The 121,318-nt window shown below is 39.1% G+C and overlaps 2 protein-coding genes and 1 non-coding gene across 3 annotated transcripts; 1 reads left to right on the top strand and 2 right to left on the bottom strand.

The window, feature by feature from the left end:
* Window positions 1-42,455: 42,455 nt before the first annotated feature.
* On the top strand, window positions 42,456-97,650 carry rims4 (regulating synaptic membrane exocytosis 4). Its single transcript, XM_067586304.1, has 6 exons — window positions 42,456-43,809; window positions 72,741-72,885; window positions 80,574-80,686; window positions 82,676-82,777; window positions 84,691-84,830; window positions 90,660-97,650. Exons 1-6 carry the CDS (start codon window positions 43,713-43,715, stop codon window positions 90,876-90,878), a joined length of 816 nt encoding a protein of 271 aa, XP_067442405.1. The 5' UTR covers window positions 42,456-43,712; the 3' UTR covers window positions 90,879-97,650.
* Window positions 79,361-79,443, bottom strand: trnal-uaa (transfer RNA leucine (anticodon UAA)). The gene has a single exon. It is a non-coding gene; the product is annotated as a tRNA-Leu (tRNA).
* A 5,603-nt stretch (window positions 97,651-103,253) lies between the features above and the next one.
* On the bottom strand, window positions 103,254-110,855 carry abraa (actin binding Rho activating protein a). Its single transcript, XM_067586303.1, has 2 exons — window positions 109,780-110,855; window positions 103,254-105,250 (listed from the first exon to the last, which is right to left on the bottom strand). Exons 1-2 carry the CDS (start codon window positions 110,407-110,409, stop codon window positions 104,813-104,815), a joined length of 1,068 nt encoding a protein of 355 aa, XP_067442404.1. The 5' UTR covers window positions 110,410-110,855; the 3' UTR covers window positions 103,254-104,812.
* Between the last annotated feature and the right edge of the window lie 10,463 nt (window positions 110,856-121,318).

Here is a 121,318-nt window from a genome sequence, read left to right as displayed (position 1 = left end):
TACCCTTCAAAGATCATCCATATCTCCAGCTACTATCGCCAGATGTGACTCATGTCCTTCAGTCTGAATTCCAGCTTTTACCCACTGGTAGAAGTGTAAACTAAACCAGTATAAGCATTCATTTAGTCAGGCTATTAACACCAAAACATAATGTGTTACTGGTCACAGAGGTTGAGCAATACTCTATGTGTTCAATCGCACTTGTTAGCGTACATGTGTTTGGGAAGAGTGGATTATGAGATTGTTTGGGATTTTGTGTGGATATGCACGTAGGATTAAGTTCTCATTATTGTTTTTTTGTAATTTGCTTGTGCTATTTTTAAAAGGTTTTAAGCCTAAAACGACTTTGATGCACTGGGGCAGAAAGTGTAAAACTCATGGTAGAAGTATGAGTGTTGTATATTAATTTAATTTGGAGTTGACTTTATTGTCATTTCACAGAGTTAGTACCAGTACAATAACTACTAGTAGCAAAGTGCATAAAAATACATGTATTTATACAGTGGATGAATACAGAATAAACAATAAACCAATATTTAGAATTGGTATGAAAGATATAACTATGATATGTAAAATAAAAAATAAACAATAAACTAATATACAGTGTGTTCAGTATAAGTGAATGCAGCCATGATACATCAGCAATGTAGTTATGTATCGTATGGACCATTTAAATATTATGTACAGTAGATAGATTTTGTCTAAGGGGAAATATGGGCATAGAACATACAATACAATACAATACATTCATACAATACATGCTGTCACATAAAAGAGAAAAAAAGATTCATCATTACGTACATACATACAGACAAAAAGACTAAAATGCCTTTTTCTTTATGTTTGTGTAAACATGTAGATATGTGTCTCTGTGTATGTGTGTGTGTGTATATATATATACATATACATATACATACATACATACATACATACATACATACATACATACATACATACATACATACATACATACATACATACATACATACATACATACATTAACACAGTATATGTGTACATTATAATATATTATTTCTATATGTATGTAAAATAGTTAATGTATTTATATTTAGTGATTTATTCTGTCTTTTCTCTATGCATACTAACAATACTCACTCATATCGGTGGCATGTTAACAGTGGACTCAATGTTTGTTCTGCTTGTTTGTTTGTTCATGAGAAAACCAATAAGAGATCTGTAAAACAAACAAAACAACAACAACAAAAAGATTAAAACCTGCCCTTTCCTTGCCGTCTTGTATCTGTGACTGGATGGTAGTAGAGTGAAAAATTCTTCTTCTAAAGAATGAGTCCAGCTGGTTATGTACAGTATAAACAATAATACAAATATGAGTTAAGGCAGTGCAGTGATATATATCATCTATATGTAACACACAGAGGTAGAAGAAGATTCAGGGTTTCAACTGTTAGTGTTAATCAAGAAATAAACTCATTAAAAAGTAAACCAACTTATCTGCATGTATTTAAGTAGAACTATTTCCTCCATTGTATCACCATTGTGAACCAAAGTAAGCAGGACTGTTGAGCTTCAGACGTCGGAAGTCAAACTCTGTCCATCACTTTCTTATGTACAGTTCACAAGTCTGTTAACCTCTGAACATCCACCTGGTGACCCTGGTGACCTGCTTAAGCCAGTTGTAAGCGGTTTAGCATCACGGAGTAATGATTAAAAGCAGTTGGCACTATTTGGCCATTTGGAGACATTTTAGAGAGGTTTGTGGTGACACCAGTGACATCATAAACTAAAAACTCACTTCCCTAAGATTAGGCCTAGAGGTCTGGAATTATATACAAGCGTGGCTGACAAGATTTAGAAGGTATGTGGTGATTTACATAGTTCTGGCATAAAGCATGTCCGAGTTATTGTTATTCAAATATGACTTATTATAGATGAGGACCAAAAACACTTTTTGGAGCCATATTTGAGCTGATGTCATTTTGTTTGTGTTTTAGCCACATGCTAAACAAGCATGTTTCCAGAAACTAGAAGATGTTACTTTTCAAATAAACCCTAAGACATGCATTTTGGCCTTACAGTTATCTGTTATAAGCTTTTTCATTTGGGTATACCAAATAGAGGGAAATTCCAAAGGGTGGATGTTAAGAGGCTATAGAAAGTTAAACACTTGTTAACACTGACATACTTTGTTGACCCTTGTTAATGTTCAATGTGCTTCATAGTCGTATAATGAGTATTCTAACTGTTCTTCACCATCTTCACGTCTGCATTTCTTTTAGTTTTTATGATATGCAAACTAAAAATCACTGTTAAAATTTCACCCAGTTTGGGTCAATATAGCATCAATACAACATTGGGTTAACTTTGCCCAGTAGCAATCTGTTCTTTTGACCTAGTGTTACATACAACAAGCTTTACCTAAAAACTGTCAAAAATGTATTGTTTCATCTACAAAACAATGTGCATATGACATTCAAAAGATACACAAGTTATCAATCAACAAACTGTCACATGCAAGTTTAAAAAGAGTAGACTATAACAAGCTTTAGTTTTGGTAAAGAACCCAACAGTAAAATAAAAAATAACGCTAAAACTGGGTCAAGACAACCCCTTGTCCTATTTGGCTTTCAGGGTAACATTAACCCAGTATTTTGGTGCTGTATTGACCCAAACTAGGTAGAATTTTAACCCAGTGGTTTTAATGTGTAGTATTTGCAGTGTGAACATGTTGATTTTTTGGCTTCTGGTGATATTTGGATGCACAACATAACCTGGTTGTTCAGTCACAGTCGTTCATGTGTTTGTACGTTTCCACTGTTGCATAATATAATATAATAAATAATATAATAAAACACATTTCTCACAACAAGGTAAAATGTTTTGCAGAGACAAAAAAATAAATGTGGGGGTAACATGGTGAGTTAATCCATTTCTATTAATCTAATATCTTATTGAGAAGGAAACATGTAATATAAGGGTTTATTTCTCTCTGCTCCTTTTTGATCATGGAATGTGCATTGCTTTGTTATAGATAAATGATTATATTTTGTATGGAAATTTGTGTACACTTAATTTTTATTCCTGTAACATGTCCTTGATGTACCCCGCCTCTTGCCCAGTGCATACTGGGACAGTCTCCCACCCCCCAAGGCCCTGAACATTATAAGTAAGTAGTTGAGAAAAAGGATAAATGAAAGTCAGAGAACGACATAAACAAAATAAGAAAACTACAAACAAAACCGGAGAAAGACAATATAATTCTTAAAGAAGAGACTCTGATAAGTCTTGTAGCTGAAATGCTCAGATGTGCTGCTGCGTCTCTGTGCTGTACCTCACTGCTGCAGCCACTAGATGGCAGTAAAGACTATTGGTAGTTTATATGTGGTTCAGCCTGATCTGTGGTGGCTCTTGCAGTTCTACACTCTTACATTGAATTAGTAACTCATTTTAAATAACATCATTCTTTTTTAAAATTAAATTATATCTTAAATTATTTTTATTTATTTTATTGTTCATTTTCTTCCAGACCTATGGTGGCATAAATAGTAGATATATTCTGAATATAGAGTAGATATACAGTACCAGTCAAAAGTTTGGACACAGTTTCACTTGAATGAGAAAGTGTGTCCAAACTTTTAACTGTTACTGAATATAAATATTTACATATATGACCAATATTTTTTGGATTTTGCCTTTTATAAAAGACAAACAATAAGGAAAAAACATTAAAGGAAAAGAAAAAGGGGAGTAAATGTACAGTACTGTGCAAAAGTTTTAGGCACTCTTATTCATTCTGCAATACCATCAGAGATTCTTTCATCAGTCCTAAATTTATTCTGCAGCATGATAACGAGCCCAAACATCCAGCCACAGTCATAAATAACTATCTTCAGCTACAAGGAGAACAAGGAGTCCTGCAACAGATGGTTCGTCCCCACAGAGCCCTGATCTCAACATCATGGAGTCAGTCTGGGATTAACATGAAGAGACAGAAGAACTGTGGCAACTTGTCCAAGATGCAGAAACACCTGATCTGCCAAGTACCTGAAAAACTGTGCCGGTGTACCGAAGAAAACTGCTGCCATTTGAAAGGCAAAGCTGCTCACATCAAATATTGATTTCATTTAGGTTTCTCCTGTTTACCGAACTTTGTATGAAGTTAATTGATAAATAAAAACTATTCATGGCAGTATTTTTGAAAGAATCCTCACTTAACTTACACATATTGTGACACATGTTTAAATATACTATTTTTAAAATTACTGTAATCATATCTTCTTCTTCTTCTTCTTCTTCATGTCAAGTTTAGTTTTATGTTTACAGCCTAATTCAGGAAGAAGAAAAACTCCACATACCACCACTACAAACCTTTATTAGAAGATAACAGAACACAAATTTATTTTATTTTTATTATTACTATTATACTTCATTTTTTATATGACTCTATTCTATTTGTTTGATTGGTTTACATACGCTGCCACTGTGTACTGAGCCACTCGTCTTTGTGTAAACGCATGCAGACTTAAACTTGATAGTTTAGGCATCAGTTTCTTGGCACATATGCTATTTTCTTGTATGCTATTCGACACCACTGTGTATTCAGCAGCAGTAAACAAGTCAGTGTAATCAGCAAGCTAAAAACCTTAATACATGTTCTGGTTGTCGTTCCTGTGACAGCTTAACCAGTTTGCTGTGACCTAGAAGTGTATTAAATTTAGATCATCATCGTCCTCCACAGGAACTGTTTAATCTCAAGATGTTCTGTATCCATTTTGGAAAGGTTGGTTTGACTGAAATTCATTCATCAGTCGTCTATTTAAAAATAAAGTACTTCCTGCTCTTAAAGATGTTGCTATTTTGTCAGTGAAGGTTTGAGGATGATTCATAACTTCAACCAAGAACATCATTTTCATTTAAACTTTGGGGGAGACGTACTGGGGACTGTTGTGCTCTGACTGTAATTGGATACTATTCATGTGTGTAATATACTGTCTATGTAACACTGAACTTAACAACCTTATATTTGTTAACCTAATATGTTAATGCATGTTTTCTAAATAACCACACAGTTGGGCTGTTTAAAAACTGACAAATTGGTTGAAATATTTGTTAGTTTGTCCTCTAAAAGTTCTCCTTTTTAATGTATTGATTTATTTTATTATTTATTCTTATAAATTAATATATTCATCTTGTTCTGCCTTATAACTTTAATTCTAATTATTTATGAAAAGTAAAAATATTCTTCACAAAAATACTATATATAAAATATATTTAAATGGATAAATAAATGGATAAATACATAAATGTTTATAATGAATCTGGATATGAATGTGATGCCGAGCTGTTAAATACAGTGTTTTGTGTCTTGATTTGACTCTGATTCATAAAAATGTTTATACAAAGTACAGTATACTGTCTGTATTTAGGGGATGGGAGAAAAAATTGATTCACATAAAATTTGCAAGTCTTTAAGCTCCAAACAAGATTTGCATCTCTGTTAACAAATTTGATTTTTAACTTGTGTTTAACAAGCTTCCTGAGCTACATAAGATCTCAAACAGGAAAACACTGCATATGAAGTTACGATTTAAACATCAGTTGACAGTAAAACTTGCTGTGTTTGACTGCGGACGGGTAAACTGAGTTTTTATAAATTGATGACATAAGCCTGACCAGAGGCAGTCAGGGTTGATAACACAGTTGAGGTGTTTCATTAGTCTTGATTTATGTTTATTTTGTCAGACAACTTTGCGATCGTAAAATAGTCATTTAATCAAAGTCTCAGTACAACAGTAAGGGAGTTACTGTTCAGCTGGTTAACAGGTTGCATTTATTAGACATGACCAAATCAGTATTTTATGCTCCTTTAGTTGTCTGATGATGGAAATGGAAATTGCGTGTTTGACTCCATCGAAACACAGTTGAAGTGACAGCTGAAACTCAGCAGACTGTCTGTTGCACTCCTGAACATGTTGGTTGTGCAATAAAGTGAACAATAAGAAAAACACATTTTCAAGTGAACTCATATAAAACCTGTCAGATTTTGCTGGTTTAGTGTAGCCGTACTGTAGTCTCAGTCTTTTCTCACAGATTATTTTACGGATCTGCTGTTCACACTGTTTGTAAAAAGTGTGAATGAATGTGATGTGTGAACCATGGACTGTGAGTGTCTCTCTTTATGTCTCTGTTTCTTAGAGAAGGGGAGAGATTGTGCTTTTGTAGATACTGATAGAGTTCATTGAGGGGTCTTCTCGTGTACCCATAAAATTACACCTCTGTGACGTAGAGTTTCCTGCCACCAAGCATTTCATCATCAGAAGAAGTGCCAGGTTTAGTTTTAATTGACTCAAATTGCAGATATCTTATTCTGCAATGTCTCTATTTTGTTTGTCTGACATTTACACAGCACAAAAACAGCAGGTGTGTGTTTGTGTTTATTTGTGTTACTGATGAAGAGCTGAAACACATCTCTTCAGGTAACCTTGGAGACATGACATGACATGACATAAAGGTGGCTTTGCTTAGCTTTCTTTCCTGGCACTTTTCATCACCAACAGAAGCACTTCAGTAACTGAACACAAAGAACGTATAATGAATGAGTGAGCGGAGTGGAGCGATATAATCAAAGTTTACAGTGTTAAGCACATGACACAAAGATGGCAGGATATCACATGTGTTGTAAAGAGATAATGGAAGACAGAGAAAGTAGACTACACATTGTCAACAATGAAATACATGACAGTATTCTCATGTATTTTCAGTATTGTAGTGAAAAATGCCACATTTATGTTGTTTTTTTGTAAAGCTAGAGACCTGGATCCCACTGTTAGACTTCAAATCATTTACCCTCAAACAGCATTTCTCATGTGAATAAGTAAATGTGGTTTTTCAGAGGTTTCACATACCAGCATTCGGATACAAATGTGGTTTTTGGGCGTTTCACGTGTAACAGGTGTACATGAAAAAAAGCACATGTGGTTTTTGGGCGTTTCACATGAAAAGTTTCAGTTCACTTTTTTCCACGCTTTTTTTGGTAAGGGTTGTAGAAACTTGTGGTTTTGATTAGATGTCGATAAAGTAAACATGGCTCATGCTTTAAGTCACTGCAGACTTCACCATGAACAAGTTTAATAATGCTGTAGTTGCTATAAGCAGATACTGTATTGCAAGATCAAATATTTTTGTGGAAAACAAATTAAATACATTGTCAGTCAACATTTTACTCACATGTTCAGTATCAACATTGTGCAACGTGCCATGTTTCCTCAGTCTGTTAATAGGAAACATGATATGGGCTGTACTATGTTTCCTTCGTAGTTGCTATAAATTGTAGTACATACACGTAATTTCCAGGAGACGGGGCTGCAGTGGAACACATTTCATTGCGTTGAATGTCAATTTGATACGGTTATTTTATATGTAAGTATGCATACATTTTCAACACCATGGAAAATACTCTTTGTGATGTTGATTTCAGTCATATTGCCCAGGCTTACATGCATCATTTTACATTCATTTCCCTTCATTTTTTGCACCCATATAATCTTAAAATAAAGCTCTTTGGTTAGTGGTTGATCACATTGCTTGTGTAATAATGGACCCGCAGGCACAAGGGGATCTTCCAGAGGTTACACTAAAATGGTAAATAGCACAGAAACACCTGATCGTCTTGAGGTTTATTTGGTCAAGCTGCAAGCTGACTCTGAATTGGTCGTCATCCAGAGGAGTGACTGAGAGCTGCTTCGCCATGATGCAGGAGTCCGGTCTCTGCAATCCTCAATCAGTCTGACAGTGTTTTAATCAATATGTTATGAAGTCCTATAACTCAGGTCTTGCTGTGGGGCTCCAAGCAGAAGAAAGATCTACTGAAAATCAATGGAGTCACCGTCTCCCAACACAGCCATTTGGTCTGAATGTGACAGCTTTGGAAAATAAAAGGAACCAAAACTAGAGAAAGGAGATACAGGATGAGAGAGACAGGCAGAGAGAAAGACGAGTGAACAGGGTGAAGAGAAAAGAGACAAGACAGGAAGACATGAAGACAGGCTGACACAGAGAACAAGACTGCTATTCATTCATTCAACCTTTAAGTATACAGGGTGGGACAGGTATAGTCAGTGTTGGCCATGTAAACTCTTAAAATCAGCTAAAGGAATCTAGGTGATCAAATCCTGCTCTAGTTTATCTGAATGCAACAAAACCTTAGAGAATAGTTAGACATTTTGGGAAATGAGCATATCCACTTTCCATCTGAGAATGAGATAAGAAGCTGTATATTAAGTAAAGAGCTGGAGTCAGCTGTACAGAGACCAAAACCAAACCTGTGCTAAACCTGGAGAGGCTGGGTAGGTGGATCAACATTAAGAAAAAAGTCCACAAAATGTTGTTTTTTGATTTTTGTTTGTGTACAGGTTGAAAATGAGATAAAAAATGTTAATTTGTGAGCTCTGGAGGCATTGGTAGGCATATTTTTGAACAGAGGGATAAGTTCCAGTCCTAAGGCTATCACCTGTTTTGTCAGATGATGGAGAGACTAGCAGAAACACAGGGGTGGAGAAGAAAACAAGGAGGCAGATAAACATCAGTGGTGGACAGACAGCAGAGACGATTAAGAAAACAGAGACAGATAGGAACATAGAGAAAGAAAGACCCAAGGCTGGCACTGATGAAAGAAGACATGCGCTTCGGTCAAGATCAATACGGCCCTGTATTGAGGTTTCGCCTGTGTGTGTGTGTGTTTATCTGTGTAGCTGCAGATTGAATCTCGATCATATGTTGGGAAAATCCCAGGAGAGCGCAGGTTCGATTCCTCATTCCAGTCTTTTGTCATTCATCTTTCACTCAGATAAAGACACACACACACACACACACACACACACACACACACACAGAGTCGTGTTTCCATCATTTCAGAGGATATTACATTGACTTATATTCATTTCGTGGAGACTTAACCTAACCCTAACTTTACCTTAACTTTAAGCCACCTGAAAATGTTATGATTTACTTTATGGGGACTTGCTTTTCATCCCAAAAAGGGAGGCGAGTCCCCACATGTGACTGTAAACAGATTTATGTCCCCATGCACCTCACAATGCATTTTGGATTCCCTCAGATCCACAGAGTGAGACTGAGCTCTGACAGTAGCATACACTCAATCAATCATACTGTATATTAATGACCACACGATGATGAGGTCGCTGTAATTTGCTTTCGGTACAGCATGGTGAGTAAGCTCAATTCAACAGTGTCAGCAACATCAAACACAGGCAGATATTAACATCATATTAGACAATATTAACAAATTACAAGACAAAAATCACAGACAATATTCACAATACAGTGGGGCTACACCACCAATGTATTATAAGTTACCACCACTGTTGTGTTTTTTTTATTGTTGCTAGGCAACCATCGAATCACCTGTCCTTAGCCTAATCGTTATTTCGCTGTGAAGTAAACTCACTCCAGGCCTGCTGTTTTCTGTTAAGTTCCTTCATTCATTCAGTTTCATTCACAAAAATGTCACCAAGGTCCTAAAAATAAGAATTTCATATGGCAAAGCTTCAAGTCCTGCTGGCAGAAATCATTAGATGAAACTATAACAAATTTAGCAACGTCAGGAGTGGTATTTGGGGACTTGAAGCAATTAGAAAATATTAAGAGTGCAGCTGCCAAAGACATGTCAGAGCAGCAGCATATGTTTCATGTACATTTCAGCATGTAGATCATCAATATATTGTATATCGTCATGTTTGTTGTTTGGCTGGGTTACTACTGCATAACTTGAGCTGAGGATGCTTCTGTCAACACGGCAGACAGTGATCAGAAACCAGGATCAGGTGTTTACATGCCACAGTATGTTGATTTCTATCACAGTACTCCAGCTAGCATGTTTAGGTTTCTCAAAACCAGGATTAAGGGCTTATCCAGGTTCCTGAAACAAGTATATATAACGTTCACATGTGCAAACACATAGCTGGGACGCTCCAAAAACATGAACATAATCAGGAAACTATACAGTGTGCATGTGAACACACTCACTGATGTAAAACATTTAAGGAATGCAGGAAATGAGCAGAAATTCCAATGAAGCAGGAACTGTCCTTTGAGCAGACTGTCTCTGTTTTTTACGGCTCCCACTTGCTTCCTCAGATTAACAAGAACAGTTATTTATAGAGCATGGAGAACAGGGGATTAGAGCTATTCCTGTTGTGTTTTGGATGCTCATTGCTTCTTTGATGACTCAAGGTGGGGAAGTGTGTACTTGTGCGTATAGCAAATGTCTATGAGCGTAATAAACTCTCTCTTCTTCTAACACTACTCCCCACGTGACCATGGCAAAACGTGCATTTGTTTGTTTACAAGAGCATTTATGTGACGTGAATGTGCATTTCTGTTCATATGTATAAACTTAAGTTATGTGTAAGTGTATAGGCTGTATTTTTTTGCATTGTGCAATCTGTGTTCGAAGTGGCCCACAGTTTGCTGTCACCATGAAGCTTTTTTTTCAGTCGGATGAGTCAAACAAGCAGCAGGTTCCTGTTTATTTTGGACAGGATATTAAAGAACCCACAGGAGGGTGGTTCTGGTGGTGGCATGTGTTTGTGTGTATCTGTGTGTGGATGTATTTTTTCTCAAAATAACATTGATGTAATGACACAGACTGAGCGAAATTCACAATGATCCATGTGTAGCGAAACTTTTTTTTTAGTGTTGACAAACAGGTTATAAAAATACAAAGATGACGTTACTTTAAAAGGAAAGCAATTTCCAGTTTTTAATAGAAAATGAAACAGAACCACAGACCAGCTGGGTTGTTAAACAAATAAATGAATTGCATGCAGTTGGCTAATGTCAAAACAGTCTTAAATGGCACTGACATCCTTGAAATTCAAATTGTTACCTCCTGATGTCATTTGTAGATACTAATGTGTAAAGTTGCCTGAAACATAAACGCTTGAATTCACCAGATATCATCCCATTTACAGAATGTCCATGTTACTACACAAATTTGCAGCACCAATAATGCTAATAATGTAATATATTTTGAGAGAAATGTAATGCCACCTCCAATACCTTTTGTATCAACATAACGAGGAAACATTTTTATATATATTTTATATATATTTTATAATGAGAGTGAGCACTCATCGTTGCTGCTGCTCTGCTAAACATGCTAACAGACACACAGCCCTCCCGCTCGTCCACTCCATCCGGTGCTTTTATAAACATCTCACACATTCAGACTCGGTGTTGCGACATCGCTTATAGCTCTAAGATACAGTGAACAACTTTGTCACTGCTGGCTGAGTGGGCGTTTCCATTTGAACAACTCAGAAAAAATACATATATGAAGTCGTCCTTTAATGTATTTGGCAAGTTGCAAAATTTTTATTACTTTTACTATTGCAAAATTATTAAACAGTTTATGTGTAACAGAGTCAATAATACAGCAGTAATATGTAGTATTATAATTACACAAAATCTGTAAATATTTATAACCTGACGTGCTACTCCTCCAGGGTCAATATGCGGAACAATTGAGTCTCAGTTTCTGTTCCCCCTTGTTACCTCTCCCCTTTTTATTGTACTCCATGGGAGAGGTAAGCAACAATGTGGTCTTCCTGTTAAATTACAGTTGTAAGCTTATTTGTTAGCTTAAACTTATTGTGTTGTGTGCTAACACATTATTTCTGTGTCATTTAATTTGTGCAGGAGCTCAAATTAGATCATAGTCACAATTGACCGGAGGATTTTGTTATTTACTTTTGTCGTCAGAATAAACGGAGATCACCTCCAAAGATATCTTGGTCTGAACCTCTTCATCAGTACACAACGCACACATCGCTAGAAACCACTGGTTACATATGGTAGTGTAAACTCTGGCAGCACTTGGTTAATGTTAGAAAAAGATCAATTTTTGGTTTAATACCAAAAAAAAAAAAAAGAAAAACAATTACTTGAGGCAAAACATGATTATTAACATTTAAGTATCATGATCTATCACTAATCTTAACCATCCTCCCTCATCTCCTCCCTCTGACTCCAGTGCCATATATACATGTAGGGCTTAATTCATTTAAAAAAAGTTGCCTGTGAACATGATCCAGACAGTGATTATGTTTGCCAAAGCAGCATAATTGAGAAAACAATTAAGTCTTATATAAACATAATTTCTAGGAGACAAGGTTGCCTTAGGGAAAGATTGTGATAAGCTGGAGCATGTGACAGTTTGTGTTTACATAAAGGGTCATGCCAACAATTTTACACATAAAGATCAGCTCAGGAAGATTAATATTCAGCCTGTGGGGGAAAAAAAAATATGTGCAGGAACCCCCATCTATAGTTTCTAATTCTTGGGCTTTGTCTACCTGCTGGCTTGTGTGCACTACAAGAACACAGCACTTCCTGGATGGGAAATAACATCGCCAGTGAACATAGAAATTAAAGAGACTATCCTCCCATGAAAAATGACACAACATGCCATCTAGTGGCCACAGTAATTATGACCTGGAGAAGTGATGCAGTTCCGAGATACAGTGCAGCGAGCATTGTTATTGTTTTGGACTGTTGGTGGTGGATGTTTTCACTTTTTGCTGACATTTTATAGACTAAAGAATTAAGCAAACAAAAAAAGATCAATGCATGAATCAATAATGACAATAGTAATTTGCCATCAAATATAGAGACAAAAGGGAAGAAGGGAGAAGATAACATGAGATAAAAGTATTGAAATGAAAAATTCCCTGATTGAAGATTCGTTTGTGGCCCTGGTGTTTAATCCTTCTTCTTTAGAGTGTAGAATTCTTCTCAGCATCTTCAAAAAGAGGAAGAGGAAACAAAGCAATAAGCTCTGTGGTTGTGTACATGTCACCACTTCTCCTTCAAGACAGCTGTGTCCCACGAGAGAGCTTCTTAATCTCAGGACGGTGTCAGTGGCCTTCTGGGAAATCTGCGGGGACCAGCTATGACAGAATACAAAGCTGATGCCCTGTTGACTCAGCAGAAAACATAATGAACTCCTGGAGAGGAGGAGCAGATGGAGGAGTGATACAATCATCTGAAGACTCTGTGTGTGTGTTTGTGTGTGTGTGTGTGTGTGTGTGTGTGTGTGTGTTTGTGTGTGTGTGTGCATGTGAGTGACCACACTGTTAACTGCTGCTTTCCAAGAAAAAAAACATCATGGCCTGCTACATCAAGAATCAGTAATAACACAGAGATGGACTTAAGATGCACTACAAGTAATAGCCATGTAACATGCATACCAATAAAGTAAAAATGAAAGACAGACATATGATGTGAATTTAAGAGGTATCAAAAAATGGAGGAAATCCAAATGTTACTTTTTTCTATTACACACATATGCCATCCTGCATTGCACATCTTATATCGGTACTCAAACGCAGTATGTAATTTCTGCTGCTGAGGGTCTATCTAATCAAAACAATACCAAGAAAACGAGTTTGATGATGTCAGGAAGAAGTGTGGGATCATTGCCGATGAACTCTGGTAAGATGGTACTCTTGATTTTTTCCTGGACACAACTGGAACAGAATCGGTAATTATACTTTTTTGGGGGAAAAAACCATATCAGACACACATTATTCTAAGCAGGGTATTTTTATATGTCTGGAGGGGATCTTTGAATAAGATTTTTAATGCAGGACTTTTATTTGTAGTGGAGTATTTCTACATTGTTGTATTGATACTGTGGTGACCCCTCCACTCCACTAGATGCTCCTGTGTTTTTTTGGTTCGTTGCTGGTTTCTCTTTGTTTTGCAGGATCCGGGGCAGGACGGAGGTTCGTCATCGGCTTCATGAGCCACACTTGGGCCTGGTGTGGTCTAGTGTATAAAGCATGGCCTTCCATGGAGCTTCCCTCTCTTCTCTTCCTCTACCTCTTCCAGCATGGCGTGGCTGTTTTGTCTTTTGTTGGTGACGCACATACACACACATCCGTACATGCATACACCACTGATCACTGACTTCCACGTCTTTCCGTTTTCATCATTATTTTGTAAATAAATATACTTGTCCTAACTGGCAAACTCATCTGGTCTCCCATATTTGTCGTAGCCTTTGAGCTGGGCTGTGACAATACTTTTATTTAAGTTAAGACTCTGATTACTTCTTCAAGCACTGGCATGTCACCTGTTACATACAGTTACTAATCGTCAAGCATTTCTAGATTAAAGCATAAACAAAAGATGCTTATAGGAACTTTAGTGGGACACTTGGGAGTTTCAGGGAAGTTTTAAATGTGTAGTTTTTGCGTAATTACGTCTGTTTTTCTACAGTAACACAACTAACAAGACTGTTCAGGACTCATTGGTTGGTTGATGGTAATAAGGATGTAAAATATAACCTAGTTCAAAAATTTTCATAGTCATTTCTAAATGACTAAAGACAGATATGTGGACAGGGTGGGGAGGGGTGGGGGGGTGGGGGGGGGTGAGGAATTGATTGGCTAGATGGGAGAGGATGAAGAGACAGAGATGAAGAGAGGGAGGGAGACAGGAAGGAAGAAGAGGTGATAATTGTGAGTCTGAGCTCTAGTTTCTATATAAGCTGTCTGTCTGAGGCCGCGCCCCACTTTCTCTCCAAACTAGGCTGAAATGTCCTAAAAGGAATTGACTGCTGCACTTCAGACAGAAGAGCCAAGTACTTGAGTTTTGGCAGTCTGGGACACACACATATACACACACGTTTGAACCTCTATATTTCATAGGACCCTCAATGACATAATGCATTCAATAATTCTTAAAGCATAACTTTCACCATCACAGCTACTTGCCAAAACCCTTTATAATGTTGTTAACTTGCCTTCATTTACTCTACCTTTAACCTTTGCATGTTTTGTGTTGTGTCAGTTTTGTAGTACAGAGTAGCCTACATGCAGATTAATTAGTTGATTAAAGGATTGACATGGGTAGGCAATACTCCTTCTGCCTATTGACACTTAGGTAAACCTCTCTCTGATGTCTCAAACAAGATTAGATTTTAATCAGAAGCACAAATCTTTCAGTCTTTATTAGTACAAGCAAACATACTTTTCTTGCAATGGACCAAGGACTTCAGCACTTCGTAGTTAGCAGTCCATCTCAAAGTGGAGCTGCCTCGGGCAGAAAGATTTTAACGGGACAGAGCTTCTTGTCCAAAATTAGAAATACCTCATGATCAAAATATCCAAGCAGCACTTCCCCAGACTGCAGCTTTTTCTTGATTTCAGTCTATGATTGAAAAAGTCTGCAAAGCCTTTCATGGTTACCATTTTAGTCATTTTACACAAAGAGAAGGCACTACAAGTGACATAGTTCCAGGTAAAGGTGAAGATTGTCCAAACAGAAATGCAAAACCTGCTTTTGAGGCAACAAATAAAGTAAAAAGGTCAGCAGTCAAACATGATAATTTACACTGAGTGATCAGAAAACCAGATACCACTGGAGCTCCATTTTAATGCAATTCACTAAAACAGACCAGTAATAAATTCTACCTTTATGGAAAATGTGTTGTTGCTGACGTTGTGTCAGACAGGTGTTGATACACTCTATGGTTGTTGTGCTGGACTGCATTATTTTAGAAAGTATTTGTAATATTTTGGCTTTATTTACCTCATCTTCAGAAGGGCAATATGGCAAAAATATATCCCGATTTTTTTCCAGGCAGATCACAACCCATGATCTTATCACAATTCTTTTTCATGTTGGTTTTTAAGACTATTTTACAAATTACTGAACAATACTCAAAATTAAAGATTCAAAAAACTTTGAAATTTGTCTTTGGTTAGGGGCTTACAAACAACATAAATACATACACCCATGAAAGACTCACATGAAGTTACATTAAAACACAAACCATTCCATAAATAAATAAGAGCACGTGTGCAAAGCTGCATTAATAAGTAACAGAGACAGTCTGTTTGGCCTTGTTTTAAATGGATATTGCAGTGGGAAACCAAACTAACAGTACAACCAAACTAATTTCACAGCTGAAAAGCAAACAGTTGATGTTGCGTAGAAGCGTAGAAGAAGAGGAGGCACTAATACAGTACACCTGAGTTGACATCACGCTAGCTTGCAGCATAACAGAATTTAGTGCAACCAGTTAGCGGTTGAGCTATCCGCTAAATGGTAGCGTTTACCTGCAGCCAAGCTATCAGTTTAATATAATGTGCAGCAGGTGAGCTTCTTGGCAGGACATTGAAACTGCTGTCAGTATTCCTGTTAAAATAAACATTATTTATTTGAATTCCTGCTTTTATCTAAACAATGTAATCAGCCAAAAAAAAAAAAAAAAAAAAGATTTATAAAATTCTATTCTTGTTTCTGTTTTTGCAGGATTTTGAGTATGAGAATCAAAAGCTACAGTCTCACATTTTCTATTGACAACATTTCATATCCACTCCACCTGGACACATTACCTAAGAGGTCTGTAAAGCCAAAAATGGTCTGATATGAACTGTGCAGAGTCTGGAGGACTTCCAGCCACAATGTGCATAACAGCAATGTAAAGAGAAGAAGTAATGCAAACACAGATTTAAACAGTTACAGCAGCCACACAAAACGTGGACATACAGAGACATGATTTCATGTAGTCTGATCTTAAGAATCAGATCTTACAAATCACATTGAAATAACAAGCGTATCCTCAGGCAATGACACAACAGCAGAGCATGACAGGCCTCAACTATGAGAAGAATGCATCCTGCAACATCTGCAACATCTAACCTTTATGAAAATGTCACACCAACAAATGACGTTGGCCTGCGAGCTATTTATGGTGTGGAGCCGGAGCCACCTGCATTGTTTCAGAAGATATTTATATTCACAAGAAAACAATGACATTAAGGAGCTGCAGATACTACGGAGCCTCTAAGAGGTGGTTTGAATGTACTTATGAAATTTGGTCAAACAAGCATGCATATAAGCATATAATGCAAATTTGTGTGGATTATATGAGGAGCAGCAACAGGCAAGTTACGTCATTGAGTCCCTATGGAAACTGTTGAAAGCATGTTCAGTTAATTATTCAGTGTAACAGGGACACTGTTTCTGAAAAAAAAAGATGTTGCTGCTGGATTTTTTTAAAAATGTAATTTTTAATACTGTGAGCATAATTGAAATGTCATCCACTTCCATTGTATTAGTGGAGGCAGAAATATCAAAAACCTCAAAACCTGGCAACAGCAAAACTATGTATTTGCATCATCACTAGAGGTTAAAGGACCAGTGTGTAAGATTTAGTGGCATCTAGCGGGGTATGGACTTGGCAGAAATGGAATATAATATTCATAAGTATGTTTTAATTAGTGTATAATCAACTGAAAATAAGAATCATTGTGTTTTCGTTACCTTAGAATGAGCCCTTTATAGCTACATAGGGAGCGGGACCTCTGACCTCTTTCTACAGTAGCCCAGAATGGACAAACCAAACACTGGTTCTAGACAGGGCTTCCTGTGTTTTTTTATGAGTTTCACAGCCACCGTAGTTTCTCCTACATACTTGAAGGGAGGGGTGGGTATTCTGTTGGTTGCACTATGCAACCTCACCACTAACTCTACAAATTATTACATTAAATTATCATTTCGTAATTCATTCTCATTTAAAGTTACTACAAGGAACTTTTAACTGGTTATGAAACAGTCCCAAGATGCCTCTGATGCCTCTATATGACCTACATAAACAAACAAGACCATTTGCTGCATTGGCTATTTCTACATAATTATTTTAAATGTCTGCCACCAGGTCGGATTCTCTGCAAAATCAGACGAAACGATTAACAGCATGCAGACCGGAAAAGCTTGTGTTAACTTTACATGTAGCGTTGTAGCATGAGGGAGTACAAAGACGTTACTAGGACGAGGGGAGGACACTTCTCCTGGTTTGATAACGTTAAAAGTAAAGTGAGACTTGTTGTTGGCTTCCTGACTCATTTTAAAAAATGAGAGAACGAGAGAAAGGGAGAGACAGCGGTGGTGGTCAGGCGAGAAATAAATCGGAAAAAATAAAACACATCAAACAAACACATCCACAGGGGTGAACGTTCCTTGTAGTAACTTTATCAAACCTTTGTGAGACTGTACTAGATGCTCATTTGGTAACTTTGTGTTTGAGTTTGTGTCATTTAAACACCTTTTCTCACAACAGCTCTGTTTTAACTTTGCCAGACTTGCTGCATGTCTCTTTTTCAACTGTTTTGAATCGTTCAGTATGGAGAGATTAAGTATTGCAGAACACCAGTGTTTATTGAGCCTGTCATGGAGTTGCATATGTAGTGTGTGTTAGATTTACATCTGCCATTTGAAAGCTGAAACACACACACTCAAGACAACAGCTGATACGCGGTTAAGACTCAAACTGGTTTATCACTCGTATGTTGAGGTGTCCTGCACAGATATGATACAGTCCAGTGATAATATATTGCACATCAAACACTGACATTTAAGATCTGCATCCATAGCTGTGTCAGTGAAATTGGAAATCTTTTTTTAAATGTCACCTGCACATTCCTTAGAGATGCTTCACGATAACAGGTTTTAAATTTACAGGGTGGTGTATCTGTCTTTAATAGTTTGGATGAACAGAAAAGAGAGAAAACGACTTTTGAGTATTGAATATCTGTACAAAATTTCCCCTGAAAGCCATCCAATGGTTGTTGAGTCATTTATTTAAACCCACAAATGTGAGCCTCATGACAACACAAGAGGAAAATGTCACCAAAGTTGAACTGGGAGCCATGAAAGTCTGTATAAAAAAAAAATTTGTGCCAATCCATCCAAGAGATATTTCACTGGATAAGTGAAAACTTTGACCTGCTGGCGGCGCTAAAAGAAACGTCAGAGGATCCTTAACGTTAGTAGGTGATTGAAAGTTTTAAAAGTTTCCTATTCACTTCTATTAAAGCTTGTCCGACAGACACCTGCATTTCCTTCATAGGTCAGAGTTCACCTTTGTTTAACTTTGACTGGGCGGATGTGCTCGGTCGGCCAATAGAAGCTTTGTTGTGCTGTGTTTGGAAGTAGAAGTTATTATTCTCCTGTGTTTCACCACCATTTTCAGTAAATTATCACACTGCCAGATTATTATTATTTATTACCCCGCATCAGAAACATGACATTACGTCCTTTATCGGAGTGCAAGGACGTTTCAGTGAACAGAAACATCATTTGACCGAAATGACAGGAAATGTTAAGAGACTGACAAGCATGGTAAATAGCAGAAAAGTAAGGATGAACATGTCGCCGTGACAATGTGTCATTGAGATGTTAAGGTGTCCTCAGCGCTCCTGTTGCTCGCTCACATTCAGTACCTGAATTACACAACACAACACAACACAACACAGCGAGTCTGAGCCTCCGTAAGCTCGCAGGGATCATCAGTCATCTGCTGCCCAACCTGCACACTTCATGCTTCATACACATTCATCCTGCGGCCCTCAACCCTCGTGTGTATGTGTGTGCGTGCGTGCATGCGTGTGTGTGAGGGAATTACATTTAGCTGAATCCAATACTGCAGATTTATGTAGTGTTAGGGACACTAGATCACAGTAATGCTGCTTACACACACAAATCACATCGTTCCGGGTCTTTCTCCGCTTTCTCTCCTGTTTATTATTTTCTTATTTTTCTTCTGCACCTTCCCTAACTCCACCACATGTCACGTTAATTCACTAAACTTTATTGGTACACTACATTTTATATACTGTCCAATCCTTGTCAGTAATGAATAATGAAAACAATAATGATAATACATAATTCAAATAATAGCAAAATAAATTATTATACAATTAAAAAATTAAACATGGGAGTACCTCTAAGGAATGATGGACTATAGTACAGTGGTTCCCATACTTTTTGGCTTGCAACTCTACAATATGCAACTCACAGGTTGCATTTTAATATATTATATATATAAAATACAGAAAAGTTGCTGTTTTCAACTCCTCAAATGTGAGGATTTAATTTCTTTGTCATATATTCAGTAAACTCAATATATTTTGGTTTTGGACTGCTGGTCAGACAAAAAAAAGACATTTGAAGACATCACCGTTGATTTTGGGATGTTGTAACAGGCATTTCTCACCATTTTATGATGTTTTATAGACCGAATGATTGATCGATTATATCTTTGTTAAACATCCAGTCCGTCAGGTTTGGAACTACTGCTACAGGGTGTTTAGTCTTGCAGAAAATACAGTAAGATACAAATAAAAAAACAACATTGCAGTGGTTGTAAATCTAAGTATTTATGAGTTGATTTTACTATTTTTTTCTCATCTCTCTCTGCCTCTCTATAACCTTCTCAACCTTTGCCTCACTTCATTTCACTTTACTGTAGTTCAAGTCGATCCAAATCAGTTCAGAAATTCAAAAAAATGTGTTGAAAATACGTGATGATGTAAAATATAAAAGAAAAAAACTCATAGCCAACAAAATAATGTACATGCAGGTCCTTAAATCCTCTGCGTACTGTGCAATAAGAGCAATCTTGCTTGGTTCACCGCATGTCACACTGTGCAAGATGGGTTTCTCAAATTTCTGCTGCAATCTGTGTCATCAGCGTGCATGTCAGACTTGCAAATTTACCCTCCGTGTGTTGAAAATGCAGCAAAACAAAAGACAAGCTTTGGACAACCTGCGGACAACTACCCTCCTCTTTTTTCATCATTAATTTCTCCCTTGCCTTCCTTTTCTTTCTCCCAGGTCTCCTATTTACCTCCACTCCATCAATCTCTCCTTCCTCCTCCAACAACCGCCCTCTCGCTCGCTCTCATTATCTCTCAACACTTTGATCTTGCTTGTGTGATCTTGTTACCTGCTCCCACTTTCCACTTCTTTCTTTTTTTTTTCTGTCTTTCTTTCTTTCTTTCTCACATTTGCTCCATATGTAATGAGAAAGAGAAAGCAACCCATAATTCTCTGGTCTCCAAGAACTTAACCACAGACACGGACACACACTCACTATACACTGGTCCTTCTGCAGGAAGCACTTCCTACTGTGAGAGGAGAAATGAAAGGAAGAAGATAAAGAATAAACAGTGAAATAGAAGAAGAGTGTGTGTGTGTGTGTGTGTGTGTGTGTGTGTGTGTGTGTGAGAGAGAGAGAGAGAGAGAGTGTGTGATCCAGTGTAAGTGGAACAGTTGGGCAGCATCTGTGTCCTTGACAAGATGGTATGTTCCCTCTGCCCCTACAGGACCTGCTGTCCCTTTGTAACTGCAGGACAATACACACACTCATTAACTGAACAAGAGGACATGCACGCACACACACACACACACGTGTTGCTATTCACCTGGAATGTCTGTTCTTTGGCAACTGTTAATTAATGACTGTTGTGCTGGTATGTGAGTGGATCAGATATTGTGCACACACGCGTGTACATACCTGTACATCTCTTCTAATTGCTTGAGATTACTGGTGTTTTCATGGCCTTTCACAAATGAAATTATATCATAAATAAGCAAAATAAAAATGTAGTTGTTAAATGTCTAAATTTAGAGTTTGTCTGCAGGTTTGTCTCTTTGTAACATTGTAAAAAAAAAATACATTTTTGAGTGGCTCTGTCAGTGTTGTGGTTCCAGTCTCTTGTTTGCTGGGTTCAGGGGTGAAAATCTGTTTGGACCCTTTGCCAGCTGCAGAATTAGACTGAGAGACAATGCATCTAAGTCTGCCAAAGCACCCATTTGGCTGCCTGACACACTATTAGGCTTTATATGTTTACACCCTGAGCCTCAACATGCACATTTATTTATGGTAACTGGTAGCTGATGATACAAAATGTGAATAAATGAGTTACACTAACATGCTAAATATTACATGGTAAATTTTTAGAAAGTTAACATCCTAATGGTGATGTTTTAGCCATTTTTGTTATTACTATGTTTAGGTTATCTTTGGTAAAATGTAGACTGATTAAAGTTGGGTCAGTGTGGTAATGTGATGACTGATTTAGTCTTTCTTTGATAAATTGACCAGCAGGTTTATGTATGATCAGTTACATTTATACACATTTATACTTGTGTGGCGTAGCAGCAGCACTTCAAGAAGTCCTGTGAAGCTGTGGAGTTTATACAACCTCCAACAGGCTTAACCATGACGTTAGCAAGCCAGCCGAGACGAATATATTTAACATTAGAGGGACTGACATTACACAGGAAGGTGGGGAATGAAATATTCAATGTGCTCCTCTTTACTCATCATTCCGGATGGGATTATAACCATCTGGAAATGACAGGATATGGTCTGTAATAGATATGGACACTCAGCAGGACAAAGCCAAAAGAAATAGCTTAAAGCTTCAGAACTTACCTGAGAATCATCCCATTTAAGTTTTATTCAATATCAGAGTAATCCAGTGATAGTTGTCTGTACATCCATGGTATATTACAAGCAGGAACTGCTAATAACTAATTCTGCATACTTTTAATGGCATATATTTGCCAAAATGTAAACAAATTAAGGCTTAAAATGGAATCAAACAGGAATACCAGTACCTGCCTGTAACTGACATTACAACAGCCTATTTGATGAGTTTTTATGGAGTCTTGTTATTAGTTCCAATAGGCCTATATTTTGTTGTTGGCATGTTTCCATCTATCAGATCAGCAAGAACATTTTTTTTTTGCAGTAAAGCACAAACAGCTCTTCCTGCAGAAAAAACTCAGCCATCCACTTTAAGATACAAGGACGTCACTTTAAATTAAAGCTGAAAAACAGTAGGTCATTGCGGCTGCAATAATTACTGGGGTGGGGGGGGGATTACCCACATGCACACTTCAGACTGGATTAAATTCACTCACCAGGGCAGGTAATGTTAAATTCACCCAAACTCCCCTAGAGAAATAAATCCCGTCCAGATGGGGCTTAAGACAACTCTGGAGTTAGCGGGAGTTGTGTTTTTCTATCTGTCGGTAGACGCTAACCACCTCGCACCAGTGTTAAGCTAACACGTAGCCTCCCGCAGCAATCTATCCAATGAACACAGAGATCAAACTCATATCAAGGACAGAGAACGGACCCTTATCGGGGTCAGCAACTGCAATGTAATCACTGAATTTCAAATTGTAATCCCTCTAGCTACTTGTTAAGGAAAACAGTAATCAGATTACTGTAATGTGTTATAATGCATTATGTTGTGTCAGTGCCCAATGCTGTACTCAACTGTTTCTCTGTAATTGACAGAGGGAACAGATCAGAGTTGGAATTTTTAAAAAGCTAAACAAATTCAGGTAACATCAGGTGAAGAGTCACTTCATCACTGTCACACTTGCCGTTTTACACTTGGCTCACCAGGTTGAATTCTGCAGCACTGATTGAGTCTGTTGGTATTTTACGTCTGCCAAAAAAAAGGCTTCTGGCACAAACAAACAAAGCAAACAAACACTCTGCTCTCTTTCTCTGCTCCATCTGTGCCTGCGTCTCTGCCTTCTCCCTCCTGACTGAAAGAGAGACCGCACACACTCTTTTTGTCTCTCTAAATATCTCTCTCGCACATAAACTGCCGTACATCATAGCCCGGTGATGCTGTCTCAGTGATGTCATACAGTATATTCGACGTGTGGGTGTGACAAGCTGCTACATCAGAGGTGTCATGTTTTCCCTTTTGAGGATCAAATGACCTCACAGTGAGAAGAAATTTGTAAAAAAAAAAAATCTCCCAAAGTGACATTTTCTGAATCGTAAGTGTTAGAGATTTATAATGAGTGAAAATGACAAAATCATTCTGCATATATTTTAATACTTGGAGTATATTTGGAGTTTTACATCTGTAGAGGTCATGCCATCCCTTCATCAGGAGGTTAGATTAGGCCACACAGTAAGCAAGGACTAAATAAGTTGAATAAAGGATTATTAAAATATGACAGAAAGGCTTAAAAAAGATTTGTTTTAAAACTTATAAATAATCATGATGTGGTTTCCTACCACTAAGGTGAGGTGCTGCCACATTGCTCATGATCAGTACAAACTTCTCTGTATGTTTGTACTGCAGTTTTTGCTCTGATGGCATCGATAACTTACATTAGTGAGATACATCAGAGATAATATACTTGTCCAACAAATGAAACTCAGTAATGAAGTAGATGTGAAGCTTTACAAAATTACAGCTTTTTTATTTTGTGCATATGAAGCTGAAACTCAACACCAGAAAGATTATACCAATGAAGTATTTTGTGCATTCAAGGTGTTTCTGTGTGTGTGTATCTGTGTGAGTGTGTTTGTGTGGGAGCCCAGCTGAGCAGCACCCAGTGGAATGACTGGTGATGGCATTAGTCATTCACAGAGGGAACCAGCTGCTCTCTGCTAATGTGGTTCTTTGACATTTTGGGGAAAACACACACACACACAGTGACAGGCAAACTCAGTACAGTATGTACCTGCAAATATACACACGCGCATAAAGCTTTCACACACAAATACTGACTGACCTCCAAATGCATCCTGCGAGGGAAGGAAAACTCAGTTCAGTGATGAGGTTTCTATGAGGTCACCACACTAAATGATAATGTAGCGATCTTGATGACAAAACATTTATTTACTACTATACTATTGTCCACCACAATCTTTCTTTGTGACTTTTGTAAATCCCATCTGCGCTATGGTTACGTCAGTTTTTCAAAGGATGTCAGCAGAACGGAGCAGCGGGTGAACGAGACCGGCCACCAGATCAACTTCCGCCCTGCTGACCAGCTGTCTAGTGCCGGCTGTGTCCTTCAGGATAGGTTGGCTGCTGGTGCCGCTCTCTCTCTCTCTCTCTCTCTCTCTCTCTCTCTCTGCTCTGTAACATCAAACCAGCCCGCCGCTTGATCGAGAGGTGATGACGAAGAGTCTGGTGGAGAACAGACTGCAGGATACAGAGCGTTCATTTCTCTGATTTATGTTTCTATAAGAGGAAATGAAATATATTGATGTAGTGTTTGTTTGTTCTTCCCTGCTACAACTCACTACTGGAAACATTATATGATTTTGAAAATAAGTATGAAATTTGAACATTACTGGAAAATGATGTTAAAGAGTAAGTCTGGCAATTTTCTATATTTTTCTTATTGTCAACAAATCTCATGTGCAGAGCCAAACCAACAATAAACTCATCCTACCAACAAGTATTGTGTGTGTATCCAAAGCCTGATATATCTTATTCCTCTGTGCCATAGACTTATTGTCAAAAACGATTAAAAACACATCAATGAGCCACACCATCAGGCTTTGGATACACACATGATACTTGTATGTAGATCAGCCTTATCCTTTAAAGCAGTAGCAAACTCCTCCACACTATGCAATTAATCTACACTTTGCACGGACAAATAAATAACAAGGTATTGAAACACACTTTTCAGATATTCTGTAGCTGTATGTTGAAATACAACCCAATATTCCATCTCCAGAGAGTACCTGGAACTTGGATTTATCTCCGCCTGAGTGGTGCTGAAATTTATTTTCAGGAACTCTACAGTGGAAACAAAAGCAGATAAACGGCTGCACATTAAGTTCCTGCAGCGAAAATTTGTACCACATAGTTTAGTACAAACTTTCAACCCCTTTCTAAGATTTTCTTCGACATGAATCCCCTCCTGAACGCAAGGAACAAAGCATGTTGTGTTACTATGACAACCAGTAAGTGAGTTGTCATTAGCTGCAGTATTACTGCGTATTAAAAAAATTTAATGCAGTGATTTCTATATTTTTTGCTCATTTATTCAGTTTTAATATATTTGAAATGTAAAATCCAATATAATTGATGTAAATGTCACCTCAGTTTAAGGTTGTGGAATTATATTAAAAGATAAATGTAGAATGACATGAAAAAATTTGCATTACCCTTCTTCTATCTGCACCCACAGTGGGAACCACTTAGTGAATGTGTTGAAAAATGACTTCTGTCAAATTAAAGAACTGAACTGGTGTGTTTTTGTCCTTTGATGAAAGCTAAAAGACAATCCACCCATTGAATTTTGTAATGACATGTTGGGGCGACTTTTATTCATGTGAAATCCAAAACGCTCATCTGTGTCGAGGCATCCATAAACTGAAACAAATATATTGATACAGTGATTCACCTGCTTTACTGGTTTATTTAGTCAGGTTGTACCAGATGGTCAGAATACTGTGTTGTGCATTTTCCAACATAGAGCAGCATATTTTACTAACCTAAATTTTTTTTTTTTTAAATTTGTAATTTCTTTTTCCCCACTAGCTGCTACTCGCTCTCACAATTTCAAAGAGAAACTGATGCTCTTTTGGAGCGAGTCAGTCAATTTGTTTTTTTAAATTTTCTTCTAGCTATCAAATATTATAATTGAAGAAGAGTCATTTTTAAATCCAGCCCCTTGTTTTCTGTGTTATCTATTCATTCCCCATTTCCACTATTTTCTTCCTCCTATTTCCCTGAACACACACACACACACAGTCATGGCCACAAAATCATTATTTACATGCTCTGTACACACACACACACACACACACACACACACACACACACACACACACACACTCAGAGTGAGTGATGGAGCAGATGAAAGACTGGAATGAGGAATTGAACTGGTGTTCTCTTGGGACTCTCTCAACATGTGATTGGGATTCAGTCTGCAGCACTACAGAGAGACCAGGCCCATTAACTAGCATGTTCCAATACACACACACACACACACTATACATGACATACCATCTCCTGAGTTCACCATGAGGAACTGAGGAACACAGATACACACAAAGATAAATGTGTGTGTGTGTTTGTAAAACACATTTGAGAAGCTGAAAAGACGATTCTCTACTTCCGTAGTTTCTAGGTCAGAGAGAGAGACAGAAACAGAGAACAGAGAATGGATGTGGTCGGTATATAAAGGTGCATTACGACTGTTTTAATATTAAAATAATGAACAAATATGATATATTCTTGATGATTAATCTGTACGTCCTGCTCTACATAACCAGCTTACCTTTCTGTTAGTAAGTAACTGTGTTACAGTCATCTTTCTCCAGAGATGACTTCTTAGACATCATGTAAATAACAATTTTTTTCTGTAATCAAAGTTTAGGATTAGAGAAACTTTATTTCTTTAGCTAGATTTCTGGTTGAATGCTGGTTATGTATACAGTATATAACAAAATTGAGTACACCCCTGTACAAAATAACTAAAATGTTAAATGATTCAAAATTGCATCATCTTACAATAACTGCAGTATTTTTAGGGTGAAGTGTTTGATTTTATTTGTAATGAAAACAGGTTAGATAGACTAAATTGAAAATACAGGCCTCAAAGTACAACCTCAATGCAACAAGTGAGTAGACCTGTGACCACTGATACAAAATGATTACACTTGTGCCTTCCAATTAAGACTAATTGCCTGAACAAGGTTATAAAAGAACCTGTGAGCGCTGCAGCTTTCTCACTTTTAGCCTGGGTTGTCTCATGCTCACATGGTTCCCCATGGTAAGGGCTTGCCTGAACAAGTAAGAAACCAGATTGTGAGACTTCATAAAGGTGGAAGAGGGTAAAAGATCATCAGCGGTCTACTGAACAGAAGCTAAAACACAGATGCAGCAGTGGTGATGAGGTACAAGAAGACCCATAATACCAATAACAGAAGGCACAGTAGCCGTCCTCGAAAAAAATGACTACACACACACAATTCACTATTAATGCAACCTTGCATTGAAAAACAGATGGGCAAGTACTTCTGACTTGGCACAAGGATTATCTGTGGGAATTGGGTGTTTCAGTGACTGCTCAGACAGCGTGGAGGACATTGCTTGAAGTCGACTTCTGTGGACGACGTCCAAAAAGAAAACCATTGCTCGCAAAACTCCGAGATTAAACTTTGCCAAAGAAACATGAAAAGAAGCTTGACGAACACTGGCTGCACATTCTTTGGTCAGATTAAACAAAAATAAATTAGTTTGGATCAGATGGGGTCCAGTATTTCATAATGCCGACAATGAAATATGGAGGTGGGAGTGTGCATGAGTGTAAAAGGCGTAGGGGAGATGACATTTATAGATGGCACTATGAATGAAAGTTTGTTTACCCAAATACTGAATGAAAGGATGACTCCCAGTCTCAAGGAGGTTGGCAGGAGAGGAATTTTCCAACGTGACAATGATCCCAGACAAACTGAAAAAAATCACATAAGAGCTCTTAAAGAGGAAAAAAGTGAAAACTATAACTTGGCCAAGTATGTCCCCTGACCTGAATCCAATAGAACACCTTTTATTTTAAAGTGGAAAGTAGAGCAACAAAAGCCCTCCAGCAAAAGAGCAGCTGAAGAGAATAATCTGTGAAGAATGACAGAACATCTCTCCACACAATTGGGCAAAACCAGGATCATCCATACCCAGGAGGATCAAATCCGTCATTGAAAATATTAAAATACAAAGAATATTGTTGCCATTCATTCTTAAATATGGACCTTTCATTAGTCAAACATTATTTTTTAATTAAGCAAATTAGCTTAATTCTTCTTGGCTATTGTCTAAAAACAAATACAATTGTATTAAATGGAAAGGATTTGTAATTACTTAACATCTTAGTGATACTAACCAAAGGATGTACTCATTTTTTTTAATATACTGTATGTACATGTTTCAGACAGGAAAAATATTGCTATGACAGCAGCATAATAACATGTATACATCTTTGTATATTTAAAATACTTCCATGCAAAGTCTGATTCAAACTGAAACTAATACAAAGTTGCTTCTCAAAGTCTTCACCACCAGACGTTTGACTATTTAAGTAACATTCAGACACAAGTTGACGCTCACTGGCTAAAAGTGAGACTCCTGATTTGCTCTGCCCCCTTCTGAAATCAAGGACCTATTGTTTCAGATATGACAGTGGTAAACCTTCCATTGTTATCATTATAAACAGCATATGTGCGATGCGAGAACAGAAAGTTGCAGCAGTAACAGAGGGCTGCAATAGTTAAAGCATCATCTCCATCATCACCTCCTATAACCAGCCGCCTCCCTCCCTGTAACTGATAAATTAATTTAGACTCCGCTGCCTAAATCTCTTGTTTCAACAGGAAATACATCACACTGAGTAAGAGCTGTTTTATTCAGACTTTAAGCAAATGACTCAGCTCATGTTTTAGTGAGATTAAACACAAACATCCCCTTCGCTGTGATGATGAAGGATGAGAAGAAATGAGGATGGGGGAGAGTGACAGGAGGAGGGAAGAGAAAAGCAGGGTTAGGAGAGGTAAGGAGGGAGTAAAAAATAGGAGAGGAGGAGGTTAGAGGTTTGAGAGAGAGAGAGAGGTGTGAGAGGGAGAAAATAAAGATACAGAGCCACGTGGGAAGGAACGCCTCATCCTCAAAGACGAATCAATGTCACCTCTATATTTACACGCCCACTGGGACACACACACACACACACACGGAGACAAACAGCTGCACATATCACGTGCCGGTGCAAAGCTGCTCACCTCCCCTGGTTCCTATACTCCATCACACACACACACACACACACACACACACACACACACACACACTGATAACACATTTTGCAGTTTCCCAAAATATCTCTTTTATTCCTGGTTTGTTTGCTTTCCTCTCTATGTGCATGTGTGTTAATGCTTGCTTGTGATCATGATTATATATCTCCACATATACACATGTGGAGATGTCCCTGCCTCTTGTGTGTGTCTGTGTATATACAAACATCCAAGCATGTGTGTGTGTGTGTGTGTGACAAACACCTGCAGGTTGTCTCTGTTTTATTTTATACTCTTCTATGTTTTCAGTAAAGCTGAATTATTCAATGTTTTTGATATTTAAAATGAATCAAATTTCTGTCTGAAGTGAAATAATCACTTATGGCGATGACCTCATATAATTATGAGCAATAAGCATCTTGTCATGTAGCCTACTTCTGTCTTTGTGAGGACTAATTTGAGTTGTAAGACCTTGAGAGACCTTGAGAGTAATTCCTCTAAATGGCTTTTAGTGGGGTTAGAATTATAAACGGGTATATACTTTGAATCTGTGTGTGATGGAGGTAGGAGAGAGTAATGGATCACCATCATGCTCCTATTTAAGCTCTCAACCACCCTGTCAACAGAGATTAGTTAAAATAAGAAACAAAGCAAAACATGAAATCACTCAAACTGGAAAGTGAAGGTTGTGCATGAGTCCTTGAGACTGAACAGTGTGGACAAGAAAAACAACACTATACGTCATAATGTCAGTCGCCAAAAATGACCAATAGTTACATTTGAGTGATGCCATCTAGTGGCTTTAGTAATTATGATCCGGAGAATTGGCACAGTTCAGATGATGTCTATATATTCCATATTTGGTGGTAGCGGATTGGCTGGCCGTTAAATTCTAACTCGCAAAAAGACTTTGGACTTTGCTGCAGGAGACCGCCGTTCACTTCCTGTTTCCAACCACGAGTGTCAAGTTTCCAACTGCGAGTCAGGACAGTTTTTTAAAAACCGTTACTATGATTGTCGTGGTGTATATACTGTTGCCATAATGACAAAGATTGCCTAACTTTAAGAAAGTAGTAACTTTAACCCACACCACGTTTTAAGTGATCATTTTAACCCAAACCATCATCTTCCCCTAAACCTAACCAGACCTTAACTGCTGCTCCACTGAAGGCACCGCCAAGCCTAAAGGATGATGTCTGGATTCATTTCGGATTTAAAACCCACAGGAAAAGGCATATATTAAAACATTAATCTCAGATTTTATGAATCGATATCTGAAAATTCAAATGAAGATCGATTTGAATTGGAAATTGATTTTTTAAACCCAGCCCTATCCCTTAATCGTAACAAAGAAGTCATTTTAACCCAAATCATGATGTTTCCTAAACATAACCAAGTCATTTTTTTGCCTAAACTTAACCAAACCTTAACCATAGTGTTGTCACATCATAAAACGTTAAAACGGCACAGACAAACGATGTCATCCTGCTGATAATGTCAGATCAGAAAACACTTGTATGTGTCGTTCTGGAGAGGACCAACGATGGATTTTGTCATTTTATTTCGAGGATTTACTGGAATAAAGAGACAAAGTGAGAGAAAACAAAAAGGCTGCTGATTATATTAATTAATATTAGCCACAATCCAAATCATTAAAAAATGGCAAATTTTCAGACTGATTGTGCTGCTAATTGATCAACAGCTGTTTGTACGTCCAAAGTAAATACTGAGGAGTTTTGAGGGGTTTTTTTTCTAATAAACTAAAAATAATGAGGGCCGGGCTTTCTGATGTAATGGAGGAGAGATTTGTGGTTTCACTTTGTGTGTGTGTGTGGTGGGGATAGATTTGTCCTGACTGACTTACCATGACAGGTACGCACACGCACACACACACTGACACACACACACACACACACACAGTACAGGGTTACCTGGTGATCCATCATGGCACGGTTATATAACATCTTTATCTGTCCCCCTCACTGTGTCTGCACAAGAACACACACACACAGAAAAGTCTGGTGTCACAAAAATAAGCCAAAGCTCTTTGTTTCTTTGTCTCATAAACACGCATTCTTTCTATCTATCACATGCACAAACACACACACACACACACACACACGCACACGTACACACGCACACACTGTGGTAGCTCAGTGGAGGTCTTTACCTCTGGCTGCTCAGCCTTCTGTCTCATCCTGGATGGACCCCAGAGACACAGCGAGACTGACAGACTGACGTCAGCGTGTGTGTGTGTGTGTGTGTGTGTGTGTGTGTGTGTGTGTTAGACACTAAAAGAGACAGCGTAACTGTGAAGCACAAGGTTCCTGGCTAAATAGTGTATCCATTGTCAGCTAGTCCTTTTTCTGATCAGCTGAAGTGATGTTTCAATGTTTCAAGATTGTGGAAAATACTGCAAGACTTGTATGAAATTTGTGATATTGTGTCTCAATAACTATCTGTAATAGTTGTGGACGTGGCTGCTGCCAAAGCTGGTGACTTACACTCAACGCTGCTCCTGAATGCACTCTGTGTAGACACTCAAACAGACCTGAAGCTGCTGCTGCTCTGCTTACATATTTGCTAAAGGCCAGTTCACGCTTTCCACGTCCACGTGGCCCCGAGGGTCTGCGTTGCTCCAGCTGATGCAAATTTTGTCATCTGCCCGTGTCCGCAAGGCCCTCTGCAGACCTCCACAGATGTTATTTGTGTTTTGTGCTGCTTTGTATGCACTTTGTTATTGAGTCTCATGTTATGTAATGTATGTATTTGTATCATTGAGTCCTGTGCAGTTTTATGTGTATTTTACTGTTTCGTTTTATGTATTTTAAAAGTCCATTTACATGATACAATGAAATACAATCCAGCAAATCTGGTTGGAATAACAGATTATTGCGTTTAAAGGCTGATCCAAGAGACACTGCAAAGCGGTTTGTAATATTCACAGACTTGATTTTACAACTCTGGAAAGTTATAACGCTGCAACCCTGTTTACTAGTAACGTACATGTGGAACACCCGAAAGTATGTATGGAACTGGATGCAAGTCCACAGCTGTCTGCGGACGTGGAAAGCATGAATTGGCCTGAACACTACGCCTCCTGTGTAGATATTGAATTGTGCTGTGGGAAAAGGCAGAGAGAGCGCCAAATCTTATCCCCATATGTGACCCCACCACTCTGAACACTCGGTCACACAGGGCTCTCACCATTAACCTTACGAACATTTTTTTTTTTTACCTGTTATCGCAGTGGTTTGCATCTTCCAAGGTATTTTCATGATCGCACAGGTGTTTACACAGTATTACAAATTATTATTATTATTTAAATTACACAAATCCTAGCTACTAGACCACCAGGGAGCCACAGTGTTACAGTAGAACAGAAAAGTGAATAAAACAATTATCACTCTCTCCCAAGTTTGTCTTTTTTTTATCTCAGTGACTGAAATTCTCTCAATAATCAACCAGTTTGCCTCATATATTGATGACAAATTTCATTGTTTTTGCTCTGAACCATACGAGGCGTTGTCATGTTTTTCTGTCTAACTATCAACACTGGGCAGATTTTCCCAGATTTTACACAAATTGGCAAACAATTTGACTTTAAGTGCCTTTAGAGAGCTCAGAATCCTGAATAAATCACTCAGTGTAAAGACTCTGCATCGTTTACTGCCGACGGAACATTACTGATGTCGATACTTGACTTCAGCCATCAGCTTTATCCGTAAAAATATGTTTGTCCTGGAAAATCCAGTGATTCAGAGGAGAGGTAGTTGTGGCGATGGATTTGAAATCCTTTGGGCTTTCGAATCCAGTCAGCTGTGGAAGCCTCAACTTTACTACACTCCTCCCTTCATTCAATACTGCAAGACTTGAATGTTAAGAGATTTAAAAAAAACAAACAAAAAAAACAAACATTGTCGAGTGGGATTTTTTTTGAGTTTTATTGTCACATGCACGGCAACACCGAAAGCAGTGAAATTTGACTTCTTCAAGATCTAGTTCCTATTAGATTATGAAACAGATATTTACAATTTTTTAAAAAGAAAAAAGAGAGAGAGGGAAGAGAAAGATAAGAAAATAAAGAATATACATATACAAATATAAAAAAGTGTGTAAATGTTCCAAAACATTTTTAATTTATTAATTTACATTTCCCAGAGCTGAGTTAAATCATAAAGTGAAACAGATCTCTAGAATAAAAACAACTTAAAAGAGCTCAGTAGAATAGAAACTAAAATAAAAGTGTGTTGTAAGTTAGAGAACCCAAAAATTTGATAATAAAATGAAATAAGGAATCAGATCAGTAAAAGTAAGTAAAATTCAAACAAAAAATTTAGAGATAATATGGAAGAATAAGGAAGAAGACAGATGTAGGGAAACTAAGAGCTAAAAGATGTAGAAAATAGAAAAGAAAGTGTGTTTGTGAGAGAGAGAGGGAATGAAGAAAACGAGGAAGGGAAAAGCGAGCACTTTAGACCTGCTCTACTCTACTTATAAAAGTTTCAATGTTAAGCAGGATTATAGTGGAATAACACACATCGCATTGCATAATCTCAGTCGACTACATGGCTGTGTGTGTGTGTGCGTGTGATTTAAAAAATAACTGATTTGAACACTGATGAGACCCTTCCCTATTATTTTTTCATCTTCTATTTATCTATTTCCACTGTATTCCTCAGCTTCTGTCTTGTTTTACAGCATGTCGTTGTAAATACACACCACTAGGAAACGTCTCCATGTCAGGTCCTTAATTATTTCTTGCAGTTTTCCGCTCACTCTCTTTTCCTCTCTGGGTGGTCTTGTCATCTCACATCAGTGTCAGCTGATCCTGACGTCGCTGCTGCAACTTGCAGTTGCCTTGGCAACGCCAAGGTTTGGTGGGGCAGGCAGGCAAGCAGGCAGACTAGATGTGACCTTTATGCCATCACGGTCACACTGTCGAGGTCGTGGTTCAATCGGGCAAAAGTTTGTATCTTGATTTCAGTGGCTTATGGCGCTTAAAGTTACTTTACTGGTGCTCTCTTAATTAAAGCTCTTTACAGGAAGTAATATAAGATGTCCTCTCAGGAAGTGTGAAAAACACAGGTTTCAGGTGGAAAAACTACTTGCAAAGTGCAACTATACATTAGGATTTGGCTTCTTAACAAAAATTTGTCATCATAATTGTCTGCTGCAGAGCTGGTGACTGTTTAGCTACAATTTAGCCCAACAGCTTCAGGGATGCCTGTCTGTTTAGGGGAAATCTTAACCTACCTGAAGTAATTTTGAGATATTTTTATCAAAATAAATGTTAGTTAACATCAAGTCAATAAAACAGAACAATGTTTTGACCCACTGTTTGTCTGAGGTCACATGTTACGCTTATCTTAAAGATGACATATCATGCACATTTCCGGGTCCATATCTTAACATGATTTACAGTTTTAAAAATTCCTTATTTATCTTATACTCACCATTTATGCAGCCCCTCAGTTCAGCCTCTGTCTGAAACAGGCCGTTTTAGCTCCTGTCTCTTTAAGACCCTCCTCCCAATGAGCCCCCTCTGTTTTGATTAGCCAGCTTCAGGAAGCAGCTTCTCTGCAGGCTCGTAAACAAACAATAGCAGTAGGATTTCACTTCTTTTTACTTGTCATTTATGCCAAATGACAACTTCGAAATACATCCTCACCCCTTTGAGCCCAAATCTGATCTGAAATATGAGACTGCACAACGTGAACAACCTCCGCACCAAAGATTATGAAATTAATGGCTGTTTATGGACATGCACAATGTCTCAAAAGTTTAAAAAAACAACAAAAAAACATTGCAAACGAAGTGTCCTCCAGGGAGTATTTTTACATAAATTCACATTCATTCACATTCAACATCATAACAGTATATAAATGACAGAAAACCACAAAAAGCTCAGTAAGTCCCCTTTAAAATAAATGTTGCCTCTGTTTTTCTTGTTGACTTGATTACATGGTATTCCTGCTTACTGTTTTCCTGTTTGCACAACTCCAACTCCAAATGTTGTGCAAAAACAGAGCCACAGACAAAAACTTTAATAAAGAACTTCGGGACAAATACATCACATTACATCATATTGCTTGATTGTAGTACAGAAATACAACATTGGTTTGCTCTTACATAGCAAACATGGAAAAAAAGATTTAAGAGTAGGCTTAAAACTTCCTTTTTGATAAATCTTATAGTTAGGGCCGGCCAGGCTCGCCTTGGATCAGCCCCTAGTTATGCTGTTATAGGCCTAGACTGCAGGGGGACTTCCCATGATGCACTGAGCTCCTCTCTTCACCTCCTCCTCTCCGTCTGTATGCCTTCATATGCCATTAATGCATGTTACTAACTTGACTTCTTCCCAAGAGTTTTTGTGCTTTCTCATCTCAGAGAAGAGTCCCAAGTCCGAGGGATGACAGCTTAGTCCAGCCTGGATGCCTTCTCCGGATATTATTGCTATTATTATTGCAAGTCATCTCTATTATTGTTATTGTTGTTGTTGTTGTTGGTATTGTTGGTTACGCTTCCCTGTGTCTCTCTCCCCTCTCCGCCTCCCTCCCTCTTTCTCTCTCAACCCAACCAGTCAAAGCAGATGGCCGCCCACCTAGAGCCTGGTTCTGCTTGAGCTTTCTTCCCGTTAAAGGGGAGTTTTTCCTTTCCGCTGTCGCCAACTGCTCGCTCATGGGGGAATTGTTGGGTCTCTGTAAATTAATAGAGAACGGTCTAGACCTGCTCTGTCTGAAAAGTGCCCTGAGATAACTTTTGTTATGATTTGGCGCTATATAAATAAAATAAAATTGAACTGAAATGAAAAAAAAAAGAATAAAAGATTGTCGATTTATTCAGTCTATCAAAAGCTTTAAAAAACATTTTTAGTGAATCTTTGAATGATGAATGGTGTGTTACTTCCTATCACAACACTGTCTGACACCCCTAATCTGTCCATGGCTGTCTGCCCCTGAGCCCATTTGCTCCTACTCAAAAACTCTAAAAATGTTAAAACTTTAAGAATCTTTAAAAACTGGTCATTAATATGTACTTTCATTTTTTAAAAAAAGGCTTTAAAAAACAGTTGGGTACTGCAGTGCAATGTAATAAATGCAGCACAATTGCTGGGTAATAAACTCAGCATTTCGTACTATATGATACATGAGGCTTTGGATACACAGACAATACTTGTTCATAGGATCAATTCATTATCGGGTTTGAACTTTTCATAGGACTTGTTGACAATAAGAAAGATATAGAATATGATCAGACTTATCCTTCAACACATACATACACAGAAAAAGATATATAGGCAAATAGACAGATAACCACTAGTGGGGAACACTGCAGGCAAAACAATCGACAAATCAAACTCAGACAAAGAATCAAGTAGACAAATAGAGACACAGATGAGGGTGATGGCAGAAGCGAAAGTTAACAGACAGGAAATCTGATTCAGACAGACAATGGAGGGGAAAGAGTAGAAGGACTGGCAGGTAGGAGAGTAAACCAGTAAGCAGACAAGCGTAGACAACTGATGAAAGCAGCCGGAAGACAAATGTAAATGCGAAGTGGAAGACAGAGGTCTGACAGAGGAGCAGATGGAGGTAAAAGGCAGGGAGGCAGAGAGAGACAGGCGGCGACACGAAAAAGGCGGAGGAAGACGCTGAGGCAGGTACTTGTAGTAAAAGGTCAATGCTCCTGTGATAAGGCGTGCTTGGACAGCATGCTCACAGTGAGCGGGCGAGCACTTGTCAACATGATACCAGTGCACTTCACTGGCCACAGTACACTCAGCAGGGCACACAAGGACAGACGCATCGCAGTGTAAAAAGCCTTTTATGAGGCATCGGCAGGTTCTCACTGAAACTAACACAAACATGAACGGGGCCCTGAAATACGACATCCACCATATAAAAAAAAGGCCAGTGACTAAAAATGTCTGCACAGTCTTGATAAGGTTGTTTATCACTAATTACAGGATTCATTTACATTTCTCTGGCTTGTATTTGCTGAATGAACAAAACTGACTGAAGTTTCAAGTGGAGGGAAGACAGTGGTACATATCAAATGACTGAATGACAAAGGAAGATTGAAGGCAGTGGGAGACACTTAATATAAGATGTCCTCTCAGGAAAAACAAGTGAGTCACAAACTAAAACAGACTTCCATCTATATTCAAGATGAAGCTAAAAAATTGATTACAATGAGTAGACAGGAAGCAGACTACTTGTGTTTTTGAGGAAATAAAATCAATAAATCATCATTGAAGCAGTGAAACTTGGAATTGTAATAAATTAAAATTTTAATCATCAGTTGAGAAGCTGCAGAGCAGTAGTGCCGGGAAGTACCCGGGGCTAGACCTTGAAATATATTGAGCTTTTGAGTTTTTCAGGTTCTCAAGTTTTAAAGTGATCTGTCACCTTTCAGACCATAAGTGTGCAGGACATGCTAATATGCATTGGTACTGAATGGAAGTAAAACAATTTCTGCTACATTGTCCTGTCAAGAAATGAAGTGGTCGGCATTTGTGTTTATCCCACTAGAATATTAATTTAAAGTAAAAAAACAAAAATATACCAATTGACCAGTTAAGAGTGTTTCTATGAACTCTATTTTCCCATCATTTTGTTTCTAAGTGACTAATGGGGACAACAATTCTTGAAATTGGTCCAGTATTGAATGAGAGCTGCTGCAATTGCAAAACAGGCTGCGATGTAATGTAACGAGGCAATAGAGCCCCATCAATGTATGTCCACTAAATGTGCTTGTTTTTGCCACTGACAGGCTCAGATTGTTATTATAAGTGTCCGACAACATTATGGAAAGGACCGTAATCTGTTTGTTATTGTTTCTAACCAAGTCTCACTCAAGGAGAAGTCTCGTCGTGAAATCTCACGACAGTTGAGTCGTTGTCGAAATCAGCTAAATATTCAGTCATGACAGAGTTGGAGAGAGGAGTGCTGGGAGGAGTTTGTTGTGTTGGAGTACAGAAAGTGTAGCTTAGTTTTATCTAAAAGATTTTCAAAGTCATGCATTCAGTATTGAGCGTTGTTGCTCCCCATTAGTCACTTAGACACCTAAGTTTCTCTATTAGATCGAGTGCTCATGCACACCATTAAAACCTCTGATATACTTGCTTTTAACTAGGTGTTCAGGTGTGCATCATGGCTAGCTTATGAATCCTGCATTCCTTGGGAGCATTGCTTGTATACATCCTCAGAAATTAACGCTACACGTCCACGAGATACAATTCAGTGCATGACTGGTGGGTCAGTATCACAAAATAAGGTCAGTAGCAGTTTCTGGTCACAACAATGGTGGAAGTTTAGAAGAGAAACTCAAAGAGCTTGTTCGCAACTTCCTTCATCCATACGATGTCTCCATGCCGATGCTCGATCAGATATTCCAGTGAAGACAAGGGATGATTAGGCCACAATCTGCCCTCCAGAGGATACAATTTTGAATCCTCCATGTATACACGAAAATATGCAAGCAGAAAGTTAGCAATGGAGCTGGAATCGCAGCCACTGTCAATGCATGTGCGTGGGTAACTAAAACTGTATATTTACATCTTATTTATGTCTTTATGTCTGTAAGCTGCCGTATATATTGAAAATACACACATTACAAAGCATAAATGTTTTAAACTATGCAAATAAATGTTTTATACTTTAGTTTAATGTGCAGTAAACAGTCTACAGTCCATATTATTCATGTTACTGGGTGAAAGCCAGTTTAAAAAAGTAAACTTCAATTGATTTAATTGCTGTTCAAAGCAGACATTACTCTGATGGTAGTATTTAAACTAAAATGAAGCAGTGACTGTTCCTATAAGTTTCATGAATTTGTACATTATTCTCTTACCATTTCGGTATCAGACTTGCTGTATGTAAGTGTGGGACAAACAACATAAGTGTGAGACAACATACGCCAAAATAGAAAAAAACATCCAACGTCACTAAAAAAGAACATCAGCTCATGAAAAAAAAATACACCTAAAAATCTAGGAAAACAGTGAAAATGTCTATATAACAGGTAGTTTTTGGTTCCACCTAAAAGTTGCGGAGCTTCTTAAGATGGTCTTAGCCTCTTTCGAGTTAATAACACTTGTTAATTTCTAAGAGCGTCATCAGTTACGATGCTTTTGGGAAACACCTTTAAAACTTAAGAAGGTTTGTAAAATTGATTTCACAATCATCTTAACCTTAAAATGCTTTTGATATTTTTCAGCAGCGAGTATGTACCAGAGCTGGTATCACCTGCTATGGTTCCAGCAGAATCCGTGTTTGTAGCACTGAATGATCTCAGCAGCTACGGTAAGTCCCAAGGGACAAACATGTGTCAGTAAGTCACCACCTGCACTACTTAAAACAAGCTAAGCATTGTCACACAGTAGTTTCAAAATTAACTATTTAAAATGAACTTTTAGAGCTTATTCTCCAGAAAGTTTGTTTTTTCTTTTTTAGTCAGTGTGTTTACAGGAGAATATCAGTGCTGCTAGTTCTGACATTTTCATAAATGTACTGTGATGTATTGTTGTTCTTTGATTAATCATATGAATGGTTGACGTGTGCTGCTGTATCCAAAAACAAATTGATCACCTCTGCCAACTGTTGCCTATATATGTGTGTGTGTGTGTGTGTGAGTACATTTGTTCGCATATATGGGTACTGTATCCATTTCTATGTTTAATTACATGTGCAAAAACGTGATTTAACTGATTGTTGCTGCCTGCATGTGTGTATCTGTTTGTCTCAAAATGTGAAGTGTGTCTGTTTGTTTATTTTGATCATGTGTGTGTGTGTGTGTGTGCGTGTGTGTGTGTGTGTGTGTGTGTGTGTGTGTGTGTGTGTGTCCCCTATGGCTTCTATCTGTGGAAGCAGAAAGATGAATGGAGCCCTGCAAAGCACTGCTGATTACACAGCCCATCTCTTCTCTCCCTCTCTGTCTCTACTTCACAGAAAAAAACAAGAGATACAAGAGGGAAAGAGTGCACAATGCAGAGACAAAGAGAGGAGGAGGACAGATGAGGAAGAAAGGAAAATAAGAGATAAGAATAAAAGGAGAAAGATAGAGAGAGAGAGTGAAGTCAGTGAGACCTCCAGGCGAAGGAAGGTGTTCAACATAGAAATAAGGATGAAAGATAAAAGGATCTCCAGAGGAACGATCACCAAATGGTCAAAACGGATCCTCCTAATGATCTTTTTTGAGGTTCCAAGTCCAGTGCAAAGTTCATTTTCTCCAATCAACTCTCTCCTCTAGCTACTGTTAACTCAGAGCGACATCACTTCCTGCTACTTATGTTTCATAGTAAAACCTTTCCATTGGTGACTCACGACATCGCAACAAGAAATGAGGTTAGCGCCAATCAAGATATGAACATTTTCAGTGCTTCTTTCCAGCAGATCAGTTTAAAATATCACAGGGAACAATGTTAAAAGACTATTTCTTTTCCTCTGCTGCACAAATGAAACATAATATCACACAAATCAAATAAAAACACACATATATGTTGTCTGTATGTTGTCGAATTTATAATCCTTCATATTTTAGTCCCGTTTGATCTTTGTCAGAAATACAATAAAGGAACAACCGGTGGATCTGTTTGCAGTGCAGTCAAACGAACTTAATACAAAAGTAAGTCAATAACAATTGCAATGTGATATGATTTCATGCTGCACACACACACACAGCGCAAGCGGTTTTCCACAGAACAGCGGGACTCAGTAAAAGGAGCTGCTGAACAGTTGGAGTTGTGCCGCCCGCAGCTCTTCATCTAACATCTCAATGTGGCTGTTCCTTCCTGTTCCATTTCTCGCTGCAATATTTATAATGTATCAACTGACAAAAAAAAAATCATATGAATGAAATGTTTTGTAGACTTGATGAAGCATCGCTGTCAGCGCTAACCTCCGTGACAAATACATTGTGTTTTCTGTGACTGCTTCACAAAGAAACTCTATGAAACTCAGAGTTTCATCAGTTCATCAGTTGAATGCTTTTAATGTGAACAAGCAGCAGTAGGAAATGTTTGGTTTGCTGCTTTAGCAAGTAATGGATCTGAATACTTCTTCCACAGCTGCTCTCAATGCTACAACATGTAACTGCAGGTTGTGCAAACTATCACACCTGAAACATGTCATTAGAGTTGTCATCTGTTTTACAAAGTTGGATGGAAAACCACTCATGCTATGTCCACGTTATGATTATGAAAATATGATTTTGAATGCTTACAGCACAGCATGGTGCAGTTTTACCAACCCGAAGGAAAAATAGTATTATTGAGCTGTTACCTGAAATCTGCTCCTCTTATCATTTATGAATGAAATTTGCAGGCATTCACAATAAGGTCTTTTCGGGTCTTTAATTTCATTTTCTGCCTCAAACATAACACATAGTCATATTTGTGGTCATATTCTGCATTAAAATGACTCAAGGAAAGACATTGTTCAGCTTTTGAAAACCTCTCTGGGCTTTTATTCCATGTATTTCTTATGATCTGTGCTTGGTTTTATGACTAGAGCTGCAACGATAAGTCGATTGACAGAAAATTAATCACCAGCTATTTTGATAATCGATTCATCATTTTGAGTTCTTTTAAAAGAGAAAAATGAAAAACTGTTTCTACCTTCTAGTTTCTTTAATCCTCTATGGTAGTAAACTTTGGGTTGTGACATTTTAGGTTGCACCCTGGATCAAAATTTTTAACCATTTTCTGACATTTTATAGACTTAACAAATAATCCATTAATCGATAATGAAAATAATCATTAGTTGCAGCCCTATTTTTGACCACTGGTTTTGAGAGACATAAGTAGATGCAGAGAGAGAGAGAGAGACAGAGGGAGAGACATTGTAAACTTGTCCTGCCCTGCATTGCCTCCACGGTCCCCAAGCCACACCCATATTCCCTCATCCGGATTTTGATTGGCCGGGCTGCCAGCAACAGTCTTCCATTTGCCCTCCCTCTCTCCCCCCCCCCCGGCTCTCGCTCTCCTCACAGCTTGCCACTGAATGAGTCCAGTCAGACACAAGCTGTTAAACAGTACAGCCTCTCTCTCTCTCTCCCTCTCTCATCATCTCTCTCACTCGCTCTCTCTCTCTCTCTCTCTCTGTCCTTTCCCATCTTAGGAGCAGACAGTCATTGGAGCATCGGCACGGCAACGGAGCGACACAGGACCGATGGAGGAGAGAAGGAGACAGCAAACCTGGCTGACAGCAGCGCAGCGTTGAGAAGATTTACAGCAGCAAACAACAAAACAGTAACTGCATTACAATTCAGAGCAAAGCAGAAGCAACAGATTGCCCTCAGTTGCAATTGTTGCTGCAACTGATGCTCTCCCAGCCGATCTGGAAAACGAAGCAGATTCGCAACAGCTCCTGCAGCTGACGTCTCCTAGGTTTTGAAAGTCAGTTTGTCTGTGTGAGAGAAATGCTTTCGCTGTGTCAAAGAATGAGGAAATGACAACGCCGTGCGACAGAAAGGAAAAGCTTTGATTCGGTCGGAGAGCAACACGTTTCAAGATGGGCGTCAACATCACCTCCACCACCAGTGTCTCCTCCCGTCTTCCTTCCTTTACTGGGATCTGAAGAAGACCAGGCATCCCGGCTGTGAATGCATAAACAGGAGGGGGGGGGGTGTTAGATTGACATGCAGAGGGCAGAGTTCAGGGAGTTTTGCTGTGAAACAAAAAGAGCGAGATCTGGTTTTATCAGCCTGAAGAAGCAGGCAAGACCTAGTCAAGTCCACCAGACTATCGCCTAGACTTCTGAGGACAAGACAGGGATGAACAGGAGGATGTACAAGAGCATCTGCCAGAGAACGGAAGCAAAACTAAAATAAAAACACCGGAGCAGAAGATGACAGGAAGAGAGAGATTTAACTCTGCTATGCACAGTCACAGATAGTTTAAAAATAGCAAAAAGCAAAGATATCATTCATTAGAACAGTTCACCTCATCAAAAGTGAGCTAATAACAGAGACATATCTTCACATTTTGTATTCTTAGGATCATTTCGCACCACAGGAGCTTGCATTTCACCTAACACACGGAGAAAGAGCAACATCAGAATCTTTCTTTGACGTCAACTTCTGCCACCACTTGCTGAGAGTTCTTTGCACCGATTTGAGTCGGTGTGAGCGTCTCGGGGTTCTCGTTTGACTCTTCTTTTCGGGGTGAGGTGGATCTGCCGTGGGGGGCAGCTGACAGCCATCCAAGACGCCGCGAGCCGTACTCCGCGTGAAGAATGCCCAGCCGCGCTTGGCCAAGCCGGCCGACCCGGGCCCGACGGCGGGCCTCTACATGGAGCGATCGCAGAGCCGTATCAGCCTGTCGGCGTCCTTCGAGGCCCTGGCCATCTACTTCCCCTGCATGAATTCCTTCGACGAGGACGATGGGGGTGAGTGGGGATGACATATGCACACACACACACACACACACACACACACACACACAAGCACACACAACCACAATAAAATTAATGGAGCCATACATAAAACATAGGACACAAGGCACATGTTATTTGTCACCTGTCTGTTGGAAAACTGATGTTTCCCTCCGAACGTCAGTGTGTTATGTAAAACAGTCTCATTCATTAAATCACCTCTCAACATGTGTAGGTCCTGGAAAAACCTTGTATACTGTTAGTGTTTACTATTTATCTCGGCTGATGTTTCAAAACCCAAAGTTTACATTTTTATGTGATAATATGTAAAATGATCCAATGAGACTTGCCAGTGGTGCTGAAACAGTTTAATAGATTAGTTGACCAACAGAAAATGAATTGTCATTAATTTTGATAATACATTTATTTATGGAGCAAAAATACCAAACATTCTCTGGTCCCAGCCTGTCAAATCTGATGATTTGTGGCTTTTCTCTGTTTTATAGAATTAAAACAGTTAATATGTTTGGTATCTTTGTTGGTTGGACAAAACAAATCATCTGAAGATGTCAAGTTTGGCTCTGGGAAACTGTGATGTGCATTTTATGATTCATCTATTACTTAAAGAGATAATAGACAGATTAAATAATACTGAATGATATTTGTTAGTTGCAGCTAGCACTGACAGGACACATATTACTATTAAATTGTTGCCCAAAAAAGCCACTCACATGTCAGTTACAGGCAGATTTCCACTTAGTCAATAATGTTGGTATTTAGCAAAATTAAATACATCACTGTGTGTGTGTGTGTGTGTGTCCAGTATATACTGTATGTGTTGCATGCTGTCATACATGTATGGCTGTATTTATGTGCTACATACATGTAATCATACATCTGGTCATATTAGACTCTGCATGGTGAGACTGTCTTTATTTTCATCCACAGCAACAAATTGCATGTTGTTCCCTTGTTTCTGGGTTTAAGCACCATTAAATTTTGGTGGGTTTTGTCTCCAATTGTGCTCAAATCTTTCCACAAAAAGCATGTGTCATGTGTGTTATTAGCTCTGGTATATTGAAAAATAACATTTTATTATATTCCTATTATATACTGGTTATTCTAGTCCCCTTTAATCAGATGAGTTAAGTCAGTAAAACAATGGCAAAATTAGACCAAGTTTGATGTGTTGTTGATATGTGTGTGTACGTGTGTGTGTGTGTGTGTGTGTGTGTGTGTGTGTGTGTGTACGAGAGAGACAGAGTGAGAGAGAGAGAGAGAGAGAGAGAGAGAGAGAGAGGGAGAGCCTTGCGCACCTGTGTGGTTATGTCAGGTTTTCTATGATGAGATTGTCGCTCGGATCAAGTATTTCCTCAAAGTGGATGCATCAGATGATGTAATTGATTTTGCTCTGAAGTGGTATTATTGCTACATAACATTAGCCCTGGTTTCCTGCCGTACTAATCCTAACTGTAGCACTGGATTGTCTTATCCATACAAATTGATAAAAGTAATGAATGCAAAGGATAAAAGTACACCCTCTGTATGAAAGTATCTCTGGAAAAATAACACGTTTTGATCAGAATGTGTTTGCAGGTTTTAATGTATGTATAAGCTAACTTTAAATAGGTCACAGAAAACACGTTCTATATTTTATACATTGTAAGCTTATCAACTGACATTTTCAATATTTAGAAATAATGCAAATGTTGTTTTAAAGGTGCGTCTTTACACCTTTGTTATATCAAGCGTCACAGTGGGAGACAACTGATGGTTGTAGCTAGCTAACATGACACATTACAGTGACAAATGACTGATAGTTGTAGTTGTAGTAACCTGGACTCACCAATAACTTTGGTCTTGCAAGTGGTGAGAAATAAACTGATTCTTACTTCCAGTGGTTTAAAGTGTACTCCCGGGTGTGTCAGTACACTGTGATGTCACTGATGGGTGTGGTTACAGGACACAGCACACTGATATATAAATGTAAAAGAGGCTCATTGATAAAACTGTTTGAGTTACAGACGCTAGTGGAGCGAAGCTTCACAACAGAACATCCAACATGGCCACCAAAGGCATGATGACTGTGTGTCATGTGGTTCTGGTAATTTTATGTAATTAATTACAACTTGTAAAGGGTTTTTGCACCACTAAAGTATCAATGGGTCCTGCATTATTAGCTATGTTTGTGGGCATGTCTTGTAGAAGGACTCGGTGTCACAATCTAGTTTAAGAGTGTTATTTCAGTTTAGACAGTGCTCATATGACACATATTCCTAATGAAATTGTGTTTGCAAAAGTAACACAAATTGAGTATTTCTTTAGCATAGGAGCACTGGTTCTGGACTTAATGGGGACAACTGAAAGCAACAGGGGACGTACACATTGCACAGAGGGGAACAGTAGGGGCCCAACAGCAAATCTTTGCTTGCATGAGGTCCCTTAACAGTTAAATTTGGGCATGGCCATCAGAGTTGTATAGAAAACCCTCTCCTATCCTTAAGGTCGTTCTTTGCTTTGATTGTAAGAACTTAAGCGTTGCTGTTGCCTCGCCAACATTTCCATAATAACCGTATGAAAAAACATGAGAGAACAAAAGCTACAGCATGGTCAGCAGTATTTCATGTGATTGTTTTCACACAGCTGGAAGTTGTTGGTAAAAGAGACCAAATAGTCTGCTCGGCTGAAACCACCTGTTGTCATTATTTACATAGCAAATCAGTGTAATTTTCAGTCCAAGACTTGGAGCAGATCAGTCTTAACCAAACCGTTTCCCCCAAAGTACTGAGAGGTTAGCTCATTTTTAGCACACCACTTACACCTGCCACTTCTCAGCAACACACACAGATGTCGGTAAGTAATTATGTTTATGCAATAAGATTCTTAATGAGACATAAACCTGATAAAGGGAAGAATATGAGAAGAAAATGATTGTGACCTGTTTCAGATGGTAGAATTGACTAAATGACAAAGCTCTCTAGCGGCCATAAGAATTATAACTCTTGTCCATCTGGAGCAGAGGAGGCAGGTCAGGTGACGTTAGTCTGGAGGAGGTCAGGGTGGACGGAAGGGCCAACAAACCATCTGATTTCTTTAATCATGACCGGAATCGTTCCTTGCAGATGTAAAGGAACGATTGCGGTCTAAACAAAGTGGTTATTATCGTAAGCAGATGTCTGAATGTGTTCAATCTTTAGCAGCCACATTTTCGAATAAGGTTTTGAGTTGTGTTGGCGGCATTTTTCATGCCTTTCAAGCATACTGAATACATGTTTCATTACGTGTCATTACATTTCATTAAGATGCCTTGTGGCTGTACTTTACACACTTTAATTATCGTGCTACCTCACACCGTGTTTCCTCACTCGTGTGTGTTAGCAGCAGTAAAATAATCTCCGTCTCCCTTCCTTTTGCTCTCTCGTTATGTACTTACAAACGAGAAGAGCAAATTTTATTGTAAATGTGTGAAGACAAAATCAGTAGGTGCGTTTCCATCCACCTGTTTTAAATGGTATTTTCAATTTGCACATGAAAATACATGAGTGGAAAGTCAGGAAAAATCCAGAAATATGGTGAAAAAGTTTTTGCGCTTGGCTGAGGTGGAAAAGTGCAACAAAGTGCAATGAAAACAGACTCAGCAAAGAAATTATGAGGTACATGAAACATCAGACTTAAACATCCACTGAAACTTCTGCTGAAGAGATGAAAACATCAGATCTATGTGGAGCCATGAGGAGTCCGTAATGCTAATATATGAACCAAACTTAAATGCCATATTTCCATCATGGTTTCTACATTGTTTTTTTTCACTGTTTGAGGTTTGACTGGTGCTCTTGTTATGATGTCATCTTGTTACACCCACTTCCTCTGCAATGGTTTAATGGCCCCCAACTGGGAAATTAGTGCCACCAGCTGTTTATCTTGATGAACCAACTCCTAATATTCACATAGCATCAGTGGATGGAGACGCGGTTTATTTTTTTTTTGCTGATTTTCTGGAAATTCCATTAAAGTTTGCATTATATTTGGATGGAAACCAAGCTATATACACAAATAAAATGCATCGTTAAATACACATTTTATGTAAATTGTCATTAAATATAGACATTTATATACATTCACAAGTAACAGACTGTGTAAAGATAACAGAGCGGAAAAAAAGAGCAGAGAGATAATCCACTCACACAGCTGGTGGACATCAACACTCCAGCTAGAACGGCTTCATCCGGTGAACAGTGGAGTTATGAAACTATCCAATAAGAAAAAAAGTGGTTTGATCTGTTCAGCAGCCAGCGTCCCTGAGAAACACACACTGCACACTGGAGGTTTCTTAGACACCAAGTAAACACAGCAAATAATAATAAGCAGGTGGAAACATTTTCAAACGTCACATCTCGTGTCCTTGATGTCAGTTTGATGTTACTTCCCATCATTTAATTTTTCATTATCTTCACTGTAAGCTTCGCCTAGCATGTCACCTTAAAATGGGGAAGTAGAATGAGTTTAATTGTGTTTGTGCTTCTCTGAGCATGTGTGTGTCCCAGAGGAGGAGGAGGAAAAAAAAAAACCCTCACGTAATTACAAACTGTCGGCTATCATATAGAAACATAATAGATTTTGTAACTTAACAGATTTCCTAGAAAATTGGATCCCGGTAGTGTTTAGGTGTCTTAGGGGAAACTACTCATGTCTCACACACACACACACACACACATGAGGATCCTTGCCAAAGCTAATTCACACTGTCACCTGCTTCCAAAGTGTGTGTGTGTGTTTACTGACGCCAACCACGAAGAGGCTGATGAAGGTCGGCATGTTGGGAACATCACCTGTATGTAGGTGTGAATTTTTTTTTTTTAACGCATGGGAGCAGATTTCAACGTGACGGCGCTCTTTTGTCACCATGAAACACGTGACGAATCAATATCAAAACTTAGACATAAACCTTCACAAACCTCTAAGAGCACTCTCACACACACACACACACACACACATTTACACACCCAGTTGTGATTTTAGGTGCACATGTATCCATACAAATACAAAGGTACGTCTCCAGATACACACACACACACACACACACACAGATATGAAGGCAGTGTGTGAGGTAATCAGAGCGGAGCGGCAGGCCGTGGTTTGTGGCTCTCAGTCTAATTAAATGCTAATATGGCTGCTGATTGTGGCTGACTGCAGCTAAATAGAGGCCTGATTGCAGGTTAATTCTCTCTCTCTCCTCTTCTGTCTTATTGTCTCTCTGTCAAGCCTTCGCTCTCTCTCTCTCAGCCCCCTTTCCCCCCTCGGTGGTTTAAAAAAATCCTGTTTGCAGGTTAAATCTGTCTTTCCACCTTAAATTGTCTTTTAATCACTCTCCCTCTTGTTTTCTCTCTCGTTCTTTCCTTTTCCCCTCGCTCTCTTTGTTTAATTCTTCCTCTCTCTCTCTCTCTCTCTCTCTCTCTCTCTCTCTCTCTCTCTCTCGCTTAAATTAATTTAATTCAAATGTACTTCACTGACAGGACAGGAAGGAAATCTGTGCTCTACAGCAGCAGGACATCAAGTGAAGTAATAAAAATAGAAGCTAGAGCACTTCAGCTCCCTGATAAGCTACAGCCCTCGCTGTTGTTTCTCTGTGTTTGTATTTTGGATTATAAAACTTTTAGTAGCTCATTTTGAAGACTTAGATCAGATATTCCCAGCATGTAGTTATGAAGCATCTTAATGTCAGAAAAGTCATTTTATCCTTCATCTTGATGATTTGTAAAGTAAACACGTCTAGCAGGAATGTGAGTGTATTTGATTGTGTTTTGCTGGATTATGTTACATTGCCACAAAAGTTGAGGCAGCATTGTTGGTCTGAATATGATCTGTAAATCTACAAGAGCACGGCAGGTGAATGTTTTGATAAATCATATTCTTGAAATGAATCATCTGTGGTCTCCAATTACAAGTAAAAATTACACATTTTTATAAGCTAAATTTACTGAATTTTACATTAACCCATAAGAACCCATGGTGACAAATTCCTTATACAGCTTTATCCTTGATTTTAACTCATGAAGTCCCTAAGTAACATCTACTGAACAGTCATGTCATGTGACAATGTGTGAATCTGTGTAGCCATGACATCACTTCCAAAATGGCGGTGTGCCTGGTCAGCAAACGTGACAGCTAATTTTACTAGCTAATTTTAAAAAGTTTTTTGTTACTAAAGGTAGTTTTCAACCCATTTAACAATTCTGATGCTTTAATAAAAAGACGTCCTGTATTACATTTAAACTGTTCTGACCACATTTCTTGAACAAATTGATATAAAACAAGTTAGGGAAATATCGTTATGAAATATATGTTACATTACAGATCTTTGACACTGAAGGTAGAATTTCCAAAAAAATAATAATCATAAATGTGTTCCTTGTGGTCCATTTGGTCTGTTTTATATTCCCCATAAATTTCCTTTAAGGAGAAATGGGTCTGGCTTCTTATGGGTTAAAATATGATCAGCTAAGTGTCAACTGTCTGTATGTCAAGCTAATCTGTCTTCAACTTGCTTGTAAGTGACGAGATGACAACCTCTTAAAAAAGTAATCACTGATATAGTGAGTAATTGTGGTTTATACACTCAATTGTACACAATAAATTTTCAATTTCTCAAGTGAGAGTGTTCAGTCTTTGTTGTGAAATAAAAGGAGTGGACAAAATATGGACAGACACAACACTAATACAAAAGTAGTGACTAAAGAAATAGAAAACTGAATCATGAGGGAACAATTTATGAAATCTTTTCATAAAGTAGACGAGATAAAAAGTACACCTGAAAAAAAAAATTACATCACAAAAACAATGGTTGTGAAACAAGTTTAATATGAAATTATCAAAGAACTAGAAGGTTTATTATAAAAACATATCAGGCTCTCAACAGTCTAGACTGCATTACTTTTAGCAACAACTAGCTCGTATCCACTAATCATTTCGGTTCTATTCTCTGAGTGAATAGCATTGAATTTTCATTGTAAAGTCCATCTTCTGTCCACCTTAAACATTAATGGACCTTTAAATCAAAAGGTAGGTAATATGAGTTCAGCTGATTTTACTTTTTACTGTCTCCTTGGTAGGAAAAAAGTGAAATGAAACACAAATCTCAGCTTCTCCTCACATCCCTGTCTCTGCTGTTTTTCCTCTCGGTTCTCGTCTCCTCACGTGATCAGCAGACAGAACACCCTCTCTCACAAACACATATACACACGCACACACATGCTATGTATGTGTCATATCAGCTTAGGTGTCATTTCACTGCTCTGGGTGACAGACAGCTGAGGTGATTCTCCTGCATTACGGAGCAAATGTAAAACATGAAACATTAAACATTCACTCAGCCTCTCATCGATCCGTCCACCTGCTCATCTGTCTGACTCAAAACAACAACCAGCATCCATCCGCCTTAAAGGAGAAATCTCTGTGAAAGCTCTGATATTTACAGTAATGTATCCTAGAAGTTGATTTTTGTAATAAACATATTAGTGAACCCATTGTCCCTTCTTCTGATAGTGATTTCCTACATTTCCTAGAAGACTTGTCGACAACTTCCAGACAAGCATCTACTTGTTGAACTCAGCTGTGTATTTTTACATGAAAGCAGAGAGACTAATAGTTATAACATAGCTCGAGGTTTTCCAGTTCAGAAATGTGCTCCATGTTTTTCACTCTAAGCCCACTGCTGTATTATATTGTGAGCAGTTTCCTGCTTCAGTGGGTGCGGAAACTGATCTTTGTGTCTCTTTTACAATGGATTTCTTCCTGTATTGCTCTCTGTTGACATGGCAGCTCTTAAAAGAAGCAGATTGCTGTTTTTTTGTGATCAACAGTGACATGAACACTTTATTTTCAAAATGTTTCTTATCCCTTTCAACACAGTAGATTTTACCTGTGCTATCATGTTGGTCTGAATGGGGTATTGTACTGTAGGAACAGGAGTATTTGAAGGAAGAGTACTTGTGGTAAAAAGTTGCTCCTCTCACAGTGTTGCCAGGAGAAAAATCAGGCCCTATAGTGATCATGGTCTATTATTATTGAGGTGTTGAGTGTATTTTCTTCCTCATAAAGCAGAATTTTTTTTAGAAACATGTCGTCTTCTGCTTTTTTGGCACATTTCTTGGCATGTTACCGCCGCCAACCGCCAGTCAGTGGAATAGTGTGAAACCATCGACATGGGGGTAACAAAACGTGGACCCCACTCTAAGACACATTGCCCCATAGCGCTACTAGATGGCAAAAACTTCCCAGGGTACCATTATAAAGGTGTATTATATGTGATTTTTCTACCCACACTGGTTCCCAATCAGGTGGCTTCCTAAGGAGTCATAAGATAACTCTGAGGGGTCATGAAATGATTAACAGAATAAGCAAACAGACGACATCACTGAAAAGGATATGTGATTTTATTTCTGACATTTCTCGAATCTGTGCTGTTTTCCTGGAGAATTTTATTACTTCGAGACTCCAAAAACTAATAAAAATGAAGCAATTTGATACGGAAACTGCTCCTAGCTCAGAGACACAGCTGTCATTAGTCATTGAAGTGTCACAAATCAAAAATGTTGGATCTACTCCATGTACCACTGGCTCAGACTCTCATAATGCTGATGAAAGATGAAAGAAGAAGAATAAAGAAAAATTCTCACAACATAGAAATACTCAAAATTGTACTTTTACAGTATGTTTATGTAATATATTTACTGGTAATATACTTACTGTAGTTAACATTCTTTATATGTCTGCACATTACTGACATTTTCAACAATCTAATTCTGGAAATAACTCGGTCCATGTTATTGGGGATAACAAAACACAAATACAAAACTACTGAAAGAAAATGGACCCAGAAAGCAAAGGTACGTTGCCAACAGCAGTCTTTTTTTTTTTTTTAAATAATGTGTTAGTGTTTTAGGGAGGATTTTTTTTTTAAATCTCTCAGACGTGTTCACTCTGAACTTCCCATTAATCAGATGGAAGAAAATCTTTAATATAGAAACAGAACAGGCACTGCTGCTGCTTGGGGAGACTAATTGAGTCTATATTTCTTTGTGTGAGAGTGTGTGCTCTTGTAATTCTGTGCTTGTAGGCACCAAATGTTCTCATAAGAAGAGAAAAAAAATGTAGAAAATCTTCCAAAGTGAAGTTTTTCTCTGCGCCCTTCACTTCCTTAAACGGCTAGATGAGGTGATGATTTGGGCGGAATTGATGTTGAAGATAAGTTCAATAAGTTTAGGTTAATGGTTTTAATTAAACAGTTTGTAAATGAGTGTAATAAACTGTAATAACTGTAATAAACTACGGCCGATGACGTATTTGTGTGCATAGGTTACTTTGCATAATTATATCAAGTGTATTTTTCTTTCTGTTCATATCCCTGTGCTTCCTGCAGGCGTGATCCTGAGATTAGACACTATCCTTTAGAAAAAGAGTGCAGGTTTGAACCTCGGTGGAAGCCAGTTTTCCCCCCCGAACACGTCACGACCCCCTGGCTTTTCAGTCAAAGAAGTTATGAATGAGAGTGTCAGCTAAATAAGTGTGTGAAGTATGAGCATGCATCGGGTATTATTGCATTGAAACGGCAGCTATAGGTAATGAGATGTCAGTTATCGTGGGAGGATCTGGAACATTAGCCTTAAACGAATCAGAGGATGGAAAGAGAGCAAAGTAAGGAAGAAAGGAGGATGAAGAAAAGGAGAGAGGGAGCATCAATCATACCTCAATCACAGATCACATACATAGAGGGGAGATGAAGGGATAGAAGGGAAAGGAGAGAAGTGTGATAGAGGTGAAAGAACAGCGGGGGGGGGGGGGGGGGGGGGGGGGGGGGGGGGAGTGAGAATTGAAAAATTGAAGTGGCTCAGTAGGTCTCTTTTTCCCTCCTTGCTTGTTAACCTTGTCTTTTAGCCCCTCGTCCTTCCTTTTTACATCTTTCCCCCTTAGCTGAATTCTTTCCTCTCTATTCCCTCCTATCCTTCTCTCCATCCTTTCATCACAGCGGTTCTCCATCTTTACTCCTGCTGTCAAATCCCTTGGAGCCCGAACACAGGAAGGGACAGAAAGGGAGAGGAAGGAAAAGAGATGCTGGTTTCCACGTCGAAGTAAATCTTGTAACACTGTGAAGTTGTGTTTTTTCTTTTAATGAAAAAAATAATGTAGTGAAAAAGATCGCTACCAGCAGAAACGCTGTGAATATGATTACAGTAATGTATAGAGTGAAAAATGAGGCGGAAAGATGCACGGAGCCGATGTCAAATATATGAGTTATAGAGGAGAAAGAACGGCAGAGAGAGGTCTCTGGTGTGCTTCTGAGCTGAAGAGACGACCCAGAAAAGTCAGGAGTAAAAAATGGAGTGCTAGGAAAGGAGGTCTATTCTATAGGGAGGAGGAGGAGGCAGAGAGGGGGGGGGGGGGAGGAAGAGGAGGTGAAGACTGCAGGTGTTCATTTGTTATACTGAGCGGTGTGGCAGCAGGGAAGGTGTTATTAGGTGTTGTGTTGTGATGCCGGAACAATCGCTGTGGTTGTTCTTTAAATGCAGAGTTTCTCACCAGGCAGTGATGCACATCATCCATCGGCACCACACGGCAGAGAGAGGTTTGACAGATTAGAGTTTCATCACCCGGTGTTTATAATGTAATATGTGTCAGACAGTATGCTCTGTGATTCTTAAAGGGGACATAACATGCTTTTTTATGATTTTCTGTTATTTTTATACTGTTATGATCTGTGTTAAACATGGTCAAAGCTCCAAAACTTGAGATGAAAGTTTGTAAAAATGCCAAAGCTTCGGCCTGCTCTGAATGCGTTGTTTACAATGTTACCTCTACTTTCTCCTCATCATGGCGTCAGATTGTTCATGCATGCCCACAAACGGCTAAGGTTGTTCACATCGTCCACTCGCATGTTTCGGATCTGAACATGTACGAATCAAATAGAGACATTCATATTTCAAGTAAAGAATGAGAAAAATAAATGAAATCTTGCAACTACTGGTTGTTTATGTAGCCTCCCGAGCCGCCACAGGAAGTCTGCTGAGGGGCAGCTTCCTGAGGCTAACCAATCATAACAGAGTGGGGCCTTAAAGACACAGCAGCTAAAACAGCCTGTTTCAGACAGAGGCTGAACTGAGGGGCTGCATTAAGAGCCAGTATAAGATAAACAAGCCGTGTTTTGAACTGTAAAATAAAATGATAAACACAGAGATGTGCTATAGAAGGAACAAATAGAAAGAATTAATCCAAAAGGGACTTGAGGACGGTCAAATCCGTCAAACTAGTCACACTCTCTGCCTCAAAAAACACTCTTTGATGCACCTCATAATCAGAGCTGATAAAGACAGCTGTTTGGCTTGCTGGCCCCTTTACTACAGTATATTTCTGTTATGGGGATTTTTCAATTATACACATTTCAATTTTACAACCTCCATTTACAGTAGCAAGCAATTCACTTGAAGCTATTGATACCATTAATATCCTTTTATACACATTAATACTGGAGCTTTTGGATCACTGAGAACACATGGAGATCCAAATGGAGTTTCTAGCAGGGAAGAGAAGAGGAAGAGATAGGAGTGAAGAAAAGAGAAGAAGGGTCAGAAGACAGAAGAGAAGTGGAGGGCTGAATACATCGTCCCCAACTGTCCTGACAGGCTGCATTGTACCAAACTGAGAGCAGGAAGTCAAGTTGTCATGCGGGCTTCAAGCGGAGACAAAGCCAGACGAGTGGAGCGGCTGCGAGCTCCACAATGCCTCTCCAAACATACCGTTACATAATGAATGAGAGTGTGATTTCATTCTTAATGCCACAGCCGGTTAACAGCCGTGCTTTGTGTGGTAATGACAGGAAATCACTGAAAGGCAATTTGAATGTGTTGATCCGCCGAGCTTTGACAGCCACCTCCCATTGTCTCTGATGACACGTTAAATCCTCCCTTCCTGCTCGGCAAGCTTGTAAAACGCTTTGATACCAGTGGCTGTTAGGGATGACATAGAAATATTAGTTAATAAGAGGAGAAAAAAAAGATCTAAAAAGACCTGTTTTAACCTTTTTTTTTTTTCCTCATATCTTCCTCTCACTTTGACCTTTTCTTTCTTGTATCTTCCTCTAATTCTCCTTCCTCATCTGTTCTCACCGTCATAATCAGCTCTTCTCTCCATCTGCCCTTTTCTTCTTAAACGATGTTCTTCATGTCTCCTCTCCTCTCCTCTCCTCCAGGATATTATACATATGACTTTCTCCCAGTATATAAACATCATTTGTTAGAGATGCGATGCACTAATTTGCGCTGAAAGCTATGACAGCATCACAGGTAATGCATGTTAATGGCTGACAACCACACCTTTTCCTCCGCCTCTTGTTTCATTGGTGCGGCGCTGCTAATTCAAAGAGGGCGAACACACATCTCTCATCTCTAATGTTTGTTTAGGATCCCGATAAAGCAATGAAGATAGTACACTTACAGTGAACCTGCCTTACTTACAATTCAGCAGCAATACCACTCATGTTCCTCTCGTCGGTGTCGTGTTGCCTAATGAAATTTAGCTGGAAATACATGAAAGCTTTAATGAAATTAAGTCCATGTAATTCTCTGATGTGATTATTGGGTCATACTAATGCATCTTGAATCTAATGCCGCTGTAATTTGCTTACATCTCACTTCTCATACCTTTCGATGAACCTCAAGTTTGAAAATCACCAGATGTTTCCTCTCTTTTTTTTTTTGCAGGGTTGCTAAATAAGTGAATGTGAAGATGTACATTACATCTAATTCTATTTCCTGTGTCATTTCTTAATGTGATTATTGTGCATTAACACTTTTAATAGAGTTACCTCTAATGACACCTGCATGCTGCAAATAACATTTCCCTTATACAGCAGTTTTAATTAAATGAATTTGAGGACATGCAGTACAGAGTTGCAGTAAAGTAAAGGTGTGTTTATGGTGAGCCATAAAGCTGTACTCACTGAGGTGAGAGGTGAGCAGTTAAAGAGACACTTTTCTTCATATGCAGCACTTTATAACTTACTGCTGCCTCATCTGGTCATTATCCGGCAAGATTCTGTTTGTTGCTCAAAGAGCGTTAAAGAGATCTGCCATTGTTACTTTATTTAAAGATACACTTCCTGGTTGTGGTATTGTTCGCAACTGTGTCTCCAAATTTTCTCCCAGCTCAATGCTCACATTTGAAACAGTTCAGAGTTTAGTTTAAGTGATTGTAGGTCTCTGCATGTATAACTGAAAAGCTTGAGCCCAAAACTGATCTTATGAACTTTAGAAAAAAAAAAACAACAGTTTTTGACATTCATTGCCAATATCAGGATTTTATTTTATTTGTTTTATTTTTTTTGCAAAAGTGATACGCCAACTTCTACAGCTACCTTGAGGATATAAAAGGTTTTACTTTCATATCATGTTGATCATTTTGTCAGAATAAATGCCTCATTTTAAACCAGCATCCTTTATATCTCTTTTACACTGCAAGAATTTTCCAATTTCCAATCTCAGATAGGACTCAAACACACAAAATGACTTGTTAAAATGGAGATTTTTGATACAGAAGGAAAAAAGACGATGCTACAAATCGATGCATTTAACAAAAATACGCAACGTAATTTCTTCTAAAAGTTACTTTTTATTTAGGAAAAACAAACTCAGTACTCTTCTTACTGTGCAGTCTGGTCTTTATTTGTTATTTGCACCTTGTGACATTCAGATTCCAGGTGTCAACCTGTTAATAAGTGTTTCAGATTCTGATGTTGGCTGTAATTTTAATACGAGGCATCCTTAATCGGAGTGTGTTCTACATCTCAAATGGTGGAGGAACCATTTTAGAGGGACTCTATTTAGTGGAGACACCTTATCCAACCTCCCTCTGAGTGCTTTATACACTCTGACGGCCCAACAGCTGGTACGGTTAAAACTTTTATTGTATTAGATGACATGTCGCATTGCTCTGCTGTGATTCTTGATAATTGGCTGTGTGCTCCACAAAAAAAAGTGTTCCGACTTTGAAAAGAGCTTCGGTGATGGTTACTGCTTGTAAAAAAAGAAAATGTGCTTGTTAGAGTCAAGTCTAGAAGTTTTGTTTTGTGCAAAATGCTGGACATTGTTGGAGTAGTTTATTTTAGCTTCCTTTATTTCCAATTTAACACTTTTTAATTGTATTTTAATGTCTTTTTACATTGGCTTGTGTTGCTTTTGTATTCCGTCTTGATGCCTTTTGTGCTTTATGTAAAACACTTTGAATTGCCTTGTTGAAATGTTCTATGCAAATAAATTTGCCTTGCCTTGACTAATACTCTGGAGAAAGTGTCCTTACAAATAACCTTTAGTGTCAATATGAAACCATTTTCTTTAATTTGTACTTGGCTTCAGCAGCTCTCTTGGAGCCACTTTTTTAATTTCATCAAGTCTTTGTTATAGTCGAGTCTTTGGAGTAGTCTTTTCATTTCCAAATGTCCTTGCTCAGGCATTTTCCTCATTTTAAAAGTTCTTGTTGGAGCCTCTTCTTCTACTCTGGACCAGTTATTCCTCCCTGCTGCCCTGCGGTCTCAATACAGACCTTGGCGGGAACAAATCACCACAGTGCCAGCTATAATAGAGGATAGAGGACTCTGCCGTGTGTGTGTGTGTGAGAGAGAGAGAGAGAGAGAGAGTGACTGAGTGCTAACACAAGTGCTTTGTGTGTGTGTGTGTGTGTGTGTGTGGGAGTGTGTTCTTGGTCAAAGATCCAGCCAAAATCATGTTAAATTTATTTCATTGGAAGCACCACCAGAATTGGTCCACCTTAAAGTGATTTATTCTCTCTGCAGCAACACAGAAAAACTGTCCAGTCATCATTACCAAGTGGAAAAGGAAGAGTAAAGACACAGAAGCTAAATGATTGGTTTTTGCATTTAAATAAATGGATTTCATATTTTCAGTGGTAGTGTTTTGGGCAGGTATGTACAGTACAGTACAGTATGTCACCTTGGCTAAGTCTCTGAAACTCTCAGGAGATACAATAAAGAGATGCAGTCATTGTAAAGATGTATCTGTTGAGCTGATTTACAAAACGTATCAAGTATTTGTCTGATAGGACAATTCTTCAATGTATCTGGAATTTAAAGTACAAGTCTGATACATATTTAGCACAACTTTGCATGAAAACTGAAGGAAACCGTCAGTGTAGCTTGTTCAGCAGCTCCATACCAGGTTCAGGTGGGATCTACTGCATTACTTTGTTATAAACTACCTATTTAAGACTGCAGTGGAGGAACACACTTCATTTTATGGAGTACTGTCTGTCTCACAATGAAGATAAATATCAGCGTTACAATTCTCTAGAAAATAGTTTATAAGTTTGTCATATAGCTTCAGCGACACAGGAGTTGATATTTGGAAGAGTAGAAATATGTCATCTTTCTCTTTTCCTCCCTTTTATTATCGCAATTTATCGATGCTGTCAGCCTCTCATTTTATCTCTTTCTATCTTTATCTCTTCTTCCTCTCTCTCTCTCTCGTTCCTGTCACTTACACTCAGTCTCATTCTTTTTAATTCTGACTCCTTTTGTCTCTTGACAGATTTTTTTCTCGGGAGTCCCTCCCTCTCCTTCTCCCTTTTCTCTCTATCTGTTGGTCTTTGTCTCATTTAGTGTATAACCACCTTTTTTTAAAAAAAAAAAAACGTAGCAGAGTTTGTACTACAAACACAGATAAAATACATTTTAAATAAGACCATAATCTCCTGGTAGCCTGGCACCAACCAGACCAATTAGCAAATGTGAATTAGTTTGGAACCTCTCAGTTCATTTTCGATTTCTAAATGTTATCAACAAGGGCAGACCAAAATGCCTCTGGACACAATTTGATAGACCTACAACCAATCAGAACAACAAAACATAGCGCTGAGCGATGGGAATGTAAACAGACTACTAGACAAACGCTGGCAGAAGTACGGCAAATACAAATTTCTTATCATCAAAAGCTTTAAGTGCAGTTGTTTGTTCTTCTTTTAGAGAAAATATACCGTCCAGTTCGTCTAATACTGTCGCGACAGCGGATTCAACAGAGCGCTCTAGCCATCTGGTTGTTTACGAAAATGCCTCAACAGTGCTCCTCATTCGTCAGCCATCATATCAAACCCACCCTATTTAAGATAAACTGTTGTGATTGGCCCATCCCAGGCCAGGCGGGTGGAAATCTGTCTGAACGGGAAGGGGGGCCAGACGCATCTGCCAGGGCAAATAAAACATGAGCTCACAGATTAGTCTGGTTCCCAAGCTAATCTCCTGGTGTATTCAAATCAAACCGGCATGAAGCATCTATTTTTATGGAAATGATATGCGCTGGAGATATTTAAGTAAATAATGGATAAACATCCTGACGTCAGTGTCCTCATATCCTTCCACTGAGCACTGAACAGCTTACATCCCCAAGGAGGTTTCAGGGATGGAAGGAGCTGGCTGACTGAGGCTCAGCCAATGATCTTACAGCATTACAAAGTCAATCATGGCTCTCAAACAGTGGTTACCTTCAGGGTTCAGGGTCAGAATCAGATTTATATGTTTATGCATACAAGGAATATGACTCTGGTTTCTAGTGGCTCAAGAACAATATTCAGCAAGCATACAACCAAACAAAACAAGGACAATAAAGCTGAACAAATATAAGCAAACATAATATAACTACACAAACAAGTAGGCGAAATAATAGATACATGTAAAACTGTTTCTGTAAACTGGGGTACTATAGTGCAAGGTTGGGTGTTTGTGCAAAGAGTGTTTGAATAAATATTGAATGGGTTAGTGTGATAAGTTATATACATACAGTGAGTGGTTTTACTGTATGTACAGTAAGGTTCGTACATGGTCTATGTACAGTACATACAGCCTTCTCACATTTATATGAACAGTGGTGGATAATACAGTCTGTACATATTGTGATTTGTAGTAATCTTCAGTAGTCTTCAGTTAGGACGTCACTATGTTCAGTGACGTGGATCATTAACATTTACAAGTCCTCTATGGGCTTCCATAAAAGTGCTGTGTGCGTATATGTCTTAACTACAGCAGTTCAACCTCAGTGCAGCAGGTTAAAAGGTCACTAACGAACCAATGATAAATGAAGACTTTTATGATAGAAATGTCTCATCAATACACAGGTTTAAGCAGAGTATTGGCAACTGCAGGCCTGATCAATAACTCTCCCACAGGTCACTAGGACACTCCATTTACCCTGAATGGAAACGATGGAAAACATCAACTCCAATTTGCCTGGGAAATTTTCCTTAGCAGGAAGGATGAAACAGTGATCATGTGACGGCAATCCATACGTGCACAAATACACACAAACAGCTTTTACATACGTCACACTGACATGTTATATGACCTGTGGGATTATGTAGACTTTTTGCCCTTGTTATAGTTCAAGATTTAATTTCTGGATTCTGTCACTCGCTAATTATTTTGATAAATAAACTGCTTTTAAAGAGGCATTATTTTTAACTAATTGTTAAGTCATTGATCAACAACCATATTATTATCATTATTTTTTCTCTGGAACTGGTAACATCTTTCTTTTTGCTCCTTAAAGTCCAACTGGAATTAAATTGCCTTGTTTTGTCTACTACAGTATACATATATACTCTGTTAATCACTGGGATGAAACATAAAAAATGGAAATCAAAATAGAGAAAGTTATATTTCAAATTACATTATTTGGCTTAAATACCTTACTGCCATCCACTCACATAGCTGGAGTACATAGCTGGAGTCCTTATTTTGATATAGTGAATCAAATCTTGAATGAAGTGATAATGTGGCGTTCAATCATAGGCAGAGCAGAGTCACACTAAGCCTGACAGCATCCTGCTACACAAGAACCCCAGACTCTGAACAACAACCCACATTAGCTTTCCAGCTAAAGTCTCCTTCTTATCTAAATTAAGTTAGATAAGTTGTAGGTTAGATAACCCCAAATGCCTGGTCTGGGCATTCAGGGTTTAAATCCTGAATACTTTTTTCCCAGCCCTGAACATTTTTTTTTGTGTGTGTTTGTTTATTTTTGTTTTTTTCCCTTACAAGCACTTGGCCACATCTGGTCTGGTGTCACCCCCAGCGCCTGCTGCTGTCACTATCACCCCTCCCTCGCCTAGTGAGTGATGTGCAAAGTTGACAGGTAGGGACAGGACACACCAGGGACAGCAAAACAATGGATGTATAAAAGTTTTCCCTCAAAAACACAAAAGCAGCGCTCTCTGGAGAGCTTCAGCAGCCTGATGGACCCACTGGGCCAGCAAAACCAGGTTAGCAGGTGGTGCCACGGCTAGCTTAGCTCAGGAATGTTAGTATATACGACGACCAGAGAGCTGCAGAGGAGAGGAGAGGAGACTAGAAGAGGAGGGGAGAGGAGAGGATAGGACAGACTTGGAGGAGAGACGAGAGGATGAGAGGAGAGGAGAGGTGGGGTGAGGTGAAGTGAGGTGAGGAGAGGGACAGACCTGGAGAGGAGAAAGGTTAATTTGTCAAAATCACCCCTGCACCCAAGCTGGCTGAGACAAAAAAAGAGCATTTCTAAGATTTTCTTTTTGCTTCATTCAAATACAAAACTTTTAACAATACATTTATAAAAAAAACATGTTATTTTTGACTGCAAAGAAAGATGATTAAATGTGATTTCAGTTGGACTTTATGTCTAAAAGAGTTTTCAGGCTCCAAATGTGGCATTTAGTAATGCCATAAATCTCTCCACTGCAAACTAATGAAATTCTCTCAGCTATAATTCAGACACTTTAACAGTTACAGAGACTTTTGGTGCTAAAACCTGAATCTGACTTTTTTTGCATTGGGCATACATGTTCTGGACCAGTGGTGAATGGTCCAGGATTGAGGTAGTAAGATGTGACTGAATCAAAAAGCTTAGTTCATGCTCTCTGTGTGGTTTGACAGGCTGCCAATTTGCCATCTCCATTTCAGCATCAAGCATAAACCGGTTCTTAAACTTCTTTCTGTATGCATCTATCTTGATGTGTACTTGAGGAAGGCTTTCTCTCTGCCGACTGCCCAGGTGTTCAAAAATAGCATACTGTACTCAGCAAAACCCCTCATTTGGAGAAAGGTTAAAAATTGCTTATCTACCGATAAAGTAATTAGCTCTAACTCTGTCTTCCGGCCCGCGAGGTTCTGCCTTGCCTGCCGTGTGTGGTGCCAAGAGGTAGCTTCTCATTCATCTCCAGCGTTAGTCATCGCTCGCCATCGGCTGTAGCACCTCCAAGGGAAAGTCATTTTTCAAATAAATGCAACTCTTTCAGTGTCTCCCAGGATCCTCTTTCTCCCATATCTCGCTCTGACATGCACCTTATGCCAGATTTTCTCTCTTTCTGTAATGAATGGGCTGATGGTGACAGAGCAATTTCACTCACTGGATATTGCAGTACATCCATTTTATTTTATTTAACCATTTATTCATCCGTGGAGATTCCTCCCGAGAAATATGACAGCATAGGTCGTAAATTAATTTGCCGAAAACGACCTCTAGTGATGTTCGAGCGATAGACGCCATCTAGTGGCCGTAGTAATTATGACCTGGAGGAGTGATGCAGTTCAGATGACGCCTATGTGACGTGACAAATTTGGATGTATGGCTAGATAGATAGATGGCAAAAAGTGGACTTAGCTGCAGGACACTGATGTTTGCTTCCCATTTCTACGATTGCCATGGTGTTTACTGTTGCCATGCCGATGAAAGTTGCCTAACTTTAAGGAAGTAGTGACTTTAACCCACACCACATTTCAAGTGATCATTGTTTTTGTGACTGAACCTAACCAGACCTTAACCACAGCATTGCCACATCATAAAACATGATTATTTTATAACAGTGATTTATAAGGGTTTTGGAAAGCACACACACAAATGTGGCAGATTAGAAAGAGCTCCTATGGGTCGTTCTGGAGTGCCTGGTACAATCGACCTATGCGGTGGTTTAATTATGAGGACGTGTTGGGAGGTTTGGATGTGCAGCATGGCCTGGCCTGGACCTTTTCCCAGCACCACTCTCTTTCATTTTCACCCAGGAATAGAATAAAGAAAAAGTTTCAGCCAATGATGATAAGGAATGGAGTGATGACTTGGCTGCTTGGAGAAATGACAGATAAATAATGTTCAAAAAGTGTCTGCAGAACTAATAGATATGGTAGAATCAGGGCAAATGCAAGCAGGAGGTCTCTCACAGTGGATATTATGTGTACAGTACTGTTCAGGAAGAGGAACTTCTACAAAGAGTTCTGTATCTCTGCCCCAGAAGCATTTTTAGATGTCTACGTATTTTCCCAAAGAGTTGGTGTGCGAAATTAGGCCAAGCTAAAATGTATCATGATGTTTTATCTTTTTCTTTTTTTTCTTCCAATGTCACCCAGAGGAGGAGATGTACCCTGACTGTCTTCGTTAGCTTTTGTGACAAATTCAGCGTAGCGTTACAATAAGATGGGTGGGCGAAGGGATACGTCACAAGCTCTCAGCACAGCACAGGATGCACTTAGAGCTTTAGATATGTGTGAAGTTGAGAGTTTCGAATGTTTATAAAGGGTTTAAAAAGAAAAAGGCATCCTGAAGAGAGAGCAGGGAGTCTGTACAATGCTCCAGTTCACCGAATAGTCTGGCACCAACACCGACTAGGCTAGGAGCTGTTTGATTCCCACTATGTACCACCCCATTGTGTTATATTTGCAGTTCTGTAAGGAGGTTTGGATAAAATCCTGCACCAAATGGCGTCTGGTGGAGAGGTTGCTGTTTAAATATGTAGAGATTTGGAATAAATATAGAAATGCCAATGTTTTAACTCTCCACATCCTTAAGAAAGAAAACATGGAGATATAGAGCACAGCTGTGAGATTCAGCTTCATTTCATGACTCTTTCTCTTCCCTCCTTTTTCTCCTCTCAGCTAGTCTGACTCAGGGAGGATGTTATTTAACTATCTCCAGTGTACAAAATACATCTTGGACCCTCTAATTTACAGCTGGGACCCCTTGAACATCTCAAATCAAAATTTTAGGGGGGTCTCAAAAAAGTTGCCAGATTTTTTTTTCTATTTATCTACACAGCAAGGTTTATTTTTATGTAATTGTTTTTAAAATAACACCTTAAAAATGTACTTTAACCAAAGCATTAAAAACATTTAAATGCAATTACAGTGTAATTTACAGGGTATCTACTGTGGCTTGCTGTCACATAGCACAAGCTGCCACTCAACAGGAAATGCTGCTAAATTTGTAAACTAGCACACATGTCATTCAAAAAGCTCATGTCCCTTATGAAGATGCAGGAGTTTAACGGCACTGATGTTGGCAACATCAACAAATCTGACAAAGCTTGTGCAGAGATAATTGAGCACGTTGCTCACAAGATGCGGTGCAAATTTGTTGACAACGTTAAAAAGACTGAGCCTCTGTTAAACATCGCAGTTGATGAAAGCACTGTTCACAGCCATCCCTGTATGATCATTTATGTACATTGTGATGTAACAGGTGAGGGTGTCTATAGGTCTATTTCCTGTGACTCCCAAAATGACATATGAGTGTTTTCAGCGCCCTCTATAGGACGGATGAGGACCAGATTACATTGGACCTGCACTCCAGAACAACCCATAGGGCCGAAAGATGCCGCTTCAAAACTGTTACAAAGGAGTACAGCATAGTGCAGCATACAACATACAGTCAATCAAGATAAAAACATTATGCGAGTGCAGCTTCCATGTAGCTTCCATGTAGACTAAAAATAACTTCAGTGGGATGGATTTCACTTGCTATAATAATGTTTTATGGTGTGAAAATGCTGTGGTTAAGGTCTGATTAGGTTTAGGCACAAAAACCACTTAGTTAGGGTTAAAGAAAGATGATGGTTTGGGTTAAAATGATCACTTGAAATGTGGTTTATACTTAAGCTAGCATTAGCAGCGGCTGGTAAGTTTACATGTCAACATTAGCATTTAGTTTATTTAAGTTTGCTAAATGATAGTGCTAGCTATTACTGTAGCTAAGAGTTGGTTCGTATTAACTGCTTGAGCTTGAACTCTCATAAAGCTCCAACTTAGATAGTTTTGGAGTTGAGACCAGAGTTAAAAACAAGATACATAACTGTGTCACAATGGCCAGAAACTTATTTAACTATTCATTTACACTGAATGGATCTGCACATCACAAGCTTTAACAGGTGTTTATCTAGTCTAGTTTATAGATATTTAGCTAATATTGCAAATGACATTTATGGCATGGATGCTGGAAAATATTAACTCTTCATAGTATGTTTCTGTAGAAGCCTTTACATGTTTTTTGAGTCATTTAGGCCACACGGTATGACCCACCTGCAGTCTCCCCGTCTGTCAGTCAGTGTGTTGGTCAGATAAGTTGGCTGAATGGGGAGCAGCTATTTTTATATCTGCTCTGCTTTCATTAATATCTCTCTGCTGGGAGACAAACTAATGAGTCCTGGCTCTCTGATTGCTACATCACAATTTTTGTGCGTCACATCAGACACTTTTTGTGCTACATCACAGTGGGTGCTCCATATCACACGCTGTGAACTACATTCACCACAAACGCAGTAGGCTATTTTGGAGTGGGATTTGAATTTTCTTCTTTTTTCTTCAGAGATACAGTACACAGATGTATTGGGAGAGATGCACTTGCTCATATTTAAGCACATCAGATTTAAGATATTTAAAAGAAAGTGGTGTTCACCTTTTAACAACATTCCTAAGGGAATTAAATTATTTGTTGTGGATGTTTGACTTTTCGTTTGACCTTTGCAGGACACTGAGAGGACCGACTGGCATGGGTGTGGTGAAAGAAAGGGGAGAAATAATATTGACAGAGTGGACACATGCAGACTTTGCAATTCCTCAGTGTGCAGATGCACTTAGCTACCGGATTTCATACGACTGGCTCAGACTTAAGATCCCGAACATCTGGAAACAAATAAACAACAACAGCTGGTCACAAAGGGAAAAGCGGTCGGGCTCGGGTTTCCAAGCAGATGCTAGCTATCTGAACATCTGTCTCCTTATAGCCGTAAACGTTCATGTTTTAGGGTCATTCATTACCTGTAGTTGGTCTGGATTACTCACTAAGAAAGCAACACATAGACTGGATCAGTTTTCAAGAGGATTTTCTACAAACACATTGTTATAAACAACATTATGTCATTAGAATATCTGACTAATAACAATGCTATGCTTACAAAGAAAGAAGTTGTTTCCCTGCTTGGTCAATCAGAGATTTGTTGGCAGGATTAAGAACCTCTTGAGCTTCCAAGTTACATCAATGCCTGAATGACACATCTCTTGAATCAACATACAGTCAATCAAGATAAAAACATTATGTTAGTGCAGCTTCCATGTAGACTGATGAATGACTTCAGTGGGATGGATGTCACTTGCTACTGATTGGTTTGGGCAAAACAAACAAAATAAATAATCATGTAACACGAACACGATATCAGACTGAATGAATGAAGTGAAACGAAATGGAAATTCATTTTGATTATCAAGCTTGGGACTTGAATATTTGCAGTGTCCTCACCTGAATGTCTCATTCAATTGTGAGAGTAAAAAAACATCACAGGATTGCAGAACTTTAATTATTTCTAATTGACGGTTTGCTAATTGATGCACCAATCTGCTTTACTTAATGAGCTAAACTGTTGCTGTTAAACCATTTGGCTGTTAGAGTCTTCTTAGCTGTGTCCCAAAACAGCACATGTACAGTTAAAGGACATACATACTTTTTCTGTTATTTTTAAACTGTTATAATGTCGGATGTCTATGTTAAACAAGGTCAAAGTTCCAAAAGTTGGGATGAACATATGTAAAAAAGCTCATTGCAAGTCAGAAACCAGAGCTTCAGCCTGCTCTGAATCTGACATAGTGGCCAAATGGTGTAATTACAACTTTCAGGTCCGTCACGTGATCCCAAAAATTTTTCTCGCACACAATCATTGGAAAAAGAGCAGCTGTGAAATACATTTTTTGAGTGTCAAAACTCCCTCAAAATGATTTGTTTTCAGATCAGAATTTGATCCATTTGTTCAAATAACATTTGGAAAGTCTAGAAAAGCTGCACTATTAAATTATTTCATCCCCATTCAAGTGAGCAGAAGTCTCTAGATGCTCTATGGGCCTAAAAATGCAGAAGCACGAGCAACATCCAGGTAATTTCTTTCCAGCTAGAGGATGATTTTTTGGCTTCATTCACCACTGAGCAACTTTCACAGGAATGAACAGGGCGCCATCTTTGAGTTTGGTATCCAGTTCTCCTTAATACATCTGTGCTTTGTTTACATAGCTAATGTGTGCAGAGGTGCAGCTTCCAGAAACTGTCAATCAATCAGAACACAGTCGGCTCATCATGAGTGGGGCCTTTAGGACACAGGAGCTAAAATAGTCTGTTTCAGACAGAGGCTGAACTGAGGGGCTGCATAAATAGCCAGTATAAGATCTTTTTTTTTTTTTTTTTAACAGTAAATCATGCAAAGATATTCCATTAGAGCCCAAAAGGTTGTTGAAATACAACAACCTAAACAGATGTGTCAGTCTCATTCAGGCATGAATCTAACTTGGTGGCTCTCTAGCTATAGAAGAGGGATGCTAAGTCCCAAAAATGTATGTTTTCTGACATTTTTGGGGATGGGATTTACCGACTGGCAGAGTGACTAACACTAGATGCTGACTGAAAAAGAGAAAGCATCGCCGGCTTATGTTAATGTGGAAAGTGTGGGAGACAAAGAGAATCAGTGTAGAAATGTTGTCAATAAGAAAAACCGTCAATCTTCTAAATTTTAATCTTTTATCCTGATTGCCTTGCAAGATTGCCTTTCACTCTGCTCCAGATAAAGCATTTTGAATTGGATTGAACTGAACTGAGATAATATCCCATCAGCACCATGAAAGGGTGGCCGCGAGGCAGAGTGGTTGATGTGTCTCCAGCCATTACACACCTGCTGTATTAGTTATGTAACTCTACTCCACCTCGACACACCACCAGTGACAAGAAGCGACAGGAGGTTACGCACACACACACACACACACACTCACACACTCACAAGCTAATGTAGGAAATAACATCCCTCTGTGTTAAAAGGCTCTCAGAGCAGCCTCACCGCTCAGGTTCCAACGTGGTCTCCATAGTAACGGCATCCATGTCCATGGCAACCGTATCTGTGTCAGCACTGCTGGTGACACAATGTCCTTTTCCCATGACGGTGAGACAGACAGACAGTGAGAGACAACACATAGACGGTTTCTGTAGAATAGAGGACATTCTTTATACTCACAAGCATGCATTCACACACAAGTGCACATAAGAGCACACAGCTACATGAACAAACAACTTTTCATGCACACACAAACACATAATTTCAGTGGTGGTAGTTCAGGAATTGTGCATTTCTTGCTATGCATTTAAAAGTATTTTATAATCAGAAAACTACTCTATAGATAGAATAGAACTTTTGGAGCAATCTTAATTTTACTGAATCTTACTGATTATGTTTTAAGTAACATTTTAATCAGGTTAATTTGTCTAAACATCTTCTTTTTTTCATTTCAGTTGTATATAAAGCCTGTGAGTTGCATTTTCTGTGTGAAAGATACCATACAAAAATGGATTCTTTGTTTACTGTTAAGTAGACTCTGCCCAGCATCAAGGCACTCACTGTTGCCCCCTCTGGATTGAAACAGTCAACGGTGTTAATGTTTCCGTCACTGTCTGTAGCTGATCTTCTGTTTTTAAAGAAACTTGTCTGAGTGTTGGTGTAGTAATTGTACAGACTTTGAAAGTAGCACACTGTCTCCAGACTGTGAAGCGTGTCATTCTGTTAATAGCTGTAATAAATCCTACAGCCACAGGTGGCCAATAGTGAGCGCTTTAATGCTGTAGACACCGACTCAGGCACTTTCTACCACTTTCGCGTACGTCATGTAGTAAACAAATAAGATTTTTTTGAGTTTGAGTGGCTTTTATGTTCATCAACTCATCAGAAAAAATGTTTAACAAGAAGTTGGTGATTTCATGATGACCTTTCAGGATGTCTGATTCAACGCTAGTTAAGATTAGCGTGACTTTTGACTGTTCTTACCACAAAAGTGCACATTGGCTGCGGGACTGAGCATAAATCGTAAATCCAGATGCAGAGCAAGATTAGGATTAGGAAGTTTATTTTACAACTCCAAACATTTTTATGTAGCTGCTCAGGTTGCTTACCAGGTCACAAAAGCATTGAAAGTGCTTTCTGACCCAATTTGTGTTGTTTTTCAGTCTGTAAGTTTAAGCTAATGCCACTGTAGAACTCATTGTAAATCACTCTGACAGCATCAAGTAAATGCTTAAAACAAAAACTAATTGCACGTGCATACTACATACTCATGAGTAAATATGTGCATGACATTGGAGTTATGACTGTGCAGTCAAGTGGAAATAATTGCGACTGAATATTGGTGCCAACAGACCAGGTGACCATACATGACCTGGCTCAGGCCCATAATGGGCTGCTTGGTTCAGAGACTAAAGATGTGAATTCATTTTGATTGAGAATCAGTTCCAGTTACCAGCACTTGCTGGTAACTTTCCTCCCAGCTTTTAGATGATTTTGGCCCCTGGAAGTCTGGAGTATCATTCATTACAAGTATGGCTTGAGTCAATTTAGGCTATTTGTGGCCCAAGCCATTTGGGCTAACTGAGTCATGCTCAATTGAAATATGAATGTTTCACTTTGTTGCAAACTCAAGACTGCCAGCAACTTTATATTAAATGATGATTTCTCTCTTAAACAGTTTAAGCCTTGATATTTTCCTGTAGCTGCAGTGGAGTTTAATGGGACAAAACGTTTGAGAGACAGAAAACAATATTTGTGAAGGTCAGGTTTTGGCGACAGTCCCTCACAATCAAAGGTCAAGGGCTTCTTTCTTGTGCCATCATTTTGCACCAATGTTCAACAATGATAGAGGAAATAAATCCGTTTGAAAGCTCAGAGACCAATTTCTTGAAACCCCAGTCGCCATAGACAGGACTGCAAAGCTGCAAGACATGTTGGGATTTCATTGAGGGCAATTAGGGACTTATCCCAGGGGAGTCTCTGTGCCCTAGTGGTCTAAGGCCCATGTTGATTCCACCTGGACCATTCCACGTCCTTTCACCCATTGACATTACCCTCTCTTGTCTGTCACCACTGTCAAACAAACAGTCATCTTCTAAAAAAACAAAACAAAAACAACAATTATGAACAATCTACCAAGCTGATGACTTTTATATATCTGTATGCTCACACAATTCTTCTCCTGGTATATGTAGGTAACCACAGGCAGCACTTGAAGATGCAGGCTGAGGGAATGTAGGTTTAATGAAACAAAACAAAACATCACTTCGCTGAGAATCTTAGAAGATGCACAATTTATTTTCTCCCACAGAAACATATTTGTAGGTCTTTAATTCAGTTGAGTATAACTTCACTCGCTGACTGAATTACGGTTTTCCCGACTGCTGTTCTGGGCCGAGCGGCGTCGACGTATGACTACGCTGCTGTGACTAACACATGAGATAAGTGATCATATGGAACCAGTCAGGGAGCAGAAGCGGTAACCCAAATCTGCCAACATCCCGTCCCACATGTACAAGATAGAAATAGCACCGTTCTAGGTCGCTCTTAATAACTGCAGAACTAACTTCATGACACTGTGCTATTGTGTGTGCTCCAGGCTTCCTAAAACATTTTTCTTCCATTAAGATGATTGAAACTCTCTGTGGAGAAAGAAAGAGTGTGACATTGTCTGGATTTGATCAGTGGCTGTAACACAAATGCTTCCGGGGGATGGTCGGGCTGATATGTGTATTTTATTTAATTGATTTTACCTTCAATCCACTTATATGATGAATTTAAGCATTTATTCAGTCAAAAAAAACCCATAGTAAAACACCCTAAGACCTCCTCTGAAAAGGCTGTGCAAAAATAACTTCACATGCTCTCGTTTCTGTTTCAGACACGTGTGTGTGTGCGCATGTGTTCCTGTGTGTGTCCTCGCTATTAAAAGGAAAACAACTTTCCTGTCCTGTCCTAAAAACAAGGTCAAAGACCTCCAGAGCGTTTCCTTATAAACTCAACCTCCATCAACACACACACACACTCACACACACAAACACAGGACACCTTGCAGCCAGAGAAAGGTCCCATAAAATCTGCCATGCATCGATTTTGTGGTCTATTTTGCAACAAGATGTATTTCTCTGCTCTGAGGAGGAATCGAGTGCTTTTGTCCTTGGCCTTGTAAAGTAATTTCTCATCACTGTGGTTGTCCTTCTTCTGACACTGATGGGGTCACTGACGGACAAACACATAAACACCTACAGTTTAGAAACACAAGTGTGGGGATTGTATTCAAATTTTCACTAAAAAAAAGTCATAGATTTTAATTTTTAGATCTGTTTGATTGTTACGATAAGGTTAAAGATTGATGGAAAAACAAATGTGAAAATTAAGATGGAAATCAGATTCCATTTACAGAGCAAACATTCACTAATTTAATCAGCATCTATGGTATTTAGCTTTTCCTTTTCACTTCCTTTTTGCATATCCTGAGCTGTCCTTAACACTAGAGGACCCATTTTTACTGTAGAATGTATGAAGCGTGTCCTGAGGTAGCAGGAAATGTGTGATTTTGATGTGTTGGAAAATACTGTTAAAATGGAAAGAGTGGAAATCAATTCATAACTACTTCTTTAAAACAAATCTGAAAACAATAATCCTAACGCAATAACAGCAGCACTACTATATTTAAGTGGAGGCCAGTTTTCTTTGAGGATATTTCACTGGCTCAAGGTCCTGTACTTTGCTGGATCTATTTTCTCATGTGTACAGCAGCTGAATTTAGAATTTATTTGTGCTTCTGTCTGCAGTGGATACAGAGGGCAGGAAGTTGAAGGGAGGCATCCAGAGGAGCACAGAGACAGGTCTGGCTGTAGAGATGCCCAGTCGGACCATCCGCCAGGCCAGCCATGAGTCCATAGAAGACAGCATGAACAGCTACGGCTCTGAGGGCAAGTGAGTAACAACCTGTCCGTCAACATGAACACAACCCAGATTCTGGGCTGGATCATTCTGATATGCTTTCACGAAATTTTTTTTGTTATTAAACACATTTTTGGTTCAGTTTGGGTGGATGCATGGACACATGTTTAGGAAAGTTTTTTTTATGCCACTGTGCTGGCGACAGCTGTGGATGGGGGCATTATGTCGTCCGTCTGTGAGTCTGTCCGGACCATTCTCATGAATGCAATATCCCAGGAACGCCTTAAGGGTATTTCTTCAAATGTGGCATAAACGTCCACTTGGACTCAAGGATGAACTGATTAGTGGTCAAAGGTCAAATGTTCAAGGTCACTGTGACCTCACATCCGTCCCGTTTCATGAAGGCAATATCTCAGGAACGCCTGGAGGAATTTCATTACATCTCACATAATCTAATCTAAATATAAAGCAAGGACTCTCTGTCTGTGTGTATGTATGTATGTATGTCCTTCACATATCTCAATAACTGTTCATCTGATCTACTTCACACTAGGCAGGTGCATTGCTGCACTGCCAAGGAAGTGCAGTGTCGAGTGCGAGCTCATTATTCTCATTATAACCAATAAATTATTGAGAATTATTAAATTTTGACAAAGCGTTTCTCTTTGAACCGATACAGCTTTTCTATCCTTTACGGTACTGGTTCAGCGGCCCAGGAAACTCACAGGGGAGAGACAATACGAGAGACTGTCGGAGAAATAAGTGAGTCACAGAAAAGTAATTTCACATGGCGTGCTCTAAAAAGAGAAAAGCGAAAACAGAGCTTTTAATTAAGAATGGACAGACTCTTACCTGTTCGTTCTTCCCACGGGCAGGTCCAAGACTGTGGCGACTGTGAAATGTCACTACTAGACAAAACACAAACCCAACAACATACCCACTTAAATCCGAACTGAGGGCACAGAAAATAAATGATCTAGAGCCCAACATGATCGACTTTACACGATCCACTTTATTTCAGGATACACATTTTTTCAAAAGCTCTGGGGCTGAACTATTCATTGGAATCATACATGTCAATATAGTAATAACTTCAGTTTCACCATAAAATACACTTAATACCTTTTATTATTAAGTCTTCACTACAAATATTATATGAGTCTGGACAGACATGGATGTATACTGCAACTTGACTGGCTGGTGGAGTAATACAACTGTGTGTCATTCCAGTCTCTTTGTATGTCTGTTAGTTAGCAGATTATTTAAAAAAACTGTAAACCAGTTTCAGTGAAATTTGGTGATAGTTAAACCAGGCACTCATGAATAAAATTGTCTTCTGAAACCAGGAGTTTTTAAAGGTTTTCTTACAGTAGCATTGTGAGATAGAATTTTTGGGAATTTCTTTGCAATTTTCTCTTGAATTTGAATGAAAAAAAAACAGGCACATACTACACATTTTGGCTGAGATATGCATGCTGCATCTGCTTTATACTTTGAATTGAAATATGCAACTGCATCTCTTCATGAATGCTTATGAGTTTGTTTGGCCACCTGGAGGTTTTGTTAGTTACCTTCTCTACCTGTAAATTACTAGATTCCCATTAAATCTGGCTTTCAGATTAAACATTAGACTATTTGATTCAAGCCAAAACTATGAAATAGCAACAGATAGTGACTTTAATTAAAATACTGTAGGGAAGAATTACAGGGACACAAAATCTGTTTATCTAAGAACTGAAGCGGCGACAGGAGTAATATTTGGGGGGTGTAACAGCAATTTGGAGGATTGCGGTGGTGGTGTTTACATGCTTTTTAATCTTTTTTTGTTTCCATTTTATTTTTCTTCTCTTAAACCTGCCTCCTGCTAGTTTATGTCTATCATCCATCTAGCATAAATTGTCAGCAGAGGTTTTGACGATGCCACACAGAGAGACGGGATACAGTAAAGCCCAGTGGAAAAGTGCCTATGACCTCAGTGATACTAGTGTAGTACTACTGCACACACACACACACACAAACACACACACACACACACACACACACTCAAATCAGTGCCAACCTGGCTACCAGCATGAATTTCTACAGTTACATAACAAGACAAGGCAGACAGATAGATAGATAGACTGATGGGGGGCTGGGAGGGTTTAAAGACAAACAGAGGAGGGAGGAAAACAAGGAGAGGTAGAGACTGAGAGGATGATTGCATCACTGTGTGTGTTTGCATGCATATTAATATTCCATTTATATTTGGAATATGCAGATATTCTGTTTATTTAGTTGCTACATGAAAACATTGTTTAGCTCATATCCAAAATGAAAGAAAAAAAGAAGAATATGTCAGCTGAAATATGATGATGAGTTTATTCTATAGTGTAAACTCACAGAGGCAATAAATTAAGTTTTAGGTGACAGTATTTGAAGTCTGGTCTCTTTGCATTGTAACACAAAATCAAATTTAACATAATTTGAATTGTTACTTTGCTTAAGTGCTAGAATAATTTTACAAGCTGACCCTGATGCCTTGAAATACAATTAACATGGTCAGTGCTCAAGAAATGAGATCTTTTCACCCTTCAGGAAATGAGACCAAGATGTTAAACTTTGTGTTTTCCAGCTCAATAAATTAACTTTTTTTATTTTCCTACACCCTTAACTTTTAGCTCATTCCCTATTACCCTGCACAAGATATAAGCCAGTATAGTTTATGGACCGATGGATGAAAACTACAGGAAACTAGATTTTCTTCAGCTGTTTTAGTTGGAAAACATCACAACCAGCCTTAAATAAAATTATTCTTCCAACTGTAGCTAAATTTAAAAGTTAGATAAACTGTAATCCTTTTGTGTGGGATCTTAATCCTTTCATTACCTCTTGATTCTGTCAGACAGAGAGAGTTAAGTGGTTAAAATGTAAATCTGTGTAGCTCTAGGCTACAAGCATCGCTACATAGAGGGGAAACTACAGTAGAATCGTTAAATTGAGCTGCACCACAACATTCATTTAAATCAGCAGCACTGAAATTGCTGCTTGTCTTCCTGTCCGTCTGTGTCACTGTGGTTCCTTCAGCTGTTTGGCTCGGTCTGCTGATTGAAAAGCTCTGTGCCTACGTATGCACGGCCATGAATAAGCACTTTGTTAGCTCACACCATCCAATCACACTTATGAGCTTACTGATTTATGGTTCGGGTAATTCAGGACTCAGCGAGTGTGTGTGTGTGTGTGTGTGTGTGTGTGTGTGATGATGATGTTAGTGGTGGGGCTAAATGTGAATCGTTTGCTTGTGTTTGTTTGTGTAAGGGATATTATAATTTTTTTCTCTGTTCAGTTTTTGGTCAGTGAAGACACTGTTGACATTTGATTTGGTTTGAGTTGTTCAGTTTAAATTTACTGCATTTTCAAAATACTCTCCTCTTCTTGTGATGTGCAGCGATATGAAGTTTACAATGATAACAATAATTTAAATAAACTGTGTTTATATGCAGCTAATTTGCAACAGAAAATATTTTTTGAAAGTAATGCGGCCTGGAGCTCCAACATAGTGAGAAAATGTTGCTAATGAGAGTAAATAATGTCACTAAAGTTGCATGGTGTTCATAATGAACATAATATTAACTTCATTTTTTATGGTTATGTGTATAACTCTAAGTATTTGGTTAAAGAAAGGACGTTGTCTTAGATAAATATTGAAAAAGTCAACAGTGACATTAAGCATAACACAGAATGTAATTTCAATTTCATTGCCAGATAAATCTCTCTGTATTTCACAGTATACAGAGTTTTTAATCCGATGTCAGGTTTGACATTCCTGTGCTGGCTGGATGAATGCATACTAAACATGCTCTATGGGCAGAGTGTGTGCACTAGAGACTAAGGGTGTGCCTGAATACAAATATGTTATTCGGCAAAGCATAAATAATGGGTTTCTTACTAATATTTGTTTCATGTTAAATACCAGCGCACAGGTTGGTTACATCACTATCTCAGTGTCTCTCCTCTGCTCCACTGTTACGTCTATCAGCAGGTCTCAATGAGGGGAGTCACATCCACCTGCTACATGACGCACATTTTCTAATTTGGACATCAATCCCGGAGTTGGGGGTGTTCTCCAGAGATAGAGCTGAAGTACTGACACAAATGAAGTGCTCCCAAGGGAACACTTATTGTAACACTTTCATTTTCTAAAATTAAAAGCGTAATAAAAACAAACACAGGATTTTAAAACCTCTTTACACTTTTATTTGAATACAAATACAAATACAAATAATTTTGCTGCCTCAACAAATACAGATACAAGTACAAATACTGGGCCCTCTGCACATCCCTACTAGAGACTTCCGCCAGCTGAGCCACCTAACTTCTGGTTAGCTCTCTGCTAACTTGAATGGAGATGAAATAACTTAATCGTGTGGCTCTTCTAGACTTTCCAAATGTTATCAGACCAAATGGATCAAATTCTGACAATTTGGCAAAACATTCAGTAGTACAGAAAATGTCATTTTTAGCAGACAGGGTTGAGATTTCCAACTCAAAATTAGCACTGTTTGGAAAGATGAGTCCTTGATTTCAGACAACTGTGGAAAAAAATCTGGGTTCTCATTTTTAGCCAGCAGCTGTTGCTTTTGCTGCCTAAAATGACAACATTGAAGCAGAATTTATCAGCTGTATCCAGGTAGCTCGTTCCATATTGAATTAGTGAGTTGTCCAACTGACTAATTCAATAGTCTCAGGCTCTGGCTGCATTGTTTGAAAAGCACAAGCATGAAAAAGGCTCTTCAGCCTGGAATGTTACGGCTATAGATATGACATCATACTTTCTGGTCTCTCGGCATGGTAATGATGCAAAACAGGACAGGATAAAGCTTTACGGGTCAAAGGCAAAATTGCTAGTAGTTGAGCTGCTTAGCCCTATACAGTGTACAGTATTTATTAGGAAAAATGTGCAGATTAGACACCCATTTGGATGCTTACTATAGCAAAAGACACAAAGAAACCACACAAAATAACTCACATTTCATTTTTATTGGTCCATTTCATGTTTCCAACATCACATGTTGACAAGGACCAAACAATTTCAGCTCTAATTCCTCACCTTCATTCACTTCAGCTAATTTTTTAACTTCATTACATTCATTTGCAAAACATTAATGATGATGAAGAGTGTTGTCATTCTGAGCTGAAGTGCGTCAGAAAATAATCATGAAAAGTGAAAAATAGACCTAAAAGAGACCTAAACATTTCCAGCGTGTCATCTGCCTACAGCACACAGTTTACATTGAGCGTCATATTTCTGTGAAACAGCAGCGTAATCCCCAGATGTGCCTCACACACCAACATCATAATCTAAAGCTCAGGATTTTATCACCCAGTAATACCCACTCGGCTAATGTTGCTTGACTTATTGCATGTCAGCGCACACACACACCACACACACACACACGATCATACGCGTATAAAAAGGATTTTATCTCATTAGAATGTCTCTGAATCTAGTATGTTGATTTATTAATTGCATGTATCTTAATTTACTCATCGTCACACATATGTGCAATAAGCACATAGACTCACATGCACACATGCAAACCAACAACACATAAAAATGGAAATATGCCTTCTGTCAGAAACACACTTATAACCATAAAAACAGCACAAACAAAAAAAATATGTAAATAAGATGTAAAGGTGTATCTTTAAAATATTAAAAAATGACCTGCAGTAATTTAATGTCTGCATACGTCTGCATAAATTACTAATCTAAGCTAAGTGCTTTTATGTGTTAATCATATTGAAGAGAGACTGTAAATTATCTTGTAATGACTGCAGAGTGTTTGGCTATTCGTTCTGAAGTTAATATTAAATGTAAGTCTGTATATCTTTGTTGGGACAATCTACTAAATATTTTAATACTTCTTCTTAATTCAACATTGAAGACAAAGCTGTTGGGTAATTAAGGTTGCTGTCCTTGTGGAAAGACTGAAAAATAGTGCCCCATTTCCTTAAATGTGCAGATAAAGTACTCTCATCAGAGTAGGACTGTAAACTAGAATGATATATGAAAGTAAAGACAAGACAGGGAATGAAGGTTAAAGAAATGTAGACAAAGAAAGGGGAGGAAAGAAGGAGAGATAAAGGTAGAGACAGGGAGAGAATTATATCTCACCGGGATCGAAGCAGCTCCAAACTGCAAAAAAACACACCAGAGGACTGGAGGAAGGGGAAAATGAGAAGTCATGTTTAGCTAATATGTCCTGTCTTCATATTTTTACATCCTTTATACACACATACATTTTACTGTTAACAGATGTATACTTTGACTAAACTTTCCTATGTAGCACTTACCTTTTAAATGGTGCAATTTTACATTATGGTATTGTTTTTACCTACATATCCACACAGTGTCCTGCACTAACAGACAATGTAATTAGGCAAAGTAAGTTGAAACACCTGTGTGGATATGTAGACCAGAATCTTGGGACCCACATACTGCCACACAAACTAAAGCTTTGTAACCTACCAGGAGTGGGGTTCGAACCCACGTGGGCTCATGCCCATTGGATCTTAAGTCCAACGCCTTAACCACTCGGCCATCCTGGTTCTGATGCCTGTGAAATATCACCAGCGTTCAACTCAGCCTCCTAGAAATTACACTCATGCACAACTAAATTGCATTACCAATTATGTTGCTTTGGCAAATGTAATCGCTGCCTGGATTATGTTCAGGTTAGATGTAGGCAACAAAAGCACTTTGGTTAGTGAAAGATTGTGGTTTCACTTAAATGTTAATAAATATGTTGTGTTTCAAGTCATTGCAGACGTTTTTTCTGTATTAAATCAAGAACATGATCTTTCCCTAACCTCAACCGAGTGCTGCCGGTGTCTAAACATAACCATTAAATGTTTAATAATGCTGCAGTTTCTAGAAGCGGATGTTGTACTGCAAGATCAGATATTTTGGTGGGAAAAAAAAACAACTAGAACATGATCTTTCCCTAACCTCAACCGAGTGCTGCCGGTGTCTAAACATAACCATTAAATGTTTAATAATGCTGCAGTTTCTAGAAGCGGATGTTGTACTGCAAGATCAGATATTTTGGTGGGAAAAAAAAACAACTAGGTATGTTGTCTCTGAACAATGATTAACATCATTTTCTCATTATGTTGAGAGAGAACGTAATTCAGCAGATTGACGTTTCTAGCATATATACGTGCTGTTGCAATTTAGTCGTATATGAACATAATTTCTAGGAGACAGGGTTTTAGCATTAGGGTGGATCCATCTTTTAACTGCGGTCCATGACACGCACACACACACATGCACACACACATACACACACATGCACACGCACACACAGTAGTAGAGTACCTGGCATTTTGCCACCAAAGCACTCTGAGCTGATTTCTTTGCATACACACACAAACACACATAAAATAGGGACACAAGGGGTCAACTCTGAAGCCAATAGGCTGGGTTTTGTTTTAGGGAGCCAATTTGAATTTTGGGAGTTGAACCAGTAGTGATAAGTGGCTTTCACTTATCAGTTCTCCTCATTTTCTCCCTCATCTTATTCCTCCACTGTTGTTGTCTGTCTGCTTCTCCTCTCCTGTGTTCCCTCATTATGTTTTAGTCTCTGACTCACTTTCTCTACCTAATAAATGTACAATTACAATTGTCTGAGCATGTTTAACTATCTCTTTCTTCTGTCTGCATCTGTCTCTCTCTGCAGTCTGAACTACAGTGGGATGTGTCTGGCATCAGATGCCCAGTTCAGTGACTTCTTGGATGGGATGGGACCCGCCCAGTTTGTTGGGCGACAGACTCTGGCGACAACATCCATGGGTGAGAGAGCACAGACATTTTTTTTAAAAAAATTCAACCATTTTGCAAACACTATGAACAACAGGAACTATCAGCAGTTCATCTACAGTCGGTCAATCAAAATTTTAATATAAACAGAGATGGCTACTGCAAGACAAAAAACTTAATCTATCCCTCTTTCCTTTCTTTTCACCAAGTTGAAAAGGAAATTAAGATTTGGGGGTCAAAACTATTACGTATATTTTATGAAATAGCCTGAAACAGGCAACAGGAAAGTCTCCCCATGAAAAATGGGTCTGAAAATTAAGGAGAAAAAGCAGCTTATTTCCTCATAAAACTGAACCGAAATGACTGCTGAAATTATTTCACATTGGCAAAAAAATGCGCCTCATAAATCAGAGCTGTGTTCCACTGCTGAGTTTTCCTCATCGTCTCCTGCACTTATTCATTTCCAGGCTGTATATACTGGATATATTGTACGCAGCCTGTCCTCCACAGCAGTGATGTACTGTAAGTGGGTCAGTTTCCTCGCTGGCAGCCAGACAGTGTCCTTGGCCCAACAACAGTGACACTGACTGGACCAACTCCACTCCAAACCTGCTGTCCAGTCCAATATTATATAATGTCAGAGAACCCAGAATAACTTGGCCATCATCTGTGCTCTGTCACTTTCAAAGGAATGCATTTTTCATATTGGGGACATTTAGCTGAAAATATTATCCAGAGTGACTTCCAGTGAGTGGCATGAAGAAAAGTTTAATTTCTCACATATCAAAAGACACTGATATCAAACATGCTACACACAGATTTGACGACACACAGCCCTAAAATACTGTCTGCTTACAAAGTTGATATGACTAACATGTTAGCAAACAGCTACACATTCAGAGCAACATCAGCATTCATTTGGAGTTGCGTTTCTGTCTAGCTAATGAATGTAATCCACTATTAACCTCCTTTTAGCTCTAGTTTGGTCTCCACCAACTCTTGAATAAATATGTGGCTTTCTTTAATTGCTACCCACTGGCTTTGTCTGCTGCAGAGCGGGTTTGTCAGAGCTTGTTTGCTGAAAACAGCCACCTGCTATGGCTGAATCTGAGATTAAAGGGAGCGCTGAGACTGAATTTTGCAGTAAATGTGCCGTAAAACCAAAACAATGAGCTAAAAGAAGCTAAAAAGCAAATTGGACTCAGTGTTAAGCCGTGAGAAGTTTGCTTCATACAGTTTAAGTAAGTTAAGACACACAGGACTCACAGGATGTTTCTGCATTCATGGAACTATTAGTGACAGAGAGGTGCTACCTAAGAAACATCCTTTTACAGTCTGTGTTTCATTTACTGCCAAACCAGACAGATCAGGCATTCTACTTTGTAAACAGTTGAAAATCCAGAGTCGGAGCTCTCTGTACTTTCCAGACAAGTCTCTGACATCCAGAATTTGTCTAATTGTCAGCAGTTCTTGGATTCAAAAGTCTCTCCAGTTCGCTAAAAACAATTTAAAGGACTGTGTTTATGTTTGGTATGTAATGCATTGATTGCTGAACATACACACTCATTGCATGAATGATAAAGACTAGATCCTTGCTTGCGTTGTATGAACTCTCAGATGTATGCTACTTTGGATAAAAGCATTTGCTAAATTAAATTGTAAATTGTAAATGATAAAGGTTTTATTAGCTCCTACATCTCCATTGTTACTTTAAAGATCCCTTAAACATGATTTTTGGCAGTTGTAATGGTTGGTTTTGTGCCCGTTTTCTCCTGGTTTCTTGACCTGGTCTTGAACTTGATAATCCTAACTGCAGCCCTGTTCAACCACATTGTGTAGAAAATTATAGTACAATTTGTACCCACTACAGTATCATAATAAAGCTTTGAGTGATGGTGCTATAATCGCTGGCAGTTCTCTGACACTACATAATTGTTAGTAATTATAATAAATAGAAAACAATATAGAATATTATATTGTGAAATCTATTCTAAACATGTCTCCATGTTTTCATCCATTCAGGTGACGTAGAGATCGGTCTGTTGGAGAGGAACGGGGGTCTGGAGGTGGAGGTCATCCAGGCCAGAGGACTCACCATGAAACCAGGTTCAAAAGGACCTCCAGGTAAACCGTCACGACTGCCGATTGATCGATCAAAAGAATCCATGCCGCGTTTTCTGCAGGATGCCACTTTACATCTGAAACATCACATATTCAGAATCAAACCATAACAATTTGTCCCAAAAAAATGAAAAAACTTGAACGCACCACGGGAAAGCAAATAACATCAGCTAGACACACAGAACACAATCTAATCTAATTCCAAAAACACAGATACGCAGGTCTGAAAGATGCATGAGGGAAGACGAGGAAATGGTGATTTTAATGTTGAGTGAACATCAGGGTGGAGGGAGGTGATCCCCTGAATAAGTAAGAACTACATGCTTCTGCTAATGCTAAAGTGAAAAAGCAGTGTGTTGCTCTGACTTCAAATGTTGGTCTGTAGTATTTTAAAAAATGCAGTATCTAGTCTGGATAGTCAGTTTGTTTCAACATTTCTTTTCCCAAATTTACAGAAAAATGAATAAAAATCTATCTGAAAACCACCAGGAAGACGGTTTGCTAGGAGAAATGTGTGAAAAATCGAGCACATTTGTAAATCTAAACCACAAAGATCTTCAAGTTTCATGCATCACTGCGCCTGAAATAAATCAAAATTTCAGCGAATTAATTAATCAGATCAATTGACCCTCTCTTGTACTGTATCAGTGATATGCACTGGTCACAGGAAATGGAAACTTGACAGACATCACTGTGCTGCTGGGGTTTTTTAATTTTCTTTTAAGCTGGTTTGATTGTGTAACAACAAACTATTAACTCTGATTGTAGTTCCCCTCTGTTGCATAATGTTAAACCACCAATTGATCCTAATTGCATAAGAACAAAACAGCATCAGCAAAAATGGAAAACAACTAAATACTATATCTGGGAAAGAACTATGAGAGGGGAGAGAGAGATAAAAGAAGAGAGGATAATGAACAGAACAAAGCACAAACATGAGTTGGGGGGGGGGGGGGGGGAGATAAGTAGAGAGCAATTTAATGTGAATGAAAGAAAAAACATGCCAGTGAGAGATGAGAGATGAAAGGAAATCCATATATAGTATAAAGACAAAGGAGGACCTCGCTCCAGATTTCAGTGTGCCAAGGTCTAATCTTTAATCTTGTCATCTAACATACAGGACAGAAAGCTTTAGAGTGTGTGTTTGTGTGTGTGTGTGTGTGTGTCGATCAGTCGAAGTCCAGGACCTAAAATAAGTAGGAGACTATCAGTATATTATTAGTAAGCTGTATTTCTTTAGAGTGGTTTCACAGTGGTGTGGTGCAGAATTAAAAAAAGAAAAACAACTCTTAATAATCACAGACATTATTTGCATGAGGATGTATTCATTTTTGCATTTTCTGATGTTTTCCTAAAGATTTTATTGGTCTTTTTTAGTCGTTTTTGCAGACAGAAATCTAGAGAAACTAATGGTACTAAATGGTCTTGTATGTATTTCCCAGTGTGCAGCAAAATCTTCTACTATAGCCTGCCTTTATCTACTCATATATACTCTTTTCTTTTTGACCACGCTGCCTTTGGGTTTTTATTTTAAAGGGGACATAACATGCTTTTTGTGATTTTTGCCCACAAAGCTGGTTATTGCTAAAGTTGTCCACTTGCATATTCTGAATCAGATTCAGGTTCAAACATGTACAGATGTTTTTGAGCTTCCATTTCAGAGTAAAGAACGAGAAAAAGAAGTGAAATCTACCTACTACTGTTAGTTCACTAGACTTTATTCTGCCCTTGTCTGCTCTACTCTCTTCTACTGTACTGTATGGTAGTGTACTCTTACTATAAACAGCTCTAAATCTGTGAATCTCATCAGACTCAATCTCTAAACTTACTGAGAACTCCAGAGTAAAGCCAGTCTGAAAGCAGAATTGCAGAAAGTACTCAGAAGAGTTTAACTTTTCTTTCTGCTGTCGTTCCAGCGGCCTACATCAAAGTTTACCTCCTGGAGAACGGGATCTGTGTGGCCAAGAAGAAGACCAAGTCAGTGAGGAAGTCTCTGGATCCTCTCTACAACCAGGTCCTGGTCTTCTCTGAAAGTCCACAGGGGAAAGTGGTACAGGTAAGATCCACCATCATGCCAAACAATTTGTGAAATGAGACAGACATTAAACTTGATGTCAGCCTTTAAACAAGATGTTTGAAAAGTGAAGGGATCGTCAAAGTGATTTCAGTCAGGACCCTCATCGAGCTTTTAACCATTTATTGCAACAACATGCATTTGACATTGACAGTAAGGCTCTCATCATGTGATGCTCAGGAACAAATCTGAGCGAGCTACACACAAACTTTCCGAAGCTCACAACCCCCGCCTTAGATACACGTTTAATGAACATCAAACATTCAAAATAAACATTCAAAATTCACAAACAACTGAATGCCAATCCAGGAGGAGGCTGGGGAGGTGGAGGGAGTTAAATTCTGAGCCAGCAAGGGCAGAACTTAGTGTTGTTGAATGCAGACTGAATGAGCGCCAAATGCTTATACGACAGTCTATTGAGAGAAGTAGGTCATGGACATATATATGTTTGGAGGGTGTATGCCTGAACTACCACCAGGCTCCGTTAAAATTCATCTTAATAGGGACATTAATGTACCAAATGTTATGGGAATCCATCCAATAGTTGACAGTCATTAGGATATATCTCCTGGAATCATGAATATCTGTACAAAAACGTCTGTGCCAGTCCATCAAGTAGATGTTGAGCTATTTAGCTAGCGTAAGTGAAAAATTTGACCCACTGGTGGTGCTGGAGGAAAGGTCAGAGGGTCACCAAAGTTACTGGAATTCATCCTCTGGGCACAATAAATGTCTGCACCAAATTTCATGGCAATCCATCCAATGGTAATATTTTTATATATGTCAGTCTGGACTGAAGTACAGTCGTGGACTGATAGAAACAACATTGCCATTCATAGCCAGCACCACAAGTCAAGTCAAGTCAATTTTATTTATACAGCCCAATATCAGAAATCACAAATGTGCCTCAGGGGGGCTTTGCAATCTTTACAGCAATGCAACATTCTCTATCCTTAGAACCTCGATTTGGAAAAGAAAAACTCCCCCCAAAAACATTTTAACAGGGAAGAAATGACAGAAAAAAAACTCAGGAAGAGCAACAGAGGAAGGATCCCTCCCCCAGGACCTTGCAATAGATGCTGTGTGTACAGAACAGACCAATCCAAGCGCACTACCCTGCTGTGGCGATGCAGTGTGGTGGAAAAAGTAAATTCACAGTCCCAATTACAAAACAACTCTACCAGATTGCTCCCCAAAGACAGCAAAAAAAAAGAGAAGAGTTCCACCAGGATCGTGTGGATTGATGAATGTAAGTTAGAAATTGCTCCAGCTGGGTTGTTGTGACTCTGTGGGAGAAGTTCAGGTGGTGTAGAGGAGAGACAACGGAGGACGCCGGGGGGGAAAAGAGCTTGACATTTACAGTGAGAATCTGACTTTAGGGACCAGGAGGCCGTTTGAGCTGATTGTCTACTGTAATTTGTTTGAGCTTCAGCTGCTTTCAAGATCAAAAATGTCACAAAAGACAAACTGAGAGAGACTGATTATTATGGCAGATTCCTTCCTTTTTTCCTTCTTCATTTTGTTTTCTTTCTGTCTCTTTCCTTCCCTTTTTTATTCTATTTTTCTCCATGCTACATCTTCTATTCTCTTAATGCTTTCCCCTTTTTACTTTCTCCTCTCCTTCCCTCGTTTCTTCCTCATTCTCCTCTCCCTTCCTACTCTTCCTCCCCTTTCCACGCTCTATTTTCATTCCTTTTTTTACAGCCTTGTCTCCTTTTTCTCCCTTTATCGCCCACTTAATTCTCTCTTCTCTCTCTCTTTCCTTCATTGTCGACTCTTTCTCGCCTTCATTTCTTGTTTACTTTTATCCTTCATCTTGTGTCCTGTTTTATTTTTTTCTGTTCAATTAAAACGTGTGGTTAATGAATCAGTTCATTAAATCAATCCTTTCTTGTTTTGTTGCTGCACTCATCTTTGTTCAGTCTCTGTATGTTCTTTACATCTTTCTGTCTTTCCTTCCCTCCCTCTTCCTTCTTTCCTGTTTTTACTCTCCTCCTAACTATTTTCATCTCATCACCGTTCTTTATTTTTGTCGTAATTGTCAGTTTTGTTCGTTTTCACTATGTTCATACTTTGCTGCGATGCTGTTTTCATCCTGCCTTTAAATAACACACAACACCAACACTGCATGCATGTGTGTTTTAACCTGACGGTGTGTCAGATTTCCTCAGTAATCAGCAGGTGGAAACCACTGTGTGTTCAGTGAAGAGGCCTTCAGCTCTGCCTCGGGCTGCTCTGCTGCTCCTGTCGCTGTGTAATTAGCCACTAAACGCCTCCCTCTTAATTATCTGCTGTCTGCGTCGCTGTCCTCTGAGTTTCATCAAACTCATTCACACTGGATAATGAAAATCGCTGAAATCAGCAGCGCTTTTCAATTTGTCACTTCCTGATTTAGCAAAGCGGAGTGCTGCGGGAGACTACACCAGAAATTCATTCAAAAACCTTCCTCAACTCAGTGATTTTAGACGTATGTTTGTTTAACTGTCCAAGCAGCTTCTTTGTCACCTTGTATGCTGACATCATATTTAGAGTATTTAAGTTTCAGGTGATACTATGATGAAAAATGTTCTTTTTTCCCAAATATGAACATTTTTTTAAGGTTTCACATCTACCATTACATGAAGTTAGAGGTAGAAAAACCTCAGTTGAATTAATTCAGATGAATGTGCATCATAATGCATTTTACATAACTCACATGTATTGTCAATGCATGACAACAGTATGAATGACCTCAGGAATTACAGCGACTATCACCTGCTTTTAATGGACGGCATAAAATTATATAAATCTGGGGGAGTTACTGTAATATTCAGTTAATTTTCTCCCTGTGCAAATAGGACTTTAAATGGCAGCTGTAGATGAAAAAAAGCAAAGATAAAACACTTAATCATGCTTTCAAGCACTGTTGCAAAGGAAGATCATGTATTAGGTGGAATAACAGTAGCACTTCACTTTGGCTGCACATTGGCTGTGTTTTTACATATAATTAAATTACTTTTGTGGTGAATTGAGTGTGAAAATGCAATTTAAATAGATCTTGATGTGATTTGCTTAAATTTGAGTTTTCAGAGGACAAACGATGTGCACAAATTAGAGATGTATTGGTAAAAAAAAAAAACAGAACAAAAACAAAGGACATTTATCTAATATGTGAAATCTAAAGGTCTGCAAAGCACAAGCTGACACTAATGGCCACATAATGGACATACAGTTGATACTGACACTGAAAATTAGCATGTAAGTCATTATGATACTTGTATTTGAAATTGTGATTTATATATATCAAAGTCGCAGTCCTTGTTCCCTTTAGAGCACGGTCACTCACACAGGCTGCTGCGTGTGGTTAACAGAGGTCAGGTCGACAGGTTTTTGAAGGTTGCGGGTTTGAACTGCTGTGTTCAGTGAAAAGGCCTTCAGAGCGGCCTGAGGCTGCTCTGCTGCTGCTGCTGTCACTGTGTAATTGGTCACTAAACGCCTCCTTTCTAATTATCGGCTGTCCGTCGTTCTCCTTCTCTCCTCCGCTCTGCACCCTCTGCTCCCGTGCTCTGATCGTCTCATTTTCTCTCTCATCTCGTGCTCTCTGTTGATTTGCATGTAATCTTTTATATTGTCTTGAGCGATTGGTTTTCTGTATACTATTCCATATGAAGTTAGTGCGAGATAAATGTCGGCTTATCCTGATTTCTGTGCTCATCTCTGAATGTATTCGAATGCTTAAGGTTGTTTTTGCTTTGTTGACAATAAGAAAACTATAGAAAATCGCCAGCTTTATCTTTTAACATCATGTCAAATAGCTTTGGAACCATCCGCTCTCCCCCCCACACCTTTCTGACATCCAGCACTGTAACTTTCCGAAACCAACAATCCGACATTCACAACCTCTTTACTCTGTGATTGGCCAGCTGTGAAGAGGGGGAGAAAGAAAGCAAGGTTTGAACTTCTCTCTCTAGCACTCTTTCTCTCTTTATTTCATTCTTTACACAACTATTTCTGTCACTTCTCATGTGAAGTGCAGCACTATGAAAGCCTGCCAGGAGAGAGAGAGAAAATATGCGTCACACGATATTTCCTCTCCTCCGTCTCTCTACGACGGCCGACTTTTCACTCCACCTTTGAGTGTAGCTGATTTCTACCGTACGCTCTCCTTCAATTCAAGTTCATCCATCCATTGTGCACTTATCCTCACCATGCAACACGCTGTTTGTTCTTTTTAATTAAATCCCTTTCCCCCTATTCATTAGCACTCCATCATGGGTGTTTGCGTGTGCTCCACTTCGTAGAGAGCTGAGCAGCAGAGGACACTGCAGCTTCCACAAAAAACACTCGGCCAGTTTGTTTTTTGCTCTACCATTCATTTCTCCTTCTCTCGATGTCTCTCTCTACTAAGTTGTGGTAGCGGTTGAGGTCAAGACCTTGCTTGAAGAACTGATCGCAGGCAGACAGAAAGAGAGATAGATTCCCCTTCTTTAAAGATGGAGGGAATAGATTGAAGCAGATTTGGCCTCTGAGTCTCTGTGGAAATCACTCGCGGACCCGCACAGACACACTCACCCACATGAAACAAATTGGTATGCTGGCATGCACCGACACACAAGACCACCGCACGAGTGGACACACGCGCAGACGGATATTGATTATTTTGTCCGCCGCTTGACAAGATGTGGGGCGGTCTGAGATGAGACCTGATGTTATCAGGATGTCAGGAGACAGAGGACACCGAACGTACAAACACACACACAGGTTTACCAAGCACATACCGTTATCATCTCACTCCCTCACATGCGCACACAATCCCTCTTCATTTGCTTTAATTGACACATCAGCCTGCTCTACGCTGCTGTAAAAGAGAGAGAAACTGTCAAGATCCGCTTCAGAACCGATTTCCAAACTATCTTGACTAATGCTAATTAACCCTGCTCTCTTAACCTTATCACTTTGTCAATTAATCTGACTGTTCCTCCGTTACCCCCAGAATGCTTTATGTGCAGGATTAAAGATCCTCCGAAGCCACATTTAGGCACTAACTACCTTGAAATAAGACTATGCTGATCAATACCTTCTATTCAAGACTATGTGATATTTGTGACAATATAGTCTGAATATTAGATTGAAAATGGACTGTAAAGTACATATTTTTCATCTCTCTTCTGTTACTATGTTTAAAATATATTTATATATATTTATGGGACTTGTTAATTAGTCTAAACCTAACATCGGATACAGGACATGAACTCTGATCTCCATTGTCGACGTCCTGTGCTTTGTACGCCTGAGTATCCTCCCTGACCTCCTCCCTATGAGTTCACACTTCCAGGCAGCAATTGTGTTTCCTCTTGTATTTGGCAAAGGAAATTCCCTTTTGTGTTTTTGGGGAATTAAATAAGCCTTTATTACAGACAGTAGAGAGAGGTGACAGGAAGCTATAGAGGAAGAGATGCAACAAAGGTTCCCAGCTAGACTTAAAACGGGGATGTCATGGTTCACGCTCCATGTCTCAACCTCCAAGCTCCGAGGGCACCCCTGGCAAAGGAAATTCTTAGTGTATAAATGTATGTAGAGGACAGGGGTTGTTTTGTGGATTTCAGCTTACGTAGGACAGACTGTAGAAGCTTCTGGATTTAAGTTTTCATGTGCACTAATGCTTTGATATCCTGGGTGTATAGTAATACTGTTATACTCCAGGTATCATGTTGGGGTTTCTTTAACTTTGTGTAAAAGTTGTAAATTCTGACATATGTGTTGCACTTATAATACTTAGTAATATATCAATGCATACTTTTTCTCCTAATTTTTATCTTATTTCTTCCATAGGTGATCGTTTGGGGCAACTATGGACGGATGGACCGCAAATGCTTCATGGGCGTAGCTCGAATCCTCTTGGAGGAGCTGGACCTCAGCACGATGGTGATTGGCTGGTACAAGCTCTTCCCTACCTCCTCCATGGTGGACCCAACGATGGCGCCACTCATCCGCCACTCCTCCCAGATGTCCCTGGAGAGCACTCTTGGGCCCTGCTGTGAGCGACCCTAAGACTCACACAGAAATGTTACGTTTTGTTGTTGCGGCTGAGACCTGCTTAGACTTTCAGAATTCTTTTACCGTCTCAACCGAGTCATAAGACACATTTTTATATACCTGCCCCTGGAGCAGGTAGGTGTTAAGTATTTTACTCGAGGGCACTTCAACAGGTCCAACCACACTTGGGACTGAACCACTCATCTGATTGGGAAATGACATAACATTCGGGCACTCATTGGAAATGTACTATAATTCTTTTGATACTGTATCAGATCGTTTTCCCAAGACTCATGGGAAGCACATTTCTTTTGTTGTTGCAACCGACCGCCTCTCAGATTCGCAGGAAAATTTTGCTCTCTTCAGATCTCTTTGATGAATAAACAAAACCCTACTTAATGAGGATACTTCAAAGGAGGGCTCGGTTGCCGACATTGATCACATCCTATTGGGACCGCAATACACTGCGGGCTCAGCTTTGCTTCAGCTACGCGCCTTCTCCACAGCCTACATTCGATTGTCATTCCCAGGACTGCTTGTTGTCTTTCTATGTCCTCATTAAGGGGCTGGACAGCCTCTAAGCGTTATCTGTCTATCCACGAGTCCGGAGAGAAAGTGAGACTGCCCTCAGATTGTTTGAGACACCAGCCTTCCATTTTGCAGGAGCATTGGGACAGTAGGTTATGGGTGAATGGTGAATCTGTACGCAGCAGAAGACTTTCAACTTATATAAGACATATTGGTTTTGAACACTTGACTTGAGCTGTTTTTGTTTTTTGTGTCACACATTTGGCCCTTCAATGTTCAAATCATTGGGTACTAAGTGTATTGTATGTATGTGGAGAAAGCCCCTTTCATCCTCTGGAAGGATCCAGATCTCTACCTGTTCTTGGAGATCCAGAGTACTGCTGGGTTTCTATCCTACCAGTTAGTGACGACTGCAGGTGCCAGGTATAAATCAGTTCCTGGGTGGATTTATATGACTTAAAAGAATAACTAGCAGGTTCTGAGTTCCCAAAGATCATGTGCCATCATGACCCTTAGAGCCTGTAGATTTTTATTACTATCAATCACTACTTTAGCCGATTTTACAGATTATTTTGTGCAAGGCACTCATCAGTCAAATCAGCTACTGTTGTGTTTGGTAGGAATGAAAACATGCAGCCTTGTGTTTTTTTCTTAGAAAAAAAGACCAATGACCCCATTTTAGCTGGTTGTTTCTTGAATCCGTAGCAAATTAATTTACATCCAAATAGAAATTTCCAGCCTATTCGAGCTTGTGTAAATGCACCCAAGACACATCAAGAAAATATTGAAATCTGATTGACTGACCTACTTCAGGAAGCAATTCTGTTTTAGCCAAATGAGTGTAAAAGCATTTCTCTCTCCAAAATAATGTGTGTGAATCAGAACCATGCATAACATTCTGCTATGTAGTCATCAAAGATATATCCGAGAGTGGAAACATGGCGGGTACAGATATCTTGTTTTACAGACAAACTAAATTGGATTTTATGCATGCAACTTACTGTATTGATAAGAATTCAAAGTGGCTAACGATAGACGCATCTGGCATGTCCAAATGCAATGTGGTTAAACCTTATTGGGGTGCAATCTAGACACAAGTGGTATGAAACAGCCAGGTGTAAATGGGGTCTGAAATGTTGAGGGTGTTCTGTCTTCATTTAGTTCAGTTCTGTTATGTGTTCTCAATATTCACATTCCACCTGGTAGTTCAGGTCACATCGAGTGCAGGGTGAGTGCAGGGTATTGTACCTGTGCTGTAGCACTGACACATGACAAGCTGATAAAAAAGACAAATGTTTCCAAAAGCAAAGTGTTGAGGTTAATAGCCTGGTTCAGAGTGTGGGGCTGAAAACCGACCGAGTATCCCAGTTTAATTGTAGTTCGGATTGCTCTTTAGCTAGTACTCTAGAAGTAGATTTGTACGATTCCTCCTCTCTTTTTTAAAGCTTTGGCTAACAGTTGTCTAATAACAGTTTCTACTGTGCCAATTTTTACCAGCAAGTGTCTTCTCCTTCCTCTTCTTCAATTACCTTGCGGCATGTGCCATTGTGAGGGAGGAACAGAAGCAACCACTCACAACATCTGACAGCAGTATTCAGGCTGTGCAGAGGAGCGTCCCTTTTATTCTAAATTACAGCTCTAATCCACAAACCGCCAAGGCACCTGGTGATTAGCCATGCTACGACTCAGTATGGAGGGAGGAAGAGAGGGACGAAAAAGAAAGAGAGGAAGGAAGCATGAAATGTACTTTGCATCATCCAAACAAAGGATCTGTCTGGACTGATGTCAGGTCTTACAGATTTCAAAAAAAAGGAAACAAAAATAGGATGAATTTAAAGGGAACACAATGTGTACACTGTAGAGAAATTTATAGTTTATTAAAGAACAAAGGTATATGTATTTCATTTGGGCACTTTATGATTCTTAATGTCTTTTTTATGTGTAAATATTATGGTTGTTAGTGTCTCTTGGAGTGAGCCAAAGTTCATCTATAACGACTTAGTTGATTAATGTTAAAACTCTGAGGAAGGGAAGGGATATCCTTGGTAGTTACCGTAAGATTGTAGCATTAGCTGGTAGCATCCGCATGACTGATTAAAACTTCTAATTAATTAGCAGAAAACTTGATAAGACTAAGCATGAGCTATAAGCTACACAGAAAGAGGAGAAATGAAATAGTGTATGTTCAATTGAGGAATACACGCTTATGTAGCAGTTTAATTCAGATTTTTACAAATGTGACTGAATTTGGGGCTTTTCTCCTTCACAGACAAGACTGAGATCTGTCATAAGAATAAAATAATTTAAAAAACAAACAAATAAAACCCCACATTTTCAGACATTTAAGTTTTGTTTTTTTTTTACTTCGAGACAAGATCTCAGAACAAAATCTAATTTATCTTACACTAATCAACTAATATTTTAATTAAACCACACAATTTAGAGTAATTGTACTCTAAAAAAACTTTGCAAAAGTGGGCTCTGTTTTGCCAGTAGCAGTGTTGCAGGGATATTATCTTTTTCCAAACAAATTAGCTACATTCTGTAAAGCAATAACCAGAAACATCTTGGCATGGCATATTTTCAGTTTCTCAACACACATTGTGGAAAATGACAAGTTTAGTCAGTGATTTATCTTGTTGTGTATATTTTGTATATATCAGGATGAAGAGAGCAGTATTATTATGAGTTAAAACACATATAATAGCTTGAAGAATCTGATTACAGAAACTGATGATCACTTGATAAAAATCTGTCATCTTTCCACAATACATTCATGTGTCTCCATTATCATTATAACAACCTCTGGCCATAGCTTTTTCCAGGGAGAGCATCATGTAGTCTCTGAGGAATCTCTGTAAAAAAAAATACCCAGTAACATCCTATGTAACATGAAAATCTCTAATTTGAAAAATACAGGATAGTTTTTTCTCAACCTAAAACGATATTGAGTAGCATGGATTTTAATCTCATGATAACGATGACTACCTGGTAGTTAGAGCAAAAGGTCTGTTTTTAAAAAATGGAAAGAAATAAAAGAAGTGATATTAAAACACTTGTACAAATCAAATATATAACTCTTCTTACTGTGACCCAAGGAATGTGTTTTTGTCAGTGTTCTTTTGTGCCAAAATTTAAACATTTTTGAGGGCTGATTTCCCAATCGAGGACCAATGAAAGAGAAAAGTTTACACACTTGGCATTAAATAGCTTCATTCTTCAGCCACACATAAGCAGAGTACATTCTGGCTTTGCGGCAACTCTGTGGCTGAAACAAAAGTAGCATTGCATGATAATGATCTAGATTTAGCGCAGATAAATCACAATGAGAGTTGGCTTGGTAACCATCCTAGAACTTTCCCATCTATCTACATCTAACCTGCAGCAGCCGCCTGTGCAACACAAGTGAACAGACATTTTATAAAGCATTGATTGTGGTTAACAAAGAGCTGATTGTTTATTTAACCATTAACCAGCTTAAATACTTTCAAAACAGTTTCTTTTAGGGGTGGAGCAGCATGGCAGCAGCAGTGTGGCACGCATGCAGGAAATGATGGGTTTTCCATGATGGCTACAGGTGCAGACTCTGATTAAAGTGTTAATTTGGTGTACACATGTATGACCCTTGCTAGAAATTGTCATCTCTAATTGTTTGAAAGAGAGACAAAGTATTTGCCAACAGATTAAGAGTAATTAATGTTTGTTTATTGACGTCGATTGTGTAATTTCATTTATCAAAAGCTTCTTGTTCACTGTCTGAATTTGATTGTGACATTTTGTAACTCTAAAGGCAAGCAGATGAGCTAATGAACTATGTATTGTTATAGTTGACATACTCAGCATTGAAAATGTACTTTTTTTTTTTTTTTTTTTTTTTTTTTTTTTGCATTTACCCCATATTTTGATTGAGTCCGCCACACAGAAGTTAATTATGTACTACTATCAATTGTAATGTAAGTAGAGGCCTTAAACACACGATATACATTTTGTCAGGGCTAAGGACTAAGAATTGTCACATAAAGTAATCAAAACGACGCAAAAAAAAAAAGTTTTACAGTGTCACCATTTCAGCCCATTACTTAAAGTAATTTAAGTGTCATCTATGAATAGGATTATCTTTGCATATGTTCTTAATGAATTTCTGATATGCTGATATTTGAACTATTTGTGTATCCTCCCCACTTCTTGGCGTGGGCTTAATTGAACAAACTGAGCAAAAAAAAAAAAAGAAAAAAAAAAGAAAAACATTTTTGCAGCGTAGATATTCAAACAGTCTGACCTGTTTCTTAACAAGACTTATTTTCTAAACTTAGAAAAATAACGCTATTGTTTGTTTATTGATGTTTGAATGGACATAATGGTACCTTGTGGTTTCAACTGAGTAGATTAAAATGAAAAAAAAAAACAAAAACAAAAGAACATTCGCAATCTACTGTAGCCATCTGTCAGAATTGTACTGGAGTTCTGTTGGGGTCCTTTTCCACCCTAACTACCTTTCAGGTTGTCATTCTGCAAAACTAGACATTTTCCCTTACTCGTTAGTACTGCTCACTTCTATGAGACCATATTGCCCAAGATACAGAAACAAAAATCTAGGGACGGTCGTGTTACATAATACATTAAGCAGCATTTGTGTTAAGCTAATAACTTTTAGATGCAAAACAAAGGTAACAGGACTGTCCCTAAAATTTTCTTGATCTTGAGAATATCTACAACCATGAGTGATGTTAGCACGTCAGTCTTCTTGGTTGACGCTGGCTACATTTACATGCGCACATTAATGTAATTATTGCCAGTTCTCAATTACACGATTCCACGCAGCAGGTGGAACTATGGATTCCTGAATGATTTACACTGTAAATTCACCTTTGAATATTAACTAATTTAACTTATATTAATCAAATCGAATCTAATCAAAAGCAGATATGTTCAGGCAATCAAAAACACAGCTGTAACATACAAACAAATCTAAAACAGACGTAAGTGTAAGCGCCCCACTCTTTTCCTTTCAAGCAACAACAATTGGTAGCCTGCATGGATGTATTAAGACAGTTGGACACCATGTTCAAAGATGGATGGCGTCCCGATTATACCAATCAGAGTTTCTCTACACCTAAAAAGTCTTTCAGGCTTCCTTGGGCTTCCATATTTTTGGGCCCATAAAGCCTGAGCTTTAGAACCCTTCCTCTTTGCTCCCCGCACACATGATAAGTATGAAAATAATTTCCTGGTGCAACTCTTTGGGAGTTTTAACATTTTATTGCACCTAAAGGCCCAAATTCTCATAATACAAAAAGCTTGCAGACAGGGTTGAATTTACATACTCAGCTATGATTGGGGAGTTGTTTTCTCCTGTTGCTACTAAACCATTTCCCCAGATGTTACCATGCATCGCTTTTCTTATTCAAACCCTGGTAGCTTATTAAAGTTATTATTCAATGAGCTACCGGGCACAAAAGGTGATTATCACTTTTTTCCTCCATGTTGTTTGAAGATATTTGATGTAATTGGGTTTGAGTATAAAACAACTATGCTTCTGTTTCCTAAGGGAATCAAAACAAGCAGAATTGGTTGGCTGGTTGTCTGGGCAACTTTTGAGTCTTGGGTCGCATTAGATGGCACCAGAATGTTACTTTCAGATTCATTTCTCAATGGAAGGCCTCCAGTGTTTGAGTACATATGTGTAAAAAAGGATTAATATGTTTACATGGCTCCTACAGTATATCATTCACATTAGTTTCCTGCAATATAACCACATTTTTGTGCACATGTGTGGCCCAACTCTAAGCTAACCTGGATGCAAAATGGCAGAAAAGTTTACCTTTTTGATTTTTTTGAGTGAAGCCATGAAGTCTCTGGCTGTTTTTGCAGATGATCAACCTAAAAGTGAATCTGAGTAGAATTCCCTTCTTCAAAAAACCCTTGTTACCTGAGCTTAAATCATCCATATCGTTTTCCTCTTAAGTACATGGGTTTACTTACGAGAAAGAAAGAGAGCACTGTTTGTGTTTTCTTTTAGAGTGACAGTGTGTATGTTTCTAGACACATATCATATCATGTTCTCTCCGGGGGAAGAGGTGTAGGAGTGGGAGGATGAAAGGGTAGATGCAGCTCCTCTGTGACTGTTACGAAACGGCGGCTGGCGGATCCCAAAAGCAACACATCTCTTCCAGTCTGCTGTGCTGCAGAGGCAGAGGTTCTCACACTTTTTTTTTTTTTTTTTTTACCACCCTTTGAGGCCCTCCCCGACCCAACCCCCTCACAGAAGTTTCCCCACATGCCATCTGGTAGATCCTCTCATCCAAAGCATCCCACATTACCCCGACTGATTACATTTTTAGGTTGGGTGGCCCCAGTGAGAATCAAAGTGCCATGATGTTTCACAACTTTTCTTTTTCAACTGTTTCTGGTAAAATTACCTTTTCATCTTTCTCTATGAGTTCATATTTATTTTAAAACCCTCCAACACAAATCCTCTTTTTATTCCTGCAGTTCTGGTTGATGATACAAAGCCATTATATCTACAGCATTCACAGCCTTAAATGATCATCTCTAAACCATCATTGGAGACCTTCTGAGGACATTTGAGCCAATTTCCAAACATGACATTTCCTTAAGGCCCCCAAATATTGTATGAAGGTGATGTTTTGGTTTTTGGATATTGGATGAAACACTTTCACAGGCCTTCTCATGCTGTCAGGAGCATGTGATATGGGCAACTTTTGGAATCAATGCTGATGGAAAATTCCCTCAGTGATAAACATTTATCCAGGGAAGATTTGCCTAGCATAGTGTATATTATTTTTCTAAGTTTCACATCCATTTGGTTGAACACATTCGATGTAAGTTGTTCCAGCCGCTGAGTAGTGTCATTGGAGCGACTGACTTAGTTGCATTTGTTTCTCAGTGGCACCTCAGCAGTAGCAAAAAGAAGGGAGAGTATCTCACTTCTATTCCTTCAACTCCACATTCAAAGAATCACTGAGTCATTTAACTATTTCAAACTAGCATTAACGTTCAAATGGTAATTTTTAATGTTTTTAACACTTTTCATCCCATTTGTAGATTAGCATAAACTAATGTTAGCAAAGCACGACGCAACAAAAGCCCATCTCCATTGCTTTCCATTTGTTGCTCATGTATTGCTACCTAGAGGGCCTGAATGTTATCAGAAGAGTAACAAAATGGTGCAACTTTAGTTTTATTCACCGCACTGTCATTTAAAACACAAGTATATTTGCAGATTCTTTGTCAAACTGTTATATTGTTGAGTAAATGCACAATTTGGTGTATTGTTATTCTATTCCAGCTGTCAATAAAATAGTTTAACTCCATCATGACATGTTTTAATGTTTGTTTGTATTTATTTAAGTGTGGTAATGTCATGCTTGGTTCAAAGGCTGAAGTGCAAATGTGTCTGTTGTCAGTTTGAGATTTGTTCAGGGACGCTGTTATACAGGAGTCACTCTGATGACTATAGCTCCCATGTGGATTTGACAGCAACAAGATTCATTGGAAATGACCTTGAGTAATGACAAAATGACATTATAAATGTGATTATATCTTGGAGTAAAACTTTACTACAAGTACAGTAAAAATATACTAATTTATCTTAGAATATTCACAAAAAACCTTGGGAAAATTCCAGCTTTTAAGAAAGACTGATAAAAGAAATGAGAAAACCCCTTGAGATATGCAAGCCATTGGAACAGAAACTAGCTAGGAACGGTAGCAGTATTTTGGTTTTACTATAACCACATAAGTTCATAATATGCTTTGGGCTATAGACAATTTATAAACTTTCTAAATCAAGTGGACAATGTTATTGCTCCCGACAGAAGTTCCTTGTACAGCAGATGCTGTTCATATCACATACTCTTGACTTTGTACTGAAGTGTAGCAAAAAGTCAAGACGTTGTGATATATAGCACAACAAGCTAGCAAAGCTCTGTAAATAGAACCACATGCCCACACATGCTCAGTGGCGTCTGCCTTACATAGAACTACTCACTGGAGACTGAAAATGTAATCGCTGTTATTGGTCTTTGGAGCCCTTTCTAAACAAACTACCGTAACCATAGTCTTCAGGACGAAGGAACATGTCACCCAGGGCAATGATGTGGCTCACTGATGTGTTTTTAATTGTTTTTGAACAACAACTGAGGTCTACAGCACAGAAAAATAAGATATTTCAGGTTTCGGATACACATACAAAACTTGTATGTAGATAAATTCATTGTTGGTTTGGCTCTACACATGAGATTTGTTAACAATAAGAAAAATAAAGTAAATCACCAGGCTATAACACCATGGCAGAAGAAGCAGCAGTCTCTGATGCTGACCTCACTGCACATCCTGATATACTGCCCCCACTGTATTAACTGTAGCATTCAATTATGAGGACATGTGCTCAGAGGAAATGCAAGGTATGAGGAAGTAGCCATCATGTGCACGTATGTAGTTAAAATGTAATAAGGTATATAAGGGCTCTAGAGAATTCATCGCTGAAAAGGTAAACCAGTGACTTCATGTCCTAAAAACTTTCCTGAACTTCAATAACCTGCAAACCTCTTACGGGAAGAGATGAGAGGGGAGGGAAGAGAGGAGAAGGGAGAAAAAAATGACACAGGGGAGGAGAAGGAAAAACAAAATAATAAGAAAGATGAGAATGAGATTGGGAGCTGAGGAGAGAAGCAGAGGACAGGAGGGATTCATTTTGTTTGACAGTCAGCAGCTAAGGATGACCAAGTATGAAGCTTTAGCCTGTCTGCCTCTCTCTCTCTCCATCCCTCAGATTTTACCTCTTTCTACTCCTCTATCTAGCTCTTTCTCTTTTCCTCAACATTCCTTTCTCTTCCTTTATTTCCTTTTTCCTTTTACAGTATCCCTCTTGCTCTCTTTCTTTCTTTCTTTCTTCTCCTGTCACTCACTATTTCTCCCTCTCTCTGTCTCTTTCTCTGGCAAATGTCCAGACTCCCTGGTGACCAAACTGATCAGCTTGTATTAAGGTCTCTCTCCCTCTCTCTCTCTCTCTCTCTCTCTCTCTCTCTCACACACACACACACAGACGCACACTCACACTCATAGCAATTGCGTGACAGCCAGGCAGGTCACACTAGGCAGACACACTCAAACACTCACACACACACACACAGACACAGACACACACACACAAACACACACAGGGAAAGGCAAAGGCATGACTTGCATGCACATGCGCAGACTGACAGACAGAGAAGACACCACATCACACACTCACACACACTCACACATACACACACACATACACAAGTGCTAGCGTGACTTGCATACACAAGGACAGAAAGACAAATTCACACACTAAAATTGGATGAACCAGCAGGAGGCCCCTCAGATGGTGCAAATGCAAATTGAGACATAAATCATTTTCTCCACAGGAGAAATTACAATTCCAAACAACAGCATGTTTCACCTCACTAAGACACTGACATCATAAAGGAAGGAGTTGTGCCTCAACGTTGACGCTCCTCTGCCTCGACACATTGTCACTGTAGCGCCCCCTGCTGCATGGCTGTTCAGTAGTGTGGTATTTTCAGGTATTTTGATTTGTACACAAGGAGAAAGGAGGAAATCGAGAATACATTGGACTAGACTTTGACTGACAGAAATGTCTTCTGTCATCATCCCTCTGTGTCCTCCTGCCCTCCACTCTATCCTCCTTTTCTCCTCTTCCTTTTTTCCATCCCCTATTTTCCACCTCCACACCCTGCTTTTCTTCAACATTTCCTCCTATCCTTTTCTACTTCCACTTGTACTTCTCTTCCTATCTTTTTCCTCTCCATTTTCCATTTTCTCCTGTACCCTCCTCCCCTACTCTTCAACTGCATCCTCCTTCCCACTTGTAAGTCTTCTTTTGCTGCTTTTCCTCCATTATCACCTCCTTTGGTCTTCTACCATTCACTCCACTTTCTCCTCCTCCTTTTCTCCTCTACCTCTGCCTCTCCTCATTTACTGACTCATTCCTCTTCCCTCCATCTTCCTTCTGCATATCATTCTTTCCTCCTCTAGCGTTTTCTTTTCTCCAGCACCGCCTTCATTTGTGGTTCTTCCTAGGGATAGCTGAACAATTTGTGTGGGGATCAACTATGTCCAAACTATATCATTATGAAAAGAAAGAAAAGAAATACGACTTCAAAAAGCTCACAATTATGGTCAATCTGCTTTGTAGTTGATGTCAAGTCTAACTTTCCACATCCGAGTAGCTGTGAGGATCTGTGAGGGTCCAAGTGACGTAAATGTCACCATCTGCCTGTGTCCATGAGAGTCTGTGGTTCTGATGTGGTCAGAAGACACGATATAGTTTTGATACCCCAGCCTTAAAACGGCCTTTCAAATATGAGGGGTAAGAACAGCTATGAAGTCCTACAGGGTGTTTAATGCAAAACAAAGTCCCAAACAGCCTCTACTTTCCCCTCGTCTCTTCCAGGTTACATCCTGGTAGCGGAGGAGGATGTGGTGATGGCAGAGGATGAGGAGGAAAAGAGAAAAAGCTCCACAATTTGCCAACAGTGTCTGGACTGACAGCCAGATAGTCCACACGGGCTTAAGACTGTCTCACTGCAGCATCAGCAAGTGCATAAGGGCTCTGGCATGAACTCCTGCAGACTTCCCCAAGGATTTCTGGCAAGTGTGCAACCCTGTGGACTTTTTAGAGGGAATAGCTCATAATTTATTGCAACAACAGTGACATCAGTAAATGAGGACACCAGGGAATCACCCAAGGAACTAAAACAAATCAAGCCACCATACAACTATAAATATCTTACATCTTTTATTGCACCTGTGTACATAACAGTGTATTGTTAAACACATGTGTTTATCTGCTTTTCAGATCTGTTCTTATGTAAGAATAGATGGTCTAATATGTCTGGAGTGTTTGCATCAAACAGTTTGACTGTATCCAGCTTAACATTTGATGTCAGGAAGCATGTTTCAGCCCCCCTGGCCCCTCCGGTGATACTCTGAAGGCAGTGGTGTCATCCAAATCCTAATGTCAGAATGCTAATCACTACAATAATGCTATCATGTTGATGTTGAGCAGGTGTAATGTTTACCTTAGTCATCATCTTTGTTTATCGTGTTGACATGCTAACATTTGGCAATTAGCACAAAATGCAACACAGCTGAGGCTAATGGGGATTTCATTATATTTGCAGGTATTTGGTAATTTACCATAGTATTGAACTTCTAAAATTTTGACCTGCTGGTGGCACTAGAGGGACAGTCAAGGGATAACCAAAATCAGTGGGTATTATCCTTTGGGGAACATAATTTCAAGGCTTTCCATGTAATTGTTGTTCAATTCAGTCTGTACAAAGTGGTGGATTGATGAACATTGTCATTCCTAGAGCTGCTAGTGTGGCTAAAAACCATTTTGAGACATACGAGGTATATGCAAGCAACTTGTTTCATAGCTGCCAAAGTACGGACACTGTACAGTTGTTGTGAAGTGCGCACTTACCTGAGTAGTATATAAAAAAAGTGAAAATACTGTGACACTCAGCAGAGTCCCATTTAATTTCCTCAGCGCTGATGATGCAGGATGACTGTGGATAAAATACAGTTGTGTTTGGCGCAATTCAAACGAACTCTGGTCTCTCAGGGCTGGTATAAATGCTGTCCATCAAAATCTAGTGCAGGCCAAACAACCACACCATGACCAGTTTAAAATGTGGCACAGTGATGCAGTGTTGCACAGTCGGGGGCCAACAGTATCAGTAAATGACTGCGCAGCTACTGTTCACTAACTTAATGAAGTAGCAGGTCTACCTAAACAAGGAGGTCATCATCCCACACTACAGTTTAATAAAGAAAAACAGGATATCAGTTATTTAAATTCTGTCTTTATTGACAAAACTCTTTCAGCAAAACTGTAAATTAATTTTATAATGACTAAACTCTTACACATATTTACAATAATCTTATGTGTGCATGATCCACCAATCTGCACGGTTTTTGTAACACATTTACAATATTGTCCTTCTGTAAGAAGACCACATGCTTTCACTTTGAAAGAGGAAAATTAATTTATCAAGCACCTCTAAGTTTCATTTACAACACTCAAGTCTCTCCTAAATGTTAAAATGAGGTTAAAATAAAAATTATTTCTTTAAAAACTACCCATACACTTAATAGACAAGAGTTTTTCAAACATTAATTAAGATTTCCATTACTGTGCTCAAGCTCATTGCTATTGCCGTTTTCCTATGTGAGTGTTTATCACAAACCCTTTTACAAAGGTTTTCTGTTCTGAAAATCAGGCAGCCCCATGTATCCATAACTGGCTCAATATGCTTTTGTTTGAAATACCTGGTCTTTACCTCCATACACATCATTTTGTCTCTTTGACAGTATGAGCAAAAGGTGATATTTAAAATGTATTTATTTGGTAAATGCTGTATATTTTAAATCCCGTAAAAAATGTGCATACAACAAAGATGTAAAAAATCCAATGGACGCTCATTTAGCATAACCATTTAGGCTACTTATCTGTTTACCTGTTGTTGCTGCCGTAATGTCAATATTGCAAACTGCTGTTTAGCTTTATTCAAATTCCTTTAAGCTCTGCTGGCAAAATTACTTTGGTCACATCTCTGTGTAATTCTTGTCATTACTTTTTTTTTTCTATTTGTCTTTAAGTCTATCTAAAACACCAAAACTTCACCATATTCTGTGGCGAGGCTAATGTCATGCTTTCCTTGTTTGTATGTTGCATCATGCTCATGCAAAGCACTTTGTGACTAATGTCTATGAGAAGCGCTATATAAACACATTTTACTTACTTACTTACTCACTTGTTTCCTACATAATTAGCTTAAGAGCGCAAAACAGCGAGTTTGTCAAGTCTGTCAGTTAATTATGAGATGAAATCAGCAAGTTTCTTCAGTAGGAGTCTGAGTAAAGCTTTCTAGCATGACTGCCACTGTGGTGGATTCTCAAGGCTTCTAGCATGTAGCATAAGTAGCAAGGCGAGCATGTTTAGCATGCTAAAGATAGCTTCCCTTCACCGGATGTCCTGTCAAGTATGAGAAGAACTAATGAGTCTGGTGCATGTGTGTGTTATCTTACACGTGTACTCCCACGTATCTGCTAATTTAAGCTACATTAAAGTTTTAATGTGAATAGTTTTTGAGATTTTGTCTTTATTCCCATTTTTTACTGATCAAACCATCCTTTCCCTCCAATGTGTATCTTGAGCTTGTGTGTGTGTGTGTGTGTGTGTTTGTATTACTTTGAAAATGATAATCACATTATTCTTTTTATGTCTTTCAAACATTCAATTTTTCTTAGTTTTGTCGTTAGCATGGTTAGCATTGTTGCTCTAGACAAGCTGATTTGTGAGACTTGTAGTCTCTTGAGTGTTTGCAGGTGTGTGTATGTCCTCAGTCCCTCAGCGTAATGATGACATGATCGTCTTGTCCTTTCCACAGCATCTCCCCCTCAAAGTCCAGCATTTTGTGTTTGCGGCAGCGCAGCAGAATGCCCACCACCTTATCTGAGATCTTCACGTAGCGGTCGAAGAGCCGGCCAAAGGTGATGATGGTTCTCCCCTCTTTATCCTTAAAGTCCATGTCTCTGATAATCCACACCATCTCCTCCATCTCCCTGTGGATGTGTTTCTGGGCCCTGTCGCCCCTCTCGGCCGTCTTGGAGCCGTCTTTGGGTCGACCGTAACCGCTGTCACCCTTGCGGAGACGCTGGTTCATGGCGTAGTCGTAGTCAAACTCCTCACTGAAGGGGTTGAGCTTCTGGCCCTCCATGTGCTGATCAGACCATTGTTGCCAGCGGCTTTTGATGTCGCCCATTGTGGCAATCTTAATCTGGAGATAAATGATAATGAAAAGGTTAACAACTGAATTTAAAGAGCATCTGATCATTTTCCAGACAAAAACATGAGCCAAACAAAACATTTACTCTGAATTAAGGGCTCCTCACAGTTAACTCTTAAAGGGAGGAACTACTTAGCCTGTGAAAACAGTTGTATAAAATCTTCTGTGGCTCAAGTCTGAAAAAATAACCCTGATGATGTCATGGTGATGTCATCAGGGTTATCTTGGCTTGGGCTTGGACACCAAAAGTCTTAATCAGAAAGACTGCATTTCTGAGGGTGTCGAGTTTGGAAGAAGGCGTTTCTGGGGCAGGAAATGAAAGACATTACTAGGTTACATTATGGGAATTGTAGGATCCAGCGTTTTTCAGAGCTTGACCCATGATAGGTAATAAAGGTGGGAGATCTCAGACTTTGTTGCACTCAATTTTGCCTTTTTTTTTTTTTAATAGTTTCCTTAATAGTTTCTTCTTTTTCCCCTAAACATGTAGACCACATTTCCCATAAACCCTGCTATTTCCTGTTTCAAAGAACTTGTTGCTCTTTGCCATTTAAAGCTAGGTTGCTGTTACTTTTTTCAGATCTGCTAAAAATTCTGCAGGGACCCCACCCCTATGCCCATACTGTATATTAATGTTGGTTAATGACCCCTCAACATTTAATTTAAAACCCTTTTAGTTGGTGTAATTGATCCCCAGCTTGACCTTTGCCTCTCACCCAGACATATACACTAATGGGAATATTTACACCTTTGCACCTCTACAAACCAGCAGACGCAAACTATATTTTACATATGTGAGGACTCATGAATACTGTAGGTTTTAAAAACTGAAGCAGTGGGCCTGCTGGCTTTTCCTCAAAAAATTGGAAGACAGATGTTCTTTTTTGTGCATTATTGCAACTTTTTATGGTCTAAAAAACTGCATCTGTAAATTCTTAAATTGTACTACAGTTTGTAGTTCGTCATGCTTTGTGAAGTATCAATGCAACTACTTCTAACCACTTTAAACTTTAAAATTCAAGAACTTCACCATCTCCTAATTTGTCCTTTCCCCCCACCTTTTACCTTCCTCTCTCATTTCTTCCCTCTCTTCTCTCCTTCCCCTCTACCCTTGATGTGTTCTCCTCTATCTTTCCATCCCTCCTCCCTCGGTATTTTCCTCAGCTTGCCAGGCCTTTAGATCAGTGTCATTAGATCTGTTTGGTATTTGACCTATAAAAAGTAGAGACTTGTCACTAAGGGACCTTCCAGGAAACTCTGTGAACCCTTAAAGTGATAATGCTCCTGATCCTCTTTTTGCTTTTTATTTTGCCTCCATTTTCAGTGCCTCGTTGCTTCAGTGTTTCTGCTTTGCATTTGCTAGAAAAGTGACCAGTGGTTAAATTGGTGAAACAAGAATTGTACTCAACTACAATTTTGAGACACTTATAGGCTACTTTACTTAAGTGTTTCAATTATGTGCTGCTTTATATTTCTACGACCAATACTTTGGTTTATGACCAAATTCCATCAGAACAAATGATATCTGGGTTTGTGCTAATTTGCAAATGTTAGCATGCTAACACACTAAACCAAGATTGTGAACATGATAAACATCATACCTGCCAAACATACACATATTAACCATAGACTGTATACAAAGATGGACGTCATGACAGCTCCCCAAAAGTGAAGCCAAAACATCTCAATTTCCCCCTAGTGGCTGGCTGCAGTATAGGTCGTATGTTAGTGGATGGTACATGAGCCAAACTAAAAAATCAAAGCACACGTCAAATAAATTTTTCCCAAAGATGGTTTCTGTCATTTCAAGTAGTTCTTATCATGCTGATGTTTGTCCAAGTGCTCATTTTTCTTATAAGTTTGTTTTCTGTTAGTTATTTGACGATATAGAGAGGGGGTGACAGCCTCTCTCAAACCTCCGTCAGGCCGCGGAACAGCTGAGGGGGTGTGCCATCATCCCGCCGCCTGATTCTACTGCACAGACTCTGGCTCCAAATGACATCACACAAGCAAAATGGCAGCTCCCGGAAAGGAGATATTTTGGCTTCACTTTTGCATAGTGGTAGGAAGTGGAGACGCGTCGTCCATATTTATATACAGTCTATGATGTTAACATTGTGATTGTGAGCATGTTAGCATGCTGATGCTAGCTAGCATGTAGGCTAGCTCAAGTACAGCCTTGCAGAGCTGCTAGCATGACTGCAGACTTGTTTGTTGGTGATGTTTGGTTTAATGGCACATGCCTTTAATAATCTGGTTCAGTCTAACAACTCTCCTCATCCTCATTCCCAGGAACAGCAGTCAGCTGTTTTTAGTGAAAAAAAGCTTTAACAAACCCAACAGACACTACCTGCCCAGCACCAAACTACAGACTGATAAAGTAAGTCGCTGGTGAGGAAAGCAGACCATTTAACTGCTAAAGAGACAGATGTTTTTCTCAGGAGTTTGTGGAAAACAGAGCTACTGTTTGTTTGCCTGTGACCAACATATCTTTAAGGCTGGCAGTCAGATTGCCAAGAAATGTTCTCCACCATTAAACCAATCAGTTTTCAAATAGACACATCTTCTGATGACTTAGTAAAAAACACAATATTTTTCAGCACTTTCATGCCCCCATTAGGAACACCAGGTTAACATAACAGTTATAACCCTGTCTTCTTCTTCTTCTTCTTTTAATTATTATTATTTGCATCATATTGTTTAAAACTGACAATACATTTATCAAATCAGTTTAATCCAGATGACATTTACGTTACATGACCATCAGTGCCAACTCATCCAGATATAAACTAATGAAATTGATCAAATAAAATGTCTTTACACAGTTTCTTATATCCTTTCTTATTTTTCTTTAAATTATTCTCACTGCATCTGTCTCTATGTCTCAGATTTCCTCACTCACGTCCCTCGCTCACTGCCCTCTCTCCTTTCACCCCCTTTTCCCCCTAACTGGCTCTTCCACCTGAAGGTCAGGTTGGAAAACACGCCGTAGAGCATGCCTATATTTATTTACATATATTCCATTGCGCCGCGGTCCGGCTTGTGTTTTTATGAGTTGGACTCACTCACTCTGGCGACCCCCTCGACATTGTGGGGGGCTACCGGCCGGCTCCTTTGCCTTTTATAGGAGAGATTTTAGCATTGGAGTTTTGCAACTGTAATGCTGTTTGGTGTCCATGAGGGAGCTGGATTACTTCAGGTGACATCAAAGGAACTTCTGCTTAAACTTGTTTATTCACGCTGTGTAATTTATGTCGGAATATTTATGCTCTGTTTTGAGAGTATTTATCCTCCTCTGTGTGTTGATTCAGGGAGAGGAGAAACATTCATCTCTACAAGAGTCTAGTCAAATCTTGTGTACACTCCACTGTCTCATATTCAGAAAAAAAAAAAACAATTACAGGGTATTTATACAAGATTCTTCTTTTGTAACTCTAATCTGCTATTAGTTCTCCTGTAATCCTGTCACTAACAACACTCAAATGTGCAAAGTATCTATTTTCTAATGAAATCTATCCTAGAATAAGCAGTTTAGGTGTTAGCCAGAGATACTGAAAAGTGTTTCTGTGCTTTCAGTTGTCTTTCTGTACGTTGTAAAGACACATTACATAAGAACTCTCTACATGACTTCAGTTATTTGGGTTTTGGGAAAGGATATTCCCCACAGAGGTGCAGAGAAGTCTACAACACGTATGAGTTGCATGCAGAGAAACATGATTCATAAATGTATGGATATTTGGCGTTATTTTTGGCATGGCCTGGCATGGGTTCTCATAGGCCTGGCGGCCAACCAGGTCTGTGCAATTATAGGAGAGATACTGAAGAGTAACTGGACCCAGTCTAATAATTCAGCTTGTCTTGCCAACATGGTGACACCATGATTTTTCCACAACCTGCACAGTAGCTGGGTGTGGCCAAAAAGTGCAACAGATCATACTGACCATGCCCAGCTGCAATGTTGTGTTCGGCCAGAAGTTCAGAAGACTTTTGAACCAGAGACACCAGCGCGGCTACGTGTTATGTGCATTGATCGATTTTTTTTGTTTGTATTTTGGCAACTGGCGCGCTGCAGAACAAGTTGTAAACACACCATTAAAATATTATCACCTTATAAAATTGTTATGGTGAATGTGTTTACCCATCCGGTAGACACAAAACAATACTGTCATTTTTTGGGGGTCGTGTTTCTTGCTATATGATGAATGTTAGTCCAATATTCACTCTCCTTTTAGCTCTGGATTGGCTACACTCTTCGCTATGTTCCCTGGATAGTTGCTAACTTGGTACTGGGCAGGTAGCAGACATTTGGTTTACTGTCTGAACTGTTTTTTTGCAGTCTCCTGCTGCTAAAAACTATGTTGATAACAGCGCAGAGACTGAACCAAACAGTATATTTACTGTAAAACCAAAACAATCTGTAGAGCTGCTGAGCCGGGTGATAATTATCAGTACGAGCAACAATGAAAATACTGATGATTGCAGAACTAAAACGTATGTGAAATCATTTTAAATGACTCTACCTTGGGCCTGTTATTCTGTTTCTTGAGCAGGATGTTACCACTCTGCTCAGATTTTGATTCGCTGTTATCGCTGAGCCCCGCCTCCTCTCCTAGCCCGCTGTCTTCTGTGTCCAAACTGCTACTCCTCGACCCCATCTTCTTCTCCTGAAGCATCAGCTTCTTGTCTTGGAGGACTCCTCCTCCACCCTGTAGCGCCCTCATGTGGCGCCGCCGTGTTGGCGACTCGTTGCCCAGGAACGGCTTGTTCTCCTCGGGACCTGACTCCATCTTGCCTCGGATAGCGTTGACCAAATCGCTGCTGCTGCACTCGCTGCGTTTTGGCTGGACTGTCTTGGTCACAGAAACGGTCCGGATCTTATTCTCACTATTGTCGGCGTCATCTACTGTGATTACACGCGGGGTGACAGAAAGTTTGACCACATGGTTGCGCTCTCTTTTGTCATCCTCTTCGACTGATGAAGGCATCCAGCCACTCGGGATGTTGTCCTGCTTGTCTGTGTGCTCGTTGGCCCAGCCCTGCCAGCTCTTGGCCAAGCTGGCCACCATGGCGGCACATTTTATCTTCCTTACGGCGCGTTTAAAGGCCGGAGGCTCTTGCGGTGAAACTGTGGTGGTCCCACTACTACTCATTGTGACTGAATACCAGAAGGGACGTTTGTCTTCTATTGTTTTGATCCTTTCAAAATCTACTCAGGTGCACAAGCACTGCTGGGAAAGAGCTTGCAGAGTGTTCGTGGTTTGTCCGGAGGTCTAATAAAGTCAAAGTGTTTTGAAGATTGGCAAATTTGCTCAATGTAGAAGGCACTAAATGTAATCAGTATCTTCAAAAGTCAATCACTAGTTCAGTCTCCCAAGAAAAAACTTGAATTATCTTCAAGTAATGTCTGAAATCTCAAAATCTTTTCCTTTTTCCAGATGATCGTGAGCAAAAATCTGCCTTTACAGCCGGGATGGATCTTCACAGAAACATCCAGAGTCTTTCAGATCATCAGTCGGTCAGTGGGTGAGCTGCCGGTGTAAAGAGTGTGAGGTCTTTGGTTTTAATCCCCTGCTGAAGCCCCTCTGGCTCCACACTGGTCTTTAAATAGTGAAGGGTCGTGAAGGAAGTGATGTCGTATGGGGGTCCACGTGAGACAGGAAAGTCCAGTGTCAACATTCTCATTACTGCAGCACAGGTTCATGCACACGCACATGCACACTCACACACACACACACATGCACACTCACACACACACACACACATACACAGGAGTGGAATTTCTCCTCAGGGATCCGGGGAACAGGTGTCCAGTGTTTTTAGCGACTCAGAGGTTTCTGTCCTGACACACAAATACACTGAGACAGACACAGGCCTTTGCTCTGAGTCAGCCTGCTATACACAGGGGAACAACATATGTGTGTGTTTGTATGTGTTCATTGTGTATATATATAGGGATGTTTTCATCCAAATACACAACTTTCCTTTATTGCATGACAGGTTTGTATCACTTAAACATACATGGTTGTGTGTGTGTGTGTAAATCGTGGGTCACGGACAAAGCATCCGGATGGAGTGCTTGTGTGTCTGCGGCTAGTCCTATTTCGGTCTTCGGTATATTTGTGAATGAGTGAGTGTGGATTTCTAGATTATGATTCATATATTTAATTATCATATCGTCGTTATCATATATCGTATCATATGTCATATTTAATTAAAGTGACCCAATAGTGGCTTCAAATAAATAGACTGTATATAAAGATGGAAGTAGCGGGGTATGACATCACCCACTGTTTTGCATTGAAACCAGTTTAAAGCCTAGCGTTGCCGCTTATTCTCGCCACCATATTTTCCGTTTGGAGGCAGGACCTTCCAAATAAGGAGCGCTGTATGTTGCCTCTTACGCTCTGGAAACATGCCCCCGCTACCTCGGACCAAAGCTAACGCTAATACTCAGCAGTGCACGCTTGGGCTAGCTACTTAAGCTTTAAACTTAAGCTTAACGAGATATTGCGACAAAAGTCAGACTCGGCGTGAGTCCCGGAGCCGGGGAGAGCAGCAAGTGAGCGAATTGTCAATCAACGCCAATCAACACTCTACACATGAAATTTGTTGACAATAAGAAAAGGACCATGAAGAAGTGTTTCAGTTGTATTTGGAGTTGATCATGACATTTAGTTGAACTTTGTTGCATCACCGTCACACACAGAATATAAAAAAAACCCCACTCAGGTTTATTTATTTTATTTTATTAATTTATTTGACAGGGACAGAGCATATTAATAACATTTCTAAAAATATGCCAGAGTGAGCCAGAAAGGCTGATTTTCATCTGTAGTCCCTGGGCAGGCAAAATGTTGGAAGCACAAACGTTCCGATATAAAAGCATTGAAAATACAATCAACGATAAAAGCGGTGAGGATACGCAGATACAAACAGAGTCTGCACTAGAGACATAGAGATAGCTCTTCAGACACACAAAATCAACAATAGCATGACAACAATTAACAAATCAACTGATGGGATGACAACACACTCGACAAATAGCATGACAACACGACGCCAGGACCGGTGAAGTGTGGATATGATGTACAGAGCCAATGATAAACAAGAGCAGCTGTTACACAAGTAAGACAACAAACGACACGAAAACACCTCACTGTTCTAGTGTTCACAAGTTTGATTTCTAATGAACCAGGCTCTGGTGTTACATATGAACCAGGTGTTATTGATTTACTCAATAAACCAAAGTGTAATTATTAATTAGCAAATGTCGAGTACGATGCATGTTGTGACAATTGAGAGTATATTTAAAGTCCTGCTGAAACATTTCTGTCTCTGACATACAGCCAGACAAAGCCGAGTTCGTCTTCTAAATGTGTGTGTGTGGACTAAAATAACCAAATGGGGGCCAAGCCGTCAACAGCTCAGGTTTCCGGCATATGTGTGTGTGTGTGCGTGCATGTGCTTCAAGTTCCAAGCCCCAATGCCAGCAGCTGCCTCACGTGCACGCTCCCGCCGCCCGCTGTGCACGGCAGACTTTCACAGAAATAGACATGCCTGGCACTAGAAAGCTATGAGAAAGGTGTTAGAGCGGTGTGTAACGATATGAGTATTTATACATGACTCAATCAAAGGAAAAGTTCTTTTTACACTGTATGTGAACCATGAGTCACCGGCTATATAATTATTATGTGGTATACTTTGTGGAGCCCAGTAGGAAAACTCTTTGTGTCAGCGTGGAGCAGGTTCAGCTACAGAGCAGTAAGCTGGCAGGGGGCCTGCGTTTTGCTGAAGGGCTTTTTGTAAGCTTTAGGTTCTCTGAAATGAGCACTTCTTTTTTGTGTTGCTGTTTTTGTTTGTTTTTTACCTCATATTTCATTGAATTTAACATCTTGGTAACAAAGTAAAGCAGACAATCTGAAAATAAATGCTCACATAATATTGAATAAGTAGATAAAAATAAAAACAAGGCAAAAAGAAAGACCATGTTATGCAAAAAGAATTACCAATCCACCGTTTTCACCATAAACAAAGAGATACTTTATGTACACTTAAACTTTTGTCTTCTCACAAATTCTTAATTTCCAGTAGTTTTACTCAAGAAAAATTGCTGAATTACTTAATTTAGCAGTTTAGAACAATAGAAGTTGATGTGTTGTATGTGATTTTTTTGTAAAGGCATGAATAGGGAAATCTGCTATTATGCATGTATAGATAGAATATAGTTATTGGCACCTGTCAAAAAAAAGACTTCACTTACATATTATGGTATGCTTCACACTGCGTTGTCTGTGATGGTGCCTGTTCACGCCTGTGTACTACAGGAGCATAACTGTGCTGCACTGCTGTTGTGTTTTGTACTTTAGGCACCCTGCAGCCCTGATGCTAACCCCAACAGCTTCAGAGGATGCTTCTGTGCAACAGAATTGTGTTCCTGTTTGATGTCATCACTAAGGTAGATGAAAGTAACAAGCCACAGAAGTAACATTCATTTTAAAAGAATATAAAACTCACTGGCACGAGTGATTATTTCAGAATGACGAAGGTAGAAGCCCATTGGTGGAGCATCAGGGGGTGCACCTGGACCAACAGACAGGCCTCCATTAGCAGTTGGTAAATCGTACAAAAAATGCACAACATTGCAATAAAATTGAGGATGACATCATTATGGGTCATGATTAAGATTAGCACAATTAACTGAGCATACATACAAAAAAGTTGCACAATTAATCACTGGTTTAATGCACCACCGGGTGAGGACGCTAAGATTGAACACCTGTTGACTTGGTGTGGACAAAACAACTTGGAGCTCAATGTTATAAAGACAGTGGAGATGGTTGTGGATTTCAGAAGGAACACAGCCCCACCCATCTCCATCACCCTGTGTGACTCCCCAGTCGACACTGTGGAGTCCTTCCGCCTCCTGGGAACCACCGTCAGTCAGGACCTCAAGTGGGAGTGGAACATCGGTGACCTCATCAAGAAGGTTCAGCAGAGGATTTACTTCCTGTAGCAGCTGAAGAAGTTCAACCTGCCATTGATGGCGCACTTCTAAACCACCATCACTGAATCCATCTTCACCTCCTCCATCACCATCTGGTACGCTGCTGCAACTGCTAAGGACCAAAGCAGATTGCAGCGTATTATCCACTATGCCGAAAAGGTGATCGGATGCAACCTGCCGTCCCTCCAGGACCCGCAGCCTCCAGGACGCTGAAGTGAGCAGGAAAGATCATGGCTGACCCCTCCCAACCTGGACATAAACTTTTTGAAATGCTCCCCTCCAGGTGGACCAATACCAAAACCTTCCAGACTGTTGCCGGCCTTATCAACGAGGCCTGGGACCCCAATGGCATTGACTCTGCCCCCCCAAAATGGACATTACTCATTATATTGACGTAACACACCACAATCTCTTATTTGCACATCAGTGATCTTGATCCTACATGGTGTGTTACATTAACACAACTGTATAACTTACTATAAATCATGCATACTGCATACGCTGTTTACTCCTGGTCAGCCCTGTACATTCATCATACATTGTGGGCTGCAGCCACTGTGGTGTTTCTATATTTTACATCTAAGATGTCTTCTTTGGTGATGATTTATTTCACCGGTAATTCTATAAGAAGTGGTAGGTTATTTGATTTATGATGCTTGTTGCAAGCACTGCTGTGTGCATAGCTCTTTTTATTCCTTTTCTTTTTTAACCATCTGAGTTTTACCCTCTTAATAAGGCTTCACTGAGGACTTGTATGCACAAGCTGCAAAGTGTCTGTCTATAGAAAAGGAATTGTAGTTGGTTTGGACACGGGCCGCAGATTGAGTATTATCCTCTTTCTCCGTCTGCATGTTTGTTTGATCATATTTTTGCCACAATATTATGCAAATACCATCACCCATTACTGTGCTACTTCCACCACATCTTTATTTTTGTATATAGCTGTTTCATTAAAGACTTGTTGGTCAAAAAAAATCTTTGTTACAGTAAAAATGTTTCTTTTGACCCAGGTCTCCCCTAATCTCACATAGCCAGACGTCCTTCTGGTTGGACTCACGATGATAAGCTGTTGATTTACAGGAAGTAAAACACAGTGAAACTTATGGCAGAGGCAAAGCAAACTTTAAATGTATTAATCATTCTTTGGATATTGAATGACTTGAAGTTTTCAGTGATCGATTTATTGATGTGATGTAATTGGGTTTGCTCCAAATTAATGACAAAATGTTATGACAATGTTGCGAGAATCAGGAGGAGAGGTGATTTATGAGCTGGACTCAAACCCTCTGTGATAAAAAAAAAAAATACATGCATGTTTCATCCTTCTGCAATCTCTCTCTGCAGACAGTGGAATTATGTTGTTTATTCATTTTGTAAAATTCCTTAATTTGACTACGCCAGTGAACCACTAACAATCATGGCCGCAGTGCTTTAAGTGTGGATCCAAAACATAAACAGAAAATGTCTTTATTGAAATGAACAGTTGAACGATCTTCATCAGCTGCTGCTATGACTTCACTGTTGCTAACTTCAGCTGCTTATTTCAGTGAAAATCACGCCTCACCCCTCCATCACCCTTATATTTTCATTTGACTTCGCTGTCGGGCACCGGTCCCAAATAGCCATCACTTTATTGGCAGTCTTTCAACACCTTAGGCCAATTAATGACATATTCCAAACTGGTTCTGTTGATGGCTACTTTCAAAAATACATAGTTGTACACTGGACAACTACATGGAAATCTTATATAATTGAATTATATTGTATATTTTACATTGAGTTCCAACTGTTACAACCTGTACCTGTGCTCCTCATTAATCTACATATATTAACACAAAAAAAACAAAACTAAAAAAAATTGGCACGTCTTTTGTTTTAATTCAAGCAATTCCTGCTTGCATCCCAGATTATTATATTTTTTTGTGTGTCTAGCCTGTTTAGAGTCTTGGCTGCAACCAGGACCATAAATAATACTGAGGAATATTGAATTTGGGTGATTCAGGTACAGTATCGGGGAGGGAGGGGGGGTGCAATAAAACTGACGTTAACACAAAAAATACACAAAATGCACAAGTATCTTTAAAAATATAGGAAAAAAGTACCATAATTTATTACTGGCAGTGTAGAAAAAGTTCATGCATTAATAAATAATAATAATAAAATATTTATAATGATACATAATGTATATATGTCATGTCTGATTTCTGAGGTGGGTGAGTTGAGTTGTAGGAATGCAGACTCATGACCTCACTATTTCTAAAAATCCTGATTAAGGTCGTGACAGCAGGAATGATGGTGTCATTTTCCCTTTTCTCTGTTACTCGACAGTAAAAGTCTTGTTTATTGCAGCATTAACATATAACCCCCTTCGTTCAACATCTACGCTCCTGTCCAACCTAATGGCAGCTTTCATTACTCATCTTCATCTCTGCTAAAAAGAAGGGAAAGAAGGAGGATTTTACAGCACACAAACTGTCCATTTTCTACACTAAACATTTCAGCAACAGACAACGAGGCCAATTATACCAAAGTGTTTTTCACCGACACAACAGCTACTCGTGTTGCGACATATTTGCGCACAGTTTCTATATTTTCACCGTACGTGCTTCTCTCTTGCATAATGGGTATATTTTTGTCTAATTGGAGGATGTCTTTTTCTGTGGCTGCTGACGCCATCGCTGCAGGAAGGCGAGCCAAAAGTGAGATCTCATTACTGGTTGGTTTCCTCTGGCCGAGCCAAGTGCCAGTCCTGGCAGTGTGAGAAACACACTGAGACCGCTCAGACTGTGACACACACCATTTGCATTTCTATACTCATGAGGACTCTCAGTAACATAATACATTCCTTTGCCCCCTTACTCTTATCTTAATTATCAGAAGTACATGTTTAACTTGAATCCTAACCCAACCTTTAATCTAAACACTAAATCTAAATTAAGTCATAACCTTCAAACAGTCATTTAAAAAATGAGGACAAAAATGAGTCACTTTTCAAAACTGTCTACGCTCTCAAGGACTAAATCCCAAACTGGTCCTCACAGAGATAAATTTGGATAAAATGACATGCAGGCAGACACATACACATGCATAAAGACTGCACACACACACACACACACACACACACACACACATACACACACACGGGTGATTTGTCCAACTCTCCCTGTGAGAGAACAGATTGCAGTCACAGTGAGAAGAGAACGTTTCCGTGGCTACCCATGACGACAATGACATCATCGGTGCTGTCGTGGCGATGAACAATGTGTTCTGATCCATCTCTGGTGAAAAGAGCAACTGTTCCTGGCTCCGTATTCTCTTCAGTCTGGATCGGCAGAGGAAGCTGTCACACAGCAACAGTTTCAGTGCTTGACTAAACAGTCTCCCCTCAGGATCCATTTAGCAGCCAATCTGGAGCTTTTGATCATAACATGATCGTGAAATGAACTGAAACTGCTGTTTCTGAAGGTCAAGAATCAACTTGCTTGCCATAGTGACATTAAGTCACCATCAACTTTTTTTTTTTGGTCAAAATTACATCATCATGTTGCTGCGTTAGAGACTGGTTTGGTTGGAAATTCACCCTTCAGTCACCCTACAAGCAGATCCAGTTGATCCAGAATGCTGCTGCTAGAGTCCTTATAAAGACCATCTAAGCAGTGTGTCAAAGAAATGACTTTAAACTGTAACTGCTTGTCCATAAATCTCTAAAGGGTCCAGGTCCTAAATACATCTCAGATCTTCTCATACAGTAAGAACCTTCCAGAGCTTCAAGGTCAGCTGCTTCTGGTTTTTCTTGTGGTCCCTAAAGTTAAACATGGTGAAGCTGCTTTTAGCTTCTGCTCACATCTGGAACAAACTACCACAAGATCTCAGACTAGAGATGAGACTGACTACTTTTAACTCGAAATTGAAGATACATCTGTTTGTTATGCATTTTAATTAAAATTTAAAGCTGCACTTCATAATTTCTATCCTTTATGTTGCCTTCTTGTCTAACTTCATGTATTTTACTATTCTATTAATTTTACTTCGCTCTCTTAGTCTTGTTTTTATTGTTGTTATTCATGTTCTTATTTACATTATGTAAAGCACTTTGAATTTCCTTCTATATGAGATGTGCTATATAAAAAAACTTGCCTACAATCTGACATCCAAGAATTCAGAGTTGGCTTCCGAACAGCAACCTTTTCAAAGAATGGGCTTCATCCTAGTTTTTCTTCAACCCTGGTATGACTTAACTTTATCTAAAAATACACATAAGATATATCTGCTTTATAGTATAAAACGTGTTTCCTCCCATGTGTTGTTTGCTTTCACCAAAAGTGATTTGGTTTCCAGTGTGCAACTCTAAACAAGCAGTTTGGGGTTCAGATGATTGCTGGTTATTAGACAGTATATACACATTCAGCAAAACTGATTCACAACTTTATCACGTAAAATGGTTTGTGTACAGCAGTGATGAATACCAGCTTCATAACTCGGGACCTCTGTTGCATGTACCCTTCTCTTGTTTCCAGTCTGCATCTTCACTGTAAACTATGTAATAAAAATAAATAAATAAAATACTTGCTTTCCATATTATGTTGTTTTTAATGCAAGAAATTACCAAAGAAATTGTCTCTGTCACTTACTTCCATGCCCAAAATTATGCACATTTGCCTGTTTCTCTGATTGAGCCAGTGCCCTGTTTCACCAAAGCGATTTGTGAGCACATCTTACAAATGCAGATCACAAATAATGTCAGGCAGAGTCTCTTTGGGGTTAATGATGGTATCCTACAGGGCTCACATGCTTGTGCGTCAGTCGATAGTAAACCATTTGCTTTGATTGACGAAATGTGTCAAAATGAGTGAGAGGAAATGATCTTATGTTGCAAATCACAGCTTGCATGTAGCATACTTGGTGAAAAGGGCTCCTGGCTAACTGCCTGCACACATGAATGTTACAGTCCTGACACAGCTCTTGGCAGATTGCAGTTGAAATGTGAAGTATCTACTGGATCTGATGGTTCAAATTGTGATTATCTTGATCATTGTGTAATGGGAACCAGTGAGTGTGCGGTGCAGTGAGTAGTGCAGCACCCAACTCCCATGACCGTGGCCGTGAGGTTGAGTCCAGTACGGGACTGTGCTTGTGCACACAACGCAGGTTACAATTGCAAATATCCATTTGTAATAGGAGCATGGCAACTATGGACACTATAATAAATATGTTGACACAAAAAATACACAAATACCTTTAAAAATATAGTTCAACATTTTGGGTTTGGTGCTTGACTATTTCTTGGCCAGGCACAGTGACTTCCTGGAGTCTTGTTGTCACATGAGGTTGCCAGGCAACCAGCAAAGACTGCAGGAAGTTAATTGACCCGTCCAAGAAATAGGCACACAAACCCTGTAAAACCTAAATAGGTTGTTTTTAAACTTTGTTTTTTGTACAGATTGAACAAACGAGATATGAAGTGTTATTTAGTGAGTTTCAGAGGGGCTGGTAGGTGGCCAAAGACAGACTGCCACTAAAGGTGTGGCAGAGCTAGGCTAGCTGTTTCTAGTCATTATACCAAGCTAAGGTAACAGGCTGCTGGCTCATTTAACTCTTTCAAAATGTCAAAATATTCCTTTAAAATGTTGAAATGCAAAGCATGAAATTAACTGATACCAAAGGCTTCCTACAGTGAGGAAATCAGTTTAAAACATATTCTTTGCTTTGAAGAAATGGTCAGCAGTAAAATGTGCAAAACCCCAAAACTATTTGTAAGGTCCCTAAGTTATTTTATTGGGTTTTTGTGGATTTATTTTGATTGATGCTCCCTTAATAACACTTACCGTCTTTAAGTTAACTTACCATATCGACCATGTTATGGCAGCAAAGTAGCTTAATTTAACTGTTCAAATCTATCATAATATAATATCATAATATAACTATCCTCTGACTGTCTATCAGATGCCATAAAGGCGTTTGGTCCACTCCAAATAGACAAATCATCACCCATAATGCTATGCAGCGTCAGTCCACAGTGACAGATTGTACAAACAGTTGATGCTGACTGTATGCATTATTTTGAGTTTGTGGAAGAAGTTATGAATGCTGCAGTACTCATCATCAGGTGTCTTTAGTTTTAGTTTCTTTAGTTTTGTTCGTTTTTTTTTTTTTTTTTTTACATCATATAAGAGAGCAGACTGGGAGAGGGGACTGGGAAGTGGGACAGCAGCACATCAGAGCATGAAGCCCCGTTCAGAGCTGCACCGTCGCCCAGGCAAGAGCCAGCTGGAGACAGAAATAAACTGACAGGCGTTCTTTAGTTCTGCACTCCTCGCTCTGTTCCTTCTCAACTGTGAATATGACACAGCCGAGTCACACGGTAACATGTATGTGTGTGACACAGAGAGACACTTTGCTAGTGCAATTCATTAGTATGCATGCGTGTGTGTGTGTGTGTGTGAAGCTGTTTCAGGTGTGTGTGTCAACAGAAAAACTTAATAGGATCAGTCAACTTCAATCATCTGTCTTGACAATACACCGACGCACCTATGCACATCTCCTGGTTGAAGCGTGCGTGAGTGTGAGTGTGCGTGTGTGTGTGTGAATTTAAAACCCACCAGCTTGTCCTTATTTCCTGCTATAGGCTAAGTAAAGCGGATTATAGCGGTTTACCATGTCGCCATTGTCGTCTCCAATATAATCTCACCGCTGATGTGACTGAGCAGACAATACATTGATTTGTGTGACACACTTATTCAACTGTTATTTAATTCTTCTGTTACATTCACAGCATCGGCACAGCATACTAATTTGTTCTACTATAAATTTCCCATCGCTCTCTCTTCCTCCATCATTTTCTACTTATTAGTATTTTTCCTTATCAGCCTGCAACAATAAACTGCTACATAACTTTGATTTTTTTTCTAGGCTATCTGTACATTTGTCTTTTGTTGGTCCTTATACATTTTGCCAGTATTTCTGCACAGCTCGTCCTCTGGTGGACTTTCATGATGGTGCCTGATGTGGCTAATAGATTTGTAATGCAACTTCCAGCCTGTAATGACGTGTTACAT

The sequence above is a fragment of the Thunnus thynnus genome, chromosome 4 (genome assembly GCF_963924715.1).
Source record: "Thunnus thynnus chromosome 4, fThuThy2.1, whole genome shotgun sequence".
Classification (NCBI taxonomy): Eukaryota; Metazoa; Chordata; class Actinopteri; order Scombriformes; family Scombridae; genus Thunnus; species Thunnus thynnus.
The sequence above is the reverse complement of the archived record's forward strand: the minus strand, read 5'-3'. Positions and strand labels throughout refer to the sequence as shown.

What these genes read in the sequence shown, in the direction of transcription:
- abraa (XM_067586303.1), bottom strand. Translation starts at nt 110,409, where the DNA reads ATGAGTAGTAGTGGGACCACCACAGTTTCACCGCAAGAGCCTCCGGCC. An exon ending in AACAGAATAACAGGCCCAAG is followed by an intron (nt 105,251 to 109,779) that starts GTAGAGTCATTT and finishes ATTTATCTCCAG; the next exon opens with ATTAAGATTGCCACAATGGG.
- rims4 (XM_067586304.1), top strand. Translation starts at nt 43,713, where the DNA reads ATGGAGCGATCGCAGAGCCGTATCAGCCTGTCGGCGTCCTTCGAGGCC. An exon ending in AGCTACGGCTCTGAGGGCAA is followed by an intron (nt 72,886 to 80,573) that starts GTGAGTAACAAC and finishes CTCTCTCTGCAG; the next exon opens with TCTGAACTACAGTGGGATGT. An exon ending in CACAGGGGAAAGTGGTACAG is followed by an intron (nt 84,831 to 90,659) that starts GTAAGATCCACC and finishes TTTCTTCCATAG; the next exon opens with GTGATCGTTTGGGGCAACTA.